Source organism: Siphateles boraxobius, unplaced genomic scaffold (genome assembly GCF_051911475.1).
Source record: "Siphateles boraxobius isolate OS27281-9 unplaced genomic scaffold, OSU_SipBor_1 8, whole genome shotgun sequence".
Taxonomy (NCBI): Eukaryota; Metazoa; Chordata; class Actinopteri; order Cypriniformes; family Leuciscidae; genus Siphateles; species Siphateles boraxobius.
The window spans coordinates 38,497,702-38,625,000 of NW_027509208.1; the positions used below are offsets into that span (position 1 = coordinate 38,497,702).

Genomic DNA, 127,299 nt, shown 5'->3' on the forward strand with positions numbered 1-127,299 from the left:
TGCTTTAAACTAATCAAAATTTGAGAAAAGCGTGCCTTATTGTGACGAAACGTTTTCCAACTGGAAATTGCAAGTAGGCTATTTCATTATAGCCTATTACGGCAGAAATTTTTACAGCGATAAAATATTTTTGGAGGATTCATTCTATTTGCTGTTTTTGGCATATTATCAGTCAAATGACAGATTACGTACTTCCGGGTAGCATTGTGTAAATTATTGAGAGTATATATATATATATATATATATATATATATATATATATATATATATATATATATTCTTAATAGTTTACACAATGCTTCCAATAACAAAAAGCATACCAAATTTTTTAAGCAAACATTTTACCATCAAACTTATTGATAGCGGGGACGTTACTTTTAAAAAGTAATGAGTTACAATTTTACGTTACTCCATAAAAAAGTAACTAATACCGTAACTTAGTTACTTTTTATGGAAAGTAATGCATTACATTACTCTTCCAATACTTTGCTTCGTCTGGGCCTGCTTGTTTGTTTTGCAATAAAGTTGTACACATCTCTCTTTCAAAACCAAAAGGGTGGAATAAGCCTCAGGCTGCAGGAAATGCAAATTCATGCCTGTCCAGTAGAGGGCGCAGCTCAAACAAACCATAAAGCTGTGCTGCCGTTCTGGCTTACAGAAGAATAGGACACAGGAGAAGAAAGTTCGCCACTCTTTCTTCAGCAAAACAAAAAATTAAACACAAATGTGATGTTTATCTTAATACGTTTTTTTCTAATTGTTATGCTAATTGGTATTGCTAATTTCTATATCGGATAATTGAAGGTCAGCTGCAAAGGCATTGGTAAATAAAATGAGATGAAATACATAAAGTATGTTTGTGTCATGTAACCTTTAATTATTGTAGGTTTGCGTAATATTCTGAGTTTGCATTTCACTGTTTTTATTCATTTTGAGGTATACTGAATCTCTTTTTGTGCTAGTGATATGAGTAAATGCTCACATTTAGTCTAGAACTACAATAACCATCATGTTGTTTACATAGCACACACACAACGCCTCTGCATCTTACGGCAAAATACTATACTTTACTCGTTACTTGAAAAGAGTAATCTGATTACATAACTAGCATTACCCTAACACTGTATCTGTGAGTATATACACATATGTATATACTGTATATATATATATATATATATATAAATATATTTGTGTGTGTGTGTGTGTGTGTGTGTGTGTGTGTGTGTGTGTGTGTGTGTGTGTGTGTGTGTGTGGATGTAACAGAAGTAGGCCAGTAAGAGCTGTGCATGTAAACCTCACTCCCCTGGCCTCAAGAGACGTGCTGGCGACTGACGCTAGAGGCTGCTGTGTATTGCGTCCTTGTTAGTGCACCCGCCTCCCACGCCGGGCATGCCGATTCGAATCCCGCTCGGAGCAGATCGAGTATGACCGGTTTCATTTGGTGCCGTGACCCGGATGGGAGTGAGGTTTAGGGGGGGCGAGAGTAACAGATGTAGGCCAGTAAGAGCTTTGTGTGTAAACCTCACTACCCTGGCCTCAACAGGCGCACTAGCCACTGATGCTAGAGGCTGCTGTCTTTATTGTCCTTGTTAGCGTGTGCGCCTCCCACACCAGAGACCCCGGTTTCGAATCCCACTCAGAGAATGGTCGAGTACTGGTTACATATATATGTGTGTGTGTGTAAATTAATTGAAATAAATATAATCACTTTTTATTGTTGTTTTTTCAATGAAAGAAAGAACTTCATGGATTTGGATTTTTCCTGGATTGAGGAATACTTGTCTCAAAATTTAATTTGATTTTGTTGTCCATGCAAATCTTCAATATCCACAGAAAAGCTTGCTGTTTTTATTTTGTTGTTTTGTAGTGGACATATACACTGACCTTGATATCTGTCAACCTTACAAATTATTATTGTGATCAGTTTGTACACTTTTCCATTTTCTACATTTTTGTGCATGCTGCCTAAGCCAGAATTGAAGTGCACAGTTCAAGTGTGCTTGTTGTAAATGGGAAGTGAGTCACCTGAATATTACAGTCTTCCTGTTTTCACTCGCTTGCGATGACATCATCCTTTCCGACAGCCGTTGGGCTCAGCATTCCTGCACACACTGTTGCTCCGCTTCTCAACCTTGAGATCGCAATGGCTAATTTAAAGATTAATTACTGTTAGAAAACTCTAAAAAAGAATGTGCTGATTAACATGTAAGGAACTTTTAGTTTATAGTGTGTAAGCTTTATACAAGCCTGTCTGAATGTTTTAAGCCTTCATACGAACTTCATTAGTCAGTGCAGGACAACACATTGCTGGCAGGGATTTAATTTAGCTGAATTGCTGGGATGGTTTCAGATGAGGATAAGGTAGAGACAAATCACTGACTAGAGGAAGAGGATTGAAATAGACTCAATGTGACTCTGTTTCTACGGTAACTGTGGATGGGGAAGTACGAGAGATGAGAGCGAGGCAAAACAAACGCTGGCGCTGCCTCCGTGGCAACAGCTAGATCATTGGTTCTTGTTTCATAGTAAAGAGCTGTTAAAAAAAAAATCACAAGAGGCCCAGGAGACACCTCCCTCACAACTGCATGTTGCATCAGAAAGATCCTACAAGAGGAAGAGCAAAACACACACACACACACAAACACATCACATCCTCCACTTCACTCTACAACCCCCTCCTTCCTCCCTGCTCTCCCGCCAAAACATCTCAGTGAGTAAATCCTGCCTAGAAACCAAACAGCTGACTTCTGCCTCTCTGTGATTGGTGCAGCTCCATAGCAACGGCGTGTGTTAATTCAGCCAATCAGGGGCTGAGTGTTCTGCACTTTCAACCAATAGCAGGCAGCCCCAGCTTACCCAGGCAGTAACAGTGACTTGGTAACTGTCCGAAAGAACAGAAAGCAACTGTGATTGGTGAGATCTGTGCTGCGTCCTCACTGGCTGCTCATGACGATCTCTCAGTCATTCATATGTTTTTTGCGGCTGCTCTCTTTTGCCCTGAAGGGATACACCCACAGCAGAAGGTCAACTTCTCTTCATCCTGATTGGCCGAGCAGCAACGTGGACTCCTAGTAACAAACCACAATTGCTAAAACAGGGTGTGGTTAGGCTTCTGTCAGTCATCCAAATGCTAGCCAAACATGATGTTGTTGCTGCCGGTCTGCTCATATTAAGAAGTATTTTGTGTGACAAACAGGCCTTCATTAACACACGTTTTGCTCTGGGAATAAAAATCATACTTCTGTGTTTGTTCACACATATTTGTATTACTGCAACGGTGTTTGCTATGATTCACTGGTAATATTTGCGTAGCTCCTGTTCGGCATATCTCAGTTGGTTGTTTACATTGGTTCTTTCAGGAAAAAACAACAACAACTTGTAAACGTCTTTGGTTACTTTTTTATTTGATAACACTTTATTTTACAGTGTCCTCGTTACATATGTTACATGTACTTACCATAGTAATAACAGTAAATTGTGCATAATAACATGCAACTAACCCTCAACCAAATCCTAATCCTACCCTAACCCTATAGTATACAGTACATGTAGTTGCTAAATATTACTCAGTACTTAAATATATAATTGCGTTGTAACAAGGAATTTGTAAAATAAAGTGTTGCCATGTCTTTTTAGCTGCAATCTATTTTATTAGTTTTGAGCCATTTAATAATCTATATATCACACATTTATCATTTACAACATCATATTTGGGGTCTAACTGGTCCAGGAAGTTTTAACTTCTCATTCTCCTGTTTAAAACTTTAGATGTGTTGAGAGCAGTGCGTGATTCACCTAACAAGAAGAACGAGTCCCCAGATGAATGAGCACAACCGAAGACGAATCATAAGTGACATCATGGTTGTAAGATTGAATTACATCATGCTTCAAGGTTGACAGATTATTGTCAAACTTGAACCAGAAGGAACTGGCAAAGCAATTAGCACTCTCAATGATCTAGATAAATATAATCAGTTTAATAAATAAAGCATTTAAGCCACATTGGCAATAATCTAAGACTAGTGCCTTTGATTTATAAGGAAGATTCTATAAGAAAATCTCTGCCTGTTTTGCCCTGACCACAGTATTCAGAGATCTTACCGTTTAGGATTCCTGTAAAAGACAGTCACACTTCTAACACATACAGAACTTGAAACAGTGTTGTTATTAACTAAATATATATATATTTTTAAAACTATTTTAAAAAGATCAGAAATTGAAATAAAATTTAAATAAGGTAAAATATTTTATTAGTAAAATATAAAATATTATATGAAAACTTTTTTTAAACTAACCAACTAATTGTTATAAATAAGCTGAAGTTGAAGTACTAAACTAAAACTGAAATAAAAATTAAATTAAATAAATGTATTAAAAAAATTAAATGATAAAAAGCTATATAGAAAATAAATAAAAATAAGAAAAGCACATAACAAATTCACTAAAACAAAAATAAAAGTGAATTCAAAATATTAATAAATGCTATAAATTATAATAGTATAAAAAATTTAAGAAAAAAATATCAGTGTATAGTATCCTACAGTAATATTCCCCGCTTATTCAGGTGAGAAATTATTTACATTTATGCATTTACAGATGCTTTTATCCAAAGGGACTTACAGAAGAAGAGCAAAGCATTTATCAAAGAGCCCACAATCGTAGTACACAATGCCAGGTTTATTAGACAACATTAGTAAAACCAGCTGGAGAAGAGAAGAAATGCATTTTGTTTTGTGTGCATTGGTTTAAGAGTGTGAGGACATTAAGTGCTGTTGCGGCTTCAGCGGCTTCTTAAAAGATGTGATGATCTCAGCAGTTTGGGTGGAGGTTGGCAGCTCAATCCACCAGAGAGTGAACAGAGAGAGTGAAGGTTTTGGAGAGTGACTTTTTGCCTCATTGTGAAGGAACAACAAGACGTCTCTCATTCAGTAACCTGAGCTGGTGGGGGGAACACATATTTTATAGTAGTGGGTTGAAGTATAGGGGGAGCTGTTCTAGTGGTTTGTCCTGAAAGCCAGTGTTAGAACTGAGATCAGGAGGGGTGTAATATGACTCTCTTAGGCTGATTGAAGAATAGATGAGCTGAGATGCTTTGTCGTGCTGGTTGGAAGGCCCGCTAGTAGAGCATTGCAGTAGTCCAGTCTTGAAATTACAAGCTTTTGGACAAGTAGCTATGACAGGAAGGGTCCGATTTTCCTGATGTTATTGAGCGCCAATCTGCTTGAGATGTGGGTGGAAAAGCTCAGCTGGTCGTCAAGCACTTCCCCCGGGTTCCTTGCTGTCCTGGATGGTTAGTGTTGTGGACTCCAGTTGCATTGTGATGTTGTGGTCAACTGTTGGGTTTGCAGGGATTACAAGGAGCTCTGTCTTCGCAAGGTTGAGCTGCAGATGACGCTCCTTCATCCAAGCAGAGTTGTCTGAAAGGCAGGCAGATATGAGTTGAGACTGCAGTGGTCATCAGGTTTAAAAGAAAGATTGAGCTGTGTATCAACTGCATAGCAGAGGTTAGATAAGCCATGTGCCTTTATGATTGTGCCCAGTATGGTTGTGTAGATGCAGAAAAGAAGATGACCCAGCACTGAACCTTGAGGCACACCGATGATTATTAAATTTGATGTTTGAATGTTTCTATTCATTAGTTCACCTTCAAGGTTATATAATTAGTTAATTAGCCTATATGCTAGAGTCAAGTCACATTTATTTATATAGCACTTTTTACAATACAGATTGTTTCAAAGCACCTACAGTGATAAAAAGGAAACTAATGCAACAAAGTTTGTTTTGGATGTACAGCAGCTCCAGAAGATAATAGTGTCATAGTCCAGCTTAAGTAAGTTCAGTGTTGATTCATTTCTGTTGTAAAAAGGTTATTAGTTTAGTTCATTTATCTATACAGCAGCACTGGAGAAAACAGTGATGTCATCGTCCAGCTCAGTTCAGTTCTCATACAATGGAGTCAATGCAAGCAGATCAATAATATTGTTGAACTTTTTACTAGACTAGCATATCCATGTCACTCCATATGTGACCAATTTTGGCATTACCATAATGTCCTTTATTACTTTACGGCTACCTTTTATTTGTAATTGTACAATTAAAAATGCTGTGGCACTGGCAATTTTAGGCTCATGTTCCTTGTCACTTTTGTACAAACATCAAAGATTTTAAGATGGTAAATAGTGTTAAACGCAGCTGAGAGTACCACAACTACAGCTACTCTTATTGGTAGTTGCAATCATATAGTAGTTCAATTTGCCAAAGTATATATATATATATATATATAAAGCTTCTGTATGAATAGATACCGTTATCCTATGTTTGTGTATAGAAAACACTACTTTGGAAATCCCAGAGATGATGTCAACAACAGCATCTCCGGATCAATGGAAACATTTCCACCCTCAGCCGGAGCCCAAAGGGAAGGTGGTGACAGGTGATGTCAGCAAACTGCAGCCTGGCGTCCAATAGGGTCCCATGGGATCTCCTGTGTTGAGCACCTGCATCCTATAAACCTGTGCCAGTTCATTGAAAAAACAGATGTCAAACCACCTTAGTACCACAAATACAACTGGGCTCTAAAAATAGAAAAGAAAACAGCACACATTCCTGAGGTGTGAGATAAGCAGTTTTGTTTTCAGAGATGTGTTGTGTCATATGTGTCCCTGCAAATGTCAAACAAAACAGTTTATGTGTGACCTATAATAACTGTAATCAATCTGAAAATATTTTGTCAGTATTGGACATTTTTTTCTGTCTAATACTTGAAATCTTATTTATTGAGGTCAGATCTCAGTTTAAACTTTATTTCACTCTTTCGGGACAGTTACTTCACTTCACAGTGTCCAAAAAATGTATGTGTTATAGCGCGCCCTACTGGTGAAACCCTGACACTGCATCGAATATCAGCATTATATTCTCTTTCTGAGGAGAATTGAAATGTCAAAATGAACACCTTTCTGAAAGTACATTCCAAAATATATTAACATATAAATGTAACAATGATTTGTTAGCTCATAAAGAAGTACTTTAGAAGAAACCCGAAGAAATTCTTTAATAGAATGCTTACAAATATTTCACGTAATAACTTGAAATTTTATTTTCTAGCAACTGTTTCATAGAATAATCCCTGACATTCTACCTGATATTAGTGAGAATCAACACTACAAATGAAGAAAGGAAATGTTCAGAATGACTGAACACAACACAAACAAGAATAAAAAACAAAAAGCTAATGAATACTTAAACCCTGTTTTAAAAGTCGTGTTTTATGAGCTGATGATGATATGATCATGCTAAGGTTAACCATAATGCCTACTGTATCATATTTAATATGCAAGTTTCTAAAGGCCTCTAAATTATGAACATGATCAAAACTTTGCTGAAAAACCTGTTGAACAAACTACTACATGTCTTCTGCCGTATGATTATAGTTTTGCTATTTAATAAATTTTTTAGCATGTAAAAGCCTTTCAACTTTTAAAAAAATGTTATAAAGTAAACATGAGAATCACTTTTATAGTGTTATTAACTTATGAAAATTCCTGGACTGAAGCAACTTATGTTTACTTGATTATCCATAATTTTAGTTTAGGAAAATCATGTTAAAATGTAAGTATCTGTCATGATTCCTGTCTAGTGTTCCTCTTGTCTTGTGTTCCTGTCTTGTGTGGACTTTTATGTTATTTCCTGTTCTTTGCCATGTTTTGTAGTCCTTGGTAGTTGTTCTTGTTGATTAGTTCATTATTGTTCCCAGGTGTGTCTTGTTCACCAATCTCCCCTTGAGTATACCCAAGTGTTTCTCATGTTCTTTGTCTGCTGTTGTCCTACTATGGATGTTATGTGTGTGCTTGTTGTCAGTTTTGTTTGCCTTCCTTGCCCGTGACTGCATTCATCAGTTTTGCCTGGATTTACTTTTATAATATGTTTGTTGGAATAAATGTTTGCTGCATCTGGATCCCACTCTTGTTCCTCTGAAACAGCCATCGTTACAGTATCAAATGAGGAACAGTTATTTGTTCATCTCTCAATCATCATTATATTGCATCGTATTATATTGGCCCAAAAAATACAGAGCTTTGATAATAAATCTAAGCATTTAAATACCATCTTAAGACGTATTATTTGAAGATAGAGTGACAACTGATATTTATATATGCATTTTTTGTGAGTAGTCTGTACGATAGAGATAGAGATAGAGATCTTATTTAAATTACAAGCTGTTAGAATTTCATCTTACTTTCTGGCAATATAAATATCAGCAAATACACCAAATTTCATATTTTGATTTTATTTGGGCCTCTGAAAAAAATTGAGTTACATATTTAGTAGTTACATATGAGTTACATATTCTCACTATATCTAACTATATGAGCTATAAAAGGCTGATCCATCAAATGTGATACTATACATTTTTAAGGTTTTGTCGGTTCGATAAATAAAAAATAAAAAAACTAATGTCAGGCTTTACAGGGTTAAAGTCAAATACAGGTCAGACTGCATATGAATGTTGAAACAAAGCCAAGCTTTGAATTATTATGCCATTTACCAACACAGATTGTGTACTGAATCTTGACAAAATGAGGAATTTTACATTATCCAGATCAGGTGATTGACAATATGCAGAATTACTAGCAGTTCATAAACATGATTAAACTGATATCGCTCTCTCTCATACATTACACTAAAGTACTTCTCAAAGAATATTTGTTTGAAAAAAAAGGTGTATATGTTGCATTTCATTAATCAAATTATTGTGATGCTTGTTTCCAGTCCAAATATCTAAAAATTCCTAAATCAAGATGTATTTAAAGTCTTGTTTTCTGTGGGGGGGGGGGGGGGGGGGGGGGGGGGTTTGTGCTTAAAACAAGTAAAATGATCTGCCAGTGGGGTAAGAAAAATAATATTGTTTCCATTTGAATAAAGATTATTTTTCTTAAATGAAAAACTCACTTCATTTAGATTTTTTTCCACCAGAAAACAAGATATCTTTTGGCATTTTACTCATAAATGCATCTAGATTTAAGAATTTTTAGATATTTGGACTAGAAGCAAGACAAAAATACTAAGTAAGAAAATATTCTTTTAATGTTCTTTTATGTTCTACAGAAAGCCTTTTGAAATGTCCTGTAAACTGACAAGGTTGCATTTGTTCGGCTGTGGCTAAACACCTCATTTGTTAATCAGATGAATTACCATTTACCTTGAGCTTAAAATGAACAAGGGTTTCTATTTACTAATTCGTTGTTAGGCATCAGGAGCATGTTTGTGTTTGTAAGACTGCGATTTTATCTCTGTTATTTCTGACAATCAGTTATACTGATCTTTCGTGGTGACAATGGCAGTAAATCATCAGTGATGTCAGACTTACTTTACATTTTAACCCAAACATGGGAGAAAATGTCACAGTTAGTCACTGTAAGTAATGTAAAAAGTTACAAACTAAGTTTAAAAAATCCTATTGATTATAAAATAAAAATAACGCTCAATAAAATAAACAATTAAATAATTGATGGCAAAGCAAATACATTTCTTTGTAGTTCGGGGAAAGTCAATTTCTTTATTGGCACAAATACTTTAAATGTGCTAGCTAAAATATATATATATATATACATGTAACATGCAAACAATGTTTTTTTTTCACTAAACACAAAACTGTCAAATAATATGCCAAGATGTCAAACCACTGTTATTTTACATATTCATTCATATAAAACTACAACATTTAAATTCTACGACTTGAATCTATTGAACATTTTTGTATTTATATTTCACTCTCACATTTATTATCACCTTATTTGCTTCTTTATCATGTTTGTTGATGCTTATGTTTATATAATGATGCCTGGTTTCTTGTGCGTCATTGTCCAGTTGCATATAAACCCCAGTTTACTATCAACTTTCCAACATTAACCCGAAACTCTTTGCTTATCTAAGAGTAAAGAGTATGTTCAGGAGTGACCGTATCTCGTCCCGCTGTTCTCCGTTAGCTGGTTTGCATGAATAGATGTGGTTAACAAACAGAAAACCACATCGGGAGGGAGGAAATGCTACATGCAAAATAAAGTTCCATCTATATCTGATGATATGACACAAGTATTTGGAAAGACTCAACGTCTCTTCACCAGGTAAGACGTTTGTTTCAGTTATCTTAGTAAAGGAAAAAAACTCCAATTCACAAAAATAAATGTTATCCTTTTGTACTACTCTTGAAATTTTGTATTGTGGCAGTGGCTCTGCTAGTATGATCAAATAAAATATATCTTAAAATCAATTTGGATAAAAGCATTTGCTAAATATAAATGTACCTAATGCTAATTTATCTATTTTAAATGCTTGACTCATTACATGTCACTGTATCAGAGAATGTGAAACTGCATTCTTCTTTTTCATGGTATAAAAGCATTTAATTCTGATCTTTAATCTGATTGGCCCAGCGGCTTTCCTACAGTGATGATATTTAGTCCAATTGCACTGGAACATTTCATTGTATCACTTGCAGGAATAAAGTGAAAAGACTTGAAGTTCAATCAAAATGTACAATTCACTTTCTGAAGAAGAAAAAAAGTTTTTTTTCATTGATGTTTTTAGAAAAATATATACAGAAATACTTTGCTGTAAAGAAAACCGCTTACAGCAACAACAACAAAATTCTGTGGATGTATGAGACTTCAGCTATTTGTGCTAAAAACCAGTGTGTTTATGATTACGACAATAAATTAAAATAATAAGCTAACGAATATTGCAATATCAAGCATCTTAAAGGATTGTTTTTGGACAGCTAAAATAACTAAATTCGTATGACATGAATCATATATGAAGGTTACCCCTAACCCCACCCCTATACAACCCGTCACTGGGGCGTAAGCAGATTGTATAAAAAGACACAAATGACCCAACAATTCGCTAAAATGTAAAATAGTTACAAATTGCCAGAGATTGTATTTTCCATCACCTAAAAAGGACAGGAAAGCATTGAGCTCTGCAGTGCAAAAGCTTCCATCTAACATTTTATTATGTTAAGGGATTTTCCTAAATGCTATTGCCAGTTGTTTTCATTTGCATTCGAGTTTAAAAGCAGCCGTGTATTTCATGTTTTAGGCTTTTCTTCTTGCAGCTCTTCAGATGTTTTTGAGGAATCTGGAGATCCAGTCAGGGATGAAGTGGAACAATTGTGGTCTCCTGCTCATATCTGCCTTCTACTGCATATGTGCAGAACGAGTGGGATCCTCTGTGCACAACCCAAATATGCCTACACACCTGACTGATTCTCTTACTAATATTTTTTCTAAGGGTTCAGGCAAGGGAAATAATGGGGAGGGCATCCTCATACTCACTACAAAAGATTTCAAGGGATACATGAAAGCAGGTGATTCAAGTCAGACAAAATCATGAAATGTGTTAATTAAAATACTGAATGTAGTGTGTAAATATTGCCATTATGTAGCAGGCCTAAATGTTTATTATTAATATTGTTTATCATTTTTCCTTTCCATAGGTAATTGCATTAAAGGTAACTGGAGCAAATCGCAGCAATCTGCTCCTCTGTTCAGCTCTTCTACACCGACAGGTGAGGAGAAACCAAATGTATAAGCGCCATATTATAGAGAGAAACTTTCTACATACTTGTATAAACGTCCCTCGAAAAATTGTATTTTGTTTTGCCTGTCTTAATCTCCAAAACTAAGAAAAAGAAAACCAAAATCTTCTGTGATGTTAACAGTGTATAATAGGTCTAAAATCTATTTGTCATTAACTAAACATGCTTTAAAGATTGCAGTGGTCAATACCGAACAGGAATAATCTTTAGAAGTTGCGATAAAATGGACAAATCTTTTCTTCCGTATTGTTACGTACAGCAGTGGCCAAAAGGGATGTCCAGCCTAGGAAAATTGACGTCTTCGCCCTTTATAGAAATATTATGGGAAAAAAATTTACGATTTTGTAAGCATGTTGCGTAGTTGTGCTTGAATCAAAATAGTTGTATTTGTTATATGCAATGAAACATGCCAAATTGTGTGGACATAGTTTTTTGACCAGGCTGTCATACAAAGAAATTATGAACACGCGCAACAACAAAAAAAGAGAGAACCAAATATTAAATATTTATGACTAATTGTGTTGTATATGCTGTTTCATTTTTGCATAGTAAAATAAAACATGTAGCTAGAGTTTACCCTTTTTTGCCAAATAATTTTGTCTTATAAAAAACTTAACCAAATGTATCGTTTTGTTCTTCCCTCATATTTAAAATATTAAAAAATATAGAATATTATCTTCACATGATGATGGTTTTATCGAGCTCTGTAGATCCGAGTGTAATGGATTATAAAAAAAAAAAGTACAGTCTAAGAAAAAAATTGGTTCAATTAGTTCCTCTATAGAACCCTGGGGTTATTGACTCAATTTTAGATAACCCTCTATGCCTAAAGGTTTAGGAGAAATGATTGTATAATACTTTCATGTTTAATGTTAAAATGAAATAAAAATTCTAATGATAATATATGTTTAATTCATAAAATTTTATCAAAATTAAAAATGAATTAAATGAAAATTAGATTAATGAATGAAAACTAAATCCATAAAATGATCCCATGATGGGAACCCCTAAAAGTTTCTATATGAAGTGCCAGACAGAACCCTCTAAGGTTGTAAGTCAAAGGCTGCTACTTCATACTACACACATTAATACTATATAATATATAAAACATACTTTTTTTAATGGTTGTAAAGTGAGTACTTATTCAACAGAAGTATACTCAAATAGTATGCCACTTCAGACGCAACCAAAAACTAAATATAGGTTATACTTGATAGGGACTTTTGGGGAATTCTGACTTTTCACAGAAGATTGTTATGAAATTTTGAGTTACGAGGTCAAAAAGTAAATGCATAAATGAATCGTGTGCATGGGTGAAGTTTCACAATAAGATCAAGAGCATGCAGATATAGATGAATTTGAATCTGATGGCCAGTTTAACATGTTCTTTTATTGTATGTGTCTTTCAGCAGACAAACTTTGCAACATCACTGTTTTTTCATACACAAAATTGGAAAACATTGGTGGGTCTGAACGTATTTGGGCTTTTTTTTCTGTCTTTTCTTTGGAAAATCATATGATTTGTTATTTATATTTAGCCCAGAGTAACCTTGTTTTCTAACCTGTTGTTTTGCAGAAGATATTGTGTCTTTATCTGGACACTCACCATACAATCTCAACATAAGCAGATCAATTAAATCCACATATGTCTGTTTAATAGAAGGGACCTGCAAAAATAACACTTGGACAAACTGGATTGCAGGAGGTACATAAAGTATATTTAATTTTGCTTATGTTTATTTGCTATGCTTTTAGAAATACGATAACAATACGGAAAAAAATATTTACATGATAACCTCACTGACTGAGCAAAGAATCTCAGTTGAAGTTTACTTTACTTGACAAACATCTGTTTAAAAGGAAAGTGAAAAATTTTAAAGCCTGATCTATAAAGGATCTAAAGACTTGTAAGTATCTAAAGGTAGTCAAAATTTTGGTTGATCTAGTACTCAAGTAGTACTTGAAGTAGTCAAGCAAACTCTTGATATTTAAATTGTGTGGGTTTACATTACACATGCAACTGTAGTCACATTGTCCACCTCCGAAATGTGGTTGAAAGTGTATAAGCTCAAACCATTTGAACCCCATTTATACATGTATTTAATTTCGTCCACTTGTAATTGGATCAAAAATGCAGCCTTATATGTAACTTAGGCCTAAATGCCACATGCTAATTTCTTTCCTTGGATTATTACAAACCATTCGTTTTTGAAGTTTGTGATCCTTGTAGTGTTGCTTGTTCTCTTCAGATTTCCTTAAATTACATTTATTCACTTTAAGTGTGTTATTGGTTATTTGCAGTTCTGATAGTTAAGAACATATTTTTGTTCTCTTTATTGAAGGTTGTAATTGGACCCTCCAAAAAGATATCTTTTTTGGAGACAGTAGTAAGTATTATCCAAACAAAGTCTAAATATTATATCAATATTAAAGATGTATTAGAGTGACATCAGATGCTATAAGCTGAATGATAAACTGTCCTGTTGTAAAAGAGTGACAAATTTGATTTGACATTTGAATGTTTCTTCCATCTTTATCATTTGCATGTTGTTTACACTTTGTAATATTGTTCTTTTGTGTGTTGTGTATGTAAGTGTGTAATATGACCTGTCTGGATCCCACAAGGAAATGTGAGAGTGCAACTTATAAGCCCAGCTGTAGGGGTAAGAACTTGGTGCAATATGTCTTTTTTCTAAATCAGACATTTCTGCTTTAATCACTTTTTGAACTGACTACAATTGTCACTTAACCACAGTGGTGTATATAATCCTGTTAATAATTCCATCTTCATTTGTTCACTTTTCATTTTTGTATTTTTACAGATGATAATGGAAATGATAAAAGTAAAATGAACACTATTGAGATCAATGGTAGACAAGTAGATTGTTTTAAGTGTGGAAGTCCTTTTAATAATGTGCCACAAATCCGCTTACCCGACTCGGTATCAAATACATTTAATAATACTAAAACAACGATAGATGCTAAGGAAGCAGCGTAAGTACTTTTTAAAAACACATGATTCATGTCTAGTAAGGTTTTAGTGGTAATATTAATTATATAGGTTTCAATTTATCAATTTATAAATTTCTAAATTTATAACCATATTCAGAAAGTTTCCATAATAACGTCTCAGGTTGCGTATGCAACCCGGTTCCTTGAGAAGGGAAACAAGACACTGTGTCTTGGTATTGGCGCTATAGGGAATGCCATCAGCGTGACCAGTGTCTGAGTCGCGTGTACACAAATGCCAATAATCATTAGGCTTGTTTGAGATGAGCAAAATCTGCGCAGAACCGATCACCGGTGATCAGCGCGCAATGCATGCTGGTTAGAAATGTGTTCGAGTGCGGTCCGCCTTGCTCTGATGTCATGCTGACGTGTGTCAAAAAGCTCTCGCGAGCGCAAGGCGCACGTGTCGGATTCTGCAGTCGCGCGCAGTTGCTCTCCACCGACTGTGCTGATCAAAAGCATGATGGGAAACGACTTGCTGACGACACAGCTTAATGTTGATTGGTTTAAACAACCGTGATGTATTGTTCTCTTTTAAAATGTTTGATTTTAAAACTCGGATATCATGTTTTATGTGTATATACATATACATATATGTTATGTGTGAATATTCCCAAACTCTCGGACAGTGCGATCTCTATGGGTTATGCAATGTCATTTTATTATATATATGAAGAGTTCAGATGCAAAAGCCTCTAAAGCCTAGTTCACACTACATGATTTTAAACCAGATTTAAGCCCGATTTGCAAATCGTTTAGCTCGCCGACAGGTCAGGGTGTTATCGCGTGCAAATCGCGGGGGATTAGTGGGCAATGAACGCTCGCCAATCTGTTAGTATGAAAGAGCCAACAACGCATCAAAGACCCTCGCAGACGCGTCGACGAGCCTAGAAAAATATCTAGCATGCTAGATATCCAGAGCTGTCGCACGACTCAATCTCACTGATGTCATGAGCAACAGCCAATCACAGCAAGGCATGAGTTAAGGTCACCGGATAAATACGTGATTTTTGCCGTCAGCTAAACATAAACATGCAGCTATACATCTCCGATATAAACATGCTGTACTCACCTCCAACTCTCTCTGTAGCATTTTCTCAGAGCAAATCATCGCGCAAACAGTTTGCAGCACTAGTTTCTGTCTGACGTCCATATTCTCGTGTTGTGTTGTTCTTTGCTGTGTATTGGCGCGTGCTGTTTCGCGTCAAGATAGACATTAGACAGATAGATTTGTAGACAAGATAGAATCGTTGGGTGACAGAGTTGTTGTCAACTCGTGTAGTGCGTTACCTCCTGTTGCGGATCAATCACGCTGTGTCGTGGGGTGTGAACAGCTCAACAACTTGAACACTCCTGATTTCACAGAGAGCAAGTCATGTAGTGTGAACCGCACAGTTCATTCTGACGTTTTAAAATCATGTAGTGTGAACTAGGCTTAAGTGCCATCTGAAAATTTCTTCTAGAATGATCAGTTTTATCAAGCTTGTATATTTTATTTCATTAATTTCAATTAAATGTCAATGAAAATTACCTGTTAATTGTAATTTAAGTGAAATTACTGAACTTAAATATACGAGCTTGATAAAAATGATCATTGTAGAAGAAAATTTCAGATGGCACTTAGAGGCTTTTGCATCTGAACTCTTCATATATATATAAACACATAGCCTATGTCTGTATTAAAGAAAAAATGATTGATAAACACTTATTTGGAATGGAATTAAATAACAAGTACTTTGGGTGTCTTGTTCATTATATTTATTTTCATATAAAAGCAATAGAACTTAAATTACATCCAGTTTATTAGCAACACTGTGCACGAGCGTGAATCCCGCGATATCCATCATTGATCTCGCAGGTGTCAGATCCACTGCGAGAAGCGAAAACTGTCCGGCTTGCCTGCGCTTTTTTCACTCCTCCCCTCACTGCAGCCGCCTACTCTCGCCTATATTTAAGGCGAGGCAAAGGCGCATCTCAAACAAGCCTATTGTCAGACTGCAGTTTATGACGTCACACGCGTAGCGTGAAACTTTTGCTGCGTCCCAATTCACCAACTAATACTACGACCTAAAAGTATGTACTCTTTTTGTGAAGAAAAAGTATATACTTTTGAGTGTGTAGCAAAAGAGTAGGCAAGCTTCGGGACATACTACTTCGTCATCTTTAACGGACAGCTCTGTCGCGTGCGTCCAGCCACCGTAAACTGCCCTGTCAATCATCTTGTCACAGTTAAAATCCTCCATTCAATCTAATTTAATTTCCTACCGTTTCGGAGAGAAATGTTGTGGCACCTTGGTCTGCAGCCGTGGGTCATTAATACGGTGACTCTCCTCATGTGTTTGCAATTTGAATGTAATGATGCATTTAAAAGTTATTGGCTAAACGTATCTTTACAAAAGTTCACAATGCTGCTGCAGATGCAATATAATGTAGACTGTCAAGTTATTGGTAAAGAAACAAAAGAGGTTCGTACCACGACGTACTTGGAGCTTGTCTTTATTTAGCCATCAGCACATAACATCCCGGCGAGAACCGGAACAGCCCTTTTATTTTCAAAATACAAGCATTCTCTTACACTATTATTCCAAAATACCACATCTCCCTTTCTTTGAGAACCAAGGGTAGACTACCTTTGTCAATGCAGGTCTTAAGGGGTTTATTCTGCACTTTTGCCGGAAGACCCGTCCCTCTCTAAACAACCCGTCAATAAATCACAAATCAAGTCATCAATCATGCGGCTTTCTAGCCTCTCTCCCACATCTGGTCCGCACAGTCTCTGGACCCTCTCTGCTGGGAGATATTGTCACTGGTGGAGCTGGCTCTGGTGATGTTGTCTCTGGTGCATCTGGTGCATTTTCTTCCTTCAGTGACTTATCAACGTCGACCACCCCACTGTTGGTCTGCAGTGACACCAAGTGATGCCGGTTCCTCCTCAGCGTGCCCTGAGGCACCTGGACGATATACGAGCGAGGGGTTGTGTGTGTAGATAACACTGTGCCCTGAACTCGTGAATCAGTGATCCACACATCCTCTCCAGGGACTAACGGCTCCAGGTTTCTTGCGCCATGTCTCTTGTTGAAGTATTTTGTTCGTTCCCCCACTTCTCCCTTTCTTTAGCCTCCAGCACGTTGTAGTCAGGCAACACTGGAGTCAGCAGGGTTGGAAGGGCAGGAACAGTAGTGCGGAGGCGGCGCCCCATCAACAGCTCCGCGGGACTATAGACATTCTGTAGAGGCGTTGCTCTGTAAGCCAGCAATGCTAGATATGGGTCTGATGCCTTTGTTAGTAGGGTTTTCACGGTTTGTACCGCGCGTTCCGCCTCCCCATTACTCTGGGGAAACTTGGGGCTGCTCGTAATATGCACAAAGCCATACTCTGCTGCAAAGGCTTTAAAATGGCTACCAGAGAACTGGGGCCCATTGTCACTTCGAAGAACTTCATAAATTCCATGACGTGAAAAAAAGGATTTCAGGTGCACCACCACATTTGTAGACCTTGTGTGTGACAACAGCGCAATTTCCACATACCTTGAGAAGTAATCTACTACGAGTAGGTATGTCTTGCCTTTCAGCATGAATAGGTCCGCTCCCACCATTTGCCACGGCCTGTCTGGCATCTCCGTCGACATCAGCGGCTCTTTGACATTCCTTCTCTCTTGAATAAAGGTTCTACATTTCAGTACCATGTCATTCAGCTGGCTGCTGAGCCCTGGCCACCATACCGTCTGTTTGGCCAGGCCCCTGCACTTTGTCACCCCCAGGTGCCCCTCATGTAGTCTCTGTAGCACATCACCTTGTAAGGCAGATGGAATGACGAGCCTTGTGCCCCGCAGCAGCAGTCCATCATGCACCGTCAAAACTGTTCTCTCGGGCCAGTAATGTCTCAGCTCTCCCTGCAGTTGGCTTTTGTCAGGCAAGCCGTCTGTGCAGTACTCCATCAGTGCAGGGCATGTGCCGTCTGCCCTCAGGTGCTCGCGTAAGCTTCTCAGATAATCTCCACTGGCAGGAATATTGCAGATGACAGAGTCTACATAGATGTTGGTGTCCTCTAGAAGGCTTGTATCGGTGTGTGCCTCTGCGGTTCTTATGGGAACACGAGATAAGGTGTCGGCTGTCCACAGGCTTTTTCCAGGGACATGATTGACTGTATAATTATACCTCATGAGTCGCATCCTAAATCTTTGGATTCTTGGTGGGAGGTCATCCAGAGCCTTCCCGCCCAGCAGACTCACCAACGGCTTATGGTCAGTTTCCAGCTCGAATGGTCTTCCCAGGATAAAAAAGCTGAACCTTTCACAAGCCCACGTTGCAGCTAATGCCTCCTTCTCTACTTGAGCATAGCGCTGCTCTGTCAGTGTCATTGACCTGGACGCATATGCCACCGGTGACCACCTGGCATCATTCTTCTGCAGCAGGACTGCCCCCAGGCCAAAGGAAGAGGCATCAGCAGAGATCTTTAATGCACTGTTCGGATTGTATAGTGCAAGCACTGGTGTGGATGACAGCTCTGTTTTCAACTGATCAAAGGCCGCCTGCTGCTCCGTCCCCCAGTACCAGTGGTTTTTCTTAGACAGCAGTTCTCTTAGCACTTTGTCTTTTTCAGCCAGGTTAAGGCCCAACTGATTGACCATGCCCAGAAATGGCCCAACTGATTGACCATGCCCAGAAAACTCCTTAGTTCGCTGACATTTTTGGGTGCATCCATCTCTTGCACAGCTCTCGTCTTCTCCGGATCTGGCTTCACTCCCTCTGGTGAAATCACATGACCTAGGAATCTGACTGTATGGCGTGCAAGCTCACATTTGTCCATGTTGAGCGTAATATCGGCCTTTTGTGCCTTCTCAAGCACCGCCTGTAGCCGTATATCATGCTTGACCAGCCTCTGTCCCCAGACCAGGATGTCATCCATGTGACACAGTACCCCCTCTAGACCACCGGTCACTTCTGTCATCATCATCCTTTGAAAGTGCTCGGGGGCTGAAGCTATGCCAAAGGGCAGCCGGTTAAAATAGTAGCGCCCAAAAGGCATGATGAAGGTGGTGTATTTGGCAGACTCTTTTGTCAACGGTACTTTGCAAAAGCCCATATTGGCATCTAATTTGCTGAATACTGTTGCGCCAGCTAGCATGCCCAAAGTGTGCTCGACAGAAGGCATGATAAACTTCTCTCTGCATACTGATTCATTCATCCTTGTGAAATCCACAGAAATGCGAACAGTAACAGCTTTTTTCGGCACCACCACCATCCCAGCGCACCAATCAGTCGGCTCCTCAATTTTGGTGATTACGCCCATCTCCTCCATACGGTCTATCTCCTCCTTCACTTTTCCCATAAGCGGCAGAGGGACTCTGCGTGGTGCGTGAAGAGAGAAGGGCACAGCCTCTGGCTTTAATTTAATTGAGTACGGCCTCCGTACAAGACCCAAGCCGCTGCACAGCTTCGGATACTGTTGTTTCAGCGATTCCATGGTGATGTTGTCAACCCTGCACACAAGCTGAAGCTGTTCTATGGCCGGCCTTCCCAGAAGTGCAGTGTGCAGGTCTTTTACTATATAAATGTCCTCTGTAGCTGTCTGTGCGCCTCTACGCAGTGTTTCTCTGGCTACACCTAGGACAGATAATACATTGCCACCTGGCCCAAACAATGGGCGGGTCGACACTGGCAGGCGCTTCATATCAGGTCCCCCTGTAATGTCATAATACACCTCGGCTCGCAGGGCAGTAACGTCAGCACCAGTGTCAATTTTAAAGCACACTTTTTTGTCTCTCACTTGCAGCTGCACGGTCCACGGGTCTTTTCCCGCATCCACAGCACCCAGGAATAAACTCTCTTCTTCTTCTGTAGTGACAGCATTCAAAGATTTCACACTGGTTCTGCACACTTTCACATAATGTCCCGTTTTTCCACAGTTGTGACACATCATCTGTAGCAGGGCATTCTAATCTTCCGTGTGAGGGCATTTTCCCACATCTATAACAGGCCTTTGAACCTTGCTGTGGCCATGCATTAGATTTATATTTGGCTGATGTTTGTGCTTGTGGCTGAAAAATTTGTGTAGATGGCTGAAGCTTTGAGGGAAATTTGGATTTTCTGTAACTTTTTGCATGCACAGCATCAACATTAGAGCACTTGCTAGCGCCGCCATTTTCTCCCCTTAAATCACACTGCTGTCGTCTAACTTCTTCAGACTGCCTTGTCTTGGTTATAGCAGTTTCAAGGGTTAGATCTCAGTCTAGCTGTAACCTTTCTGACAATGAAACGTTTCTCAGCCCGACCAACAACCTGTCACGTATCAGCTCATTCTGTAGCTGTCCATACTTGCAATGTTCCGCTAATCCATACAGAGCAGTTATAAAGGAATCCACCGTTTCTCCCGGCAACTGCACACGCTGATTGAACTTGGCTTTTTCATATATTACATTCTTTTTAGGCACAAAATATGTATCAAAGCTCGCCTTAACATCCGTGTACTTCTTCCTCTCTTCTGCAGTTAGCGTTACTGTGCGTTCACACCGCCGCCGGCGAGAGCGTCAAAGTGGCCGGAAGTCATTCATTGTCAATGAGAGCCGGTGGCGAGCTCCGGCGAGAGCGGCGCGGCGCGTCTTGGACGGTGAGAGCGGCGAGGAGAGTTGAAGTCAGGTCAACTTTATGGTAATAAGCAATGACGCGGTTCGGCGGCAACCGGCGGCAACCAATCGGAATATAGAGGTGCTCCGTTTGAGAGGAGTCCAGAGAACGCAGTCCTGTAAACTTTGGTTCCGACCACATTAGTTCCCAAGCAAAATTGAGGAGGTTGATCATTTGAATTTGATAATACACTAGTATTTATAGGCAATGTTTTCACGCTAGAACGCTTGTTTTTCAGCGGGAATGCAAATTATAATAGCACCTAACCATGATCTCAAAAGCCACACCACACAAATGGCTTTTACTTTGTTTATTTCATTAGCAAACATGTCACTATAATTGTTACGTTTTTTCCCTCGATCAATTTTCTGCAAAAAAAAACGATCGACATGCTTGTTGGCTTTGTGGCCCCTTTAAATACAGTTGTAAAAAAGACCACGCGTTCGATCTATGTCAGAGCATCAGAGCGTCCACGAATCTTTCCACGGCGTCGCTGGCAGGGCAGCGAGAGCGAATTTTGCCGCTCTCGCAGGCGGCGGTGTGAACGTACAGTTAGCCCCTTAAGCACATCTTCGGCTTCATCACCCATACAATACACTAACGTGTTTACCTGGTTTTCTTCCGACGTTGCGTTTAAATTGCTTGCGAGCCAAAAGCGGTCAAATCTCCTAATCCAACGCTCCCATTCTTGAGGCTTGGTAAAATCGAATGGCTCTGGAGGTTGTATTGTGAACGTAGCAGTTGGTGTAGATTGCGCCATCTCTGCCGGGTAGTCTCCTATTTCTTGCCAAAACGATCACTTAGTTCCTTTCCTTTTCCCTTCTCCGCTCACAAGTCACCCACTTCTGACACCATGTCAAGTTATTGGTAAAGAAACAAAAGAGGTTCGTACCACGACGTACTTGGAGCTTGTCTTTATTTAGCCATCAGCACATAACATCCCGGCGAGAACCGGAACAGCCCTTTTATTTTCAAAATACAAGCATTCTCTTACACTATTATTCTTACACCAAAATACCACATAGACAACATTGAATAAATAATTTGTCATGTTAGATACTGATAATTACCCACTCAAACCCCTTTATCTAAACCTTTCTACATAACCACCGGACTCGCGCGTCCTCCGTGTCTGTAGTTTTTTAACACTTTTCACTCGTGTTCGTAGTTCTAATCGAATCCTCGTCCAACGCGCGATGGGTTGTGGGCAATATCAGCCGTTAGAGTGCGCATTGATCTGCACTTCGGATTCTGACCGGAAAAAGTAGACCATCCGGGTATCTTTGGAACACTCATTTCAACATACTACGATTTGGGACGTACTAATTCTAATTTCGAATACTATTTAGGACGGATAGTATGCGAATTTGGACGCAGCATTTGAGTCACCTGAGTTACTGCCGTTTCACACCGCAAGCATGAGCGGCGCGTGAGCAGCACGTCAGCGCAACTACATCATCACTGTAGCTGCAGACGCGCGCGACTATTCACACAGGAAGCGTTTGTACAGCGTCACAACAGCGGCTTCCAGGCTACACATAAGGCTACATATAAGCAAGCATTTCTTTACAAGGACTTTTGAAAATTTTGTTTTTAGAATTTGGTGGTCATAAACACATTTGAAGTTTGTTCAAAGCCCAAACTGAATAATTAAAAACAAGTTTGATGGGTACATTTTCTATAGAATGTTATTTTCTTTATGTTAGTCTTCATTTCCTTTTCTGACATACTGCAATTCTTGTTAAAACACACTAGACATGCAAATTCTATGCGTTTTGGGCACTTTTTGTGTGAAATCATATTAATTGTGTCCATCAAAAGTGTGCTTTCACTTTAATTGAGCGTGAGCAGCGCAGCAAAAACAGACGCGACACCCGGGCTTCACTGCTGCTCACGCGACGCTTCTGCTTGACGCTCACGCGCTGCTCCTGCTCGCGGTGTGAACGCACTCATTGATTATCATGCACGGCGAAAAAATACGCGCTGCTCACGCGCCGCCGCCGCTTGCGGTGTGAAACGCCGTGAACGCACTCATTGATTAACATGCACGCCGAAAAAAATACACGCCGCTGACGCTTGCGGTGTGAAACGGCCTCAACACATCATCAATTCTTTTGTCTAGAGGAGATGCGCAATCAAGCCCGAGTTATGGCAATAACTGACGTAGCATCTCGTTCCCTTTCTCAGTAAACCGGGTTGCAAACGCAACCTGAGACGTTCCCTTCTGAAGTGGAACTTTGCCGCTAAGCAAAGTTCGAGTGGTTAGAGCATTCACACTGCACGCAGAGGCGGCGCAGAAACGTGTCGCAGTAGCAGAGCAGAAGCGGCCGTGACGTCAACGCTCCGGCGCAGAGTCTATTTTTGCCAACGGGGTAATCAGAGAATAGGCTTGTTTGAGATGCGCCTTGCCTCGCCTTGAATGAAGGCGAGAGTAGGCGGCTGCAGTGAGAGGAGGAGTGAGAAAAGCGCAGGCAAGCCGGACAGTTCTCGCTTCTCGCAGTGGATCTGACACCTGCGAGATCAATGATGGATATCGCGGGAGTCCCGGGATTCACGCTCGTGCACAGTGTTGCTAATAAACTGGATTTAATTTAAGTTCTGTTGCTTTTATATGAAAATAAATATAATGAGCAAGACACCCAAAGTACTTGTTATTTAATTCCATTCCAAATAAGTGTTTATCAATTATTTTATCTTTAATACAGACATAGGCTATGTGGTTTTTTATATATATAATAAAATGACATTGCATAACCCATAGAGATCGCACTGTCCGAGAGTTTGGGAATATTCACACATTACATATAGCCTACACACATAAAACAAGATATCCGAGTTTTAAAATCAAACACTTTAAAAGAGAACAATACTCACGGTTGTTTAAACCAATCAACATTAAGCTGTGTCGTCAGCAAGTCGTTTCCCATCATGCTTTTGATCAGCACATTCGGTGGAGAGCACATGCGCGTGACTGCAGAAACCGTATAGACAGGAAGAGATGCTCGCAGGCAATCTTTTACTGTCTATGAGACAATCGGGAGGCCATAGAGGCATAAAGTCAAGGGAGAAGCCCATAGATAGGGAGTCCATAAAAGCAACGGGACAAAATATTTCAACAACGTTTTTGATGAATTGTAAATAATTCGGTATGTGGCACAGCTACTAGAAGATTTACAACTGTCAGACAGGTTGCTCTACGTCGTCAAGATCAGTTTGAGCCTGCGCAGTACGCTCAGCCATCAGGAAGTGACTGCTTCTAATGGGCTTCACTATTCTCTGTTGAAATCAAGGGGGTCGCTGTGTCCATTTCTTTTACTGTCTATGATTTTTGCTGTGCTCACACTGAATTAAAGCCACAGTGCGTTGATCAAAATTGATCTGATTAACATAAAAAATAACATTTCACCTTAAAATCATGTAAGTGATGCAAGATACGTTTTGTGTTTCATCATCACCATATGACATTCAGCTCTGTGAAAATAAATAAATAAATAAAATACAAAAGTACAAACTTCAAAAGCCAGAGGAGGCGGACTTATTTGATAACATCTGCCTCTACTCTGACCACTGGGCACAAACTGCGAGGTGCAAACACCTGACTTTTATCCCACAAGAAGAAATTCAAGCGAGAGGGGAGCGTCCCTCACCACGGCTCATCACAGTGAGCGTATTCAGTTTCCACAAGAGCTGAGCATGCTTGCTAGGATGCAGAACCAGGGTAGTTTGCAAGCAGCTCTTCATTTGGGGCATCCTCACATATTGCTGCTCACACAGTCTCTCCACATGCGAATAGTTTGACTACATGGGAGAGCCGAATACAAATTCCTCAGTTATCTTGACACCTCAATATAGAGATAAAGAAGGAATAAAAGACTCACAAACTTATTTGTGGGACAGCCTCCTACTGTAAATGCATCGCCATGAGTGTCACCAACTCCCTCGAGAGCCGAACAGTGCTCTGTGGAAAGACTAGATACTTGTCCCTCAGGAGAAAATCAAGCAAGAACAGAGTTCAGAATCAGAATCAGAATCAGAAAGAGCTTTATTGCCAAGTGTGCTTGCACACACAAGGAATTTGTTTTGGTACTGAGGCTTCCAGTGGACAAATACAAATACAACATGAAACATAATACTACAAATTATAAGAATAAAAAATAAAAATATAAATATATGAGAATAAAACTATCACAGTTGGGTTTAGTCAGAATAGACATTTTCAGATTTACAGATTATGAACCTATTTACAGTGTTTTGAATATTATAAATAAATAAATCTACATATAAGTATCACCTGAGTTGTAGGGTATTGCACTAAACAGTGGGAGTATTGCACTTACAGGCATATGCCTTGGGAGGAGTGTTAACTGTTCAGGAGGGAAATGGCCTGTGGGAAGAAACTGTTCCTGTGCCGAGATGTTCTTGTGGCCAGTGATCTGAGTCTCCGTCTTGACGGTAACAGTTCGAACAGGTGGTGTCCAGGGTGAGTGGAGTCTGTGATGATTTTACCTGCTCTCTTCCTCACTCTGGAAGAGTACAGGTCCTGGAGGTTTGGCAGGGGGGCACCAATAATCCTCTCCGCAGTCCGGACTGTCTGTTGTAGTCTCCTGATGTCTGATTTGGTAGCTGAACCAAACCAGACAGTGATGGAAGCGCACAAGACAGACTCAATGACGGCTGAGTAGAACTGAATCAGCAGATCCTGTGGCAGGTTGAACTTCCTCAGCTGGCGAAGGAAGTACAGTCTCTGCTGGGCCTTTTTCACAGTGGAGTCAATGTGATTGTCCCACTTCAGGTCCTGAGAGATGATAGTGCCCAGGAACCTGAATGACTCCACTGCTTCCACAGTGCTGTTCATGATGGTGAGTAGGGGGAGTGCTGAGCTGTTCCTCCTGAAGTCCACGATCATCTCCACTGTTTTGAGCGTGTTCAGCTCAAGGTTGTTATAACTGCACCAGACAGCCAGCTGTTCAACCTCCAGTCTGTAAGCAGACTCGTCACCGTTTTGGATGAGACCGATGACAGTGGTGTCGTCTGCAAATTTCAGGAGCTTGACAGTGGGGTCTTTAGAAGTGCAGTCATTAGTGTACAGGGAGAAGAGCAGTGGGGAGAGAACGCACCCTTGGGGGGCTCCGGTGCTGATTGTGAGTGTCTTGGATGTGTGTTTCCCCAGTCTCACTCGCTGCTGCCGGTCCGTCAGGAAGCTGGTTATCCACTGACAGATCGAGGATGGTATGGAGAGCTGGGTCAGTTTGGCTGTGAGAAGACCAGGCATGATGGTATTGAGGATCCTTGCATAAGTCCCTGGTCTGTCGAGATGTTGCAGGATATAATGCAGTCACATGTTGACTGCATCATCCACAGACCTGTTTGCTCTGTAAGCAAACTGAAAGGGATCCAGCAGGGGTCCAGTGATGTCCTTCAGGTGGGCAAGCACCAGTCTTTCAAACGACTTCATGACCACAGACGTGAGAGCGACAGGTCTGTAGTCATTAAGTCCAGTGATTTTGGGTTTTTTGGGGACAGGAATGATAGTGGAGCGTTTGAAGCAGCAGGGAACTTCACACTGCTCCAATGATCTGTTGAAGATCTGCGTGAAGACCGGGGCCAGTTGGTCAGCGCAGGCTTTTAAACAAGCAGATGAGATGCCGTCTGGGCCTGAGGCTTTCCTAGTCTTCTGTTTTTTGAAGACTCGGCTCACGTCCTCCACACAGACCTTAAGCTCAGGTTGGATGGCAGGAGGGGGGAGTGATAATTGGAGTGCAGGAGGTGATGATGAATGTGTGAAGTGCAGATCAGACCGGGTGTGTGGTGTGAATGAGGGCTTTTCAAACCGGCAGTAAAATTAATTTAAATCGTCAGCCAGGTGTTGATTGTCCACAGATCGAGGGGATGGTGACTTGTAGTTGGTGATGTTCCTCAGGCCATTCCAGACTGATGATGGGTCGTTGGATGAAAACTGTTTTTTCAGTTTATCAGAGTAGTTCCTTTTAGCTACTCTGATCTCCTTTGTCAGTTTGTTTCTGGCCTGGTTATACAAGATTTTATCCCCACTTCTGTAAGCATCCTCTTTGGCATGACGAAGGTGTTTGAGTTTCCCAGTAAACCATGGTTTATCATTAGTGAATGATAAGAATGTCCTGGTAGGAATGCATGTATCCTCACATAAACTTATATATGATGTTACAGTATCTGTGAGCTCATCCAGATCATTGGTAGCAGCTTCAAAAACAGTCCAATCAGTGCAATCAAAGCAGGCCTGTAGATTCTGCTCTGCTTCATTAGTCCATCTTTTTACGGTCCTTATTCCAGGTTTAGCTGATTTCAGTTTCTGCCTGTAGGTCGGTATGAGATGAACCAAACAGTGATCAGAGAGCCCCAAAGCTGCCCGTGGGACGGAGTGATACGCATTTCTTATTGTGGTGTAACAGTGGTCCAGTATATTACTGTCTCTGGTGGGACATGTAACGTGCTGTCTGTATTTTGGTAGATCACGGGAAAGATTTGCTTTGTTAAAATCCCCAAGAATGATTAAAAGAGAGTCTGGGTACCTTTGTTCCGTTTCAGATATTTGTTCAGCCAGCTGTTGTAGCGCCGCGCTCACGCACGCGTCTGGAGGGATGTAAACATTCACGAGAATGAAAGAGGAAAATTCCCGAGGCGAGTAGAAGGGTTAACAGTTTATGAAATGTGCCTCTAAATTAGGAGAGCACATCTTCTTCAGTGTTGTTACATCTGAACACCAACTTTCGTTAATGTAGAAACACAATCCCCCACCTCTCGTTTTCCCCGTTAGCTCCGCGATGCGATCCGCTCGGAACAGCTGGAAGCCCGGCAGATGTATTGCGTTGTCCGGTATGGCTTCACTCAGCCAGGTTTCAGTGAAGCACAAAGCAGCAGAGTTTAAAAAACCCTTGTTAGTGTGGGTGAGGAGGAGTAGTTCATCCGTTTTGTTAGGAAGGGATCGGAGATTCGCGAGATGAAAAACTGGGGAGTGCAGTGCGCAGGCCGCGCTCGCGGAGTTTAACCAGCGCGCCGGCTCGCTTCCCGCGTTTGCGTCTGAACCAGCGTTTGAACAACACCGCTGCCCCTCCGACGAGAATGTCCAGCAAAACGTCCGAATAATCAAAAGCTGTAGAAAAGGTTTCTGGTGTGTGTTTCCTAATGTCCAGTAGTTCGTCTTTGGTGAAACTGATAGGAAAAGAATGACTAAACGCAGAACAAACGAACAAAAACAACACAATAGCTGGAGAGCTCCACACCGAGGCAGCCATCCGCGGCGCCATCTTGGATTTATTGTTACCGCAAGTGCAACATAATGAACACATCCAGCACATCCTGAGTCGAACGCACTCCAACAGACTCTTATCTTACATGCGCATACAAACAAGTGGCTCCTGAAGACCAAAAATCTGATTACGTGTAACTCGGGCACCCTTTTACACTCACGCGCGCTCTGCATGTGACGTCATAGACTGCAGTCTGCCAATGATTATTTGTTTACACATTCCTTCAGACACCAGTCACACTAATGGCATTCTGCATCAATACCAAGACTCAGCATTGAAGTTTAACTTTGAAAGAGAACACTTTTAAATCTAGTTTAAAGTTTTAAATCTATATTTTTTCTTGTGTTTCATAACACCATTCTATTTCATCTAACCCTCTATGTAGTACCTGTTGTCTGAGTGACTGTATATGTAATTTTGTTTTTTGGTTAAATCTTAAATTAGAGATATTGTGTCATTACAACAAAAAAACACAAATCATTCTCTATCTTGTTCAGTGGGGTCATGAAAAATCTCTCCAGCCTACTGTTTTTAATGGGGAATTTGACCACAGCATCTGTTTCAATGGGTAGCGTTGAAGGGGTTTTAAAGAAAATTCAAAGTGAGTCTGATATCAGCAAGTCCACTTACATCTACTCTTCAGCAACTGGCCTCAAAGTAAGTGTAAAGATGGCAAACAAATAGCCTACACATCTTGTTTAACTTTGCATAAAAGTGTTTTAAAGTGGTGACAAAATGTTCCTCTCTTAAAAACAAAATGAAATGAGTGTTCCAAAAAAACCTCAGTGCTGAAATCGCCTTATGTTTACAGGTTATAGATGATTTTTCCATACTGAAACAGTATCCCAATGCTCTCACTATTCCAAAGGAAGCCACACTGCAAGCGTTCAACAAAAGTGGAGGAAATGCTTTTCTGGGTGTGTTCAGATTTCCCAACATCTCAAAGGTATAAAAGAAAACTTTGATTTTTCAATTCCTGTATGCAGGAAAATTTAAACTTAGGCCAGTTTTATGCTGTGTACTCACAGGTAAAACACAAGCATTAATGCTTAACTACAAATGGCTGGCTTGTGTTTTGTTTTCAAACTGCCTGAAAATTTAAATGCCTGTTTCCTGAACAGTGTTCAGGACATTTTGACTACTGACATTGATCTTATTTAATCTAAGATTAAATTAATTAATTAATGAAAATTAATGTTTTTCTCATCAATCAAAAAACAAACACAATCCCATTTCATTTTTATTAAAGGATGAAAACAACAGTACGATTTTGGGGAATGAAGTTTATGCAATCGAAATGGGGGCAGAAATTTCAAATCTGACTGAAAACATCAGTTTGGCCTTCAGCACTAAAAAGGTAATGTATGTGTCACTTTGAGGGTTTTGTGTCTGGTTCCTTGTTCTTGTTTGTCATGTGATCCTGCCATGTGTCTTGTCATTTATTAATTGTCTGACATTGTTCACAGGTGTTCCTTGTCTTGTAATTTGTCTGGATTGAATGTTTCTAGTGTTGTATGTCCTGATTGTCGTTCTTATTTCTGTTTCTCGTCTTGCCATGCCTTTGTTTTGTGTTTGGTGCTATTAGTGCTATAATTAAAGTTTGCCTTTGCTTTGGGTCCTTACCAGCATGCCTCCAGTGATTTTATTCACAACAGAATGATGCATTGAAAAAAAGTATTTTTTTATTTTCTAAATTAGCCTAAATCTTATTTTCTAAATTTCTTATTTCTCTGCAGAACATGACTGGAACTCCTGTTTGTCACTCATGGGATGGAAGTGGTCTGTGATGCTTTTGTGTTTTTATATATTTAGATATTTTGAATTAAAGGGAATATGGATATGATAATATCCATTCTGTATATCAAGAATACATTATTCTTAATTATTTTAAATGAGTTTAAAAAAAATAGAACTTAAGAAAACACTTTATTTAAATCTTACCTGAGACCCGCAGTGAAGGATTAATTGACAGCTGCTGTCAAACTCGCTAAAATGGAGAGCAACTGGAGTGACGCAAGTAGCTTAGCAACAGAGCGGTCATTTGAAGTATTTTCTTCCCCACCTCCACCTGATTTTTCTGCCTTTTAAGAGGACCAAATCTGAGGTGTGGTCATATTTTGGCTTTTTACAAATGTCCTGAGGGAAACTTTATCGATAATGGTCACCCTGTCTGCAGAACATGCACACAAAAAGTCGCTGCAATACAATTCAAAAAGTTGTTTTGAGTTGAAATATTTTATCTCACTCACTTGAAATAACCGTGAAGCTTCCACGAAGAAAAGTTCGCATTAATGTTTTAAATCTTACCTGTTTATAAATCCATTTTGTACAGCGTACAAAACAATCGTCCAGGCAAGATGATCACAACCATATTATCAAACTCTGTAAACCATAAATTAACTCTGATTTCATTTTCAATACAATCAAAAACGGAGACGCAAGACGGCAAGTTGTATTTGAATGTAACGAGAGAGCGCGTCCTTTGTGATGCATGGATTTGCGCTGTGTTATAATGCGTTGCTATTGACGACGGTCAGAAGTAAATGCCACAGAATCTTGCCTTAAAAAGTGCATAGAGCTGCTTGTTTTATTTGTTGTTTGTTGATTTTCAAATATAAAACTACCCTGATCGTTTTCAATACTCGTAATTCCAACTCCTGACTCGCTACAGTAGTTTTGACGGAACCAGGGGTTCAGTTGAGACACTTTTAGCGCTTTGATGTTTCACACAAAAATAGATACTGAAAAGAAGTGAATTGCCACATGATATTTCATTAGCTTGTAAACTAAGATATTATCGATCAATAATACCCATAGGTAGTTTATATTTTCCACAATTAGCTCATAAAAATAAGGTGCTTTTTGTCTCAACTGTGTCTCAACTGTCTGTACCACATATGGGTGTACCATGTAACAGTAGGCTACAATGGAACAGTTGAGACATCCATTTTTAACGATATAAAGGTAACTAAACGTTCATTGCAAATATAATAAATAAAGGCAAATAGGCTAAAGAAAATAACAATTGGGCAACATGTTTATTTATTCATCCATTTAAATACATTAATTTTATTTAAATAAGCACCGGTTAAAATATATAAAACAGGAACAATATATTTAATATATTCATTAATAATACACAGTTTAAATATCACAAATATCAAATTCTATTTTCATTTGCGTCCTATGCTGGGTAATTACAACGTTTAACCTGTTATCATAACACTGAACAACTAAACAGTGTGTTTCCTAATAGAAATCTATTGGGGGTACAGTTAAGACTGTGTGTCTCAACCATACCCCGCTGGCCACCTCGCACATTTCTCTAGATTTCGCAATGATCTTGCATGACACTATACCATGAAATATACCATAATATGAATTATACTGTATGTAAGGATTATTCAATTCAATTTAATGGAATTTTACTATACAATTGAAAATTGTAAATCTTAAAAGAAAAATGCTTAAAAAATGTTTTGAGTGTAATATAGATAACTAAGAGTCTGAATAGGCTACTTCAAGCCATGCTTTGGAGCATGAATGTTGATTTCTAATCATAAATCAGCCATGATGTCAATTAACATTCATTAATTCTCTCAAAATCAACTCAAAACTAACCAGTCGCTCCTTTTCATATAGGAAATAAGCCAAACTGGACAACTGAAGGGTGTACTACTGTTCCTGATGGAAATAATATTACATGTAATTGCAACCACTTGACTTTCTTCGCTGTTCTTATGGTATGTTCTCCGTTCCCATCTGGATTATATCTTCTCTACTGCCCCCTTCAGATTTAAGTTTATTTATTTCACTACATTTTGTGGTTACTGATTTCTTGAGATTCCAAACGTCCAGACAGACCTTTGTAACTGAACAATGTTTTAATACAGAATCCTACAGAAACCGTTTCCCAAACTGACCTTGTCGCTCTCACCTACATCACGTACATCGGCTGCGGCCTCTCCATGTTTTTCCTGGGAATCGGATTATTTATTCACTTTCTCTTAAGGTGAGACATGAGTCTCTGTACCACTGTTCACAAATGTGAGATCCCAATATGATCTCATTATTCGACAGCATTTGTGGCGTAATGTTGATTACAAAATAATCTTACAAAAAATCATTATGTTTCCTCTAAATTTCTTGAAAGTGCACCTATTATGATTTTTAGGTATTACCTTTCATGTAATGTGTAATAGCCTATAGCAGAGCAGAGTCTCAGAAGGGAGGGTTTAGAGTGACTGAATCCTTAATCAAAGCATTTCAGACTGAAATGTATATTACAAGTGTTTTCTGACCTTGGATTCATGTAAAATGTTATGCTGAAGCACTGACAATTGAAATGAATGGAGTGAAAGTGAATGTATTTTTTGAGCTGTAAAGTTGTTCTCTGCGTTTTAGGTGTTGCATTGGCAATGAAGCCAGAAACTTGCTTATAACTTTACACAGAAAAGATTAACAAGCAATTTTGTATACACTAACATCATGTTAACATGCATGTTGTTTACATCTTGTAAACATTGAGTGTTTTAACATTTACAGATTGGCCCCATTCACTTCCATTGAAAGTTACTCACTGTAACCCAGATTTGTAACTTTAAAAAAAAAGTGGGAAATGAATTAATCAATTTTAATCAACAACATGCCACAAGTGCTGTGAATTGAGCCTGACTTGCACTAAACTCAGAATATGGTGGCTTGCACAAATTAAGGGTTAAAGCAGAAGTATGTCAATTGGATGCAGCATGATCTAACTACTTGCTAATTAACTGTTAAATTAAAACCAGGGTCAAAGATTTAAAGTTTAAAGTAAATGTATTATCAAAGTTAATGCTTAATTGTGCAACTCACCCTGAAACATTTTTAATTCACAAAGCACGGATGCAAAATACTAATTTCGTTTATGCATTTTAAATTTCAGGAAAGCGAAGGCCACTAATTCAGCCCACGTGCTGATGAATCTCTTTTTGGCGCTGTTTCTGCTCAACCTGGCCTTCCTGTCTAATGAATATGTTGCACGTGCGAAAAGTCCCAACGCCTGCCGGGTCATGGCTGGATTCATGCACTACAGCTTGCTAGCCAGTTTCTCCTGGTTTGCAGTGGAGGCTTTACACCTCTGCCTGCAAATGTCCAAACACTCAATCGTCATCAAACATTACATCCTCAAGATCTCTGTGGTTGGGTGGGGTGAGTTCGAAAACCTTTACATATGCATGCTGAATTATGTGGCCTATGATCAGATGCACAATTTTGACTTGCAAAATTCCCATAAACTTTGAAGGCTTTTGACGTGGGCCAGTAAGCAACCACTCAGACTACCTTAACCATAATAGCAACATCCTGGCATCATCATCATCATCATCATCCTGGAATATAAAATGCTCATAGAATTCATGTCATATGTACAGATAAAATACTAAATCTGATCTAGATCTAAAGTCTGATCTAATCCTCTATCCAGACTATTGATTCTTATACCACAATTGCATTGTCAACTATTTGTTTCAGCTCCTCCTGCTTTTGTCGTCAGTTTCATTTTTATCGTTGGCAAATATGGTGAACAGACCATAAAGACGGACACAAGCAATGTAACCATGTAAGTAGACCCAAAAATATGATGAGACACTATTCTTAAAATATATAGGCAGCCATACTGTATAATGATATGCATGAAAACCTACACTCATAAAAATATGTACTTGATTGGCATTGATGATTCCATGAAGAACGTTTAACATCTGTTAGAAAAAATGATGAGGACGTTGAAGATCTCAAAGCTGAAGTTTATTACAGCATAGCAGTGGCAAAGTAAATAAAGCACTTTGGGTTCACCGGCTTCAGAATGAACCCAGAACATCCAAATCCCAAACCTTTTATCCTGTTACAGTTTACCACTCTTGATCTAAATGAAGTTGCTCCTGTTGTATCAGCTGTGATCTGTATGTTAAGGAAGTTGAGACACCCCGTTGTCTGAGATTGTTCTCGGTGTCCCACAGCCATTCCATTCTACAATTGATGACCATTTTCTCAGGATATGATCAACCCAAACGATGCAGAAACAATATAACTGTTGACTTTATTCTTCATTATGATAATTAAGCCATTTTGGGGATGAGATCATTCTAAAATAAACTTTGGAGTGGAATCTGGATCGAAAAAGACTACAATTTCTTACACATCCATGGAACCCAAAAGGTTCTTCATATTGGAAACATTTTCTTTAGTTTATTAAAATTTTCTTCTCACTAAGAAATTTTTTTTATTTTGAGAACGTTCACTGAAAGATTCTATAGGGAACCAAAAATGGATCTTCACGTCATTGTACAAACCCTTTTTTGGAGTATATTTTTACTGTGTGAGAAAAATGTCAAGCAATATATATATACACCTGCCACTTTATTAGGTACACCTTGCTAGTACCAAGTCGGACACTTTTGCCTTCAGAACTGCCTTAACTCTTAATGACAGATTCAACTGGCGCTGGAAACATTCCTCAGAGATTTTGCTCTATATTGTCTTGAGAGCATCACACAGTTGCTGCAGATTTATCACCTGCACATCAATGCAAATCTCCCGTTCCAGCACATCCTAAAGCCGCTCTATTGGATTAAGATGTGAGACCGTTTGAGATGATTTGAGCTTTGTGACGTGATGTGTTATCCTGCTGGAAGTGGCCATCAGAAGATGGTTACACTGTGGTCATAAAGGGATAGACATGGTCAGCCCAATACTCAGGTAGGCTGTGGCATTTACACAGTGCTCAGTTGGTACTAAGAGGCTCAAGTGTGCCAAGAAAATACCATTACACCAGCAGCCTGAACCGTTGGTACAAGGCAGGATGGATCCATGTTTTCATGTTGTTTACACCAAATTCTGACCCGACGATCTGAATGTCGCAGCAGAAATTGAGACTCATCAGACCAGGCAACGTTTTTCCAATCTTCTATTACTCAGTTTTGTTGAGCCGTGTGAACTGTCTCCTCAGTTTGCTGTTCTCAGCTGACAGGAGTGTGTTTCTTCTGCTGCTGTTGCTCTTCCGTTGTGTGTTCAGAGATGCTCTTCTACACCTCGCTTGTAACGCGAGGTTATTTGAGTTACTGTTGCCTTTCTGTCAACCAGTCTGGTCATTCTCCTCTGGCCTCAACAAGGCATTTTCTCCCACAGAACTGACGCTCACTGGATATTTTCTCTTTTTCGGATCATTCTCTGTTAACTCTAGAGATGGTTGTGTGTGAAAAATCCCAGTAGATCAGCAGTTTCTGAAATACTCGGACCAGGCCGTCTGGCACCAACAACCATGCCACGTTCAAACTCACTTTAATCACCTTTCTTCCTCATTCTGATGCTCAGTTTGAACTTCAGATTGTCTTGATCATGTCTACATGCATCGAGTTGTTGCCATGTGATTGGCTGATTAGTGTTTGTGTTAATAAGCAGTTAAACAGGTGTACTTAAAGTGGGAAAATATTTACTTTCTATTAAGTTGAGGAAGTATTGCTTTTCTACTCAATATTAGAATAATTTTAAATGTGTAAACTTTTAAAATAAAAATCAGATTTGGTTTAAATTTAGTCAATAAAAATAAACTTTGTGGTTGTGGAAAATAATGGTCAGTAATCAAATTTAAATATTTTTCATGATTCTCTTGGCATATACATTACATTATGGAAGTAAATAGTTATGAGCATTAATAAACAGATATCATTTTGTCGACTTTAACCATCTGCACTGTTTTCCCTGCAGGTGTTGGATTTTAGACAACACTGTCCACTACGTCGTGAACATCGGTTATTACAGCTTCGTCTTCGTCTTCACCTGTTGCACCTGCATCGTGGTGCTGCGATGGCTCTCCATGCTGAAGGTGAGCAAGTTTAGCAAAGCTGGAACAGTGCAACGCTCAGGAACCGCCTCCTTTGACGTCACCACCATCCTGGGCCTCTGCTGTCTGCTGGGACTCACCTGGAGCTTCACTTTCTTCAGCTTCGGAGCTCTGAGTCTGCCCTCGTACTACATATTCACCATACTAAACTCCTTCCAAGGTGAGAGCTTTTCTGCTGAAAATGTAAATGCATATAGCCTACTGCATACATTTCTCAGAGTCTGAAAGCAGATTGTTCAAAGATTCGATCTCTGAGCCCCTCCTTTCCGCGAGACTACACTGCTCTGATTGGTCAGACGACAGCGCATGTCAACCAACGGTTCATTACCATATCTGAATTTCAGCTCTTCCTCAGCGCTTGATACACAGTGAGGAGACAGTGGCGTAGTTTTTTCCTAATTAATTCCAGCGCAAGTCCTTATTCTATTGAAGTGCAGCATAATGGATTCGCAGCGCAGAAAACAGCCTCTTCCCGACATGTCACGACAACACGACACACAAACCAAACTCTTGTTTGAGGGTCAAAGTAGAAGTATGTGGGCATTATGCAAATTTGTTTCATTGTTATATAGGTATGTAACAGGAAATGAGACTGGAATTACTGACTACTAGAAGAAAGAATAATAGAAGCACTTTAAAATTATAATTTAACAACATTTAGCATATAGACAATCTCAAAGCTGAAAGACATGGGCTAAAACATGCATTCATACAACTGTAGAGCTCTTAAACATTATATTATATTACATTATATTATATTATATTACCAATATATGATATTGTATTATTAGTATATAATATTATATTTTATTAATTATATTATATTACAATCCAGTAGTGGTCATAAAGGGTTCTTTAAAATTGAGTCAAGATCCGTAGGGAAACCCATTTAACCTTTTTTTTAAGAGTGTTAATATGACTTTTTAAATAATCCATTAGACTCGGATCCACAAAAGGATATTTCATTTTAATGGCCCTGCAAGTTTGATTTAACCATCAAAAATATGAATAAATTTATACTTTAAATATGAGGGGAGAACAAAACACTAAACTTGGTTAAGGTATTTATCTGACAAAATTATTTGACAAATAAAAGCCTAAATACAGCTACAGATTTTATTTGACTATGCAAAAAGAAATGCTTAAAAGGAAATTGTTCACAGGAAATTACAAGGCATTATCACAAATAAAGAAATTCACACCTACGCAATATGCTCACAAAATCTTTAACAAATTTTGAATAATATTTGAATAAAGGTAGAAGATGTTCGTTTTCATAGGCCAGCCGGGCATCTTATATTATAAATACACTTTAAAAAAGGAAACAAAATCCCTGTTCACTACATGTTTGTGAGAAAATGTCTACTAAAATATTTCTGCTGACCCATTATTCTGATATACTATAATTAAAACATGCATAATACCACATTCATCTTGTATTAAATGCTTGTGTTTTTATAGGATTCTTCTTGTTCATATATTACATGAAAACGAACGTCCTCTTTGGAGAATCGGCGCCTTCAGAAGACAGCGACATGACTGAAGACACCAACACAGAAAACCCATACGATAACCAAACATCAACACCCGGCAAAAAGACCAGCTGAATGTTTTCTGTATCTGTGCATTTGAGATGTCATATCTGTCTATAGATACCTTACATTCATTTGCAGTATTATAGTGAATTCAATGCAAAATTGATTCTGCAACATGTGTAGCTATCTCTGATTCCTGAATTTTTAAGAGTTTGAATTGCTGACAACACACAGGAAGTTACATTTAAAGAAAGAGAAATTTTCTTTATTGCGTCCTTTATGCCTCAATTCCAATTTAGGAACTAAACTGGAGTTTTATAGACGTTCCCAATAGTTCTGAATGGGGCACAACCCTGCTGAATAATAATATAATCTTCATCTCCTATAGTATGTTCCTTTTTCATGACTGCACTTAAACATTATTATTTTTTGCATGTTTATTTTCTGGGGCAAGATGAATAACGGTTACTGTACTAAAATAGTAGGACATTTTAATGATTTTTTATCAGACCTGTCCCCTGGCATATTGTTGGCTCCCTGGTGAATTGTTTTGTTACTCTTGTTAGTGGCTTTGGATAAAAGTGTCTGCTAAATGTAGAAATGTAGAAATGCAGACAATAGGTTGTTACATTTTCAGTCTTTCACACATTTATATTAGTAGGTAGGCTATAGGCTACACAGCCCAACATGTTTAACTTTCTGTGATGCCTTTGCCTGTGTTTGCGCTAACATGTTTTACTGATTATCAGAAACATAAACCCTGAAAAAAATAATTACACTATGAACCCTGAGTTTTTAGTACATTTGCACAGACTTTTGAAACTATATTAATCACAATGGTTTAATAAATAAAGATGAATAAAGAAATTACAATTGGGCAACATGTTTGTTTGTTCATCCATTTAAATTCAATCATTTTATTTAAATTAGCACTGGTTAAAATGTATAAAACAGGAACCAGATATTTAACGAACAGATATTGCAACAGTAGCTACATTAAATACAACCAATATCAAATTTTGCTGGCCACCTCGCACATTTCTCTAGATTTTAGTTACGTTTAACAGTCACATAAGGATAATAAGCTATTCATTGTGGAGTGTGCATGGTGAAGTGAACGTCTTACTTTAAAAAAAAAAAAAAACTTTTGCCGATTTCCCACGATCAGAGAGGACACTTATACGCATGTGCACGGCAAAAAATCACAACTTGTGCTTGCTGCGCACGCAAGTTATTTAAGGTGTCTCAACTGTACACGTCTACACTGTACACAGTCTACCCTCAGGAAAGCCATTTAATGACCATGCACATCAGTTGTCAAAAATTAGCTAGGCTATTTTGGTAAAAAGCCTATGTGCACTATATTACATATTTATTTTATTTTTACGTATATCATTAAAATATAATAACGTTGTTACTATAATAAAAACACATTATATAATTGAGTTGTTATTTCTCACCACCTGTAATAATACCAGCTGACAGGGCTCTCTGCAAAGCATTAGGTGAGATATTTTTTCTTGAGGACAAAATAACATGTATCTACCAATATGTATCAAAATGAATCGATAATTAATCAAGATCGAAATCAAATCACAAGAATTGAGGAGAAATCGTGTAATTTGTGTCAAGCAATAATAAAATATAGCCTTCAGTCACCGTACCATGTACACATTGTAACATGTTGTCACTAAACCTAGTAAAAGTATGTTTAGTTGCCAAATGTTTTGACTGTCAAAATAAATGTATTGAGGTCTATTTCGAATGCCCTCACAAATCTGTTTGCAAAAATATTTAAAATATTTTTTTAAATCCGGATTGTGATGTTATGAAACATCGTTGACGTGATGGCGTCAGGACGTCGGTGACGTGGCTTGACGGTGGCACGCGGGAAAATTCAGATTGAGCACAGAGCAGCAGCAGCGGAACAACGGGTGAGTGACAAAAACAATAACGATATTAAAGATTTAAATAATGAAATACTCACACATCTACAAGATTACTCTGACACATTTATATGAACTATTGTGTGAGAACATGATTATGTTGATTGTTTATGTCGATGAGAGCGCTATAGGTTGTGTGTGTTTGTGTTCTGTGGGGGTTTTTAAACACATCAGACTGATTACATTATTATCCTACACTGTGGGGAAATATAGTTTACTATCTATAACGGACAAATAATCGATTATCGTTGCATTAGTTTAGTTAATTTGCGCGTTGTGCTTTTGATTATTAGATAGCAGTAAGTTAATGTTGCTCTGTCCGATTGTAATACCATGATGGGACTTTTAATAGTACAATGGTATTCTCAGAGGTAACTTTACCTTAGAATACTATGTTAAAACTATGCTATATATCAAATTGCTGTGGTATTACCATTTAATACCATCAATGTACGTATTTTTATGTGTTGTTACCTTATTAATATATGTAGGTAACTTATTTCAAATAATAGCTTGATAACGTTAAATGTCCAAATATTCAAAATATTGTCGTTTTCTTAAGTAAATTTTGTAAATCCTTATCTAGTTGTCACAAGCGCCTGGAAAAGTAATTAGAACTCAAGTTGAGTTTGAACCTTGATTTGGTATTAATTTTTTGTTAAAATGTAAATGTCCAGCTTTTCACTCCATTTCTTAAGATGATAATGTGTATTATTCATTTAGGAAGTCTTAATTTACAAGCATCACAAGTGGTTTATAATAATATACAAGTGTAATGTGTTTTGGAGCAGTAAATATGGCTATGAGGAACGCATCCCGGGTGGAGGTGGAGGGCGAGGTGGAGGAAGAGGAAAGTTTTGGGCCACAACCGGTTTCCCGTCTGGAGGTACGATTGCCGTGGCGGATATAAACACAAATACGGTTTAAAGTTGAAATGTTTATTGATGATGTTGTTGTAAATCTCTCTGCAGCAGTGTGGCATTAGCAGCAGTGACATTAAGAAGCTGGAAGATGGTGGTTTTCACACCGTGGAGGCTGTTGCGTATGCGCCCAAGAAAGAGCTGCTGCACATCAAAGGAATCAGCGAAGCCAAAGCCGACAAGATCCTGGTGAGACCTTGGTCACCATTAGCTGTTTTTCCACTGCCGGGCCAGTGCGAGCCAGGGTTAACAACATGCCTGGCGTGGGCGAATAGCTTCATACCTCGAGCCACGAGGCCAAAATCAAGCTGCATTCCCACTGGGGCTAGCTGACTGAAAACTGTATAAAAAGACAACATAAAAATAGAACACATATTTATTCAGTCACGCCTGCTTCCATTTATTTGTGGTCACAGGAATGCACAAAACAACTCCATTAAGGCTTTTATGTCCAAAGGCTTACACATTTAGAGACAACATTATAAAATGTCGTGTTTGCATAACATTTCTTTATAAAGAATGAGCATTTCTATTAATTGTCCGCAAAATTTTGTGATGTAAGGAGATTTGAGCGATCTCTACCGTCTCACTATACTGTTATCCTAAAGGTGCGTTCACACCGCCGCCGACTTGAGCTTCCAAAGCGGCCGGAAGTCATTCATTTTCAATGGAAGCTGGCTTCTCTCAGCTGCAAGGAGCGTCAAATCCCTCGGCGTCGCGTTTTGGGCGTTTTGAGCGTCAATCAGAAAGTTGAAAGAAGCTCAACTTTATGGTAATGAGCTATGACGCGGTTCAGCGGCAAGCAGCGGCAAAACGCCAGAAACCAATCAGAATAAAGACGTCCTTCACTCTGGCTGATTCCGGAGAAACATACGATGTGAACTTTCGTTCCTACCAAAACATTAGTTCCGAGAAAATGGAGGAGAAGCTGATAATCGCTGTTGCTGGGTTTCCTATCATATATGATATGACGTTGTTTGCTTACAGGGACCAGTTACAAAAGAACGAGGCATGGGAATGCAATTCATTTGCTCACGGTGACAAAGATTTGACCAATTGCACTAATGCAAATAATAGCCTAATGCAAATAATAATAATAATAGCTAATTATTATTTTTTCCCCGACCAAAAGTGACCAAAACAGTTATAAAAATGCTGTCATTATAAAAGGTTTCTTCAATGTATTGCTTGTTTTTTTCTGTTTATTACATTTCATGTTGTGACACTTCTCTTCTCCCTGCTACGTCAGAGCGTCCAAAGCGTCAACGAGCTTCCCCGTGCTTTTTGACAAGCGTCCTTGACAGAGCGGCCAGAGCTTCTTTGACGCTCAAGTCGGCGGCGGTGTGAACGTACAGTTATAGCCAAAGCAACTGAAGGAGCTTGCGGACAGAAAATACAGATACCAGTGAACCAGAGTATCTGTCATTATAGTTGTGTCCCAAAGGATGCACTATACACTACATTTATACACAATGTACTCATACACAAGTATGTACTCACCCATATAGTGTATGAATTTTATTCAACGTCTGATAGCCTCTCTGCTACATAATTAAAGCTGCGACAGATGCGACAACATTCCACACTTTATTTTTTGCGGTTAATTAAGTGCATCATCCGGGTATTTAAAGTGTAATTTTTCTTTTTTTTTTAATTTTAGTGTGAACACTACTTGCACTATTTATACTACAAAATGTCATAGACTCGTGCATAATTATGTAAATTGGGACACATCTTATAATCTATACTGATGCGTTAGTCCAGTATCAATAAAGGCACAGGGAAGAGACACATGAAACATGAAACCAAAAATCCACGAATACAGTCATACATTGTCTTATGCCTGGTACACATTGTATGATTTTGAGCTGTCCCGGAACAAAGATCGTGACCAATCGTGGTGATTTCTGTGGTCGTGGCTCCTAAACGCTGGTCCTGCATCGTACAGTGAGAGAGGCTCAAATACGCCCGTTGTCACGGTCTTGTGACCAAAGATAGCCTGTTATAATTTTCTGAAATTTAGCATGATTATCCCACAGTGTGTTTGCTGCTATGACCTACGTCTACTGACTAGCACTAAAATAAAAATGCAACATGAAATGGCATATTGATCAACTTGACATGGCGCTAAAACATAAAACTAATTACCTCAAGCTCCTTTCGCAAAATTGGCATGCCAAGATGTCCTCTTTTCCCTAGCTATAACCTTGTCCATATTCTCCTCTTTCGCTTCCTCTTTTTTTTTCAGCGCACTTAAAAACTACAATTGCCAAAGTCTGATCTTGCTCTATTTTTTTAGTAGCGCATGCTGATGGTTAGGTAGCTTGGACATGCCAAATTGGTCATAGGAGTGTGTGTGAGTGTGGGTTGCATCAGGAAAGAGTTCTGGCGTAAAACCTGTGCCAAATCCAATGTGTGTGTGTGCAGATAATTCAGACGAAGTGGACCCTGCAAAATGAGCGGGACTAACGCTAGGAAAATATAAATGTGTGTATTTATTATCACAATGGTTAACATATGTAGCCCATCGAATCACAACTAAAGGTTATTTAACGCACTCGCTGGTGTCTAAAATTGAGCTGAGCTGGAAATTTTCAAATGTCTTAAATGTTGAATGTAGCCTGGTACGATAACAGTGTAACACACTGACTTCAAACTCCGCCTTTGTTCATGACCACTCCTCTTGCCCCAGTTGGCCTGATTTGGACCAAGGTATTCGGCGGGCCAAAAACCCCTGACCGTTGCCCCCTGAGGAAGCCTCAAAAAGGCCAGATCAAGCCCCAGAAGTGACCGTGGAAACACAAATGGCCCAGAGACACACTAGCATGCTCGCTTTTGGCCCGACAGTGGAAACACTGCTGTTGCTATCTGTTATTCTGTATTTCAGTGATTTGTACAAACCTCTAACTCTGTAACCAATAGACGGAAGCTGCTAAGATGGTTCCTATGGGATTCACCACAGCGACGGAGTTCCACCAGCGCAGAGCTGAAATCATCCAGATCTCCACAGGATCTAAAGAGCTTGATAAACTCCTGCAGGGTGAGACACTGAACTGTCAGTCAGAAAATAATACACTTTATACTGAATCACCTGATTGAATCTTTCTCTGTCTGTGTTGTGCAGGAGGAATCGAGACGGGATCCATCACTGAGATGTTTGGTGAGTTTCGCACTGGAAAGACGCAGCTGTGTCACACACTGGCCGTCACCTGCCAGGTAACACACACTTTTTTTTTCTCCTTAAAAAAAAAGAATTTATACTTGTATTCAGCAAGGATCCAATAAATTGATCAAAAGTGACAGTAAAGACATTGGTCATGTTACAAAAGGTTCTTTTGACCTGTCTATTAATCAATGAATTCTGAAAATGTATCACAAATGTTATAGATAATAAACAGAAATGTTTCTTGAGCAGCAAATCAGCATATAAGAATGATTTCTGAAGGATCCTGATTGAAGGATTGAGTAATGATGCTGAAAATTAATCTTTAAATTAAATAACAAATTATAGGCCTGTTTTCAGAGACAGGGTTGAGATTAAGCCAGGATTAGGCCTTAGTTCAATTAGGGCATTTAAGAAAAAAACAATGGCACTGCCATTATATGCCAGTGCAAGTTGCTTTCAGTTAAAACAGCTCAAACATGCATTTTAGTCTGGGACTATCTTAAGCCTTGTCTGTGAAAATGTATGTGTTAACAAGATAAATGTGATAAAATCACATAACTCTGCAAAGTTATGTCCAGTATTTTAACCCCTGTTAAACACAATAACAATGTAAATCTGGTAAACACAGTAACTATCATGTGAGTGCTTTATTAAAATATGAACTTTGCATTTCAGCTGCCCATAGATCAGGGCGGCGGGGAAGGAAAAGCCATGTACATCGACACTGAAGGAACCTTCCGTCCCGAGAGACTGCTCGCTGTAGCAGAGAGGTCGGAGCCGCTTTCCAAACATTCATATGAATCCGATAAGTGCAGCATTGAACTGTGTTTGGTTGTGTCAGGTACGGGCTGGTGGGCAGTGACGTCCTGGATAATGTGGCGTACGCCAGGGCCTTCAACACAGACCATCAGACGCAGCTGCTGTTTCAGGCCTCCGCTATGATGACTGAGTCCAGGTAACACACACATCCAGACAGAAACTGACTCCGGACTGCTTCCGTTCGCTCGACGTGCTGAAATATTCTCGATCTCTCTTCAGATACGCTCTGCTGATCGTAGACAGCGCGACTGCACTTTACAGGACAGATTACTCTGGACGAGGAGAGCTGTCCGCCCGTCAGGGGCATCTGGGACGCTTCCTGCGCATGCTGCTCCGTCTCGCCGATGAGGTACAGCAGCTCTTCAGAAATTGCAGAATCTATCAGGATTTTTTTCATTATTATTTTTTTTTAAATCGCTTTTATAATTATTTCTTATGTATCTTTTATAATGTTTTACCTTATAAACCTTATTTTTAATATTTTTTTTTAATTTAATAATACCCTGTAGAAGCTGTATAACATACAGTATTTACATATAATACACAAGATGCGCCAAGCGTGTTATTTTAGTATTACTATAACACCATTATAGTTTTTATTTGTATTTTGAATGTTTTATTTTAAATTTTAGTTAATGTTAGTAATTTAGTGTTGTTTTTGCCTTTTTATTAGTTTTTTTGTTCGCTCTTTAAATAATTGTAACCAAAGTTAAAATGCATTATAATATTTGCAGACTCCTTGTTACATCTGAAATTGGTTTGTTTGTCATGTGTTTTAATGCATTTTAATTTCTAAAGTTGTAACCATGAATAGATAAATGAGAACATACAATGCATTATAAAGGTGAGTCACAAGGCATAATTAAATGGACTATGTGTAGTTTTTTAGGTATTTTATTATCTAAAATCAATATTTTTATTCATAAATATGTCCTCAATGGTGTACAAATACCAATTATCTGACTTATCCTCGTAAACGAAGAATTTATTATCTTTATATACATGTGACGGGTAGGTCCACGGAGGCTTCCATGTCGTTCCGCCATCTTGAAAAACTATAATAGCAGAAAGGGTCAAAAAGTAATAGGCCAACGCGTTTTCGTTCAGAGCCAGCGTCACGTGACTGAAAGCAGCAGAAACGGAGGAGCAGAGCGATGAGAGGCGCTTCACGGCCCCGGCAAGTTTAAAAGGGTGCATTGCACTGTTATTATTCACACTGTAACATTCGTTTGTTCATTGTGTCAAGTTGCAGTTTGTTTGAAATAACAAACCTGTTCACCCGAAGGAAAACTCGACGAAGTGCTATTAGAAGACATCCTGTCATAGCTTTTTGGTACATAACAGCTACTGTAGATGCAACACGCATTTGAAAAAGCGAGGCACTGGAGAGCACAATTCGTTTGAATGTAAAATACAATTTCACTGCTAGATGGGAGAAATTCCTACACAATGTCCCTTTAATACATCAAATATACTTTTATAATGCATTATATACAGGATATAAGTACAGTTACCATTTTCTTTGTCTATAGTTCTTATTTCAGTTTTTTTTTTCATACATCAAGTTAAAAAAAGAAATGTTAAGGAAAGTTACTTTGGCAACTAGATTAACAAAAGAATGAAAAATAATTTTCGGTTTAACAAAAACGTGTTTTTAATGCTTCTAATTTTAGTTAACTATAGCCTTGACAAGAATTAAATGTGTATATATATATATATATATATATATTAAACTAATTTTAGGAGGTCCTGTATTCATTGGCTGAACTGTCCAATAGAATTTTGTTACTTTTCAAATGGATATTGAAAAGCAATTTTTAAATGCTTTATAAAAATTCAGTTTAAATGTTGCATTAAAAAACATTTATGAATGTATTACATTTACATCTTTTTTTGACATTAATAAACAAGTTTTAAATATCTTTTTTAAATGATTTATTAGTTTCTTACATTTAACTGGACTTTTAAACATTAAATAAACAGTTTTAAATATCTTATGTTTTGCATGTTTTATTTACATTTAACTACGCTTTTAAACATTAAACTGTTTAAATAAGTTTTACATGTTTGTCAGTTTGAACAGTGTTTTATCAATTTGCATTTAAAAAAAAAAAAATGTAAGTGGCACAGCTAGTCCTTTATAAGTGTCTTGTATATGACGTGAGTCGTGAGCTCATGGATATGTGTGTGTTTTGTCTCGTATGTAGTTTGGCGTGGCCGTTGTCATCACTAACCAGGTGGTAGCACAGGTGGACGGAGCGGCCATGTTTTCTGCAGATCCCAAGAAGCCGATTGGAGGAAACATTCTGGCACACGCATCGACTACTCGGTAAAACTTAGCAGTGGATGATGGTGTCGATTGATGCTCACATGCTCTATAGATTAATAACGTCTGTGTCTCTCGTGTAGATTATACCTGCGGAAGGGTCGAGGTGAGACGAGGATATGTAAGATCTATGACTCCCCATGTTTGCCTGAGTCGGAGGCCATGTTTGCCATTAATGCTGATGGAGTGGGAGATGCCAAAGACTGAAACATGCGCAGATCAGAGAAACTCCCCGCACTGCTGTGAGCCATACCAGACCATCAGCAGGAGAAAAGACTCCTTTAAAATGGTTGAAATGTGTTTAGTCTGGAATTATACTTTGGAAAAACAATGAACCCCCTCGAGAGTGAAATTCATGGTTTATTTACATATGTGCAGATTGATGGATCTGAGTGATATGAGCTGGTGTAATTATTTGCTCTTTAGTGTGACGTCAACCTCTTTATTTGTTATTTACAGCTTTCGTTATATTTGTGCGTTTTGTCTGGACTGAATCTTTTTCTTGTACATAAAAATACTTATAAAGCGTTTTATCTGTTAAACTAATAAAAGTGTGTTTGTTTGAATGTAGATGCCAAAAGAGGATTGAACCATTAAAATAGATGGGGGGGGAAAAACAGCAAAACACAGACAATTATGGAACTTTATTGTCATATTTCAGGAATTCACTTCCATTTGAAAATTAAATCAAACAAACATGTAATTGATTAGACTCTTAAATACTTAATTTCGCAGCATGGTTAAATATAAAAAAACAAGGAATGATCTTCATCTTCATGAGTTACCTTCATATTTTTTAAAAGGAATCAAATGCAGTGTTTTATGTTGTAAGGAGAAATGTGAACAATAGTAAATTATTATATACTAAGGTTTTTTTTCAGTTTAATGGAGGGAAATTATCCATTTTAATAACGCATATCCATTGTAGACAATAAATAAATAAAATGGAGCACATATTTGGTGAAATTAGATCACAGTTTTCAGTAGACCCCACCCTAATGACCGATACTGCTTTTAGATAGGTCAGCAGAGCTGTCAATCAAAGCCTTCAGCTCCTCCTGTAGAGCGCCGCTGTCAGAATCCTGAAGAAACACAACAATCAATCTGAGAAAATTAAAACTACAACAAAAAATGTCACATGATGAATCCAAATGCTGCCAATCCAAGTGAAACTATTAATGCCCTGTTTACACCTGGTATTAAGACGTGTTTTGGTCGATCGGATCACAAGTGGACGAACTAAATACAGCTGTAATCGGGGTCTAAAAGAGGGTCTTTTGAGCTCGTCCACTTCAAGAGGTATTTGAAAACACATCAAGATTGCATTTGTAGTGTAAACACTCATGTGGTCGAATGTGTTCAAACAGCCACAAAAGACCGTCTACTGACCTCATGCGTAAACATGAGAAGTGAACTAGACAGACGGGGTTTAAACTTTGTCGACTGAAGACCCAAGTTTGGTTTGAAGATGAAAAACATACCAAGCTCAATGTTCTCTCACCATTCCTGATCTCTAACACACACTCAGCGTTCGGCTGGTCTTGCGGCTGTCAGAACAGAAACTGAAGCTGATGCTCTCCGTGTGTTTTTTCATCGTCTCCGGTCGTGTTCATATGTAAATTGCATGAGCTTATTTTAGAGTAGATCGAAAGATCTAAAAAAAAAATATATAAAGATTTACCTGCTCATAGACCCTCCCCTCGAAGAAATCAGGACAGAAGTGTTTGAAACTGGACAAAAGAGACGGTTTAAAACGCCAGGTATAAACAGGTTTCTCCCTCGTCTACTTCTGATCTGATCTTAATACCAGATGTAAACAGGGCCTAAGTACGAATGCACTTCACCTCATTTGCTCCTGCTGGTGTGCTCAGAGATAACTGGACCCAATTTCTGGCTTCTGACACGTTTCCGAGCTCCTTATGACACTGAAAACAAAAGGATATAAATGCATCTTATTCCAATAAGACATAATTTTTAAAGCAGTTCATCCAGTTCTTTCACAAAGATTTAAAGGCATGCAGGTCTGGAATGACATGAGGGTATCTCAGTGACACAATTGTCATTTTTAGATGAACTGTCCCTTTAAGAGAGTGACATGTCTTGAAGAATAAACCCATTATGTGTTGTGTAGACAATACAGTTACCTTGGCGATATAAAGCCGGACTGTTTTAGAGAATCCAGGATTTAACTCTTCCGCCTAGAGATCGGACAATCAGAAATATCACAGCATGTTTGATGAAGCTGTAAATCTCAGATCCATATCATTTCATAATACTGATCAAAGACTAGCAACCAATCGATACCTTGAGGAAGTTCTCCAAAGCTTCATTCAGTGAGGATGTAGGAGGAGTTTCATAAAGTGTGGCGGCTGCTTTCCTCTCCAACCAACCCAGAGAGCTCACCTACAACACACACGGACCTGATGAGGGTTTGGTACAGTCGTCTGAAAGAGGTTAACATTCTCTTACAGTGGGTTTACATGCATCCAAGGTAAAAAACACTTTCATTTTCTGCAGCAACCCCTCTGTTCTCACATACCCCTTTTCCACCAAGGCAGAGCTGGTGCTGGTTCGGAGCCAGAGCCTAGTTTCAAATCGGTTCTTTGTTTTTCGACCACCAAACCACCAGCTCCGAACCAGTAAAAGTGGTTCTTAAGTAGCACCAAATCATTGGTGGTCTAGAAGTAAGAACCGCTTACGTCAGTGGCTGGGGGCGGGGTTACCGTGACCAACAAGACGAACAGAAACTTGTGACCGCCATTTTTTAAATAACAGCTCGATTGTAATCTCCGTTAATGCAAGTTACGGCGAGCTGCACAAACGTGCTGGATTCGCCGTGTTTGGACACCGATGTAGGTTTGCAAAGCCATGAGCATAAAAAGAAACGCAACGACCGCCATTGTTGATGGAAGGCTTGTTCGAGATGCATCAGAGCGGCATGGACTGATCGGAGCTGCGGGAGTGTTTGGAGAGCATACGACTCCTTCTGCTTTTGGATCGCTCTCACAGTGCTTCGATGTCTTGCGCCGATCGTTCTGAGAGAAGCCGAACCATCTCGAACAAGCCTGGTGTGTTTGTGTTTGGCGCTGCCGCGCTAGCGTTGCTGGGCAACATGAGATGACGTAAGATCTGGCTCTGCGATGGCTCTCTAGCCTGTGGAAAGGCAAACCGGTTCTTTGAAAGCTCATCAGTCGAACCAACTCCGAACCGGCACTAGCTCTGGCTCTGAACCAGCACCTGGTTCTTGTTGGTGAAAAAGGGGTAACAGTGTCTAAAATGGTTCGATCAAGGATTCAGTCTCTCTAAACCCCTCCTCTGCTCTGATTGGTCAGACGACCCAGTCTGTTGTGATTGGTCGACCACTTACAGTGCGTGACAGAAACCAAATGCCCATTACCATGTCTGAATTTCAGCTCCAGATCTTCCTCAGCACTTGTAAACACAGTGATATGAACAGTAACGAGGGCGTCGTTGTTCGTGGGGCAGCCAATTAAGACCATAGGCGGGCATTATGCAAATTTGTTACAAATCTACAGGAGTTCGAGCAGGAAATAAGACTGGAATTACTGACGACTCGTTTCAGGCAGTTTAGAATCAGTTCTTTCTTTTGGGAGACAATAACTTTTATCTTTGAATGTTTGCACACCTTTTACATTCACAAGAGCTATATTACACACTAAATGAAAGGTGATATCTGAAAAAGCGCAATTATTGCCTAGATTGTTGCCATTGTTTCATCAGTCTGAACTGACCTCTAAACACCAGCGGCCGAGCAGGTAGAAACAGGTCGGATCATCGTCACGCAGAGCCAAAGCTCGATCCAAATGCTCCTGTCAGAACATCCAGGAACACACACAGTCATTAAACACACGCCTGAAGTCAATGAAGGAAGACACTCGTGTTGATCTGAGATACTGAGGAAAGCATCGCTGGCTCACCTTCAGAACGCGGCCGCTTTTCAGTTTTCCGTGAATGCTCTCGTACTGGGAAGAGAAGCGTGCGAGGACGGCAAACCTGCCAGAGAGTGCCGATGTGTTATTATGTACTACAGACAATATAAATCATCTCATACAGCAGAGGTGAAGGGTATGGAAGCTGGCAACAGAAACATTTTTTTCATAAAAAGGTAATAACTTTTTATCTCACAACTCCAAGTATATTTCTCACAATTTTTACTTTTTTCCGGCAATTACGAGTTTATATCACACACTGCTTACTTTTTTCTTTACAATTCTGACATTTTTTGTCTTACAATTAGTTCACATCTCACAATTCTGACTTTTTTCTAACAATTCTGAGTTTATATATAAACTTTTTATACAATATATATAAAAAAAGTCTGAATTGTGAGAAAAGTTGCAATTACCTTTAAAAAAAAAAAAAATTTATGTGGCAGAAGCAAGCTTCCATAGAAGGAAGTGTGTTGTTTTCATACCACTTGTGACAATCTGCACTCAGTCCATTCCTCATCAGCGCTGCCTCGGCTTCATAATGACCTTCAGTGTCAAAGGTGAAAGGTCAGTGCATTTACAGTACATTATAAGCTGCAATCCAATTAATAAGGTCCCTAGAGAGTGTTTAATGCTTTCTAAATTAGGATGCTCAGCAGGGGATGTTTTCCATGCATTTGCAGTGACTTTCTCACAAAGTATGATGTTAGGAAGTGTAGTCCACTTCCTAGTGTGTGATATGTATGTAATATGTAATATTTCCTCACCTTGCTCTGCGTAGTTTCTCTTTTCTTCTCTGTTGTCTGTCGTCTCACACATGTCGCTGTAGGCTCGAGCCAGTCGCCACATAAACTCCATGTTATCAGCATACTGACACACATGTACAAAGAAACACAATTTGTATTACAATCGATATGATTCAGATTTATTTTTATAGTTTTATCATTTCTAACAATCTTTTGTGAAATATTTTTATTGAACAGTGTAATTATGCTATCTTTTTTTTTTAATACTTGCCACTTGCTTTGAATTTTTACTATAAAATATGGGGTGGATACGTTTTTTGTTTTTTTAAAGAAGTCTCTTCTGCTCACCAAGGCTGCATTTATTTGATCAAAAATACAGTAAACCCGTAATATTGTGAAATATTATTACTATTTAAAATTTTCTTTTTAAATTTATTGTAAAAATGTAATTTATTCCTGTGATGCAAAGCTGAATTTTCAGTCTTCAGTGTCGCGTGATCCTTCAGAAATCATTCTTATATGCTGATTTGCTGCACAAGAACATCTCTTTGGTTATCATTAAATATGCTCTCTAGGTATCAGTCACTCACCAGTGGTCTGTTCTCCGTCAGCAGCTTGAAGCCCTCTGCTTTTTTCCCAGAGTCCCCTGCATGCAGCAGATCACACTGGGCGAGCAGGAGGGAGAGTTCAGGGCTGGGACTGTCCGTTAAAGTGTCCACCAATAGCCCGGCATCTTCATCATCCTCTTCCTCAAGCTGCGAATCGTCCTGTTGAAGCGTGAGCACCGTGGCACAGCTCTGCTCTTCCTCCTCATCCGAGTCTCTGCCGTCATCCTCTCCATCTTTATCCGTCTCGCGATCCGTCTCTCTGTCCGTGTAGTCGGACTCAACGTTGGAATATGCCGTGGAGTATCTAAGGAAGAGCTCAATTGCTGAAATGAACACAACCTCGAGAGCTACACATCATCCTGTATGTACAAACGTCAAGTGTGACATGTGACATACCCGACTTCACTGTCTTCATATTGACTGGCAGGCCCGGCACTGGCGGTGAAATAAATGGAGCTGGAGCTCACAGAGTCAGAGCGTTCCCTCGGCATGAACGTCCGCCGACGCCGCGATCTCTGACTCTCCTCGAGAGTCTTCCTGAAAAGAGAGAGACTTAAATGAGACAAGTGAGAGTCAGAAGAAAGAAGAGAGAGAGAATAAGATGAGAGAATGGAAACAAGAGACTCAAATGAGATGAGAGTCCGATGAGACAGGAGAGGCACTCAGATGAGACAAGTGAAAGTCATATGAAAAAAGAGAGAGAATAAGAGGAGAAGAAAGTCAGCTGAGACAATGTAGACTCAAATGTGGCAGACGAGTCTGATGACACAAGTGTAAGTCAAAGAATAAGAGGAGAGGAGAGAAAGTTATCTGAGACAATGGAGACTCAAATGTGGCAGACGAGTCTGATGACACAAGTGTAAGTCAAAGAATAAGAGGAGAGGAGAGAAAGTTATCTGAGACAATGGAGACTCAAATGAGTCAAGAGAAAGTTAGAAGAAACAATAGAGAGAATGAGAGAAGAGAAAGTCAGCTGAGACAATTGAGACCTAAATGTGGCAGAAGAGTCTGATGAGACAGACGGGAGACTAAAGCCTGGAACACACCAAACCGTCGCCGACAAACTAGCGCTGATGAAAGCCGACTGTGTTGTCGCCTCGCGTTGGGGTAAAAAGCTGCACTTGAACACACCGAGAGAACTACAGCCGACAGACAGCTAAAACGCGCGCTCTGCGCCTGCGTGTGAATGAGACAACTGTCTATTTCTGCAGATATATGAGTCTATATTCGTCATTCAAAAAGGGAAACCGACGCTGCAGGCTGCAGAAACACATACCGTAAACAAAGCAGTGTGTGCTTACCATTTTGAATATCAATCCTGCTAAACACTTCCTTTATTCCACTCCGCTCATGTTAATATTGAAATATTTGCCAAGGAACTCTTAGGTAAGATGATGTAACATAAGAACAGCCTTCTATCTTTAGCGTTTTGACTTCTTTGCTCGCCGTGTTGCTATTATTCTCGTGCACTGACTCGTTCACTAAGCTGAACAGCCAATCAGAATTCCCTCTTTCAGCGACGGCCCGACGCCGATTCAACATGTCGAATCAGCCGAAACAAAGCCGACGAGGACCAATTACAGCCGACACACTGAGAAAACTTAGTCGGCCGACGTACAAAAACTGCCCGGCGGCCGACCGTTGGCTTGGTGTGTTCCAGGCTTAAGATGAGACAAGTGAAAGTCAGAAGAAACAAAAGAAGGACTGAGACTAGAGGAGAAAAAGTCAGCTGAGACAATGGAGATTCAAATGAGACAAGAGTCAAATGAGACAGTAGGGAGACTCAGATGAGACATGTGAAAGTAAGATGAAACAAGAGAGAGAATGAGAGGAGAGAAAGTCAGATGAGACTAGAGAGACTCAAATGAGACAAGAGAGTCGAGTGAGACATAAGGTAGACTGAGATGAGACAAGTGAAAGTCAGATGAGACAAGAGAGAGAATAAGACGAGAAAAGAGGAAATAAAACGAGACAATGGAGACTCAAATGAGACGCGTCAGGTGAAACAGGAGGGAGACTCAGATGAGACAAGTGAAAATCAGATGAGATGAGAGACAGTCAGATAAGACCAGAAAGTCTCAGATGAGACAAGAGAGTCAGATGAGACAGGATGGAGACTCAAATGACAGATGCCATGTGGGATGAATCAGATGAGAAGAAACACTGATCACACACTTCACATCTTCAGCGATGGTGGTGGTGATGTCCCTCAGACCCTCACGCAGCTCTGAGATCTCATTCTTCAGACTGGACACACTCTTCATCACCTCATCCAGAGTCTTCTTCAGTTCCACATGCTGCTCAGGAGACAAACCCCTCACTGCTGCAGAAAGAGCCGCAGAGTCCACTGAACACATACACACACACACACACACACACACACACAGAGAGAGCAGCTCATCAGTGTCATTTACATGTGTACAGTGTGCCAGCCTGCCAGATCATATTTATCGTGTGATATACAATGTTTTGAGTGAAACCGATAGAACATAATGATGATGATGATGATTTTTATTTATTTATTTTTTATTATTGAATGCCAGTCACAAACAAATAATAAACATGACAATAATACAACATATAGTGTCAAAATATTAAACAAATATAGACTTCAACAAATAGGAAAAGAAAATATACCGTGTAATTAATAAAATAATAATACAAGTAAAAAGAAAGAACAAAGAAAGAAAATAATATAAACAGAAAAAAGAACAGGTATGAGATCATCATATTGGCTTTTCCTTGAGCCCATTTTGTTTATGGATATGGTATTTCCCCATAAATGATGATGATGATGTATATGGTGATTTGGTCCATACCTGCGTCATTCTGCGACCCGGAGCTCGTGTTCTGCAGCAGAAAGCGCCTGTTTCTCCGCCTGAGAGCCTCTTTAATGATCAATAAAGTGATAAGGCCGGTGCTGAGAGTCACACTGACACCGAGACCGATCAGTGCGTTCCTACCGAACCAGCTCATCGTGCCCTGTCCGTAAAATCCCCCTGAATCCTCCTGTATCAGTACATCTGCGTTTCTCTTGCGCGGATCTAACTCACTGTCACTTTATTCATACATGTTATAAGTTACAGATATAAAAACGGCTCCGCCTCATCTTCTCACTCTCGATTATTTAATTTATGCCTAATTATCTGAACCACATCAAACTTACGACTTTTGACAGCTGAATACATGCGTGTGATGGTGTTGTGTGTGAGGGAGAGAGAGCGAGTGTGTATGTTTGCTCATTAGCGCAACCTGGTGGATAGGAGGAGTGACGCTAAAACTGTTTTTAATTTTACAAACCTGTACCAGAGAATTTAGACGGGCTCTGCCTGTACATAATTCAGATTACATTATATAACAATAACATTATACAAAACCATATATATTGAAGAAGAAAACAGAAAATAAAGTGGAAAAATAACAAAAAATTCAGAGAGAAATTAAAAATACACAAAACAAAAATGAAAATCTAGTTTATCTTTGTATCTATGCTGTTTTCAAAAAGGTTTGTACCATTTGGTCTAATACTAAAATATTGAATACAGTAAAACTAAAAACACTAAATATAATAATAACAATAATTTAATTATTATAATATTACAATTATAATTTTATATAATTGCATTTTAGCAGTAGTTTTATTTATATAAAAAGGGGTTGATCTAAAAAAAAATCCAAAAACACATAAAAACAAAATAGTGTAGCTTTCGCTCGCTCACTCACAAATTTGTTCATAGCATAATGTTTTAAAAATCATAAAATTAAAAAATATTATTCTGTCGAGGTGAAAGGGCTGCGCATGCGCAGTATGAATAGACAAGCCGGACGCGAGGCCTAGCAACAGCAAAACTCTTCCTCTTTTTTATTTCTCTATGTTCTATTAGTTTCAATATTATCTTAAACCGTGAAAGAACAACACACCAAATAAATATGGAGATCGGAACGGAGATAAGCAAGAAAATAAGGGTAAACACTACAACGCGTTGAATTCTGCGCTGTTTAGCCATAGACAGTATAAGAAGTGTTTAACGTTAGCGTGCTAGCTTACCTACATAATTGTTTCAATCTATGTGTGCAGTAAAGTGCGTGTGAACGTTATTGGTCGTTTTTTGTCTTTTATCACCGTTTCTCTTTTATTGAGCGTATTTGGAACATTTTCTGTATTTTAAAACAGAGTAAAGAGTTTGTTCGGTTGTGTGTTTTGATATCTTCACTGAGTACCATAGTTTTTTTTTTTGAAGGACGTTGGGAATACCATTTAATAGCTATGTATTTTATATTAGCTTATTTTACCATGATATATTTTAAAGTGCAATGTTATTGTAATGTGATGGCGTCACTTACGTACAATAGCACTACCACAGTGCACAGTGCTTTGTGAAGATTAGTTTGGTAGTTGTTGTTTGTCTGTTTAATACTCAAGTTCTATATTTAATAATTTTCTCTTGTAATATTGTAATCTAATGTTTTTCAGGCCGCAATCAAAGGAAAGTTGCAGGAGCTCGGCGCTTATGTGGGTAAGAAGTCCAGATCAACAGGATCTAGTTTTGATCAACTGTATTTTGTTTTCATTAGTTATTATTTGTAGTGTTTGTTCCAGCAAACTGTAACAGGAAAATCTTGTCTGCAAAACAGGAAGTTCAGTAAGTTTTTTTAGAGAATCAAATCGAAATGACACTTACAGACATTTACATTTTTACTCTTGCATCTTGACTGGCATGACAGAAATTTTATATTTGTATTGCAAAGAGATATTCTGCAATGTCAAATTACAATAGAGTAAATAAACAAGCAAAATGAGTAGCATTAAGTAAAATAACATTGCTGAGTAAACTAAGAAAGCAGAAACTACATTTAAGCGATTTGAATAAATTAAACAAATTATTTGTGAATGTGATCATCATTATCCAGGGTTAGATTAGCAGTAAATTCTTCCATCCTCATGTTTGTGTAAATTATGTTGTATTATAACTGTATTAAACTGTCTAATATGATGGTTCACTGGATTAAACTGTTTACCGTTTGTCTCTGTCAGACGAGGAGCTTCCGGATTACATCATGGTCATGGTGGCCAATAAGAAGAACCCGCAGCAAATGGCGGACGATCTGTCCTTGTTTCTAGGAAATAATACCATCAAGTTCACTGTATGGTAGGTGAAAGTCTCCCTCTCTAGATTGTGATGTTTGGTGTCTCTAAAACTTTTATTTTTGTTTTTTAAAATCCGTCTCTTTTGCTCACCAAGACTGCTCAAAAATACAATAAAACAGTAATGTTGTGAAAAATTATTACAATTTAAAATAATTGTTTTGTATTTGAATATATTTTTAAGTGTAATTTATTCCTGTGATGCAAATCTGAATTTTCAGCATCATTACTCCAGTCTTCAGTGTCACATGATCCTTCAGAAATCATTCTAATATGCTGATTTGATGCTCAAGAAATATTTCTGATTATTATCAATGTTGAAAACAGTTTGCTTAAACCCAGTAAAGCAAAGATTTAAAAAAAAAAATTTGCGTTGTAGGTTACATGGTGTTCTGGAGAAGCTGAGATCGGTTGCAGTTGGTATGATTCATGTTGGAGACCTTGATTACACTCACATCATGTGACTTGTTGCATCCCATAGTGCATATTTTTTTGAACTTTTTTCTTTTGCAGAGCCCACATCTGTCAGTCCACCCGTCGTGCACTCAGAGACGAGCATCCCAGCAGAAAGCAAAAGGAGGGGGGCGGAGCCTCGCGCTCTCGCCGTTTCCAGCTCGCGCTCTGATAAGGTGGAGGGACGTGTCTCGAGCTCCGCACACGAGAACCGCACCAGGTATTTCATTCTCATGAGTGGATCAGCAAATCATCGTGAATTTGACTTGGGGCTGCACAATATGTAAAAAAAAAAATTGATATCGGGACCTGGCTTGGTGCGATTGTCAAATTACACAGCCTGAGATTTAATTACATGATATATGCACTTCCGTTTTCAAACTGCATACATGTAAATTAACACTGTGCCGCACATCATTCTGAAACTGGCAGGGCATATGTTTATTTGTTGGCAACCCATCAAAATAAAAGCTTGATGGTTCACCATTTGAAAATGAAGAAATTTAGACATAAATATTAGTATTGCAATTTAACAGTTACATAAAATATTTTTATTAATACAATAGTATTACAATACATTTTTTTATTTTAAATGTATTAAAATAAGCTGATTTAATTATTCTGAATTAAAGCTTCTAGCGTATAAAAACTGCATGTATTTTGCGGAAGAACATTGTTTAGGTTGTGCTTCGGCTCTGTGTGACTGTGCGGATGAATATGGTTATCCTGCTGCTCATCAAACATTCACTACTAGGCTTAATAGATATAACCAGTTTAGATGGAAAGAATTTCTAGCTTAAGATGTTACTGTAGCTTTAGCCATTAATAGACACTGTACTTCCTTGAAAATAAATTCCAGCACAGTGCAACAACAACCATAATGAAATGATACTTCACAATAGATAATGCTTTACAGTCAACTAAGTTAGAGAGCTACATATGGCAATGGCAATACATATGTAGCAAAATACCTCTCTCACCTGTTGAGAATTAAATACAGCATCACTTCATCTGCGCCTCAGGTTTTTTTTTTTTCAATTTATTATTATTTTCATTTGACTTAATCATGATAACCATTTATTACAAAATCTCACTGTAGTAGGAGAGGCTCTTCTGAAAGACCCTCCAGACTCACATCCGCTGTCAAACCGCTGATGGAGGCATCGGCTGAAGCTGTGATTGACATCAAGCCTGACCTGGACGATGACCTCATTGGCTATGACCCCCTGGAGCAGAGCTTGACCTCGGGTCACACACAGGCTTTATACAGCCGATCGACAGCAGAGAGGCCTCGGCCAGCGGTGGATTCTTCCAGAAGGACGGCGGGCGCTTACAGATCCACAGACGTCACGAGAGGTCAGGAAAGGTCAGGTTCCAGCCATGAGCGGGGCTACAGGAGTTCAGCAGAGAGCAGCAGGGTGAGTGAATTTTAATTAATTGAAACATCAGTTCAGTCCTTCTCTGATGCTACAGCTCTTCACCTCAATGATTGTCATTCTGCTGGCAGGATTTGTATCGGAAAAGAAAGGCGCCCATGGCCAGTTCAGTGGTTCGGGTTCACAGAGGTCATGACCACCGTGGGCAGGAGGCTGACGATCTGGATGAGGAGGATGAAGAAGATGAGGACGACTATGGTATGGCCAGTAAAGTGTCTCTGCCATCGAAACCTGAGCGCAAGTACGTCCCTCTCTAATGGAAAAGACATTTTAGAAATAAGGATGTTTTTGGATATTATTGCCAAGATTGATTTAGTCCTAAAAAAAAATTGGTGTTTTATGTGTATTTCACAGGCCTTCTCTCCCACCAGCCAAACAAGCCAACAAAAATCTTATCCTCAAAGCAATCTCAGAAGCTCAGCAATCCATCAGCAAGACTACTACATACACAGGTTCAACATTTGCATTTAATATTACAATTAATAAATATAGCTGCAAGCAGCAATTATCGGGGCCAAGCGCAAAGAAGACAATAAGACATGCCAACATGGCTGGGAGTGTCAGACCAACTGCAACAATGAGAAATTAAAGACATTTAAAGATGATTTCACCCAAAATGGCTAAAAAAATCATATATACTTTACAGTAACTAAAAGTATGATTTAATGGATTATCAAGACACATACTGAGTTTTGTAACGGTACACCAGTGCATTCGTTAAGTGTTGCATTTAATATCATGATATTATATTGTAATTAATGGAAATCTCCTTGTTTTGTTCTATTATAGCGCCACCAAGTGGCGCAGTTGCACTTTTTTTGTGTGTTTTCAGAGTGAGCCCATACTTGTCAAATTTGGTGAAAATGTCTCATTTTGTTTTGGGGTTATAGACATGTATATGAAAGCATAGAAAATGACCCATGGGTGTCTTTGATTGGATTTTTTGCCACTTACTTTTAAATTTTGACATTTGGGTATTAGCATATAGCCAACGACCTATGTTTCCAAATGGTTTCAGAGATATTGCCAAATGTTTTTTAAGCGCTAATTTACAACATTGCGCTAACCATTAGACAAAACCTAGAATGTTTGGTATCGTTAGACTCGAAAAGGATTCAGGAATGTAAGGAGATGATTCCAGTGAAAATAAGTCAACCAAATCCAAAGTTATAAACATGTAAATGTTCCGAAACTTCTCAAACTCTTTCAGAGCACCGTGCCGATGACCCATACCAAGTTTTGTAAAGATATGTTAATGGGTTCATAAAATACAGCATTTTAGTACAAAATTCAAACAGGCCAATATGGAAAAATTGGATATCAGTCGACTCGGCATTTTTCATATCTCCGGACCAGTAGGTGGCGCTGCGCCAAAACGCAATATTTAGCCTCAAGTCATGCTTGTGTGACGTACTAAATTTGGTCTGCTGAATACGATAAAGCGTTGCGGAGATACAGCCTTACTTCTGTTTTTCCAAGCGCTACGTAAAATTAGTTTGCACAGAATTCAAGAACGGTTTGACGAATCAACTTGAATTCCGTAACTTTTTATAGGCTTGGTCTGAATATGATCTGGTTCAATTTTCATGAAAACTGGAGCAACTGTCTATGATAAGTTCGAAAAAGTAGGTTTTTTAAAAAATATCTAAATGGTGAAGAATTTACATGACGGAAAACGACGTCATATGATGCAATCGAATCGTCTTGGGCCAAATTTTGTTTCTAGCCCTTATAGTCCAGTCATTTTAGGCCAAAATGGGGGTCAACCTTGAACAAATTGCAACAGAAGCAAACTCAACTGATTTTGTATCCTCAATATGTCCTGATTAAGGGAAAAAAAGCCCCGAAGAATCCCATTAGGGGAAAGTTTCGAAAAAGACCCAAATATATCCCATTCATACGCCTATTCATTCTTTTTCTCACGTGAAAAGGGTAAAAATTGTAACCTTTAGATATCATCATGAAAATTACTGAGTTGATTACTTACACCAAGACAAACAAAAAATGTGTTACAAGTTTTTTGAAATTGTTTGTTAACATGGACAAACGGTACATAATATAATTACGTATTAGCTAATTTGCATAATCACCCAAACAGTTCTAAACATTGGGTATAGCCAGGTGAAAATGTCTTGTTGAATCTTGTTGACATATAACAGTAAACTATTTAATATTAAGGTCTGAATGGAACCCATTTAGGCTACCCATGAACATTAATGCAGGAAGAAGTACTTTAGAAACCAGCCTTTATTAATTATTATGGCAGAGATGGGGTTTGGGGCTAGGTCAGTGGGACTGTTTCTGAGGGATGAGTCTGAGAGAAGAACAGGAGACACGGGTAAGGAGAATGCAGAAGACAAAAGGTAGGTGAAATAAAAAGTGTCTGGATCAAAAAATCTAATTACGTACACAATGCACTCAATCCCCAAACCCCATCTCTGCAATAATAGTTAATAAAGGCTGGTTTCTAAAGTACTTCTTCCTGTATTAATGTTCATGGGTAGCATAAATGGGTCCATTCATACCTTAATATTAAATAGTTTACTGTTATATGTCAACAAGATTCAACAAGACATTTTCACCTGGCTATACCCAATGTTTAGAACTGTTTGGGTAGTTATGCAAATTAGCTAATACGTAATTATATTATGCACCGTTTGTCCATTTTAACAAACAATTTCAAAAAACTTGTAATACATTTTTTGTTTGTCTTGATGTAAGTAATCAACTCAGTGATTTTCATGATGATATCTAAAGGTTAAAATTTTTACCCTTTTCACGTGAGAAAAAGAATGAATAGGCGTATGAATGATATATATTCGGGTCTTATTCGAAACTTTCCCCTAATGGGATTCTTCGGGGCTTTTTTTTCCTTACTCAGGACATATTGAGGATACAAAATCAGTTGAGTTTGCTTCTGTTGCAATTTGTTCAACCTTTTTTCATAAAATGACTGGACTATTATGGATCAAAAGTTGTTAGCATAAACATGAGTGAAACTTTGGACAGTTGGTGGTGCTAGAGGGATTGAGTTAGAGACTCCAAACTTGCTATGGTGACTGTTCAGACTGTCCTCTATCAGCGTGCCAAATTTCATAACTTTCCCTCAAGCGGTTCTATGGGCTCCCATAGACTTCCATAGGAAAGAAGAAGAAGAAGAAGAACGCCAACGATTTCAAGAGGTGCCTCTGCACTTTCAGTGCTTGGCCCCTAATTAACAGAGCAATTCCAATAGCATCCTCACACCATCGTAGATCGGGCCCTAACAGTTATTTTAACTTAACAGTGCATTTATTAAATATTGAATTGAAACATGACCCTATTGACTTAAATATTTGAGAGTCGATCTGTCTGTGTCAGTTATTATTTAATGAACACGTCACGATGTTCCTCATTATAAATATTAGATATAATTATTTAATTTATTCTCATGTCCAGTTCCCCAGCGGCAGACGGTCCCTGTAGCGCCACGGACACGTTCGGCCAGTGACGAGATGAGTAATGCTGCAATCCGATTGGTCCAGGAGCACCTGCACGCTCTCATTCCCGAGGATACGCTGCACAATAGTGAGTTTAATCTGTTGCTTAAAGAAATATTGTGTCGTCGAGAGAACTAGAAATCAGACTACACATTTATGTCTCTTGTGTGTTTTGCAGCCCAATCCAGACCTTTAGCATCTCGTCTGCAGTTGGAGCTTCCAGACGAGGACAGCCAAGAGCAGCTCAGTGAATACGGTGAGAGAGATGGCCTCATTTTGACCTCTTAATGGCAAAGTACATGTTAACTGTATTATGGATGTCATTCAGTCACCTTCTCTGATGCTCAATAGTTTCATGTAACCAGACCTTTGACTATATGGTCCGTAATATGCAGCTTACTTGATTGGAAAACCGCCCACGTAGACAGGAAGAGACTGAGCAACATGTAAAGCAACTAACCAGTTTGATTTTATTTGGCATTTAGTCATTTGAATATACACTACCATTCAAAAGTTTGGGGTCCGTAAGCTGTTTTGTTTTTTGCAAGGATGCATTAAATTGGTGAAGGGTGACAGTAAACACTTCTAAATCATTACAAAAAAAATATTTTAATTAAATGCTGTTCTTGTGAACTTTCTATTCATCAATGAATCCTGAATTCTTTTCTTTTTTTATGTTTTCAACATTGATAATAAAAAATTGTTTTTTTGAGCAGCAAAGCAGCGTATTTGAATGACTACAAAACTTTAATAAATCTTAGCAAACGAGGTCACTAACTCAGATTTGTGGTTGTTTTGATTCAGAGCTGCAGGTCTTAGAGGCGGCGAGAGTCAAGGCCTTGGACTCGCGTTCATTTATCATGAGGAAACCAGAGCTGGAACAGACTCCACCAGTCAGGAGCAGGCTTACTCCTGTCAATCAGAATGAAGACCCGCCCACCACATCCCGAATGGTGCAGGCCAGGTATGACAGACAGGTTTCAATCAAAAACAACATTCGGGTCCATATTTTTATCCATATACAGTAGGGGTGTGAATCGTCACTGGTCTCACGATTCAATTCGATTACGATTATCATCTCTTTGATCCGATATCACGAAGCGTTGTAATATTACTACACATGGCTACATTTTCGTCATTGAATACAAGCAGTCAGATATATGTAGGGCTGGGTACCGAGTTCGGTACTTTTTAGGTACCGACCGAATTGCCTCGATACTACCGAGTATCGAAACATGTCTTGTTTTTCGGTACCAAGTTTCGGGACCTAAGTGGTTAATCTCGTCAACATCAGTGAAACAATAAGCATGCAGCATGATTGGCTGTGGCGGAAAAACACTACCGGTAGTTTACGTGGCTCGTCGCATGTGAGGCTATAGTGTGTGTGTGTGTGTGTGTGTGTGTGTGTGTGTGTGTAAGCGTCCCAACCCAGATAGATAGAAAATATGTGGAAACGATCAAAAGTGTACCTAGCTATGCCAGAAGCACGCGATGCAATATTTTCGACAAGACTGGCAACACGGTAAATCTGATAAGGCACTTCAAAGCGCACAGAATACACTTGAGAGTAAAAAATGTTTATCCGTCTTCGACTGCAAGAACTGGAGCGCGTCACATATAAACCGAAACTCAGCGTGTAGGATACTTGCCTCACAGACATGAGAAATAGTCCTATAGACGGTCAAAATAGAAAACTTTAGCATTGGTGCTTTTTTACAGACTCAAAATATAAATGTAAAAAAGTCAACAAACTGAAAAAGTAAAAGTTTTTTTTAGATAATGTTATATTGTTAAAATTTTCATAAAATTGGTATTGAAAAAAGTATCGTTCAGGAACCGGTATCGAAGTCAAGGTATCGGTATCGGTATTGGTATCGAAAATTTTGTTACGATACCCAGCCCTAGATATATGAACTCCCTTTTTATTTTATCTGCTCCAAGAAAGTACACTCCCTGAATGTAGTCAAACAACACTTACGTCTGAACGGCAGACGGCAGGAACATTAATAAACACTAATAAAAGCGCATGAAACTGTCAAGTAGTTTACTTAAATGACAGTAACACACACACTCATTAGGGGTGTAACGATATTCGAACCGAACCGAAAAACCGCGATACAGAACACACGATTCGAATCGCGTACCGAACACGACCCTCCCCGCCCCCTGCTACCCCGGCCCCGCACAGCCCGGCTCAATGGACCTCATTTCTTGTGTGTACAGTACACAACCAATTCAGTTTTGTAGCCTAACCCCCATTAGCACCAAATAACAAGCTCCGTGTTTTGTTACTTTCGATAATAAATAAGGTGTAATCTTTCAAATTCTAAAATTCTATTCAAACAATAAATGGCGTTTTGGCGCTCTTTGCTGTGACGTGACAGATCGCTGTAGGCCTACTAAGCTCCTCATTACAAGCGGCAGCGCGGCGCGCGGGTAAACGCGATCATCTCTTCCTCAGTTACAGAATTAACATGAATGGACACCTGAAGGTATGTTGACAGATGCAGTATACTTACTGAAAGGCGTCATAACTCGTGTAATCGCTCAATCAGTGTTTCAGCAGCGGAAAGACGTCAATAAAACAGCATAGCTTGTCACTAGCATTATATTTACCTCAGCAGACAAGTGATTCAGTGTCCACAACTTTGGTTCCTATAAATGAACTCTTGCACTAAATAAATGCACCATGTTAGCCTATATATTATATTTTACTTAACCTGTTAATGATATCTTGATTATTTAATGTATGTTTAAAATATCTTTCATGAAAATGACAACTGTGTAAAGTATTATATTTCAATAACAAATTAGAGTAAAAACACAAGTTAATGCAAAAACTGCCTTATGTTCAGTTTACATGTTTTCATACAATGTGTTGTGTGTTGATTATTATATATAGATAATAAAGATTTAGATAAAGATCTAAAAATGGCTCTTTCCGCCATTTTACGATAGTGAGACAAGCGCGCATGTAATGAATGACGTCAGAGAAACGTCAGTAGGCTTGCAATTACTGATTATTGTCTATTACTGCATCGATGCAGAATCATCAACGAAACAATTTTCAACTTTCAATTTTCAATTTTAATATACAGTATTGTTCAAAAGTTTGAGGTTGGTAATATTTTTTTAATGTAAAAAAATAAGTCTTGTCTGCTCACCAAGGCTGCATATATTTGTTCAAACATAGTAATTTTACAAAATATTATCACAATTTACAATAAATGTTTTCTTTTTGAATATTTTTTTAAATGTAATTTAGTCCTGTGATCAAAGCAGAATTTTCATCATCATTACTCCAGTCTTTGGTTGTCCAATTTACTAGTATTATCAATGTGGAAAACAGTTGCGCTGCTTAATGTTTTTGTGAAAGAAACCATGATAAAAAAAATAATAATTCAGGATTATTTAATGAATAGTAAGTTCAGAAGTTGTTGTTTTTTTGCATTTCTATTTATTTGAAATAGACTTGTGTAACAGAAATACCTTTGCTTTAACTTTTGATCAGTTTTATGCATCCTAACTGAATAAAGTATTAATTTCCTATAAAAAAAATCGTTCTGATGGTAGTGTACGTGCTCATATCCGGTTCTCTTCCGGCACAGAGAGAAAGTGGAGGTTGCGGGTGGCACGAGTCCAAAGTTCATTGTGACATTGGATGGAGTTCCCAGTCCTTTAGCCAACCGCACAGATCAGGAGATGGAGCCTGAGGATGAGTTCAACACGACCTCTGACCTTCCGGAAAATAACAGACCCAAACCTGACATCCACCTCAGACTCGGCACGGACTTTCTAAATGCTGGCAAGATTGCTGTTTTTCTGTTTTTTGCAAGCTGTTTTTCTGGAAAATTTAACCCCTTAAATGTTTTATATAGCACAACCATGAAGGAATGTCTGTTTTTGTTAATCATTTACAAGTTAGGGTTATTAATTAATTGCTCATTGTTTTTCTGTGGTAATGGACATTATGCCCATTTAATTTTAATACTAAACCCAGACCATTCTTGTAATGTAGTCACATGACTCCTTTAATGCAGCTGTAGTTAACATTCCTCTCCAGTTTGTGCCCTGCTCACCCTCTTTCTCTGTCTTTCTCTTGCAGATGGAGAGATGGATGAGGCGGAGGACATGGACACAGAGCCGGTTCAGGCTAAACGCCAGAAACTTCCAGAACGCTGCAAGTTCTGGCCTGCGTGCAAGAGCGGAGACGAGTGTTTGTACCATCACCCCAACACACCGTGCAAGTGAGAACATAGAAAAAGAGGCCATATTATGCCCTTTTACAAAGTCTTGATTTTGTTTTTAAGCTCTACTAGAATAGGTTTCCATGCTTAAATGTTCAAAAACTCTTCAAATATTTGACATTTTTGCAGCACCCCTCTTCCCAGTCTGTCAGTAAAGCTCTATGTAGAAAAGCATAATGCACTCTGGTTGGTCGACTGGACTAGTGTGTTGTGATTGGTCAACCGCTTCCACCATGTTTGGAAATGTCACGCCCCTTACTATAACTGCCAGTTTCAACACTGCTAACTCAACTCTACCAGGCCTAGGTGCCAGCTTGCGAAGAAAACAAGTCAATCTCCAATCATGCCAGTTGTTCCATAACCTGTAACCAAGAATACTAACACACACAGACACAGAGCTTCTTCAAGGTTGGATTTGGTCGGGCTCTAACTATCAACAGGAGACTCTTCCCAAAACATCCAGATAACATAATATTTCTCTCAGTAAGAGTACACTTTAATATAGAACCGTAAAGTAAATGCTTTAACTAAGCAATGGCCTCTTAAACTATTGGTTTCAATGACCCTTGTGACCTATAGCTGTCATGGTGAGCTAGAAGAGCAGATATATGTTTTAACATGTCGAAGACCTTTCTCACACACAAAACGAGTCCATATTTCATCTCTGGAAGCTGGGCTGAATAAGCAAGCTCTGTTGCTGTATTCCTGGCATGGGCCAGACCCTCAGCAATCACACTGGTAACTTCTATAAGAAAAATTGCATACGCTTAAAGAAGACATTCAACTCATTTGATATTTAGAAGTAAAACTATTGATTAATCCCTTGATTATAATCACTCATTAGATATGCATTAAAGCAGCCGTGGATTCCAGAATCCACTCCCTACAGAACTACCCTAATTATACAGGCCTGGTCATGTAGATGCAGTGACTGTATGCAAATGTTGTTTTTTTGGTTCTATTGCAGACTGTTTCCTAACTGTAAATTTGCAGACAAGTGTCTGTTTATTCATCCAAACTGTAAGTTCGATGCGAAGTGCTCCAAAGCAGACTGTCCGTTCACACACGTCAGCCGAAGAGTCAACAGCAACCCTCCAAGAGCAGGTGTGTAAGACAGATCAAATACATTGGAATGCGCTCAAAATTGCACTTTGATAAAGCCGCAAACATTTGACCTTGTGACCTTTGACCCTGTAGCTCCAGCTCCAGCTCAGGCCAGCAGTGTGTGCCGCTTCTTCCCTGAGTGTAAAAAGCCGGAGTGTCCGTTCTACCACCCTAAAGTGAGTTTTACATCAGGGATGTGTTTGACTCTTGAAGTTGTTAAAAGCCACATCATAAACAGTGTCACTGAGAAACAAACTCAGATTAAGCTGAAATTTGATGTAGACATTTACACATATTAGAATGATTTCTGAAGGATCATGTGACTCTGAAGACTGAAGTAATGATGCTGAAAATTCTTTTTTAAATATATGCAAATAGAAAAAATTTTAATAATATTTTACAATATTGTGGTTTTACTGTATTTGATTTAATAAATGCAGTCTTAGTGAGCAGAAGAGACGTCTTACTGGTGTAACACTTTACAATAAGGTCTTTTGTTAACATTAGTTAATGCATTAACTAGCAAAGTAGCAATGGACAACATATTTTTTCTGCATTTATTAACGTTAATAACGTTATTAATGTTAATGTTCACAGTGCATTAACTAATACAACTTTGGATCTTACAGGTGAAACTCTAAAAATTTGAATATCGTGCAAAAGTTATAATTTTGATGATTATGGCTTACAGCTTATGAAAAACCCAAATTCAAAATCTCAGAAAATTAGAATATTACATGAAATCAATAAAAAAAGAATTTTAAATACAGAAATGTCAGCCCTCTGAAAAGTATGATCATGCATATGTATATAGTTATATATACTAAACATATTAATTTAACCTTTTAATTTGAATTACTGAAATACACGAACTTTTGCACGATATTCTAATTTTTCGAGTTTCACCTGTAATGTATTAGTAAATTAAGCTTAATAAATTCTATAGAAGTATTGTTTATTGTTAGTTCATGTTGACAAATTAAACATTTTTGTGAAGAATGTTAAAAACATCTATTATTCCAAACTTTAACTGAGTCAACATAAAATCAAAATATTAGTTAACTTCTAAAAAAGTTAACTTCTCGTGAGCATGTTATTCCAAATTTAGATTTTTGAATCTTGTTTTAATCCATTTTGACTCTTGCATTTATTAATTTGCTCATTTCCCTTAATATTTGTTTTGCAGCCGTGCAGATTTGCGGCGCAGTGCAAGCGAGCAGACTGTACTTTCTACCATCCAGCCGTGGCAGTGCCGCCCAGAAGCGCTCTGAAATGGACCAAAGCACAGAGCAGGTACAGCAAACTCACATGTGATTGCAGTGAAGCGTTTGAATCAAACTTCTGTAATACTTCTGTTTCTTCCCCCACAGTTGAGTAACACTGAAGTGATTGATCACGACTGGACTCCAGCGTTTCTACAGTTCATGCAGAGCGTCTCTTCTGACATCATTCTGAACGTCTTTGTTTTGTGCTTTCACATTTTTTTGATTAATTTTTAAACAAATTTTATAAATGCAACTCTGTAAACTGGTTGCAGAATATCTTTGGTGTATTAAATGTCAACAATACACACACATGTGAATGTTGTCTTTACTTTATAAACATATTACAGCATGGATCTAACTTAAATATTATTTACACTCACTCATCTCAGAAATTTTGAAAGCCAAAGTGTGACACAAACATGCGAGTCAGAGATTCTTTATTTTCCAGACTAAAGTTCATGATCTTCAGGGTGGTAAAGTTCACTCATCAAACGGTAAATGTACGATGGAGCGTTTCCACCGATGTTTGAGATGAACAGTGTGATGAGTTCAGGAGGGACGTAGTCGAATACCGGACAGTGAGCGTTGACCTTTGATAAGATCTCACCTGGAAACACATTTCAGATAAATTATTCACCATCTTAATATTAAAAATAAAATGAAAAAATTATTAAAGAGGCCATATGATGCCATTTTAAAAGGTCTTTTTTTTATTGGCTGTACTAGTATAGGTCATCATGCTTTAAAAGTAGTGATGGGAGAAAAAGCTTTTTGAAACTATCAATTGAACCAGTTGCTTCGTATAATAACCTGCAGTTCTGATGGTCAGAACAGTGTAAATTCATTAAAGGTGCTCTAAGCGATGTCACATGTTTTTTTGGCCAAAACATTTGTCACATACAGCAGACATCTCACTATCCGCTAGCTGCCTGTCCCCTGAACACACTGGGGAAAAAACGGTCTCTGCAGACACCCCAGGCTCCACAAACGGCAACAAAAACAAACTGGGCTTACCCGCACCACGAAACAAACTGTTCCAGCCAATAACCGACAAGAAGGATTTGGGGGGTTAGTGCGCGCGGATGAGGAGGAGGGAGGGTCTAGCTAGCCTCCGTTTTGTTTGACAATACTTCGAACGTCAACAAGAAGTGACATCACCCAACATTGCTTCATGCACCTTTAAACTGGTTTTGTCATAACCGTGTGAATGGCACAAACCCGTGGAACATGATCTTTTCAATTCCGATGTGTGCCCTTTCCATATGTGGTAGTAAATCAGATACAGCCAGGTCAGATGTTTTGCAATGCGACCTCAGTCTGAACAGTCATATCGTAATTAATGCGACTTTTACATCACTCTAGAGTAGGGTTGGGCGGTATTACGGTAATATCGTATACCGCGGGGTATTAAAATAGCAACGGTATCAGTTTCAATACCGTCACATATATAATATATAAATATCATTTATTCAATGCCTAAAAATGCTTATGTAGTTGTCATCAAGTGACAGTGTGGAAGAGAGAGAGAGAGAAGGGAGAGGCGGTAAATACTGACAAGGCAATTTGTAAATGTTGCAATAAAAAAGGTGACCGCGAGAGATGGAAACTACTCTAACCTAATGTCGCATCTCCGAAACAACCACCCACTCACTGCTGCGAGGATGCATTTTGCCCCGAGTTCATTAAATAAGCGCATTAGTTTATATTTGTTAAAATATTATAATGGTTTTTTTTTACGTTGATAATGAAAACTGAACAGCACAAGTAAGATGGGATGCATCGGGAGTCACACATTGACCACTTAATTAAGTTTCATTTTGTAAAAGGCCTTTCTTTAAAGTGAATTTCGTTTTGTATAAATTGTATCTTAATTTTAATAATTTTTTTATCAACCAATTGCCTGGATTTAATAAATAAGAATCAAATATAGCAGACAACATAATCATGACATGATCGCGCGCTGGCGCGCCACGGTCACTTGCATTGAAATCTCATCATAAATTAACCGAAACTCAGTGTATGTCTCACAGACATGACAGATATCTAAATAAAGCTTGAAATTTCATTAAACGAAACAATTCAAAACGAAAAGAAATAGGCCACTCGCTGATTATTTAATCCATGCTGTGCATTTCTCTCTATGCGCGTTCATACGGAAATGGCGATCATCAAATTCATTAAACGAAACTATTCAAAACGAAAAGAAATCGGCTAGCCTACTCTCTGATTATGTAATCCATGATGTGCATTTCTCTCTATCATTCACTACGGAGACGGCGATTCGTCAATTTCTCTAAACGAAACAATTCAAAAGGAAAAGAAATATAGGCAGCATACTCTCTGATTAATCCATGATTTATCTCTATATGCGCGTTCACTACCGAGATATCAATCGTCAATTTCTTTAAACGAAACAATTCAAAACGGAAAAAAAAGGCTAGCCTATACCTTCTGATTATGTAATCCATGATTTGCATTTCTCTCTATATATGCGCGTTCACTAGGAGATGGCGATCGTCAACTTAATCTTTGCAGCACTGACAGAAAAGTTGTATTAATAAAAATCAATGGACGCGTGTCACCGGATTTACAAATGCACTTCTTGCTTGTTAATTTAATTTAAATTAATTAATAAAATGAATACTTTAATTGTCATAATTAGAATAATTAAATATTAAGTGTCCCATTTTTGCTCATTTATAAATAGTATTTATATCTACCACCCCCTCAGCACCTGGGTTAAAAAATTATTTGGCGCCACCAAATTTTAATGGCCCACGTATTAAAAATAGTCGAGTCTAAATAGGGCTCCGGCTCATATTACATTTAATGCCGTCAGCAGGGATCAGACACAACGTGCACGGGTTGGCCTTGATTTTTTTTTTTTTTTTTTTTGCCCGATCTGGTATTCAGTTCCTGAACGGTGTAGGCACAAGCCAACAGTTTGGTGATGCTGTCTGAGCCTTATGTCATAATTTTTAATTAGTCACGGTAATACTGTATACCCCGGTAAAATAGGGAGGAGGTTTGACGGTATCAAAATTTGGATACCGCCCAACTCTAGAGCAACATTCATCACAACACTGTGCTCATGGGAGTCACCTCAAGGATTTTACATTCTTGACGTTATCAAGACTGACAGGTATCAAAGGTAGTCAGTAAAGGACAATGATGTGTCAGAACTCCTAAGTATTACAGTGACAGCTCTATATACAAGCAAAACATGAGGGCTCATATCATAAATGTTTTAAAACTCGTCTTTTTACGCATCCTCGTCTTTGTTTTGTTTTTTAAATTGCCAGCACATTAATTATCTGGCTTTGGGGCAATCACACAATAAATAAACACGTAATCACTTACTTTAACGTTCTCAGTGTTTACTTCTGTATTTCGGAGGGAAATTGCCATCTTTTCAAAAACGGATAGCTATCCGATCAGAGAAAATGCATGAATTGACCCGATGTAAACATTCCCACCAAAGAAAAGGACAACATCAAAAAGCATCAAATGGCCTCTTTTAATAATACAAAGAAAAAATACCAGGTGCTTTACCCTTTACTTTAATGTGTAAACTTGTAAATAATTTCATTAAAAAGGAGTAAATACCTTCAGTGAAGGGAAGAACTTCGTGTGGTGAAACAAATTTGTGAAACGTGTCCTCCTCATTAGGAAACTACAAAAACAAAGACACAAATCAGCATTTTCAGGATATTATGTACTGACTTCACTGTGTAAGTGTGTCGGATACCTGTGGCGAGAGCTTAAACATGGGAGCGCACACGATGAGAGGAGTCGAGTGATGCTTTGCAGCCAGAGCCAGTGTGTGTGTGCCATTAAGAGCCCGCAGACCCCCGTTAGCCAGAACCGTCTGTGTGCCGATGATGACCTGAACAACACACACGGAAACATGTGCTTCCATCATTTACCAGGTTCCAATCATTCATCAAGAAACTAATGCCTGTGTGTGACTAACACGAAACAAAATAATACTGTTTTAAGTATGTGATGACATTTCTAGGTAATTAGGATAATTGTTATATCTTGAATATTCTGTTGGTGCATCATTACTTTATTTCACCTTATTGACTCTTGACATTACAGCGAAAATGGCAGCGTCTGGGATGACCGTGGTCTCGATGTCCTCTTTGGAAAGAATTGTGGCCATTTCATGTCCCTGATGGACAAAAAGGAGTTTATGTGAGTTTAGTCGAGTTATTTTCAAGGACCTGAAAATTTACAACACCACCAAATACACATGCTTAAAAAACTTAAATAAACGTGAAGTTAACCATATAAAACCATTTTAAAATGATTTGGTTAAATGGTTAAAACCTATTACAACCATATAAAACTCTTTTTTTAATAAATAATACTAATAATATTTAATACCATATAAAACTCTTTTTTAAATAAATAATACTAATAGTATAAATAAATTAATATATTATTAAAGATTATTTTGAGAATAACATTTAAAAAATAAATGGTAATATATATTTTTTTAAATAGTAAAATTGAATATATTATGTATTTATTAATAATGATAAAAAAGTACAATAATATTATCAAAATGTTTAATAATTAGTTATTATTTATTATAGTATAATTATTTTAAAAAATATTAAATAATACAATGTCATGAAAATGTATATAATATTAAAATATTATTAATATTCATTTTCTATCATGTATTTATTAATGACAAGCCTTAATAATATATAAAAATGTATTATTACATTATAAATATTAGTATTATTTTTTAGATTTATAATGATTTATATTATTTAACAATATTATAAATGATTAGATATTATATTATTTAAATATTACAATGGTATAAGTATATAAATATATAATATTAAACTATTATTAAATGTTTAAATATATTTATTAATAATAATGTACTATTTATTAATGTATTATTATACTTATGTATTAATGACAAGAATATAATTATAATATATTAAAATGTTGATTAATTATAATAATTTACATTATTTTATAATATTGTAAATTATTAAATAATATCTAATTATTTAATAATTATTATTTAATAATAATTCAACATTATTGTAATGTATAATGACAGTGTTGTTCATTCTTGGCTAGTTCTGCTATAGTTTAAATCTGCCAGGACTGAGATGTTTTTTGCGAGAGCCGCTTTAGTAAAATGCACTGAATGCCAGCATGTACTCACCTGACAGAAAGGCGCACACTCTGCAACGATAACATGGAATTTGCGTTTCCGCGCTGCGTCTTTCAGGAAAGCTTCCACTGTTCTGGAGCGGCCGATGGTCATGATGACCTCGTTGGAGTGGATGTGTTCCAGCGCCTGCATGGAGATGTTGTCTGTGGTGCCCTCTGAAAACACACACAAACATTTCATCAACCATGCATTTGTTTAGCATTACAAGAACATATACAGTCAAACCAAAATTTGTTTAGACACCTTCAACATCTCACATTATCACTGTCATAGTTTAGAAAATGGTAATAAAATATGACAAAAACTGAGAGTTATCAAATCAGTTGATATTTCACTGGCTTTGTCCAATCTTCTGTTAGACTCTCACAGATGAATTATGATAAATATCTGTCAGCTGTTAAATTGAACTACACAATTAGATAATACCAATTTAGGTCAACCAATTACCAAGCAATGCTTAATTTTGTTCAGTTTGTGATCTAAAAACTTCGCATTAGCAGGTAAAGAAAAACCACACAAGCAAAACATGGTCAGGTCAAAGTGTCTGATTAATTTTTAGTCCATCATTTTTATTAATTTTACTGGTAGTCCACTGTACGAAGAATTTTGGGGTATAATAATGTCAGTTTACTTTATTTTGCTATCCTCACTTACATGAACTATAGTGTCCTGCACCCACAAGTAAAATAAATATCAAAAATGATATCTGATTAATTTTTTGTTCGACTGTAGTTTATCCACTACTGCTGGATAAAAAAGCAAAAAGCTTGATCGTTCTGGATTCTCACCCAGTTCTGTGAGCAGCTCGTTGATGGCTTCGATGACGTTGGATTTGAGATGAGCGAAGTGCTGTCTGAAGTTGTCCTCGCTGGATCCTCCAGACGTCAGCAGCTTGTGCAGAGATTCCTGCTGATCCGTCTCCTCACTGCTGCCTCTGGACCTGAGGAGAGAGAGAGACACAATCTCTGATGATTCACATTCTGCTATCATTTACTCACTACATCACGTTCATAAACCTGCTGATACTTGTACATTTTTTAACCTCAAAGCTACTTTAGACTTTTACACTTTAGGCCCTCTAACGGTTGAAGCATAAACTGCAACTACTTGCGGAGGAATATTGTTTTGGTAATTATGCGAGTTGTGGTTCGGCGCGGATTAATCTGATGGTTTGAAACCGTTTGAAACGCGCTGATGTGATTTACTCGATGTTTCAGATGATCGACTTATAATCAGTGCGAATGTCACTACACTGCAGCTAACATCAAAGTCAAAACTCACAATAATGAGAGACGAATATCTGAAAATATGTCATAAGGTAAGTGCTAAGTGGCTTATAAATCAATAGTTTTAAAAAAACAGTAAATGTTTGGTAACGCTGACATTAGATAGCAATTGCTATTGATATAAGATGACGGTGGAAACTAGAACATGGCAAGGCTATTTTATTTATAGGCTAATATTCCAACTCTTTAGAAATTGACATTGTTACCAACATAAACATTGCACTGTGATGCTATGCAAACGATGTTGATTCGTACTTTATTACAACCGGTCTGTCGCTTTCCCTTTCCGCTTGCAAACTCTTTTCAGTTCAAGGATCAATGGTTGTGGCTTCAAGTTACTTTCGTTGCATATAGTGGACCGACCTTCTTTCCTTTATTTACAGATAGCCTATGCATAAACATGCGCGGACAAATTATGAAAGTATGTCGTTTCCCACGAAATCCGTACCGACAACTAATATAGGGGACTAATGTAAGCAAATAGGTGACAACTGCCATGCATCTTTCCAAATATTCTTATACTACAACAAAGTTAACAGTCTGTAATCTCCACTGATACTGTGATGATAGGATTTGATGAAAAAGCTTAGAAAAATACAAGATAGTTTTGAAAGAGACAGGATGGAAAACGATTAGACCTAAAAGCATTATTTTTACAGTGAGTCCCAGTCATGCTCCCAGTGGACAAAATTAGTATTATAACTGTTATCTGTCATTCATGTTGACAATATGCTGACACTTGATTGGATGGTCATGTTTGTTGTTTTGTCCGAGTGATTTTTAAAGAACATTTTAGCATGTGTTGGCATACCCAAGATGATGCATACCATATTTCAACTTCTGTAGTTCACTCTAAGTTTAATATATTAGTGGAAGGGAAGAGCGAATAAAGTTAAATATATTAGTGGAAGGGAAGAGCGAATAAAGTTAAATGGCTATTTCGGGTACATCCAGAGTGTGTCACCTCGCATACTCTTCTCGAATAATCTTCAGCACCCTGCGGACCATGTTCCCGACGGTGGTCTCAGACGGCTGGGCTGCTGTCATCCGTCGGCCCTCCTTCCGGATGATTTCCATCAGCTCACCTGAAAGAGGACACCAGAGAAATCAAGATCCTGTTAAACCAGGGGCTTTCAAACTGGGGTCCGGGGAGTGCCAGGGTGTCTGTCGAAAAGTTTACAGATGTAATAATAAATAATAGAAATAAGATTAAAATAAAATACTTTTTTTTAGACTAAAATAAATTAATACATAGAAACAAACAAAAAAAGGTTTCGTAATGTAAGGTTAAAATAAATAAATAAAAATGGACTAAAATAAATATAAACAAAAATTAAATTAAATTGAAATAAACCATAACAAATATTTAAAAAAATAATAAATTAAAAATGAATTAAAATAAATAAGTTATATTAAAATAAAAAAACAATTTTAGATTAAATTAATAAAAAACTAGTTAAATAATAAAATAGATATTACACAACAGATAATAAATTAGCAATAAATATTACATTCAAGTTACAGTAACGTTAGATTACTATAGTAAGTAAAAAACATCTTAATCTAACTAATGTAAAAAAAAAACAATGTAACTAAATAGAAAGGAAGTATTTTTAAAATAAAACTAATAATTAAAATAAATAATTATTATTTACTTTTCTTCCTATATATTGTAACGTTACACATGAAAATCTATAATTGCCTTTTAAATTTTAAAATGGGAGTCCCTCACGACGATGCTCATATTTTACATCTAAAGAATTCACAATGAATGAAGTCATAGGATAGCAAGATTATTTTTATTTATTTTTTGTTATTATTACTATTATTTAATATATATATATATTCTGTTGTTTCCTTTAATAGTGTCATTGTTGTAGTTGATAGTATGTGATGTATGCTTATTTTTCCGCTCTCAGCAATAAAAAAATGAAAGAAAAAATGCGAGCAGCATCTGGAGCAGCGCTCGGGTTCTGGTTCTGATCCGATCTTACGGTTCTCACTCACCGGCGTTGCTCCAGCGGGCCTGTGCGGTGATTCTGCGGAGTAAAGCGCTCGTTTCTCGGGCAGTTTCCGCGGAGCCCCGGAGAGATCCTGCCCCGCTCCCGCAGCGCTTCAGCTCGGAGAGAAACGACTCGATGCGCTCGGACAGATCCGTCTCTTTATCAGCGCCAGGCATTTTGTCTTGTGTCTCAGTAAAGCGCTAAATAGAGCGAGTTATTTCTCCTGACAGCTTGAACCCTCACGGAACCAGACAGAAGAACCTCCTCCGGGTCACGATCACGATGAGCGACCGGCTCTTCTTCTGCTGTTTAACGGCGATCAGGACTGTGTTGTAACCATAGACAGTAAAAGAATTGGACACAGCGACCCCATTGATTTCAACGCAGAAGACTGAAGCCTGATTATTACACTTCCTGTCTGGTGGCTGAGCGACTGCGCAGGCTCAAACTGAGCGTGACGACAGTCTGACAATTGTACATCTTCTAGTAGCTGTGGCAAATCAAATCTGAATCACCTAATTCCTCAAAAACGTTCTTGAAATATTTTGTCCCGTTGTTTTTATGGACTCTCTATCTATGGGCTTCTCCCTTGTCTTTATGCCTCTATGTCCCCCCGATTGTCTCATAGACAGTAAAAGATTGCCTGCGAGCTTCTCTTCCTGTCTATACGGTAATGTCTCTATTATGCGACATAAAGTCGCGTCTTTATGACGCAATCCATAACGTAAGATACAAAGTAATGGAGCCTTTTATTATTGTATATTTGTGTATCTTTAACCCTGGCATTTTTATGTTTTTTTTGGTTTTGTTCATGTTATGTTATTGATGTTCATGCAATAAAAAAAAAAATAAAAAAAATGGAGCCTTTTATACATTGTCGTGTTTATTTAGAAATAAATAATGGACAAATTAAGTCTTTGGACGCCTCAGATGTAAATTTATTCGCTGTCAAAGTGACGCCAAAATGAATGGGAGTCAATGGAATGCTAACAGCAAGTTTTTTTTTTTTTTTTTTTTTTTATTGCTTAAACAAGACAATACAATACATGATACACTTTAAAGCCAGGGGAGATACAAAAATACAATAAAGGTAAAATAAAAAAAATAATTTAAAAAAGGGACAAGACCTCGTATCAATCAAAGATTTTGAAGATAGTACACAAATGCACAGTCTTATTAGCTTTTGCATTAGTACTAGATTGAATAGTAGAAAAATTATTTTTGAATTCTATAAGAAATACATAGAAAAGGGGCTTTTTGTTAGAAAACTTACACTTATGGATGTAAAATTTGACTAATACAATTATCAAATTAATTACAAAAGCCTCCTTAATCACACTGCTATCATACTTTAAATAACCAAAAATTACATTTTCAAAAAGCAAAACAAAATTAAAAAGCACTTTATCCTTAATAAACATAGACACCTCATACCATAATCTTTTCACATGACTACAATGCCAGAAAATATGGGGTACTGTTTCCAAGTGCAGAGAGCAGAAAGAGCAACTCACATCAATGTCTTTCCTAAACCTACTAAGGAAATGTTTGACAGGGTAGAATTTGTGCAATATTCTGAAGGAGATTTCTTTGACCTTATTTGTAACAAATCATTTATGAGGTAACAACCAAACACGTCCCCAATCAACGTCATTAACAAAGTTAGTCCAATAAGTAATAGAGCAACATTTGGTAACAACCTCCTTCAAAAATGAATTACGAATAGACTTGTTGCTGCTTTTGGACTGTACAAAACAAATTTTACCACATACTGTGTCAGTGGGGTTAATTATGGGCACATCAACTAAAGACAAGACACCTCTACATAAAGACATTAAACCAGAACTGATTGCAGAAAATACAAGAGCAAACTCCTTGGGAGTCACAGGAAAATTAAAGTGCAAAAGAAACTCATCATACGTCATAAGGTATCCTTGAGAGTTAAACAAATGACAAACTAAAACAATACCCTTTTCAAACCAACATTTTAGAACAAAACTTTTGTGTTTATACAAAATACAACGGTTATTCCAGATAAAACAACGCTGCGGAGAGAAGTTGTGCTTGTAGATCAGCTTCCAGGCCAATAAAGCTTGAGCATGAAAGGCAGAGAGTTTCACCGGCAATTTGTCAATTTTATAATCACACATCAGTAAAAAAGAAAGGCCCCCAAGTTGGTCAAAAATAAAATTAGGAATAAAATTCCCCAGAGAAGGTTTATTCAAACAAAATTTTAACCAATTAATTTTGAAGGTATTATTTAAAGTATCGAAATCTAAAAAATCCAGGCCGCCACTTTTAAGTGAATTTAAAATAACAGATTTACGGATGTAGTGCACACGATTCTTCCAAAGAAAATTAAACAAAATCTGATCAATAGTTTTGATAGTCTTATTGTCTAAATGTATAGATGAAGCAATATAGGTTAATCTGGAAATCCCTTCCGCTTTTGACAGAAGGACTCTACCGCTGAGGGACAAGTCCCTTAATAGCCAGAGATTAAATTTGCTTTTAATCTTTTGAAGAGCAGGATTAAAATTAATAGAAACTCTATCTTGCTCACTCTTCGAGACAACAACACCCAAATAATTAACAGCTTCTTTAACAGGGATACCATCCATAGGTACAAGAGGGGAGCTTTTCAAGGCTAAAATTTCACATTTTTTAATATTAAGGTGCAGACCTGAGGCATTAGAAAACAACTGAATACTTTTAATCGCCTGATGAACCTGACTGGAGTTTTTTAAAAATAAGGCTGTGTCATCAGCTAGTTGACTAATTAAGATAGTTCTACCGGCAATACGAATTCCTTCAAGCTTACTATCCTTAATAAGATGACAGAAAGTCTGCGCTACTATAAGAAAAAGATATACAGACACTGGACAGCCCTGCCGAATTCCTCTTTCCAGAAGAAATCTCTGGGTTGTGCCATGGCCCAATTTCACAGAGCTGTTTCCTCCCGCATACAACGTTTTCATGGCATTACACAAATAGGGCCCGAAACCAAAACGCTCTGAACAAAAAAAAATGAAAGGATGCTCAATAGTGTCAAAGGCCTTGAAAAAGTCCAAAAAAAGAATTAAACTGTCATCCTCAATCAGATCAGAGTAATCAATAAGGTCGAAGACAAGCCTAATATTATTGAAAATATGACGGCCTTCCATAAAACCTGACTGATTTTCATCAATGATGGAGTTTACAATCGACTTGAGAAAATAAGGGCAAACAATTTGCAATCATTATTAAGGAGACTGATGGGTCTCCAGTTATCTAATAAAAGTGTGTCCTTTTTAGGTTTAGGTATTAAGCAAATGACACCTTGCTTCATACTTGTTGTAAGCTCAGAACAATTTAAGCTCTCTATATACACTTCAAGGAGAAAAGGGGATATAACCTCAGAGTAAGACTTATAAAATTCAGCCCCTATCCCATCGTTACCAGGCGACTTGTTACATTTTAGATGTGAAATTGCGACCTTAACCTCATCAACAGTAATTGGTAAATCACAGAGAAACTTATCATCCTGATTAATAGAATTAACATTATCAATGTGCTTACAGAAAATGTATATAAATCAGCCACATTAAATTTAGAACTATACAAATTTGAATAAAATTTATAACAAAATTGGGAAATTCCTTTAGGATTTTCTGAGACGGACCCCTCAATATTTAACTGATAGATAGAATTGTTTTTAGCCCTATTTTTCTCAAGTTTGAAAAAATAAGATGACATCTTTTCCCCAAATTCTAGCCACCTTTGCCTTGACCTAATGAAAGCACCTTCTGCTCTTAATTTATACAAGTCATCTAACTTAAATTGCAATTCAGTTAAATATGCTCTTTGACTATCTGACAAATTTTGAGGTAAAATCCTGGTAATAGATTTCACTGACCACTTTCAATTCTTCAAGCCGTTTTGAAATAGCCAAAATAGAACTATATTTTCTTAAAAAATTCCCAATTTCAAATTTTAACATTTCCCAATTGGTGCCAAGCTAACAGCAAGTGTTAGTCAGCTACGGCTCCCGCGAGGGTTCAACTTCCGGCTGATGCATTACCCACCAACCGTCCATCCATATCACTCACTATCATCTCAATACCCATATATTACATCCAGCAACTAATTATTTGCTAAATAGACTAAAAAAATTCCTAATATTAAATCTTATTACATTAAAAAAAATTACATTTGTTCAATTGTATAATGTTAGGAATTAAAATCAGCTAATATACAATAACACTCTTTAAATGAAAAACAATCAAGAATAATTGTAAATTTAAAAAAAGGATTTGATGTATTTTTATAATGGGATTGAATAGAAAAGGAGGTAGCCTATTATAATATTGTGCAGAATGCACTGCATGTTATTTATTTACCATTTAAAAGTGGTGGTTATATAAAACATGGTGGTTTATGATTTGTATTATACATTACCGTTCAAATGTTTGGGTTTGGTAAGTCTCTCATGCTCACAATATAAGCGTAAATACACAAAAATACATTAAAACTAATTTTGTGAAATATTACAATTTAGAATAAATATATTTTAAGATTTAATCAGAATTTTCACTATCATTACTCTTCAGTGTTACATTATCTTTTAGAAACCATTCTAATGACATTCAAGAAACAGGAACATTTAGGAATCAAAAGCAATCAATTAAAACAAAATGTATTTAAGCAGGTTTTGTACCTAACCCCATCCTAATATTAATCATGTCATAATGATCTTTTCACAAAAATGTATCTACCGAGTAGCTTCTTAGAATATTATGCATAAGGCATTGTATGTTTTCATTTTCAGTTATTTGTCTAAATAAATCATAAATGCGATTATTATATATGCTGAACTTTGCTTTTAATAGTTAAATTGTTTTATTGCCTCTATTTTACCATCTTTATTCAAAATGTGTAAATATATTGGTTATAAGGTGAATCTTTCTACCAAACTTCAAGTATTTTTATAGTCTAAGATGCTCAGATTCTCTCAGATGATAATGCCTCTCGTCCGAGATTACATCACAACTTCATTTGATAGAAACTGACAAACACTCAAAATTATTTTCTAACAATTTTTATTGAATGACAAGCCAATTATATTTCTGAAATCCACGTTCACCAAAATTAATCAGAAGAAAAACATTGCTGCTGAAAAAGATTGAACACTGGAGCAAAGAATTAAACCACTGGTAGCAAATAATAAAAATAATAATACATCTGATCCAAACCTTTCACCCAGGACGCGTGTAACCACAATTCCATAAAAGCATTTGAAAAGAAGAGAAAATCCAAAACTAAAAGTCTAGTTTGATCTGTCAATTACGGGTATATCCTGTAACAAATCAAACCATTAAAGACATCAGAATTGATGGCATTTACACACCTTTAACCTCAAGCCCACTGCAGGATCATTTATTCAGTCTGTGGAGAAAATAAGTACTAAGAATCAACAAATAAAGACTTTAATTACAGATGAACTCAGGCTACCCCATGAACAAACTAAAATGAGATTCTGGCCCCCAAAATAAAACTGCTTTAAAAAAAAATTCATAGATCTCAAAGTCAGAATGGTATATGTCAGCTTGAAGCTCTGATGTGCGTTCGCTCAGTTCACTTGCAGTGAGTGGGACTTCATTTTAACAAAATGGCTTTGCATTTTCAAACAAGTCTTTCTACTTGTGTTTGAAAGACAGCTAAACGCATCAGTTCATGAGAACTTCATGACTAAAGGCTGACACAATCATTCGATCCTTCCAAATAATAATGAATAACACACACATTCAATGACCGAGAGATGACCACAAAGTTTCTCTCACAGGAGCACATCTTTTATCAGTTATAGGGGCTTGTGCTGTCATTTAGTATAAATAAAAAAATAACACAAAAATCAGACCAAAATTTGAAAGACTGGGTGTTTTTTCCAAATGATACTGAGCAAGCTTGTATCAAAAACGTACACGCACTGAAAGACAATTTGGCCGTCAAGCATCGATCGCTTCCCAGAGAATACCCTGATGCACGTCCACTCCCGATAAACTTCAGGTCGCCTATGACGACCAGAACAGATCGCCGAGGCAAAGCAAATGTCAGGGGCCGGAGGTTCTGATGTCACGAAGTAGTTCTGGGTCCCTGATTGTACAGCCAGATTTTACTCAATGAGCTTCTTGGCCTTGAAGAAACGGCGCAGGTAGAAGACCTGCCACGTGGCCAGACCGATCAGACAGCACATCGAGAAGATGCTGAAGTACAGCACGCGTGTGTTGGTGGACTCTGCAAAACACGGCAGGACATCAGAAACGATTCTTACACAAAAAACTGCATTTACATCCATATTAGTTCATTTAGAAGACACTTTGGCCCCGTTTACACCTGGTATTCAGATGCGTTTTGGTCAATCGGATCACAAGTATTTGAAAACACATCCGGATTGCTTTAGTAGTACAAACGCTCATGTGGTGGAATGTGTTCAAACAGTAAGGGTGTCATGATTTCGATTTTAAATCGAAATCGATCGAAATTAATTCACAATCTCGAACTTCGAATAAAAAAAGGGAATCGTCGATGCTGTCACGCCCCATGTCACGTCCGGCCGGCATGCCAAGCGGAAAAAAACACGCGTGTTGAAGTGCTGCGAGTCTAGTCAACCTCCTCTAACTTACCTACAGCCACTCAAAAGACAGCATGGCAACTGCAGATGAAGGAGACCCATCGACAGAACTTGAACCCTCCTCTTTTATTGAAGTCGCAGGTGTGGACGTTTTTTAAATTTCCAGTGAGTCATGTTGACAACGTTTGCGCTTCAAAAAAGCCACAGTTTGCAGACATCCCAAGTCTTGCGAAAGTTCCGGGAGTCTCCCGCATATTGATAGCGGCTCCCTGATGCCCGCGAATTAGTTAAATCTCCGGAATCTAGAGTGAGCGAGCAAGAGAGCACATGCGAGACAGAAAAAACTGTGCTCCAGACCGTATAGCTCGCGCACAGCAGAGAGGGAGAGAGCAAGAGACCTTGCGTGTGTGCCTCATGAAGCGCATGTAAGACAGAGAGCATCCTGATTGGCCGGTTTCGGCTTTAAAAAAGGTAAATGTAAAAATCAAGAATCGAAGCGTGACCTAGAATCTAAAATTTAATCGAATCGAGGATTTGGAGAATCGTGACACACCTATCAAACAGCCACAAAAGACCGTCTACTGATCTAAAGAGTAACATTATGACAAGTGAACTAGCCAGACGGGGTTTAAACTTTGTCGACCAAAGACCCAAGTTTGGTTTGAAGATGAAAAACATACCAACCTCAATGTTCTCTCACCATTCATGATTTCTAACACACACTCACAGCGTTCGGCTGGTCTTGCGGCTGTCAGAACAGAAACTAAAGCTGATGCTCTCTGTGTGCGTTTCCTTTCGCATTCATGTGTAAATTGCGTGAGCTTATTTCTTCCAATAGATCAAAAGATCTGGAAAGGCCATACATTTACCTGTCCATAGACCCTCCCCTCGAAGAAATCAGGACAGAAGTGTTTGAAAGTGGACAAGAGACGGACTAAAACGCCAGGTGTAAACGGTAATGTGTCTCCCTCGTCTACTTGTGATCAGATCGACCAAATTGTATCTTAATAGTAGGTGTAAACGGGGCCGTTTATCCAATCTTGCTTAAGAGCTGGAAAGAAACTTCAGTGGGTTAGTTCTTACCATTAGTATCTCTCATCTCCTCCTCTCTCTTCTTCATGTAGGCAAAGTCATTGACAATAGACTCAGAAAGATCCTCCAGCCGACGGAGCTCCACCTCCAGGGGCTTCAGTTTCTCTACCTTGGCAATCTGAGGAAAGAGGCACAATCAGGATGACTTCAAAACAACAGCAACAAATCTGCCAGTAGAAGTAGGTGTAGTTAATCTCCAAATGCAATGTACACTACCGTTCAAAAGTTTGGGGTCAGTATGATTTTTTGTTTGTTTGTAATAAATTAATATTTTTATTCTGCAAGGATGCATTAAATTAATCAAAAGTGACAGTAAGGATATGTATAATGTTACAAAACATTTCTATTTCAAATTAATACTGGTCTTTTGAACTTTCTATACTGAAAAATTGATAGTTTATTCCCAATTAGTTTTATGCAATATTCCAATTTTGCTTAAAGTGAAGGATAAAGAAGGATCATGTGACACTGAAGACTGGAGTAATGATGCTGAAAATTCAGCTTTGACCAAAAGAATGAATTACATTTCAAAAACTATTAAATTGTAAAATCAACTTTTAAACTGCAGTAATTTTTCATAATATTACCGTTTTACTGTATTTTTGATCAAATAAATGCAGCCTTGGTGAGCAGAAGAGACTTTTTAAAAAAACTTTTTTTCTTACTGAATCTTACCTAAGATTCAGTAAGGATCTGCTTAAAATTTGAATGGCAGTGTAATCTAGAATTTGAAAACGACAAATGATATAAAATAGTAAATAAAAATCAGCTCATTTTAAGCATGAGAAAACAAAGCAAACAAACCTCTTCGTAATTTTTGGCCTCAACACCATGCTTCATGTCCAAGTTGATCTGTTGGTCAGGAACTCTTCCAGTTCCTAAAACAAAGACATAAATCCTGAATTCATACAGCATATCAGTGCTAATTCAGAATCAGATTTTGGTAACACTTTATTTTACAGTGTCCTTGTAACATATGTTACATGTACTTACCATAGTAAAAACAGTAAATATCACTTTAAGCTGACCACAAGTCAGCCAAGAACCTATGGTTTTATCAAAAGCATCAGTTGGAGAAGTGTGAGGATGTGTGAAACACTCACCCATAGGTGACTTGCTCTCGAAGCACACCTCAAACATGTCGTAGTCTTCTGTGGTGAAGGCAAACTTGCCCTTGGTTGCATCTTCTTTCACATAAAGGATGTGTCCAGAGGAGTCTGTGATCTAACAGATTTACAACATTTGATATTCAGTAAAAGTCAAACAGCAGACAAATATATATGAAACATCTATACAGTTATAATATGTAAGATCAAAAGTCATTATAAAGGCCAGAAAGGTAACCAATGTGTTTTTATCATAATTAAATGATTAATGAATGCAGCACTGATCAATAATGTTTAGTTAAATCTTCTTACACTGATATGTATATTATAAGCTTTAATAATAGTCCATGCGAGTATGGAAGTAAGACTGACGTGTTATAACTACAGTGAATGAGATCAAAAGGATAACACAAAAACTACATCCGCATTTATTATTTCCCACTTAATATTGCTAAATAAAGGCACAATATCCTTTACACAAGTATTTTGATTTATTTAACCAGCTTAAAAACGAAGTTAATTAAATCATTAAATCTCCGTCCAACCAGGAAGCGCCATGTAGCACTAACATAAGGCCTTGAATTTTAACTCACAGAACCATTACAGTCATCTCAAATTAACTGAAAACTCCAGTCAAACGTAATGTAACAGTTGATTATAAGTGTAACGATTGTTTGTGTGAATATTTTTAAATCGTTAATCCTGTAGATGTGTCGAGTGACGTCACCTTCAGGTTGGATTTCGTGTTCGGCTGCTCGCTGAGCTCGTATTCTCCAGTAACGAGCACGTCTTTATGGATCTCCTCCCGCAAACACTTTCTGCTACGCACCGGCAGGTAAAATGAGATCGACACGACGGACTGAACCACAAACAACAGCGAGATAGAAAGCGAGAGCACACGTAACCGCGCCATGACGAGCTGATCGCTCCACTACTGCAGGCCCGGGTCGAGCTGCGCACTGCGCCTGCGCACTCCTCAGTGCGCGCATGCGCAATGCCTCTGCGATTATATGAGTATCGAGAGCGTCACCTCGTGGAGATGCAGGGAGCATCGCAGACGTCGCTAGAACACGTTGCACATACTTTTTGAGATAATATGATAACCTATGCATTCTGACGCAAAAGTCTGAATTTGCACGCACTCTTATGTGACTAAATGAAATCAATTCAATTTTGGGGGACAAAATAATGCTCATGTGAAATAATGCTCATTTTTTTACGTATATTTTCTATATAAAATGTATGAATATGTTAGCCTTACTGTTGTGTCATCTATAAGATAGTGTGCTCCAAAACAATGAACAAAATTTGCATTTAGAAGATATAAGCATTCAAAACTTACAGTCTCGACTCTCACTTCAGATTTTTTTAATGATTTATTTGAACATTCAGTTTACAGTGTGAAACAACAAAATTAGAACACAACAATAATTATTAAGAATTACAAAAATATAAAGAATAGTGAAAGAAAACACTAAGACAACATCATAGCACAAAACAAAAAACATTTAGACTCCAATATCAATGATAACATAATCACTCTGTACTTCAGCTTTTACATCAGATGTTCTGTCCAATGAAATGCTCTCTAGAATCTGAAGCTCCTAAGATACTTTTCAGTCACTTTTTTTCTACATGGTGAATGGCACATAGTGCACTATATACGATCCTGACAGTGTAAAAATGCTTTCCATTGGAGCGAATGAAGTCTGGTTTCACGTCAGTGTTACGCGAACAGTCTGCTTTGGTCCAAAAACTCAATAACAGATAGTTCGGCGCAGACCACAAAACGTATCGGACCTATTTGGATTCTACACAGAATGCTCTATTTAAGAGATATGGAGGAGAAACATTAGGAGGAAACTGCGGCTTTATCGAGCTCAACGGCTCTTGCCGAGCTGTGATGTAAACTAAAGAGAGAGGTGTTAAGTCCAGATTCAGAAAGTACAAGTCCTCCTCAGTATTTTGTTCCAATCACCTAGATTTGTTAACCCTTGTGCATCAATTAAAAAAAGTTACACTTAGGTACACAGAGGAAAAAAATGTCTTTGTTTAAAAACTGTCATAAAAATGTGAAGCTTGGGAGCACAGTATCATTCACAGGTATCATTTTAAAGAAGACCCTTGGCAGATTATTGCTGAAGTAAAATTATAATAAGTAAATCCAAAAAAAAGTTATATAGGTATAAGTTTATGAAAATTATTTATGAAAATTATTTTATACAAAATATATATTTTATAAATCAAGTTGAACTCTAAAACGGCAAGAAAATAAAAGCCATAAATCTAAACAAGTTGTGTTCCAAATTTGAGGATGATATCTCAAAAAATGAGCTTTCGGTAAGAGTTTGTTTGGCCGCAGTAACACATTTTCCCCATTGGGTTCCAGCAAAACTCCACTGGTGCACACACTGATTGGATTTTAGATTTGCAAATGAGTTTTTCTCTCTCAAATATTACAAGCACACAAACACACATACACACACATTTTTTTTTATTACACACATACAAACCACACTCTGACATCCATACCAACACACCCACAATTATCGTTGCTCTATTATATGCCGAAGCAGAAAACAGGAATAAAGCGATATTTGTATTATAGGCCAAACCTGGAAAAACGGCACCATCTGATAAAAAAATAGTAAAAATTTAAATTTTGAAGGCTTGTCAACAGAATGAAAGCCTCTTAACATAGATTGTATCATTTTATAGTTAAATGGCCCTGGGATTAAAAATTGCAGTTTTAATGGGTTTCAATGGGGACATTTTTGTCCAAAAGGCGTTGAGCGGGAGTATTTTGTGTAGCTAGTGCAAAAAATATTTTTTTAAGAAAATGGCGGTGAAATAGTAAAATTCCAATAAAAACACACACCTGTGCCAAATTTTATGCAGTTAGCATTAACACAGGCAAAGTGATAAAAAAAAACTGAAAAGGACAAAAATGTCCATAAGGATGCACAAGGTTTTTCAGCCAGTATAGAACTAATTAGTGAAATCAGCTGACTGAGTTCATGGCTGGAATAAAGATATCCAAACGACTTTGACTTTAATATAAATATAAATACCCCTGAAAACCAGTTTATTATAAAGTCATTCAGTTGAATCTGAAATTTGCAATGTTTTATTTTTACATATTTTGTTGCACTTTATTTTTGGTCTCCTTGTGAGAGGTTTTGCCATTGACAACATTAGCGACCTGCTCAGGTAATGTGAACATCAGTCAAATCTGCATTCATCTTGAGAATTACTTTCACACTGAACATAAGCGGAAAAGGTCCTTGCTTTAAAGCCAAGCCTTTGTGTACCTAGTTCATTCACAAGTGTGATGTCATGCAATATACCGACAGCTGCTCATATTTATTACTGTATATGATCTCTGGGTGAAGGGTTGTCTACTGTAAATTCAGTGCGACATCTTCTTACTAACAATACCTACTAGAGAAGAGATTTATAAATTTGTCTATATCTAAACAAACAGCCAATCTGCTTGTGCCTTAGTTTGGTGAATATCCACCAGATGATGTAGAAAATGGCGGCGATCCAACTGTGTGTCTTTATCAGTGAGGGAGCAGTGCATTATGGTCTATCTTTAGCCTGGATTCTCTCTGCTTTTTTCCCCTTTTTTCCTGCTTTTTTCTCCAGCATACGTTGCCTGTCTGTTTCCTCCCTTGGGCTGCAGCATCGACGCAGGTCGGCGTCACCGTGGTCTAATTTTACTGCTGTTGATGCTGATGGTGAAGCAGCGCACCTGCTATTTCTGTCTCTGCCTCTCTCTGGGGTCTGCCATTTTTATTAATAGACAGGGAATTATTACATGCTACGTGATTTCACGTCAGGGCCACAATCTCACTGACTGGCTGTGTCTGCTGCTAGATACAGAGCTGTAGTTTTGAGCTTTACCAATGTTTTACATTTTTATAGTCTTTTGCAATTGCCTTTTTTTTCTGTCAGTATCTCTCTGTCCCTCTTTTTTTAAATATTCAATTCACTTTTTTTTAGTATAGCACTTTTCACAGTACACATCGTTTCAAAGCAGCAAAATGCATGAGCCCACATTACAATTTAGAGTGATCTGTTATCAGAGGTAACTGTCTAAGTTATGTATTTCAGAAATGTGCATATACAAATCACAGTTAGCTAGAAATGTATGAATTTAAACAATGTAATCACTTAAGGCAGAAACGATGAGCTCATTACTTGTTTGTTAACAAATGATTATGACATTTAGAAAAATAGCTATTAAAAAAAAGTTATCCTTTCAATAGCCACTAACTTAATGATGAGATAAATCAGCATAAAAAGCATAGAGGTCATAGAAAAGGAATAAGATCCTCATGTTCTTGAGCTCACAGTCACGTATTGTTAAGTTTGCAACCGCGATAAGTGTGAAAGGGGAAGGAAGTGACCTCTGTATAATGGCGTGATTGCGTCACTGTCTCTTACGCACATGGACCACATCATTTCCGTTGCAATTACTTTGGGCTAGTAGATAAAATAATGCAAACTAATCGTAATGGGCTCTGGTTGTTATAGGTTTCAATGAATCTTGAAACATTTAGAATTTACTGAGATGAATCGATTTGATGTTTATCAGCACTACTTGTGTCTGAACGAGAGCAGAACACAAAAGCACAGTTCAACTATTAAAGGAAATGATCTTGATGCACGTTCACCATTAAGGTGTGGTTTGAAGGGCGTAGCTCAATATTAGGACGAAGTATGACTATGAAAAGATTATGATACTTAAGTTACTAGTCTGAAAGACGTACATTATGTTTCAAAAGTTTGAGGTCAGGACAATTTTTTTATGTTTTTGAAAGAAGTCTCTTTTGCTCACCAAGGCTGCATTTATTTGATCAAAAATAAAACTGAAGTAAAATGAGTGATATTGTGCAATATTACAATTTAAAAATAACTGTTTTCTATTTAAATATATATTTAAATGTAATTTATTCATGTGATGCAAAGGTGAACTTTGAAAACAGTTAATAAGTACATTATAAATGTGTTTACTGTCATCAATTAATCAATTCTTGCTGGATAAAAGCACTAATTTCTTTCAAACTAAATATATAAAATCTTACTGACCCCAAACATTTAGTGCAGTTGAAACATTTTGTAAATAAAATGTCGGTTCACAAAATGAGCTCACATTCACACAAGCAAATCCGTTTTGGATACATTTAATATTTATTTGTTTCTAGTTTTGCAAACAATTCGCAAGTTCACATTCAGTACAAAAATAAAAATCCCATAAATTAAAGAGACTACGTTTTCACAGAAAACTTCATACTTGGACGTTAGACCATTTAATGCAATGGTTAGGCAGCACACATTAGATTAAATAAATTCACACATTCAGAAATCAACCGTAAAGTCAAAACATTAGTTCTCTATTGCTCAGAACACACTAATACAACAATTGAAATCTAGCACCAGTAAACAAAAAAAAACTATTAACAATAACCAGATCATTAATGCAAAAAAAAAATATCAGTTGATCCATGCTTATCTTGCTACATTTGACAGGCATATATGGTTCAGATAAATATAGGAAGCAATCATGATTGCTTGATAGTCAGTTCCATAGCCCTGCAATGTCTTTTTATATCAAGTTGTGTGATAGAAATATAAATTCTAAGTGTCTATAGTGAGTTCTCAAAGAGTGAGGAGAGTCGGGGAATTCAAGGAGTTGGAGGACTGGTCGTTGCTGCTGCTGCCCCTCCGGTGCACCGGCCCACCGCTGGGGAAGATGTCGTTTTCTGGGTAGGTGAACATAAAGGAAGACGTGTAGGTGGTGCAGGCCGGAGTACAGGTGACGACGGGTGTGCAAAGGGGCTCCAGGTCGCTGTTAGCGGATGTGTAGAGTGGCTCCCAGTCTTGAGTGTACATGGAGCTAGACAGGTCCACGTCTGGGACAGAGCGAGCCGTTTCCAGCTCAACTTTGGCCAAGAGCTCCAGAGACTCTTCCAAGGTGGGCTCCAGGTCTGAGATCTTCACCGTGGAGCTGAAGCTGTCGGTGCTGGAAAACAGCGAGCTGCTGGAAAGGGTTGTAACCGGTGCGCTTGCTGTGGAAACCGAGGTAGTGACGCTGTGGATCTGAGGGACTGAATGGGAGGCGATGGGCGAGACGGACGGCTCCGGGAAGCTGATGTCCGTGTCTCCGGGGATCTTGCAGATGGGTTTGTGTGCAGCGAGGATGAACTCTAACCTCTCCTTTTCTTTGAGCAGGTTGGCGATGTCGTTTTGAAGAGCAGATTTCTCATCCTCAAGTATGTCAGTTTCCTGTTACAGACAAAATGAAATAACCGTCAGACACTAGACATTTAATGAGTTGCGTATATGAAGCGTTTCCACAAAGATCTGCGAAATACTTACAGATTGCAGTGTGTCAGTGAGCTCGCGTCTGCGGTTGCGGCATTTCGCGGCAGCCATCTTATTTCGTTCCCGGCGGACTCTTTTCTTATCTTCCTCCTCTGGAGAAAGCTGTGGAACCAAGAACATGGATATTTTACTTTCTGAACTCTCCAAACTTATTCACATATGTATGGTGCACTGGCTGATCAATCCCTAAAAAACAAAGTCAAGTGCATTATTTACCTTTTCTCGGCCTCTCTTGTTGGACTTTGTTCCAGTGACCCTCATTTTGGGGTAAGGGTTCGGGTTGTAAGGTCGTGCTCCGCCGTTGGAGGGCGCCACAGATGAAATCATGGGCTGAACCATCCACTGCAGGTCCGGGCATGAAGAGATAGCAGTGACAGTTGGCACGAAAGAGGCACTTGAGACATTCAGGTCTGTGAAATCCTAAAATGTAAAAAAGAAATCATGTAATATATTGATTTAACATATATTACCCAACTAATTTATTTAGTACCATGTAAAAAAATGCTGGGTTGTTTCAACTGTCAAATACCGACAAACCCAACCGTTGAATAAAATAAAAAATGTAAACCCCAAAATAAGGCTATAAATGTAAGCACTTGAGCTATACATCAACAAACTAAAAATAATTAAATCCTTTGAGACTGAATAATTCTACATTAGTGCATTCAATAATGAGAACTGTCAAATATATACCTGAGTCTGGTAATAAGCGACGCTCTCGCCGCTCGGCGACGCCGTGCTGCACCGGGAAGACGCGTCGCAGTCAGCGTTAAGGCTGGTAAACATCATCCTGTCAAAAGTCGAGAAGCAAGAACTATCCAGCGCGAATATATCCAGAAAGTTAGAACGGTTTTAAAAGCCTCGGTTTGTTAGTTCCTTGTTCGTCTACTCTCGGTATCCAAAGTTTGAATGCCGCTCTTCAGCTCTGCGGAGTTTATATAAGGAAGGCTGTGACTGACGTCAGATAGAGGGCGTTGTGTCGGGCTTCCAGCCCCAGTGGTTGCATAGAAACCGTTAGAAAAACACGTCTCCGGGAAAGCATTTCCCTGATTACATGATCGATACGTAATTAATAAACACTTATAAGATGAATACATAACAAAATGTTTGCAAAAACGTTCGTAGATGAACATTCTGAGTGAAAACGGAGTGGAATCCATGACGTTCCATCGCAGGGTATCCCACGACGTCATTTACCTTATATGGAAAACATCCTGAAGAGGCGGAGCGCTGATGGGAAACACTCTGTGCAGTTTAGCTACAGCATTATGTAAAGATACTTCGAGAATACTTAATTGTTTTCAAAACAAATGATTAACTTCTGAGTTTACAAAAATTTTGAATTATACTATCAGTTCTAATGTTACCGTATTATTATAGCCTGTTGTATAAATATAATTTATATTATAATGACATGAAATAAAAAAAGACTAAGCTGTTTGATCCAAAACCTAAAATACACGTTCAATTACACTGTTTACTTGTCACTCAATGTTGTTAATGTTGCCACACTTTACTCGAAACATACATTGCCTCTGGTTGTGTTCGTACCTTTCCGCAATGAAAGGCGTGTCCAATGACGGTGGAGTAACATATTTCCATTGTAACATGCCTTCGCACCTTTACTTAGGGATTCCTTTGATAAAATGCTGAGTTCATATATCAGACCTGTGTATTGCAGCATTGGACCAATAAACAATCACATGATGTAAGATTTCTTATACATTTAAAAAAAAACGTGAATATATGCATTACATTTAATATTTGCACATTATGCTACGTTATATGTTGTTGTTGTTGTTTCTATTATTAATATTATTAATAAAATATATATTATTATTAATGTATCCTATATTGTGTTTAAAATGAAAGCGATGAGGCCACTCAATTTCTAATGTTTGGATTGCTTATAAATTGCTCGTGTTTAGTCTTGTTTTATTAATTTTCTGCCATTGGCTACGGTAAACATGACTGACGGTAGTTTGTTAATGATTAACAAAAAAAAAAAGCTCTATCAGCGTTCCCATGTGATGTCATCATATTTTACTGCTCCACTTCTGTGTTCGTGTTTTGTTTGAACTTCCTCGTTGTCTAAGCAACGCCCCTCCCACTGACGTCACTGACATCCGAGCCGAGTCTCTGCAAATGTTCACTGAAGTTTCGCCTTTCAGCAACGAAAGTCTTCTATCAATATTAACAGTAAATAAATATAATTATTTGAAAAACAAAAATACAACCTTTATTTTACTGGAAAGATGTATTTATTTAGATTTATTTATGCATTTATAAAGATGCAGTTTTTTTACTGGCTGCGAGGTCATCCCACAAATAGGCCCTAGCCTAACTTTGCATTTTGAAAATGTGGTTATTTTTAAAGTACGGACGAGAAATTACATTGTGCAATCTCAAACTGATTTTTTTTATCTTCACATATGTTTACATAACTATGTATTTTACAAGGTTTTATAATTCATTTTATTTAAAATAGCCTAAATAAAATCATGAGACCACAATGTGTTTTTAAACACTTTATTGCGGATATCTTTACACATATCTGGTTTTAAATAATCAGTTATTTACTGTACAAAACTCATGCAGTGATTATTTAAGATCATCTTGTGACAAACACATAAGAAAATGTGCTGTGGGGGAAAAGAAAACACTTAATGTCCTTGAAGAATATTCTAAAGATGATGATGATGTCATTATGAGTTAAAAAAAACATCCAGGACTGAGGACAGGCCATACTCATGAAGAAAATGTATATGATATTTAAAATATATTATATAGGCTAGTTACTGGAATTTATGTTCAAAATAATATTCTTATTCAAGTAATCATTTAAAAATTATACTTTTAAAATGTTGGCGATAGATTTCCGTTGTTGAATGCTGTTGATATTGTGGGATGACCCTCCTGCAAATGACCCTATAGCTGTTCCGTTCATGAGCCTCACAGATCAGAAACCAGGGGCGGATCTGCCGGGAAACTCTTGGACTGTGGACAGAAGGGAGGCCCCACTCACGCGCCCTCTAAAAGCAGGGTTACCTCATCTGAGCTATGAATAGAGATTTTCACACAGGTTATGGAGAAGAACAACAGCGTTTTCTTCCAGTTCAAGTGTTCATTAAAGCATAGAAATCCTTTGATTTGTTGTTTGTGCAGATCCTTCATAGTAGACATAATCATATCTGTCAGCAGACAGTTATGAAATAGCCAACTTTCGTGAAAAAATACCTAGATATTTTGGGTGCTCGGGCGAATATGTCGTCACAAGAATGTCATTGAATTAAATGTGATATGATAAAAATAGGCTGTGCCGCAGTAGCGCTGCAGCTAGAGTCTCCACACCGGATATGCCAAATATGGTCATGACACGCTGCTCTCTGATTGGCTGCTCACATTAGCGACAGGGTTGTTGCTGGAGCGCTTTGAGTGGGAGATCCATCATTCTAATTGACAAGGGATTCGAAAAATCAGTTTTTAATAGAAAGGGTGCGGTTGAAATATCGCAACTATTACTTAAATTGTTTAATTATTGTCATTTTGTATACTTTGATATTGGCAAATGCATAATAATATTCCTCGTGAGACAATCACGCACCTGCAGATGAACCATCTTTTTAAGATATTAATCATAAATCGTTACCTCACCGAGTGATGCAAAAGACAGACTGCAAACTAGGCACGTAAAATGACGTATCTTGTTCATTCATGTGAAAGCTGCAGCGTTAGCCTATAACTTGACTAAAATAACCTAAGTTTACGTATTAGACTCTTTAAGTGGATGCATAAAATATAGAATTTAAATGAGTACCGTTTTGTGCCAGGGATATATATGAAATGCCGTATATATATTTGGCTCGTGCTTAACTGTCTCCCCTCCGGATCAGTGGTACAGTCTCAAAGATTTCATTCATAAAAATCTGCCTCACTATAAAGACAAGCAGCGCGGATGGCTGGTGCCTCCTAGCGTAGTAACCTCAATCTAGATTTTTTTATATATATATATAAAAAAACCCTGCAGAATAGCATTTGTTGACATTAGTCACATATTGATCCGGTTCCCAGCATCTCCTGGAGCGATCTGGCAGAAGTGATGCCTAAAACCGCGAGTGTTTCTCAGGTGTCTGCAGAACAGCTGCTGCACACATCAGCTGCTGAGATGAAGGATACGCAGGTAATCAATTGCATGTTTACCTACAATGTAACCTAAATGGACTATTTGATTATTGATGTATGCTTATTTGATCATCTTCTATTTCTTGAATACAACCAACATTTGTATCAAAATGCAGTTTTGCTATGAACAATATATGATGAACACATTTTCATGCTCCTTCTCAGAAGACAGGTATTCTGAAGGATGCTGAAGCTCCCTTTGTTCCAACGGTCACTGCTGTAGCTTCAGCTCCAGATCTCAAGTGGATGGTCCTGTCGACTGACATCTCTTCAGTGTCACCCTGCAGACACGAGAAACCACAGAGCTCATCTCACTCCACAGATGCCAAACCAGCTCGAAAGACCTTCACTGGCCGGAGAAAGGGGGTGAAAGATCAGGTAAATACATGTTTTTTTTAACTATTACCTATTTTGATATGTTAAATGCATGGGCTTTCTGGAGAATTCCACATTCAACTGACTGTATAAATACTTCAACATGTTTTTATATCCATGGCCAGGATAATTCCCTGTTTTAAATCGTATACACTCTTAAAAATAAAGATTCTTTACTGGGCATCTTCATTAAGAGCCTTTCAAATCTATGGAACCTTTCCATTGCACAAAAGATTCTTTATAGTGAAAAAAGGTAATTCAGATGGAATGAGAACACTAAGGGGAAAAAATGTTTCTTTTAAGAATTGTTCACTTAAAGGTTCCTAAAATTGAATCTTATTTGCCATCGCTGTAAAACCCTGCTATTGGTAGTAATTTAGGTAAAATTTGTTTAACGTGCATGAATTTAAGTTATTTTTTGTACATTAGCTGTCTCTCAATTATGTTCATATCAACCACATATAAATAAATATAGAGTCACTAATTTACAATATGCATTTAGCGATGATATATACACACACACACACACACACACACATACATAAGCGCATGTGTTTCTTCATTTCAGCTTTCTCCAGAGGAAGAGGAGAGGAAGAGGATCAGAAGAGAAAGGAATAAACTCGCAGCCGCCAAGTGTCGAAATCGTAGGCAAGAACTAACCAACAGTCTCCAAGCTGTAAGATTACAATTCACCATAACCTGCACTCTCATTCGTCCAAAAATATGACTTTGTGCATGATATGACTATAATCTGCACATGTCCAGGAAACCGATAGTCTCGAGGAGGACAAAGCAGCTCTGCAGTCTGAGATCGCCAATCTGTTAAAGGAGAAAGAACGACTCGAACTCATCCTTTCTGCTCACAAACCCCACTGTAAACTCTCGGAGGAGAGGGAGGCGGAGCCCGAGGAACAAGCCCAGGACGAGCAGACTCAAGGTCCAACCGCATCCCCAGAACAGGTGCCCAGCTCCCCTCAGCAGCTCGACCCCACCAGCACTGCGATCTTCGGGGACTCGGACGTCCTTCTGTGTTCCAGTGCCGAACTGGGCGCCGCTGAGGTGGAACCGTACATCGATATGAGGGATGTGTCCATGGAAGACATTAGCAACGTGATGGACAGCGGCGATGACATGGATCTGTTAGTGCCAGATATCGACCTCACTAGCTCTCTGGGCCTGAGTGAATGGGAAACCCTGTACATGTCAATGGGTGGAGGGTTAGAACCTCTCAGCTCGCCTACATGCAGCCCAACCTGTAGCAGCACCAACGCTGTGCCCGTCTTCAGCTTCAACAATGCAGATGAGGAGAAGCGTGACACCGGCAAAGAGGGCAAACCTAATGCAGCCAAAGAAATCTTGAAGACTTTATGAAGGTTCTGGCACATCACTCTTAAAAATAAAGGTTCCAAAAGGTGGTTTTCCCAGTGATGCCATAACCGAACCTTTTTAGTTCCCCAAAAAGTGTGTAGAGCATGTGAATAATCTAAAGAACCGTGAAGAACTTGTGTGCAATTGAAAGGTTCCGTGGATGTTAAAGGTATAAATGCCAATAAAGAACCTTTATTTTTAAGAGTAAAATATTCTGAAGAAGAAGGGTGTAAAATATATTCTGTTGATGAACCGAAAACCCCTCAGAAAAATGCTTTCATAAATGAGTCTGACATGTTCAACATTTACAAAAATATATAGTGGATGCTGTGCAGTAGATGTAATGTGATCTTTACATCCAGTGAAGTCACTGTTTGTTTCTTCCAGATGTTGACATTGTTTGAGTATGTTGTTCATCCTGTGAAAGAAATGCTTTCATGCACTTTTGTACCAGTAGGTACATGTAACTGTATCAGTTGATGTGGTGATGTACAGTGCAGTCTGTTACACCGTGTCTAAGTCTGTGACTAACTGTGTAATTCTGTAATTCTGACCATGGTGGCAAAAAAAAAACTTTATGCATTTTTTTTTGGTCTTCCTGCTTCCTTTTCTGTTGTCTGGCATGTTTCAAATAAATAAACAAACAATTGATATTACAAATAGGAAACGTGTGGTTGTTTTTATTATTATGTATTATCAGAGTGAGGCTTCTCTTCTCTTGTGGGTAAAAAGGCAGAAATTAAAGCCTCCCGTTCAAGCACATTCTTTCATTTTGCAATGTCTGCGAGGACATTCGTTTCGAAAAAGAATAAACATTCATCCATGTATATCATGTGCACATTATCCTTTCACCTAGTTTCGCGATCCATTTATTTCTACGGTTTCTGTGCAACGAGATTCACCCACAGCGATTTGTCGATACAGAGGTTGTAGGTTGTTGTCACGGTCGGTCGGAACGTTCTCGCTACGCCTGGGACGCAACGTAAAGCACCTGACGTCACTGCGTATTTGCACGCCACGCCGCTTTTTTCTCTCGTGGTTCTACTTCCGTGTCCATATTAGGTAATGAAAATGACATGTTGTTCTGTCACTATAGAAACAGTGGAGTCCTGTTTCACCAATGAAGATTTTCCCGGAAGATCTAGTAGAGAGAGGAGCGGAGAGAAGCTATCGGTAGGTTACGGGAACTTTTGTGTATCGCAAAGGTTTCGCTGGAGTTGCTTTTGGTATCCACTATCCAGCGTAGATTTTGAACATTGAATGCTTTCATATATAACGCGAAACAGCCTGTTCGAATAAAATGGACACTGCCCCATTGCAAAATTGTAATAATATCAAGGATAAATGAAAACATTGTGTGTGTCTTAAAACCCTCTTCACACTGCTCAGTCTTCAGTTGAGCTGTTAAAAACGCATGCTTTTAAATTAAGAACGATTTCTAAGAACTAGCGTACATTAAATGTAGAAATGCACGACTTTGTGTTTGGTTACCTGCCGTTTACAGTGAGGTCCAAAAGTAATGGAAGTTTGTTTCTGCCACTGAATACAAAATAAAAAAGGTAATTGCGACTTTTTCCCCTCGCAATTGCGTGATCGCATTTTTTAGATAAAAAGTCGCAATTATCTTTTAAACTATTTTGAAGTTTCCATAAAAAGTCAAAGGCCATGTGTAAAAACTCTTCTATTTTGCATTTAATTATTTTGCAGTTTAATAATATTTGCATTATTACATTTTTACCTCAACAATTTGAGTGAAACGTTGAAACTGAAAAATTCACTTGGTCAGTGTCACAGTTTTGACTGACAAACTTACATCACACTGTTTAAAATGTTCGTATTAAATTATAAAACTAATATTAATAAGGTTTCATATGTTAACAACTACATTACTTAATATCAATAAGACTGAACAAGACATCTACAGTGTTTATTAATCTTAGTCAATAGTAATTTCAACATTTGCTAATTCATTTTTTAAATCAAAAGTTGTATTTGTTAACATTAATATTCTGTGAACTATATGAACAGCTGTATTTTTTATTAACATTAACAAATATTAATAAATGTTGTAAAAGTATATTGTTCACTGTTAGTTCATTGTTCAAGTTAATACATTCAAGTTAACAAATGAGAACTTATTGTAAAGTGTTATAGGCCTCTATCCTGAAGGAGTCTTTATGTATTGTTTTCAAATAGGCTAATCATTATATCATTGATTATTAATAGCCTATTCAATAATGGCTCATATTATAACATGCCTCACTCACTCAGACTATCTCAAGACTGCAATATGAGCAGGTGAAACTCTCTTCCCACACAAACACCTCAATACGAGATGCACAGCTCATGTCACTCTTGGAAGACAGCCCACATTACAAAGTGTTCTTGGCTGAAAACACAATACAAATATTTAATGTAGGACACTTTGTTAAAATATAAAAGGGGGAAATAGATATGAGTTATTTGGCCTGATAGACAGTATTCAGGTTGGATTAGTCAACATGTGCGACCGCTAATGATTCAACCGGCCGAAATAAAACGATATCCTGCTGGACTTCTTCTTTTGTTTGCATGATTCAGTTTTCTGCATATAGTGAAGTTTATAGCCAGCCGGATGTCTGGTGTGTCGGATGTTCACAACAGCTTGAATTAGGCTTTTGTTTTTAACAATACTTTCTTCCCTTACGTTTGACGTAAACATTTTTAGATGTCAGTGGAGTTCATATTTAAATCCTGATGTTAAATTGTAAGTGATGCAATACAGACAATACACAAGGCTTTTGTCTTTGATCTGTTTAAATGAAATGTTGATTCTTTAATAGAGAAAAACAAAGCATCATGTACAAAGCAACTTTTTCAGGAGTGCAAAGGCATTGTAAACCCACCATATTTTGCTCTAGGGAAGTAATCTTTTGCAAATAAACAATATGAAAGCGCCGTGCCTCTATTACTGACACCGCAGCATTATCTCCTGTTGAAGTGTGGATAGTGAATAAGTGTGCATTGGCTACAATTATTTGTGTTCATGTCTTTCCAATTATATCATATTTCCAGGGTCGGAAATGGTCTTGTGTTTGGAACGATGTCTGGTGCTCAGTCTTTATCATTGTCTTGAGTGTATTAATACAATCATGAAATGCAGAAGTGTTGTACTCAGCATTGCTCATCGGGATCTGAATATGAACGCACAGCCATTGAAGAAGGAATTGAGCTGTAATCGTGTCTGGTCACGTTTCATGCCATTTTTACTCTTTTGTCCTTAACATTGGGTCATTTATATTTCGGCACTTTTATGTGTTAAATCTTTAAAAAGAGCTGCGTATTGAATTTCTTATGAATTAAAATTAACTTGAGACTGAAAATTCCAGGCCTTATGAACTTTGATGACTCTTCTGATGATACAAAAATGCTGTCGCACAATAAATGTGGAAGAGGAAGTTCGTCTGTGTGTAAGAGGTGAGGCACAGAGGTGATCGTGTCTGCGGTCTGTCTGTATATTTCAGTGCATGCACAGCAAAAATATCCAGAAAGCAGTTGGATGGATGTAGTTAATCATGTACACGTGAGCCATACTTATAGATTCAAACGAGTTTCCCTCCTATGAGATGAAATCAGTTGCATACAACAGTTGTCAGTTAAATTATGTATTTTTTTGACCAGAGAATTCCATGATCGAACAGTAAAATATTGAGAGGGTCGTGTAAAAAAATGATAAATTACACACTCTTCGAAGAAAAGTTTCTATATAGAATCTTAAAGGGTTCTCTCAGGCGCATCATATATAGAATATTTTAGGGGTTCCCATCATTTTATTGATTTAGTTTTGATGAATAAATTTAGTTTTAATTTGAATTTAATTTTAACAAACATACTTTATCACTAGAAAACGTAGGCCTACTTTACAATTTATCACTAGAATGTAAACACTTTATATCACTAGAACATTTTTTAAATTAAACATGAAAGTATTATGCAATAATTTAATGCATTTCTCCTTATTTAGAACCTTATAGGTTCTTTAAAATTGAACTCTATATAGAACCCCATTGAGCCTTTTTTTCTAAAAACGTATCAACATTTAATCTTTTTTTTTTCTGCAGTAACATTTAAGACTCTGTAATTTAAGGAAAGGGAGCGAGAAAGTCAATTATGAATTCATATGCTGCAATGCAAAGTTTGCCAAAACCATCCTGATATTGGATCGGACCTGAGCTGTTTTAAAGGGATAGTTCACCGAAAAAATGAAACTGTTGTCATCATTTACTCTCCCTTGTGTTGTTCTAACCCTTTATGAGTTTCTTTTATCTGTTGAACACAAGAGAAGATATTTTTTGAAGAATGTTGGTAACCAGGCAGTTGACGGCACCCACTGACTTCCATTAAAGGAAAAATACTATGGCTATGTCAACTGTTTGGTTACCAACATTCTTCAAAAAATATCTTCTTTTGTATTTAGCATAAGAAAGAAGCTCATACAGGTTTGGAACAGCACAAGGGAGAGTAAATGATGACAAAATTGTAATTTTTGGGTGAACTATCCCTTTAAGAAATGGAAATTGTTAAACAGCAGGAGAAAGGAGAATAATTTTCTCTTGGAAGCAATCAAACTGCGCTGTCAAATATACAAATATCTTCATATAGTATTGTATTTGCATTAGATAAGAAAATATCAAAGAAATAGCCTGGTTCTGCTTTTCTCATAACAAACTATTCAGAGCCGGTTTTGCCCTGTTCCACATTTTTTGCCTTTTTTTATTATGTTGTATCCTTGTTTTTTTTTTTTGTTTTTTTTAATTAACAGGCTTAACATAGTGATTTTGTATTTGTATGTAAATTCAATTTCCCTCAAGTTCAAACATGTGTTTTTTAGCAGGGGAACTGCAGCTGCAATTCACACCTGTGTTTCATAACCACAAACTGTCAACAGTAGTTTATCTTCATTCTGAACACGATATTTGTTATTTTATCAACTTTTGAGAGGTTGCCTTCTTGGAAACGTGTACTTGCGCTGTGTTTCTGTAAAATAAATGCCATTAGTTTGATATTTTTGTATATAATACAAAGACTTTCTGACTGTATTCTATTATGGACAGTATTGGCACATTTACACCAAGAACGATAACTATTAAGATGATGATAACTAAAATTACAATTCTGTCATCATTTACTCACCCTCATGTTGTTCCAAACCTGTAGGACTTTCGTTCATCTTCGTAATACAAATGAAGATAATTTTGATGAAATTTCAGAGCTTTCCGTCCCTCCATTGACAGTTATGCAACTAACACTATTTTTGCCAGTACTTTATTCACATTTGATTTATTCAAACATTGATCAGCGAACATAAACAGAAGCTCAACCGAACCTGCTTGACACGCGAGAATGAACCTCATTGGTTCTCACACGTCAAGCAAACATGGTAGGGCTTCGTTTACCACAACTGACATGTGAGTTGATCAATAATTATATGTGAATAAAAGCCTAAATTCAATCTGCTCATCATATAAAAAATCTTGTCTCTTCAGAAAATTTGGACCAAACCGTTCAATTCATATGGATTAGTTTTTCGATCTCTTTATGATCTTTTTGAAGCTTCAAAGTGGTAGTTGTGTAGCTGTCAATGGTGGGACAGAAAGGTCTCGGATTTCCCCAAAAAGATCTTCATATGTGTTCCGAAGATGAACAAAAGTCTTACAGGTTTGGAACGACATGAGGATGAGTAATAAATGACTATGAGCTGGAAAAAATCATCCTGAAAGTGATCGGAATTTTAATCAGGCGCTAAAGACAGTACAGGTAATTTGAGCCAATGGGATCGCTTGAGGTCCTAACAGAGACACGCTTTTGAGGGAGGACCTGATTTGTCACCACACTATGCTATTCTTTTATATCTGAAACTATATTGTTATCGTTATAGTTATCGTCCTTGGTGTGAACAGGCCTTAATAGAATTCAATCTTTAGTTTATATTTCTTTAATTGTTTTTTTGTTTGTTTTGTGATAACATAGGCCATTTATATTGGCCAATTTATAAAAAATAATGTAATAATAATAAAACATTTAAATAATACAGTACCTAACCCATACCGCTACAGTAGTGAGTAGAAACAAATATAATAACAATGTAACATAATAGAAATTAAATATTTTCCAAATAATATTTTACACATTTTATCATAAAATGAATTCAAATATATTTTCCATAGATTTTTCTTTAAACATCATGCAGATAGGAAAATAGCCTTCGTTTTCCCGTGGGTTGAGTACTGAAACTCTTAATAATAGAGCGATGTTTATGTTTTGACGGGATATCCCGCTTCACACAGGGAGTCCCGCGCTGCTGTGTTGTGTTGTTATGGTTGCTATGGGCGGGGCCTAACGCTCTGGCGTCACTCAACGGAGAGTTCCGCATTCCACCGCGCGCAGCGATACATAAACGCGCTGATGCAACGAGAACAAACCACAAACACACAAACGAGCTGAACAGACGAGCAACCGCCAACTCCCAGAGCAAAGCAAGTAAGTGCTTTATTTTGACGTTATTTTAATACATTCACATTGGCAAAATCGTGCATAGAAGAGCGGAGTGGAATTAGACATATATAAGACGTGTTTTAAAGGTCGATCGGGTGTATTTAGTAACTGCTGCACTTAAGTGCAATGACAATAAGATGAAATAAAACCTCGAGAAGAATACAATTATATTCATGCATCACTGATGATGTCTGAAGTCTAGAATGTATTTTTCTGAAACACCCAGGTTATTTACTGCACAATAAAGTACATTATGTACACTCTAAAAAAATGCTGGGTTGTTTTAAAGGTCAAATATGGACAACAAACTCAACCGTTGGTTTATTTTTTAATTAAAATTTTAAACCTTACGGTTGGGTTTGTTCGTATTTGAAACAACCCAGTATTTACTTTAACTTGACTGTAAAGTTTAAATCCATAAAAATAATTAAAAATTCTTTTTTTTCTCTATATACATTAATGATCTGTTCGGCATTAAAGAAGGTGTTATTATATGTTATTAATGAAAGTTGTACAGCTTTTTTTGATAATCTTGCTTTTTATGTTTGGCTGAGGGTCTCCATGGGGCTCCTGAAAAGTTTGAGACCCAATGTTTGAATAGTTATATATATCGGTAGCTGACCTGTAACAATGTAACACTCCATCTAAAACTATTCTGCAACAACATTTTCATATGCTTATGTTTTTATACATGTATAAACATGTTATATTTGTACTTAAAATTAATTTGTCACATTATAGGACTATTGAAGTCAGCTCCAAAAGACCTAAAACGTTTAAAACACCAGTTACAGCACCTGAATTATACTTCCTTATATTTATTTAAATCTATTCTAATTGTTTTCTTTATGTTGAAAAGAATGTCAGGTAACACTTTACAATAAGGTCTTATTTGTTAACATGGACAATTTGTTAACTTTTAGTTCATAAAAATACAGCTGTTCATTGTTAGTTCACAAAGCATTAACTAATCTTAACAAATGCAACATTTGATTGTAATAATGTATTAGCAAATGTTGAAATGAACATTAACTATGCTGTAGAAGTATTGTTCTTTCTTATAGTTCATGAAATCTAAGTTATTATTAGTAAGCTAATAAAACCTCATTGTAAAGTGTTACCGAATGTCTTTTTTGTTTGAGTCACTTAAAGATTCACTTCTAAAAAGTTAAAACAAATGCAACAAGAAAGACTACATCATCACCAAAACCCCTGCAGAAAGTAGCCGTTAGTTGCAGCGAAACATGTTTGACTGTTACATAATCCTGTAATGGCCTTTACAGACAACTCAAGAGCTGTTTTAAGCCTCGGTTTTGAACATGCGTAGGTGTTGTTTGTGCTCTTGGGAATCTTGAAGTTTTCCTATAACTCTCTAAGAAGCAGATTTCCAGATTTTGTGTTCCTGTTATGGAAACTTCATTATTCTCTGTGTCTGAAAACACATTATCAGGTCTTAGTAAACTTATTCCAAAGCAAAAACTTTTCTTGTTTAAATGAATACATTTTGAGCTAGCTGTGATTTGTTCATGTACAATTTCTGAAATACATAAGACAGATACCTCTGATAACAGATCACTCTAAATTGTAATGTGGACTCGTGCATTTTCTGTAAAGCTGCTTTGAAACGATGTGTATTGTGAAAAGCGCTACACAAATTAATGTGAATAGAATTGAATTTTTAAACTTGTTAAAAGCTCAATAGAATCTTTTTTTTTTTAATAAATGCCAAATGCACATGCATTTGCACTTGTATCTGTAAAAGGCACTTCATGCACGATCCAACGAAAATAATGGCATCTCTCTCTTTCTGAAGCAGAAATGATGCCTGGTCAAATCCCTGATCCGATGGTCACGGCCGGGTCTCTTCCCAGTGTCGGTCCTCTGGCTGGCATTCCCGCCACCACCCTGACGGACCAGCTGAAACTGGCAGAGCTCTACAGCCTCGGTGCGGTTCTGTCTCCTCTCATGCTCAACACACACGCCAAGAGACCGTTCGACGCCATCCAGGGTGAGGAGGTGAGAACTGAACATCACAATTAACAGCTCCGCATATTTACAGCCCAGTTCTGCTCATTCAAATGTGCAGAACTGATAATTGCATGTTGTAAAAATCCCAACAGTTTTTTGTTCACAACATGTATGTGGGATAGTTTGAGAAAGTGAAACTGATGTTCTATTGTTTGTGAAGCTCCACTGAAAGTTTTTTTTACTCCCTGGTCAAGAGCGACACCTGGTGGACACCATTGTTAATGTCTGCCGATTATTATATTTGTTAGAATGCTCATTATACTGGTTCGGTTTACACTAAAAGTAAACTAACACGTGTACTTTCTGACCACAGGAAGGTGACAACAATGATCGCAAGAAAAGAAGGCGAGAGAAAAATAAAGTTGCAGCCGCTCGCTGTCGGAACAGGAAGAAGGAAAGAACTGACTTTCTCCAGAAAGTGAGTTTGAAAATGAGTTCAGATTTCAGATTTTGGGCAAAGAAAAATGAGTCAAACTTTATTTTACAGTGTTCTTGTTACTCATGTTACTATTATTAATGACTACAGTAGCAGTGGGTAATACATTGTCATTTGTATTATATTAATTGAGGGATTATATGGAATATTTGTGCTTTTTAAAATTAATTTGTCCCATTGCAGAACTATTTAAAATGAACTAGTGATGGTAAAAAGATCATTAAATCGTAATTTTATATAATAAATATATATTTAAAATGTCATTTTTTATAATTCCTAAATATATAAATGGCATGCATACAAATTACACCAGTATCATGTTATTATTTTGTAATTATTACATTTTAATAATTACAGTTATTAGTGCTTTTAAAAATTTATTTTTGATATTTAGGAACTATTTCAAAAACTAGTAATGGTAAAATTATATTTATTAAACAGAAAATAAGAAATTTAATTTAAAATGTTTTATTTAAAAAACAAAAGATAGGCTACTTTTGTCATTTCTGTGCATGCCATTTTTATATTACAATTTTCTTTTCTTTTTTGCCACTCCTAAAACAATACTAAAAGTAATTAAATCATAATTTGATTTCAAAAATATATTTAAAATGTAATTTATTAATGCATGCAATTTTTATGATGTTATTATTTTGTAATTATTAATTGAGCACATGGAATATTTGTGATTATTAAAAATAATTTGTCACATTGCAGAACTATTTAAAAAACTAGTAAAGATAAAAACATCATTAAAATGTCATTTTTATTAAATAATTGTTTTTTATTTAAAATGTTTTATTTAAAAAATCTGACACTAGTGTAATTTCTATGCATGCCATTTTTACATTACTATAGCCTATTTTTATTTTATATTTTGCCACATCATAAAACAATTTAAAATTAACTAGTGAAGGTTAAAAAGTCATTAAAACATCAGTTTATTTAAATTGAAAAAAAAATTGGATTCTGTAATTATTATGCATGCCATTTATATGATGATTATTTTTTATGACATCAATTGACAGATGAATGGAATATTTGTATTATGTAAATACCAGAGATGTCACTTGAACTCCCAAAACCTTTGTAAATAACCAGTAACATGAACACTATAAAATAGTGATTGAATAATCAAGATGTTGTTTTGTTTTCCACAAAAATGTGTGGGTTGAGGCAGTAATTAACCGATCGCTTTTTGGTCGTTCCTCTTAGGAGTCGGAGCGGTTGGAGATGTTGAACTCGGGGCTGAAGTCTCAGATCGAGGAGCTGAAATCAGAGAGACAGCAGCTCATCGTGATGCTCAACCTCCATCGGCCCACGTGCATCGTCCGCACCGACAGCGTGAAAAGCCCCGAGAGTGACGAGCAGCGAGCCGAGCTGTCCGACTGAACACCGCATTACTGTGAGAGGAAACTCTCTACAAACTCTCGGTGGTCTGGGATTTCTTTTGAAAAGAACCAGTGTCAATTTCACCATGAAGAAAAAAAAAGGGAACAGATTTGTATGGATATTAAACAAACATCCCTGCGATCAGCCAGGAAGCTCACAGACTTCTGACCCCACAGACTATTGTAAATTACATTTACATTTTCTCAGTGCCGTCTGTTCCGTTGAGAACCACGTGATCTGTCAGTTGATCTGATCTGAAGCGTGTCGTTCTCCCAGAAGCCTCCAGGTGGCGCTGTCTGATAAACCCACTGTTCACTGACGCTGGCGTCTCCATGGACGGACTGTTTACATTTGTTTGCATTGTATATTATACTCTTGTTTATTATGTGCCGTTTTTTATATTGTGCCATCACATCATGTGGTGAATAACGTGTTTTATCCTCAGAGTGTCTGTTGAACGGCCACTTTTGTTACTAAATAAGGTTTCTGTTGCATAGAGCACATTGAAATAAAACCTATTTTTCAAATACAATTTACGAGTATTTATTGATTTATTTATTATTAAAATTATTAATTATATTATATATTATTTTAAAACATATATATATATATAAATATAATTAGGCTATATTAAGTTCCAGCATTAGGATAGGTGGTTTGGAGAATGGATGGTTGTATTGATTTGATATTATTTTATTATTAAAATGTTTGTACATTTAATACACGCGTCCCTTTCTCTCTCTTTTTTCCCCTCTTTCACTTTCATTGTTTTTCAGAAAAACTCTGTTTACGGAAATTAGATGTTGTCAGAGAAATTTAGGCTACATGATAAAAACAAGATTATTTCCACTGAGGTTTCCATTGACTTGCATCTATGTTTCCCATTAATCCTGTTTATTTCTCCTTTCCGAATTGTCAATTTAATCGTTTTCTACTATCATAGAGCAGTGTATTTGGACACGTACGACACATTTGACAACCAAAATGCATTCAGATACGTTTATGGTATTTATATTGAATGGTAAATCTATCGGTTTATCATTTGTGAAATGTTTGGCATGCACTTGTAGTTTTGATTTATATTCTCATCATTTGGATCTGTACCGCTAAGGCAGGTTGAGTGGGTTGCTTTGCTTGTTTGTTCATTTTCTGTCTTTAGTACTTTTTGTCACGTCAGAATTGGGTTGATCAGCTTTCCTGAGGTCTGGCTTCAGACTCGCTCGCTCTGAAAGCTGCTTTGATCAAATGTCTGACCTTCTGCTTAGCAGTTCCAGCCTTTTAAAATGCGTCTTTTTGGCAGAACATGTTTCTCACGTGGGCGGTTGTCAGAATCTGCTCCTCACCCTGTTTCTTCAAGCACATGAGAGAAGAAAACGTTGGTTGAGTGCCACTGAGTGCTACCTCAAGAACTGTGTGATTTCAACGCAAACACTCATGAGAGCGACCGCAATGACCTAAAACTGCGTTTCTTAGCAGAGGTCAATAATGCATCTAATCTCACTTTACCTTAATCTTAATTTAGTTTTCAGTGCTGCAGTATTTACATATTTCAGTGGTCAGTATTTCTGCAACTCAGTGTTTTGATATTTATTTGCCTTTCATTGTCAGTATTTCAGTAGGTTATTCAGTCTTTTATTATTTATGTATAACATTATATTTGTATTTAGTATTTCATTTTTTTTTACATTTCAGAACATTACTATTTATTTCTGCTTGCAATTGTTTAAGCATTTTTTTGCATTTTATTCTTTTTCATTATTCTGTAATTTCAGTATGCCAATATTTTTGTTTTTAGTATTTCAGTTTCTTCTTATTTATTTATTTAATGTCAGTGATTAAATATAATTTTTGTTTGCATTGTTTTTCATTATTCTGTAGGTTATTCAGTAATTTAATATTTCAGTATGACACATTTTTTTAGTATTTCAGTGCATTCATATTTAATGTCACTTTGATTTTCAATTATTGAGTAATTTAATATTTCAATTAAATTTATTTCAATTGTGACAATTGTTTTTTATTTAGCATTTAAATTTTCTCTGAGTTGTTTATTTATGTTATATATGTTTGAATACTGCATTTTTCAAATTGTATTTTTCAATTTTTCAGGTTATTTCAGTTTTCTCGTTTATTTGCTTCAGCATGTCACTGTTTAAATATTTCTTTTTTTCTTTATTTTATTTCTATATTTGTTGTACTTCGTAATTCAGTTTTTCATTTCGTTTTATTTTTCATTTTCTTATTTATTTAATTGTTCTGCATTTCAGCAGGCTGTTCAGTATTCTAATATTTAAGTCTTTTAATCAAGCATCAAAAGTTAAGACAATATTTTATTTGTACAATAAGCAGAGTAAATATAAACACTCAATGAGCTTCTGATGTCTGTTCCAACACTCCTTTATTAATGAATGAATTAAGTTAGTTGTTGATCATTAGACTTACCTTTTACATTTTTCATATTTTGAATCATATAATGTAGAAGAAAAAAAAAAAACGTCCCCTCTTTTTTTCCAGAACATCTTTGCATCTCAAACCTATTTGGGAATCTGTTCTGGAAAAGCACTGGTAATCAATGGGAATTTTGGGTAAGTGCTCAGCTCTGATATTTACCTGCTATTCTAAAGAATGGCTGTCTAAACTCGACACAAAGGTTTCTAATCATGTCTGTTAAATCATCCATGAGTTTTTTAAGGACCCTAGTCATATAAACACATATTTGGACTTGAATGAAAATGAGGGTCTGAGGGACAAAAGTCTGTTCAGTGGGTCGAGCTGTTCTCTGCCTGGTTGGTGCTGACAAAATATTAAAAGTACCCTTAAAATTTCAGTTTAAAAAAAAAACCCAGAGGTTTTGAAAATTGATTATGACATCAGTATAACCTACTGAACATCCTATACTTACAGCCTCACTTTTATTTGTTTCACATATATATATATATATATATATATATTATACTATGCATATATTATGCATCTTTGTGCAGCTGAAAATCTGATTCAAACTGCTTAAAAAAATATAAAGTTCTGTCATGAAATTTGAGATGACAGGCTGATAGGTCCTTAACTCAGTCTGCTTGCAATCACATCGTTCTCACAGCTGATTGGTTCCTGCTGTATCAGTAGCCAATGAGCTCGCTGCTCAACCTTCAGAAACCCTCCACCTTCCCCAGCTCCACCTGTATAGATCTGCTATGGGGAATTCATGTTAAATTGTGCAGCTGCAGCATATTTCTGTGTTCTGCTCCGTCCTGTGCACAGTTGAGTGTGTGCGCTTTTAAAGTATACTCTGGCCGTAAGCGTGGAAAGACGCATTCGGAGCGTGGACTCTGTTTTCAAGCGCTCAAGTCACTCGCACATGCGCTGTTGTATACACACCGTCCGCACTGACAGTGTGTGCAGCCGTCCACGGACGAAGTTTACGTCACACGGACCATTGCGGAACGCGGATGGCTGATGTATTCTTTGGGCTTTTCTTGCTCACAGCAGCGTGTCGTGTATGTATTGGCAGTCCCGTCTGAAGCAGCAGTAGTGATGTGACATTAAACTCAAGTATGGTAAACTATACCTGGAATTTGTCCTCTGGATTTAACTCATCCAAGTTAGTGCACACACATTAGGAGCAGTGAGCAGTGAACACACACACACACACACACAAAACAGTGGGCAGCCATTCACTGCAGCACCCAGGGAGTGATTGGGTTTAGGGGCCTTGCTCAAGGGCACCTCAGTCGTGGGTATTGAGGGCAGAAGAGAGCGCTGTTGATTCACTCCCCGAGCAATTTTTTCCTGCCGGTATTAAGAATCGAACCCACAACTTTTGGGTTACCAGTCTGACTCTCTAACCATTAAAAGCAGCAGCAGCAGATCTAGTCGGCAAAGACCAAGGGCCAGATTTACTAAACAGGGCAAATAAAGCGCAGATGGGAGTGGATCTGCGCATAATCTTCTGACGACACGCAAATGAAAGAACACAGACGCAGCCGCATCATTTCCATAATGACCAACGCAATCTACCAAGAGCAGCTCAAATTAGCGTCTGGTTTAAGACATGTTTTTTTGGGGCGGTAAATAATGGCGCAAACACCAGTAAATTGACGAGCGCAAACCTTAGTAAATCACCTTGCATGATTCATTTAAAAACGTTCCTCCCATAAATTTTGCGTCTGAATGGGAATCTCCTATAAATGCATATGTCAATAAGGTCAGCCGCAAAAATAACCCTGTTTACACCTTTTCAGCGTTCATTTTTCACTGCGTGTCTTTAGTAAACCCTGACAGTAGGTTTTTTTGCGCAGTCGTCTTAACATCGTCCTATCCATGACCGTGGCAAACTCTCAGAGACTTAAATAACAAAAGAAATATAATGGGGAGTAAATTATAGATTTTCTTGCTTGGGAGAAATATTCCTTTACGTTTAAAGTGAAATCAGAGTGATGCAGTGAAAACAAACTGCACTCCTTTCTGCTTCTGAACTAACCTTGGATCAGATCGGATCTCTCTGAAGGTTAGCGCAGTGATCGGTGTGGGAAAGTTGCATCTTTACCGGACACATTTAACGTCTAATCGTCTGCAGTCATCACGTATGTTTGGGCAGTGTGTATGAGTAAGATGAGAAGCCACAGAGATGTGAATGGATATTTTGCTATTGTGTTGCGCTTACTGGATTTACTCCACCTACACACACACACACACACACACACACATCACGAATCAGTCAGAGCTTCTTCACAAGGCCTTGCACTGAATTCTGATCACTAGAAAGACATCATCCTCAGATTCTCATCTGAGTGCATCCGTTCCTGTCGCATCCTACACGCTCATCAAATGACAACACAACCAGGAATGCAAACACTAGAGTTAAGGGTCAGAAGATTTTTTTAGTTGTTGTTTTAAAAGAAATTAGTACGTTTTTTTTCCCCATCAAGGATGCATTAAATTGCTCGAACGTGACAGTAAAGACATTTATAATGTTACAAAAAATAAATGCTGTCCTTTTGAACTTTCTATTCATCAAAGAATCCTGAAAAAATGCATCACAGTTTCCACAAAAATATTAAGCAGCACAACTGTTTTCAACACTGATAATAATAAGTGTTTCTTGAGCAGCAAATCATCATATTTGAATGATTTCTGAAGGATCATGTGACACTGAAGACTGGAGTAATGATGCTGAAAATTCACAGGAATAAATTACATTTAAAATATATTCAGGAAGGAAAACTGCTTTTTTAAATTGCAATGGTATTTCAGAATATTACTGTTTTTACTGTATTTGTGATATAATAAATTCAGCCTTGGTAAGCATGAGAGACTTACAAAAAGATTTTAAAAAATTTGACCCCAAACTTTTGAACAGTACTGTATATCAAAATTGCATGATATGATAATTTCACAAACATATAGAAACTATTTGCTATATATGTGCAAGTTGCTTTGGATAAAAGCGTCTGCCAAATGAATAAATATTAATGTAAATGTGCAATTTTTTCACATTTATAAACTATATTTGTACATTTTCTGAAGGAATGAGTGGCTCTAGCCATGCAAAACGTGCCAGCAGGATTCTGCAGTTAGTATGACAACTTTCCTAGTATTTAAACCATTGCTACGGTGTTCAGAGTGGTTGCTAGGGTGTTGCTAAGCATCTGGCCCAAATCAAAAGAGATCAACCCAAAGTCTATAATATTATATTCTGGAGTCTTTTCTTAGCCGCTTTATCTGTCTGTGGGGCCAGATTTACTAAACGGCAAATTAGCGTGAGAGCGCAATTTCATAAAAGCACAGATGTTAAATTTAACATGATAGCATGATCTTCTGACGACACACAAATTAAAGAACACAGACGCATCATTTCTATAATGACCAACACAATCTAGCAAAAGTGGTGCCAACTAGTGTCTGGTTTAAGACGTGCTTTTTTGGGGGGGGGCGTTAAATAATATTGCAAATACCAGTAAACTGACAAGCGCAAACCTTAGCAAATCATCTTGCATGATTAATTTAAATACTCTCCTCCCATAAATGTTGCCTCTGAATGGGAAACTCCTACAAATGCATAAGGTCAGCCACAAAAATAACCCTGTTCATGCCTTTTCAGCGCTAATTTTTCACTGCGTGTCTTTAGTAAATCCTGACAGTAGTTTTTTTAATGCCAAAAGAGGGTTTGAGCTGGCGCAAGCTGTTAGTAAATCTGGCCTTTTTAAGTCTTATCGCTTATAAAAGTACTAGAACGATCGTCCTCTTCTGAACTGAGCAGTTTAATTGTAAGTATGAGCAATATTAATGGGGATAAAAGCATTAGCAAACACTATCAAAACATTTCTGTCTTATCTTTCACAGTTTACATCAGCCGCTGTATAGGCTGCAATTTCTATAATTTCTAAAGTTCAGAAATTCCAGCAGTTCACACGGTTTCTTTCGCTGAAGAAAAAAAGAAAAGCTGAGGCTGGTTTTGTTTAGATTTCTGTGTCACTTTGGGGAAAGCTCTATATGTATAGATCTCTGCTTTCACTGATTGTCATTTGCATCACTGACAGTAACTGCTCAGTTTTTGGTGCCACTGGATTGCTAGCGGACTTCTGGTTGAAGATCAGTTTATGAAAGTTTATGAAAGTTTAAAAAAGTCTGGTGGCGTTCATCTTATGGTAATGTGAAGGGTGAAGTCAGATGGAATTTTTGAGCTTAAACGATACAATGTATCAGTGTACACCTGCAGAAACACTCCAGATCAGAAGGGGAAGCACCTTACACTCCCTCTCTCTCACACTCTCTCTCGCTCGGTCTTTCTCGGGCAATTCAGTGTCTTTCAATTAATTACTGGCAAAACAAAACTGATTACATAACTGCATGTTCAGTGCAATACAGGTGAAATGAGTGATGTAATAGCAAAAGTGCAAAGTATTATTAAACAAATAAAATACAAAGGAATTAAAATAATGAAACTCTACTGACTAGGCATTAAAAATGCAATGTGAAATGGCGCTAAAACTTAAAGGGATAGTTCACCCAAAAATGAAAATTATATCAGTATTTACTCTCCCTCATGTTGTTCAACCCCGTAAGACCTTCGTTCATCTTCTGAACACGAATTAAGATGTTTTTGATGAAATCTGGATCAATCCTCCATAGGCTTCTTCAGGGATTGAAACTTGCCGGCCTCGAAAAGTTATTAAAGACATCATTAAAATAGTCCAAGTGACTACAGTGGCTCAATCTTAAGTTTATCAAGCGGCGAGAATACTTTTTATAATAAAAATAACGACTTTATTTCAACTATTCATTTCCTTCTCTATGGGCCTCTAGTCAGTTAACGTAGTGTGGTCGCGTAGAGCTACGTCACACGTAGGCTCACTATTGGCCGACGCTGGTCATGTGGGTGATGCGTGTGACGTACAACAACAGAAGCTTACGCTGTTACACTAGTGAACTGACTCGAGGCCCACAGAGAAGGAAACCGGTAGTAAAAAAAAGAAATCTCGTTTGATAAACTTAAGATTGAGCCACTGTAGTCACTTGGACTATTTTAACGATGTCTTTAATAACTTTCTGGGGTTGGCAAGTTTCAATCCCTCAAGAAGCCTGTGGAGGAGTGATCCAGCTCTCAGATTTCATCAAAAATATCTTAATTCGTGTTCGGAAGATGAACGAAGGTCTTACGGGGTTGAACAACATGAGGGTGAGTAAATACTGACAGAATTTTCATTTTTGGGTGAACTAGCCCTTTAAAACTTCTGACCTCAAACTCTATTTGCAAAATTGGCATTCCTCTTTTCCCTAGCCATGACCCCGTCCATATTCTCCTCTTTCGTGCCACTTCGTACCGGCCCACTTCGAGCACTGCACCATAACCTTTAAAGCAAGACAATGAACAAAAGAAACCGAGGGCTTAAATACACAGAGGAAGATCATTAACGGAACAGGGAACAGGAGAGAACTGATTAGAAACCATGACAACTAATAATGAACTAAAACTCAGGCAAATGGTGAGAGTAAAAACTATGAAAACAAAACGAAACAGAACAAGACATGAAAGTGGCCAAAACCCGACACTATGATGTTAGAGGTAGTAATTTTAGCATGTTGCTGTGTGGTTCTTAAGGTGATCTTAAAACACCCACCTTATGAGACATCATTCATGTCCGTGAGTCATGTCCATCAAGTCAGATCACCTTTATTTATATAGCGCTTTTTACAATACAGATTGTTTCAAAGCAGCTTTACAGAAATAACAGGAAAATAATGTTGTAATAGTATTGTTAAATATAAAATTAAATGTCCCCAACTAAGCAAGCCAAAAGCCAATGGCGACAAAGGCGAAGAAAGGCTTTAGCGTGGCTACTTTATTTACATTATTTATTATCATTAAAAAAAAAAATGTAATTAGTTATATTAGAAATACAAACATACAGGATATATAATAAAATAATAATAAAATATTATTTATTTTATTTTTATGTATTTTGTAGTTAAAATATAATGTTAATATATATAAACTTTTTAATTATATCACAACTATAATAATTAAATAAATATATAAATAAATAAAAAATATAAACATAAAATACAATTATACACAATGTTTATAGTGGCTCCAAACAATATTTGGACACTAAACATCATTTTTGCTTAATGATTTTTAATCAGCTGGTGTTTTTAATGGATGTATGAAGTCGGTTCAACTAATGTTTCATAAACATAAAGTCACACAATATATATTTTTTATTTTCAGCATTTTCATCTATTGTATTAGCATTTAAAACCCAACCAACCTCTTTTTGTGAGCTAGGAAAATATGCTTGTGCTAATCTTTCTTTAATGTAAATGACACTTTATTTTTATTTTCTTATATCTAATGCAAAGCCCTTCTCATTTTCAAGTGTTGTTAAGTTTCCTAATACTTTCTGAGGCCAATAACCATGCATGCATGTGGAGAAGATGTGATACTCCGACTGTCTGTCCTGTTTGTGAAGGTTCATCAGCTCTGCTGCGAATAAGAGTCTTTATGCAAAGTTTCCAGGAACCATGTGACTTCCAGTCTAGTGCAGTAGAGGTTTTCTATCTACAACCACATCACACGTCGCTAATTAGGCAGGGCGAGAGAGAGAGGGAGTGAAGCAGAGCAAGAAAGAAAGAGTGTGAGCGCTGCCGTATCTACTCATTCGTCAGTGGACCGCCATCAGTTCACATCTCTCCTCTGAACACATGCAGTCTCACGTAGACTGAGACAGACAGACAGATAAACAGGCTGAGAGAAAGACGCCAGCAGAAGACAGACTCTGAAGGAGGTCAAAGGTTTCACAGGGACTGAAGTGGCATGGCTCAGGGCTCTGACAATAACGACACCAGCTACACCAAATCACCCTCACCGGGCAATAGACAGGTAAGAGAGACTTAACCAGCACCATGCACACACTTCACCAACCTTCTGGAAATGCATTTAAAACATTACTTTATTTACATTATTAAAAAAAAATATTAAAAAATATTTAATTAGTTATATTAGGATGTATAATAAAATAATAATACAATTGTATTCATTTTATTTTTATGTATTTTGTAGATAAAATATACATTTTTAATTATATCACAACTATAATATATAAATAAAAAATAAAATAAAAAATATAAAAAACCAAAAATACAATTATACACAATGTTTATTTATATATATAAAATAAAATATATAAACATGTAACTTTATCATAAATATAATAATAAAATAATTTTTAATAAATACAGAAATAATGTAGATGCAACATGCTTCCAACAAGATGGGATATAACGTGTACAAAGCTTAAATATTAAGTTGAATACGATTTGACTGACATCTAAATACGTATTGTACTGTAGATTTCAATTGCATTTCCATTATTCTGTCTGTGAGTAAGAGTGTTAGCATGTGTCTATGATTTGCACACGTGTATGAAAGATTATGATTGTGTTGAATCAATGGAAGTCATGAGGCCGGTGGTGATTTTAACCTTCAGACCAAACACATACTACCGTAACCCTGAAATGCTTTGTCAACATTTATAAAGGTAATCAGCTTTAGTGTTGTGCAACCGACCAGAACTATTGAGTTGCACACAGCTTCATGCAGTGAGAGAGAGTTTGACAGAATGATAGTGATTGTGAAACTGCCGTTAAAGATGGCACGAGGCCATACGAGCAGTGGTGATCTACTTCAACGGCCACTACATCCTCTCCAACCGCGAAGGACGATAGATGTTTATCACTGAGAGTGCATGATTCAGACATAGCAACAGTGCAAATCATGTTTTGGTTACATGACTTATGCATGCAAATGCAGTGGCCACAAAAAGTGTTTGGACACTTTGAACTGCCTTTGTAGCATCTACTACAAATAAGTACCAGTTGATTCACTGCAAATACTTTAAAGCTTTGTAATCTGCGGCTAAATGCTTCATTGACAAATCTACTTTCATCATGAAGCAGCTGGATGACAGCAAATGCCATCCTAAAGTCACCTGAAATGAGCTACTCATAGCCATTGTGCACGCACACACACACACACACACACACACACACACACACACTTTCTCGAGGAGGGTCTCTTATTCTGGTGAATTTGTCATATGGAAAAAGTCACTGATTCTTGTGGGTTCAGTAAAGAACGTCATTGCAGACGGGTTGTGGGAAAAGTTTGCCTTCTATCATTGAAAATGTCACCTGTCTACCACAACATGTGATAAATGTGCAGACCTGAAGGTGGATATTAAAAGTAAAAAAAAAAAAAAAGTTTAATGGAGAACAGTGTTATTGTTATTGTTAACTAAAACTTCAACCATTAAAATGTTTTTCAGTAATTGAAATAAAGCTAAAGTAAAATAAAATATAAATGTTAGATGAAAACGTTCAATTTAGACCAAAATTAGAGCGAATTACTAATACTGAAATTGAAATTAAAATGAATTAAAGCTATTTAGAATTTTTTTTTTATGACAAAAGCACAAAACAAAATTACTACAATTAAAAAAAAAGCGGAAAACATAAAAGTAAAAGCTACTTGAAAGTATAAATAAATAATTATATAATAGTATATAAATAATACTAAAATAACACTGATGGAGAAAAATGTTCTTGGTCTTCTTACTGTGCAAATTTAATTGGTGCATGTCATTTCAAAGTTTGTCTTCAAAAAGTTTCATACAAATATAATATCCCAGAAACAACTTTCCTTTTCGGCTGACATCAACTACAGTAGGTTGTGCAGACATGGAAAATAATATTAACCAATAGTCGTTTTTAGGCTAAATTCTTGCCAATAGTCAACACAGTGATGTAATGCCACTTGACATTAATATTATAGAAGTTACAGCAAAAGTTGCAAATAATAATACGATTTGAAATTAAAAAACATTACCATTGGGATACGTAAACAAGCTCTGGACCTTCAGCCTCCTCCTGGTCAAAAAGCTTCCTCAGAAATGTGTGGCGGTCCATTCTATCATGACGAAAACTCTTGATTTGAGAGAGCATCTAGTAAAATGTGTTGCAAACGCCATTCACTTTAAAGTCATGTTTTTGTGCTGAAATACAAATGTACTCTTGTGTCCTGATCTTAAGGGATCGTCGGATGACGTAAGGAAAGTCATGAGGAGAGAAAAGAACCGTATCGCGGCGCAGAAGAGCCGAATGAGACAGACGCAGAAAGCCGACAGTCTGCACCTGGTGAGAACTTTCAAACATACACACCTGATACATTCATTTCCACACAAACACGTTCTAATTAACCCGTATAAGCAGCTCTGCAACAAAACAGACATTTAATGCATTGTTTCGTGCAGCAAACTGTGACTTCTGAACAGCCAGAAGATACACAATGCTAACAAAAACATGTTCTAAGAACGTTTTGCTAACGTTCCCATTATGTAATGATAACATTAGCCTATTTATGAATGTTTTCTGAACGTTCATTATTTTCTTGGTTATGTGAAAATTCCATATTGCAAACATTATGGGATTGTTACTTTTGAATGTTTTCAATTACATTCTGAAACAAGTAGTAACATTTAAAATTTTTGCAGAAAAAAAATTTTTTTTTGATGAGCATTGATTGAAAAATCAATGCTCATCAAAAAAAATTGAAAAATTTTTGCTCATTCCATGAGCGATATTGATAGATAATGTTTACGTGCTGACGTTTTGAGACCATTATTAAAGACCAGATAACTTTGAACTAACATTCTACTGACATTACTGGAAGAATGTGTGTTCATAACTTTGATAGAACCTTGCCAGAACGTTATGAAGTTATGAGAACTGTTCAGGGGCGACCACCGGTAACACTACACTGTTCGTTCCATTGACTTCCATTCATATGAATACAAATGCAGGAAATGCAAGCACAAGCAAAGAAGTTTTGCATTTTGCTGCGTTCCAAAGTTAAAGTATGTTGAACTCTGACCTGCGAATGCGTATCACGTAAAGATGTGAGGCCAGTTGAAGAATGATATGCCACTGTGTCGCATGATGTGACGTCATTATGCAACAGTTGCAGTGTCCGTTGGCATTTCGCATGCTCAAAGTCTAGTGTGGCTAGGGCTTTAGCTGGGCAGACAGACCCTAAAAAGGTTTAGGAAGAAAAAAAATAGATTTTTAGTAAAAACAACCAAACAAACATTTCACGAAAACCGAAAATAAAACGATTACAAATCCAAGAAGAGAAGAGCATCCAGCATCATTGCGTCCAGCTGTGTTACAGGCGTGATGCTGATCGACTCTGTATTTACATGAAGCTTTACTGACCATGTGGTGATGCGTCATGGCTTCTGTCGTGCTTCACACTTGTTGTGGCTCTGGTCTTGTTTGCTTCAGATTCTGGCATTAATTACATAGCGTGGGTGAACCGCTCAGCTAGCGGCACCTAGTAAATTCTCTGTAATTTATCAAGAAAACAACAACAATCCTCAAATCTGCATGACTTATTCTAGGTCTGCTAACAGAACTGTGATAATTTGCATCCGTGCATTCAATGACTTTGCTCTTAACCCAAGCACACGCCTGTCTAACAGTCATCAAACCGTTTGGATTGCATTTGGCTCTTACTCAAATCCAAAACCCTCTACCACTTTCATTCAGCATCTGTGTGACTGTGTTATATGGGTGTTTCTCTCTGGTATTACTCATGTCCTTTCTCTCCTTCGATAGCTGCACATGGTGTCCTAAGGACTCAAAAGAACAGACCCAGTGCAGTTATGCTCGTCTTTACATCAATACATCAACTACAAGAATAGATCCTCCAAACTCTATGATCAATCCAAAAACGAAAGCTCTGTCATCATTTACTCACGCTCATGTCGTTCCACACCTGACTGTCTGGAACACAAAACAATATATTTTCATTCACGTTTCCGCACATTCAAATTTTGCGTCACGTTTATTTATGGGAACTGTGAGACATCAAACATGGTACGCTAAGTTTGAAAATCAGCAGATGAAAATGTTAGAGAAATGATATGATAGGTATGGCTCAAAGGAGATGATCAATCAATAATTGATTTATTTATTTTTAAAGCATTTTTAAAGCTATAAAAGCATACAAATACTACGCCTAAGTTAGTGGCATGACTTTTTAAACCGGTTGAAAACTGCCCTATACTCTTTACTGGCAAACACAACATACTTTTTGACCTCCTCAAGACAATCCAGCACACACATTACTTCCTGCTTTAAAGGGAAGATACAACTCCGTATCATCTGCATAACTATGATATGAAATGCCATATTTTTAAACATAGAGTCCAGCAGAATCATGTAAAGGACAAAAAGTATCAGCCCTAAAATAAAGCCCTGAGGTACCCCATAAGTTACAGGAGCAGCAGAAGAATAATGATTCCCAATCTTTACCGCAAATGTCCTACCCTCCAGTTAAGAACAGAACTAGGGATACACGATATATCGGCCATCATATTGGTATCGGCCTGATGAGAACATTTGGCCGATAAATAATGGATTATTCCTTCATCTGAGACGCTTCAAATACACACTGTTTGCCATGATGGTTTTGAATTGCTTGAAATATGATCAGAATAACTTCAAAAAAGGTAAATACAGTTAAGTGCAACATGTACAGCGCAAATCTGTCATAAGGCTACATTACAATTATAATACAATCATAAATATAAAAGAAAAATTTATAATTGTGTGCTTGGGACATGACTTTTAATGGTGAAACTTGTTTTTGTAATGAGGCTCTTAAAATTTATATAAAAATTTGGATTTGGATTTATTGGCCAATATATCGGTTATCGACTTTCAAATCTAAAGCATTATCGTTAACGGCCCTTTTTTTTATCTGCCATTTTTTAAACTACAATTTTTTGCATCCCTAAACAGAACCAACATAAGGCTAATCCTTTTACCCCGCCACACCACTCAAGGCGCTCTAACAAAAGGACACAATCCAGCGTGTCGAACGCCACACTCAGGTCTAAGACAAGCCCAACAGTTTCCATGGTCAAAATACAACATTGTCTAGGAATTTTGCCATGAAAGGAAGTTTAGAAATAGGACGAAAATGTTAAAGGATAGAAGGGGGTTATATAATAAGACCAGGTTTCTCTAACAAGGGCTGCTCTACCACAACTCAGTGGCACACATCCATCCCTCAGTCAAACTTTTATTTATAAATTTATCAAATATATGGAACAACATGAACCAGTATTTTTATTTTTGAGTGAACTATACCTTTAAATAAGCTTCTATACACTAGTGATTGGTGTGAATCTACTGAAGGGATTCTGCTTGAGAATGAGATCTGGTCTGATTCACAGAATAAATGCAGATATCAAAGTGAACTTAGTAGCTGTTTTTTCTCAGCAAGAGATTGGTTTGATTAGCTAGTTGACCTGCTGTCAGTCCCGACAGCCCCCGCTGTAATTCTCAGTAACAGTTATCTGATAGCACACACGCACACACACATACACACACACACACAAACACACAGACCTCATGTGAGTTCCCCTGAACTCAACCGGTTACACGCAAAGTGGGAGACGCTGTCCCGACAGGAACATACCACTTAACAGGAACCGCATATCATTTCGATTTTGAGGTTTCACAGCTTTTGAGAAATGCACATATAGGTCACACATCAGCAGATATGAATACTTAAGAGTTTATACCAATAATGCTTAATATCCTGATGTGTAAACGCCTCAAACTTTTATTGAGTAAAGGTCATGGCTGAAGCAAAACTGCATGAAAATTGTGTATGCAATGTGTGCATCTAGGTTATTTTAGTATTATTTTAAATGATCCTTTATTTTTATATTTTTAGTTTTCATACATTTTTTGTTTAATTTCTGAAATTATATTATTATTATCTCTTTAGCATTAGTTTATTTTCAGACTTAGTTTTAGTCATTTTAGTACTTAAACTTATTTATTTCAATGTTAATTGCCAAGGCAACATTTCTAATTTTAATTTCTTATTTATTTAGGTTTTTCATTTATTTGATTTTATCTCAGCTTTACTTCAATTAACGAAAAGTATTTTTAATAGTAACAACAACACTGGTGTGCATCGTGTTTTATCATCAAAAGCAGAGAAAGACCCAATAGTTTCAAATACCCAATAGTAGTAAATCTGGTTTTCTTGCAATTTCAGTTTTTAAAATGAGAAGCATGCAGTTTTAGTATCCAGAGAAGCATCATGTTGATATTACAGATTAATTGAAACTAATCTATTATTAATTATAGTAATCTTAAGATATGAAATAATAAAATATTCAGTTGAATGTGTCACAGAGGAAAGTCATCAACTCAGTTCTGTGTAAGGGGAGACTCACTCTTCTGTGTTCAGTGTAGTATGTGGTTTCACTCTTCACGGCTATGCTTGATAAACAGGAAGCTGAAATTTCCCTCCGTATGACACGTTTCCTGTAGTGTCTTCTCATGGTGTGTTTTTTATTGAGGCCTGCCTGAGAAACGTGGGCCGTCAAGGGGAGTGTTCAGTTGTCATTTCTGGTAAGGTGTCGCTATAGGCCGTGGGCAGATAAAGTTGAATGACGCTTGTCAGAGGGGTTTTACCCTAGTGACTGGAAGGCATCGGAGCGGATAGTCGAGCTGCAGATCACAGGCCGGTGACGACGCTGAGCGGGAACCTTCATGACCCCCTAAACCACCTAAAAATAATGGCCAATAAACATATGCACGCTCTCATCTATTTCTAGCCCTCTATTCTTAGATATGTATCTAGTTAAAATTTTACCTGTGGACATTTGTAGATAAGTGCCTGTCAGAGGACAATGCAGTTGAGTTTTGGATTCTTCCTCATCTGTAGGAGAGTTTTCCTTAGGGCTGTTTTGAAGCAATGTGAAAACTCCAATACAAACAAAAATGACTTGACTTCTGAGCATTTTATAAATATTTTACATTATACGCTGAACCTTAGGTTAACATCATTTAACAAGGTTCCCTGTTGACCCTAAACTGTAGCATCAAACACCCACAGTGAGTTGTTTAGCAACAGATAACCATCCATAAAGCAAACAGTTCTTACTTCATTAAAGGGATAGTTCACCCCAAAATGAACATTTTGTCATAATTTTCTCACCCTCAAAGTTGTTCCTAACCTGTACGAGTTTACTCCTTCTGTTGAACAAAAATGAAGATATTTTGGAGAATGTCGGTAACCAAAAAGTTGGGTCAGAAGTCAATGGGTGTTGTCAACTGTCTGGTTACTTACTACTATTCTTTAAAATATCATCTTTTGTGTTCAACAGAAGAAATAAACTCATACAGGTTTGAAACAACACAACGGTGAGTAAATGGTAACAAAATTTTCATTTTTGGGTGAACTAACGTTATCCCTTTACCGTGAATGTACAGCGTGAAATCTTGAATACTCAATACCCAGGATTAGTTACTAACCCAGTATTATGAAAAGCTCATAAATGTGTCAGAAATGAATGTTATCCATGATTAATAGGATAGTGTGTGCTAATTCTGCGGTGTTTGTAATTTTGAGGACCTCTAGAGGACAGAATTTCTTGACAAAATTCATGTCCTGTTGAATGAAAACTTGCTTAAAATATTCTTCAGAAAATGACCTCTGGAGCTTGTATCAATATATTTTGTTTTCTGTTTGTGCTGTAGGAGAGTGAAAATTTGGAGAAGGAAAACGCAGCGCTCAGGAAAGAAGTGAAGAGACTCACAGAAGAGGCCAAATATCTGTCCACGGTCTTGAGTAACCATGAGCCGCTGTGCACGGGCCTGAGCGGCGCGTCATCCGAGCTGCTGTACGGCGCGCATCACGGCGCGTTCCACCAGCATATCAGCGTGCCACACTACCCGCTCTGACCGCCAGAGGCCGCTAGAACTGCGCACGCAACCCGCCTGTGGGCGACAGGCAATGAACTTTGGTTGGGTCATCATTAACCACGTACGGTACATAGTCATCAGCGGGCATTGAAATGATCTTAAAGTCATCATGAGTATCATAGAAATAAAACAAACGCCTCCAGATGAAACGATTTCTGTGACAATGATATCTTAATATAATTTTTTTTTGGTCTAAAGTTAAATCCCAGAACAAAACCTCATGTCTGTAAAATGCAAATGTGTTAAACGTAGGGTGTTCTTGCAAAAGTAAAGACAATGACACGATGAATGTTTTCAATTTAGATTAGATTCATTAGAAGCCAGTCTACTGATTCATACAATCGTTTATTTTATTCTATTTCTGTGAAATGTTAAAGAAATGACTGGACTTTATTCTAAG

General features: G+C 37.5%; 10 protein-coding genes across 18 annotated transcripts in view; 6 read left to right on the forward strand and 4 right to left on the reverse strand.

Moving 5' to 3' along the window:
• Nucleotides 1–29,333: 29,333 nt before the first annotated feature.
• Nucleotides 29,334–38,801, forward strand: adgrg11 (adhesion G protein-coupled receptor G11). Its single transcript, XM_077219402.1, has 9 exons — nt 29,334–29,463; nt 29,767–29,874; nt 30,254–30,296; nt 32,160–32,260; nt 32,411–32,529; nt 33,442–33,707; nt 34,029–34,116; nt 36,264–36,559; nt 37,861–38,801. Exons 2-9 carry the CDS (start codon nt 29,815–29,817, stop codon nt 38,004–38,006), a joined length of 1,119 nt encoding a protein of 372 aa, XP_077075517.1. The 5' UTR covers nt 29,334–29,463; nt 29,767–29,814; the 3' UTR covers nt 38,007–38,801.
• A 1,080-nt stretch (nt 38,802–39,881) lies between these two features.
• Nucleotides 39,882–47,662, forward strand: rad51 (RAD51 recombinase). 3 transcript variants are annotated; one of them, XM_077220775.1, is made up of 10 exons: nt 39,882–39,963; nt 40,672–40,766; nt 40,852–40,989; nt 43,723–43,840; nt 43,925–44,016; nt 44,642–44,736; nt 44,808–44,921; nt 45,005–45,134; nt 46,993–47,114; nt 47,195–47,662. In XM_077220775.1, exons 1-10 carry the CDS (start codon nt 39,909–39,911, stop codon nt 47,316–47,318), a joined length of 1,083 nt encoding a protein of 360 aa, XP_077076890.1. In that variant the 5' UTR covers nt 39,882–39,908; the 3' UTR covers nt 47,319–47,662. The 3 variants fall into 3 exon arrangements, with proteins under 3 accessions (XP_077076890.1, XP_077076889.1, XP_077076891.1); XM_077220774.1 differs by having other exon boundaries at nt 39,919–40,014; XM_077220776.1 differs by lacking the exon at nt 39,882–39,963.
• On the reverse strand, nt 40,803–55,657 carry rmdn3 (regulator of microtubule dynamics 3). Of its 3 annotated transcripts, none has more exons than XR_013200013.1 (15): nt 55,235–55,657; nt 54,591–54,762; nt 52,812–52,952; nt 52,398–52,719; nt 51,829–51,931; nt 51,547–51,607; nt 51,050–51,125; nt 50,864–50,941; nt 49,416–49,514; nt 49,256–49,309; nt 48,956–49,036; nt 48,106–48,193; nt 47,020–47,056; nt 43,892–44,039; nt 40,803–41,140 (listed from the first exon to the last, which is right to left on the reverse strand). XR_013200013.1 is itself a non-coding variant. In XM_077220773.1 (13 exons), exons 1-12 carry the CDS (start codon nt 55,389–55,391, stop codon nt 48,107–48,109), a joined length of 1,431 nt encoding a protein of 476 aa, XP_077076888.1. In that variant the 5' UTR covers nt 55,392–55,657; the 3' UTR covers nt 47,019–47,056; nt 48,106. The 3 variants fall into 3 exon arrangements, 1 of the variants encoding a protein (XP_077076888.1); XR_013200012.1 differs by having other exon boundaries at nt 43,702–44,039; XM_077220773.1 differs by lacking the exons at nt 40,803–41,140; nt 43,892–44,039 and having other exon boundaries at nt 47,019–47,056.
• A 552-nt stretch (nt 55,658–56,209) lies between these two features.
• zc3h14 (zinc finger CCCH-type containing 14) lies at nt 56,210–69,854 on the forward strand. Of its 3 annotated transcripts, none has more exons than XM_077219391.1 (17): nt 56,210–56,381; nt 56,890–56,932; nt 57,451–57,565; nt 57,941–57,981; nt 58,075–58,234; nt 59,114–59,432; nt 59,522–59,691; nt 59,805–59,902; nt 62,889–63,017; nt 63,108–63,185; nt 63,734–63,893; nt 66,538–66,745; nt 67,043–67,176; nt 68,144–68,280; nt 68,374–68,456; nt 69,467–69,573; nt 69,651–69,854. In XM_077219391.1, exons 1-17 carry the CDS (start codon nt 56,346–56,348, stop codon nt 69,652–69,654), a joined length of 2,022 nt encoding a protein of 673 aa, XP_077075506.1. In that variant the 5' UTR covers nt 56,210–56,345; the 3' UTR covers nt 69,655–69,854. The 3 variants fall into 3 exon arrangements, with proteins under 3 accessions (XP_077075506.1, XP_077075507.1, XP_077075508.1); XM_077219392.1 differs by having other exon boundaries at nt 66,538–66,734; nt 67,035–67,176; XM_077219393.1 differs by having other exon boundaries at nt 66,538–66,713; nt 67,035–67,176.
• Nucleotides 69,855–69,965: 111 nt separating this feature from the next.
• eif2b2 (eukaryotic translation initiation factor 2B, subunit 2 beta) lies at nt 69,966–78,668 on the reverse strand. The gene is made up of 8 exons (XM_077219403.1): nt 78,045–78,668; nt 77,002–77,122; nt 75,540–75,691; nt 74,743–74,906; nt 73,624–73,719; nt 73,294–73,431; nt 73,152–73,218; nt 69,966–70,152 (listed from the first exon to the last, which is right to left on the reverse strand). Exons 1-8 carry the CDS (start codon nt 78,214–78,216, stop codon nt 69,995–69,997), a joined length of 1,068 nt encoding a protein of 355 aa, XP_077075518.1. The 5' UTR covers nt 78,217–78,668; the 3' UTR covers nt 69,966–69,994.
• Nucleotides 78,669–83,101: 4,433 nt separating this feature from the next.
• On the reverse strand, nt 83,102–87,855 carry tmed10 (transmembrane p24 trafficking protein 10). Its single transcript, XM_077219404.1, has 5 exons — nt 87,576–87,855; nt 86,846–86,966; nt 86,547–86,620; nt 85,734–85,860; nt 83,102–84,313 (listed from the first exon to the last, which is right to left on the reverse strand). The coding sequence occupies exons 1-5, from the start codon at nt 87,759–87,761 to the stop codon at nt 84,192–84,194; spliced, it is 630 nt and encodes a 209-aa protein (XP_077075519.1). The 5' UTR covers nt 87,762–87,855; the 3' UTR covers nt 83,102–84,191.
• Nucleotides 87,856–92,021: 4,166 nt separating this feature from the next.
• On the reverse strand, nt 92,022–94,618 carry fosab (v-fos FBJ murine osteosarcoma viral oncogene homolog Ab). Its single transcript, XM_077220936.1, has 4 exons — nt 93,932–94,618; nt 93,455–93,658; nt 93,233–93,340; nt 92,022–93,139 (listed from the first exon to the last, which is right to left on the reverse strand). Exons 1-4 carry the CDS (start codon nt 94,025–94,027, stop codon nt 92,513–92,515), a joined length of 1,035 nt encoding a protein of 344 aa, XP_077077051.1. The 5' UTR covers nt 94,028–94,618; the 3' UTR covers nt 92,022–92,512.
• Nucleotides 94,619–97,176: 2,558 nt separating this feature from the next.
• Nucleotides 97,177–99,823, forward strand: LOC143729604 (protein c-Fos). Of its 2 annotated transcripts, none has more exons than XM_077220937.1 (4): nt 97,177–97,418; nt 97,586–97,798; nt 98,364–98,471; nt 98,561–99,823. In XM_077220937.1, the coding sequence occupies exons 1-4, from the start codon at nt 97,338–97,340 to the stop codon at nt 99,164–99,166; spliced, it is 1,008 nt and encodes a 335-aa protein (XP_077077052.1). In that variant the 5' UTR covers nt 97,177–97,337; the 3' UTR covers nt 99,167–99,823. The 2 variants fall into 2 exon arrangements, with proteins under 2 accessions (XP_077077052.1, XP_077077053.1); XM_077220938.1 differs by having other exon boundaries at nt 97,252–97,418; nt 97,589–97,798.
• A 5,724-nt stretch (nt 99,824–105,547) lies between these two features.
• On the forward strand, nt 105,548–110,085 carry jdp2b (Jun dimerization protein 2b). Of its 2 annotated transcripts, none has more exons than XM_077219388.1 (4): nt 105,548–105,682; nt 107,511–107,713; nt 108,039–108,143; nt 109,377–110,085. In XM_077219388.1, exons 2-4 carry the CDS (start codon nt 107,516–107,518, stop codon nt 109,551–109,553), a joined length of 480 nt encoding a protein of 159 aa, XP_077075503.1. In that variant the 5' UTR covers nt 105,548–105,682; nt 107,511–107,515; the 3' UTR covers nt 109,554–110,085. The 2 variants fall into 2 exon arrangements, with proteins under 2 accessions (XP_077075503.1, XP_077075502.1); XM_077219387.1 differs by having other exon boundaries at nt 105,589–105,682; nt 107,514–107,713.
• An 8,422-nt stretch (nt 110,086–118,507) lies between these two features.
• Nucleotides 118,508–127,299, forward strand: part of batf (basic leucine zipper transcription factor, ATF-like) — a 10,080-nt gene continuing 1,288 nt past the window's right edge. Inside the window, exons 1-3 of the mRNA XM_077219787.1 lie at nt 118,508–118,932; nt 121,140–121,244; nt 126,675–127,299. The exon at nt 126,675–127,299 is cut by the window's right edge and continues 1,288 nt beyond it. Of these exons, the coding sequence (XP_077075902.1) occupies nt 118,867–118,932; nt 121,140–121,244; nt 126,675–126,878 (375 nt within the window). The 5' untranslated portion in view covers nt 118,508–118,866 and the 3' untranslated portion in view covers nt 126,879–127,299. The remainder of the gene's footprint in view (nt 118,933–121,139; nt 121,245–126,674) is intronic.

Excerpts from the sequence above, each read along its gene's own strand:
- adgrg11 (XM_077219402.1), top strand. The coding sequence starts at position 29,815 with ATGGGGGCAGAAATTTCAAATCTGACTGAAAACATCAGTTTGGCCTTC. Across the intron at positions 30,297-32,159 it reads TCACTCATGGGATGGAAGTG|GAAATAAGCCAAACTGGACA; the intron begins GTCTGTGATGCT and ends CTTTTCATATAG. Across the intron at positions 32,261-32,410 it reads CTTTCTTCGCTGTTCTTATG|AATCCTACAGAAACCGTTTC; the intron begins GTATGTTCTCCG and ends GTTTTAATACAG.
- rad51 (XM_077220775.1), top strand. The coding sequence starts at position 39,909 with ATGAAATACTCACACATCTACAAGATTACTCTGACACATTTATATGAA. Across the intron at positions 39,964-40,671 it reads ACATTTATATGAACTATTGT|TAAATATGGCTATGAGGAAC; the intron begins GTGAGAACATGA and ends GTTTTGGAGCAG. Across the intron at positions 44,017-44,641 it reads CACTGGCCGTCACCTGCCAG|CTGCCCATAGATCAGGGCGG; the intron begins GTAACACACACT and ends TTTGCATTTCAG.
- rmdn3 (XM_077220773.1), bottom strand. The coding sequence starts at position 55,391 with ATGAGCTGGTTCGGTAGGAACGCACTGATCGGTCTCGGTGTCAGTGTG. Across the intron at positions 52,720-52,811 it reads TATGAAGACAGTGAAGTCGG|ATACTCCACGGCATATTCCA; the intron begins GTATGTCACATG and ends GCTCTTCCTTAG. Across the intron at positions 50,942-51,049 it reads AAAGCGGCCGCGTTCTGAAG|GAGCATTTGGATCGAGCTTT; the intron begins GTGAGCCAGCGA and ends ATGTTCTGACAG.
- zc3h14 (XM_077219391.1), top strand. The coding sequence starts at position 56,346 with ATGGAGATCGGAACGGAGATAAGCAAGAAAATAAGG. Across the intron at positions 63,894-66,537 it reads TCCCGAATGGTGCAGGCCAG|AGAGAAAGTGGAGGTTGCGG; the intron begins GTATGACAGACA and ends CTTCCGGCACAG. Across the intron at positions 68,457-69,466 it reads GTCCGTTCTACCACCCTAAA|CCGTGCAGATTTGCGGCGCA; the intron begins GTGAGTTTTACA and ends TTTGTTTTGCAG.
- eif2b2 (XM_077219403.1), bottom strand. The coding sequence starts at position 78,216 with ATGCCTGGCGCTGATAAAGAGACGGATCTGTCCGAGCGCATCGAGTCG. Across the intron at positions 77,123-78,044 it reads GGCCCGCTGGAGCAACGCCG|GTGAGCTGATGGAAATCATC; the intron begins GTGAGTGAGAAC and ends GTCCTCTTTCAG. Across the intron at positions 74,907-75,539 it reads CGAGCTGCTCACAGAACTGG|AGGGCACCACAGACAACATC; the intron begins GTGAGAATCCAG and ends GTGTGTTTTCAG.
- tmed10 (XM_077219404.1), bottom strand. The coding sequence starts at position 87,761 with ATGGCGCGGTTACGTGTGCTCTCGCTTTCTATCTCGCTGTTGTTTGTG. Across the intron at positions 86,967-87,575 it reads ACACGAAATCCAACCTGAAG|ATCACAGACTCCTCTGGACA; the intron begins GTGACGTCACTC and ends TAAATCTGTTAG. Across the intron at positions 84,314-85,733 it reads GGAGATGAGAGATACTAATG|AGTCCACCAACACACGCGTG; the intron begins GTAAGAACTAAC and ends CGTGTTTTGCAG.
- fosab (XM_077220936.1), bottom strand. The coding sequence starts at position 94,027 with ATGATGTTTACCAGCCTTAACGCTGACTGCGACGCGTCTTCCCGGTGC. Across the intron at positions 93,341-93,454 it reads ACAAGAGAGGCCGAGAAAAG|CTTTCTCCAGAGGAGGAAGA; the intron begins GTAAATAATGCA and ends TTGGTTCCACAG. Across the intron at positions 93,140-93,232 it reads TCACTGACACACTGCAATCT|GAAACTGACATACTTGAGGA; the intron begins GTAAGTATTTCG and ends TGTCTGTAACAG.
- LOC143729604 (XM_077220937.1), top strand. The coding sequence starts at position 97,338 with ATGCCTAAAACCGCGAGTGTTTCTCAGGTGTCTGCAGAACAGCTGCTG. Across the intron at positions 97,799-98,363 it reads GAAAGGGGGTGAAAGATCAG|CTTTCTCCAGAGGAAGAGGA; the intron begins GTAAATACATGT and ends TCTTCATTTCAG. Across the intron at positions 98,472-98,560 it reads TAACCAACAGTCTCCAAGCT|GAAACCGATAGTCTCGAGGA; the intron begins GTAAGATTACAA and ends GCACATGTCCAG.
- jdp2b (XM_077219388.1), top strand. The coding sequence starts at position 107,516 with ATGATGCCTGGTCAAATCCCTGATCCGATGGTCACGGCCGGGTCTCTT. Across the intron at positions 107,714-108,038 it reads ACGCCATCCAGGGTGAGGAG|GAAGGTGACAACAATGATCG; the intron begins GTGAGAACTGAA and ends TTCTGACCACAG. Across the intron at positions 108,144-109,376 it reads GAACTGACTTTCTCCAGAAA|GAGTCGGAGCGGTTGGAGAT; the intron begins GTGAGTTTGAAA and ends CGTTCCTCTTAG.